The sequence below is a fragment of the Onychomys torridus genome, chromosome 9 (assembly GCF_903995425.1).
Source record: "Onychomys torridus chromosome 9, mOncTor1.1, whole genome shotgun sequence".
Taxonomy (NCBI): domain Eukaryota; kingdom Metazoa; phylum Chordata; class Mammalia; order Rodentia; family Cricetidae; genus Onychomys; species Onychomys torridus.
In genome coordinates this window covers 46,015,015-46,153,095 of record NC_050451.1, presented here as the reverse complement: position 1 = coordinate 46,153,095, position 138,081 = coordinate 46,015,015, and the positions used below count along the sequence as shown (strand labels likewise).

The 138,081-nt window shown below is 40.9% G+C and overlaps 2 protein-coding genes and 1 pseudogene across 3 annotated transcripts in view; all 3 read left to right on the top strand.

The window, feature by feature from the left end:
- The first annotated feature begins 25,501 nt into the window (after window positions 1-25,501).
- Xpo4 (exportin 4) lies at window positions 25,502-119,778 on the top strand. 2 transcript variants are annotated; one of them, XM_036199207.1, is made up of 23 exons: window positions 25,502-25,839; window positions 44,549-44,654; window positions 50,259-50,400; window positions 54,845-54,983; window positions 64,591-64,707; window positions 65,419-65,572; window positions 82,677-82,789; window positions 87,377-87,534; window positions 87,729-87,903; window positions 95,955-96,131; window positions 96,705-96,847; window positions 97,264-97,409; window positions 98,294-98,471; window positions 103,263-103,422; window positions 104,037-104,206; window positions 106,094-106,268; window positions 109,154-109,447; window positions 110,185-110,365; window positions 112,230-112,348; window positions 113,485-113,615; window positions 114,298-114,415; window positions 115,570-115,662; window positions 117,849-119,778. In XM_036199207.1, the coding sequence occupies exons 1-23, from the start codon at window positions 25,771-25,773 to the stop codon at window positions 118,044-118,046; spliced, it is 3,456 nt and encodes a 1,151-aa protein (XP_036055100.1). In that variant the 5' UTR covers window positions 25,502-25,770; the 3' UTR covers window positions 118,047-119,778. The 2 variants fall into 2 exon arrangements, with proteins under 2 accessions (XP_036055100.1, XP_036055101.1); XM_036199208.1 differs by lacking the exon at window positions 25,502-25,839 and adding an exon at window positions 49,993-50,147 and having other exon boundaries at window positions 44,596-44,654.
- On the top strand, window positions 75,322-75,879 carry LOC118591117 (annotated as a pseudogene).
- Window positions 119,779-132,507: 12,729 nt separating the features above from the next.
- Eef1akmt1 (EEF1A lysine methyltransferase 1) overlaps window positions 132,508-138,081 on the top strand; it is an 18,849-nt gene continuing 13,275 nt past the window's right edge. The window contains exons 1-2 of the mRNA XM_036200098.1: window positions 132,508-132,568; window positions 136,325-136,487. Coding sequence (XP_036055991.1) covers window positions 136,344-136,487 — 144 coding nt within the window. The 5' untranslated portion in view covers window positions 132,508-132,568; window positions 136,325-136,343. The remainder of the gene's footprint in view (window positions 132,569-136,324; window positions 136,488-138,081) is intronic.

The following is a 138,081-nucleotide window of genomic DNA, read 5'->3' as shown; positions in this document are numbered from 1 at the left end:
TCACTAAAGAAAACTGAAACTGAAATAAAGCTGGAAATAAACATTTTAGGAAGTAAACAAAATACTTATTCTCACCAACACATTACAAAATGTGGAAGAAGCCAGGTGTTGTAGCCTGCCTTTAATGCCAGCATTTAGGAGGCTGGCTTACAGTTTCAGAGGTTTAGTCCATTATCATCACGGTGCATGTGACATGGCAGCATGCGGGCAGACATGGCTCTGGAGAAGGAACTGAAAGTTCTACCACTTCATCTGTAGGAGACAGAAGGAGACTGTGTGCCACACTGGGCGTAGCTTGAGCATATGAGACCTCAAAGCCCGCCCCCACAGTGACACACTTCCTCCAACAAGACCACACCTCCTAATATTAGTGCCACTCCCTATGGGCCAAGCATTCAAGCACATGAGTCTATGGGGGGCCATCCCTATTCAAACCACCACAGGTACCTAGTAGGGGACTAAGTGGGAAGTGAGGCTGTCTCAAGGAAGGGAAATAGAATGTATTGTTATGGAGATAAAGGAGGATCTAGACTAGGAGGGTTAAACAGGGAGGGGATGGAAAAGAAGGGTAAAAGAGGGGGTGTGGGGAAGGACAACTAACAAGAAAGGCTGTTGGTAAAACTATATGGAAACCTACTACTGTAGAAGCTTCCTAAATTATATACATATATGAAAGGAATCTAAATAGAGTCACAAAATCATAGGAGAGTTGATACCCCAACTAGACACCTTATGTCACCAAGTAAAACCTCCATTGCCAGAAATGGGTTATATCTTGTTGAGTCATTGGGCAAAGGCACCCCATGGAAACCCCAAATACATCACAAACTATTGCCAAGGTTATTTTGTTACTCTCTACAACCTGATGGAGAGGCCCTGTTACTGAAGATAGCACCTACATATCTCACTGAACACAGAGAAGTCAAGTTGGTGCCTAACTATCAAGCTTTTTCCCTACTGACTAGTTAGTGTTCATGATCCTGAAAGGCATTCTGCTTGCTACCCGAGGAGAAAGGTACGCACCAACCCAGCTACAAACCCTACAATCCTGACCTACTTGCATGATATGCTGGTGCAATATTGGCACAAATGTTGTAGGAGTAACCAACCATTATCCAATAGATTTAAGCACCATTCTATGAGATGGCATTCATACCTGTCACTGCTCAGGTAGCCAAGAACCTGAGACTAGATAGGTCATAGGTCTAGGGGGAAATCAAATACTATTGTTCTGCTAAAGGAACATAGTGATAAAATGACTCTTAACAACATTCTGCTGTACTCATAGATCAGTGTCTTGCTCAACCATCATCAGAGAAGCTTCCTCTGCAGTAGATGGAAACAAATACAGAGACCCACAACTAGACAATATGCAGAGAGTGAGAGACTTTGGAACACTCAGTCCTAAGTGAAATGTCTTCATCAAACCCTTCTCCTCGGGGCTCAGGGATCTCTGTGAAGAGGAAGTGGCAAAATTGTAGGAGCCAGAAGGCATGGATGACCCCCAGGAAACAGTGTCTTCCGGACACAGCAGGACTGATGCACACATGAACACACAGAGACTGTGGCAGCACGCACAGGGTCTGCACAGGTTCAAGCCAGGTGGGGTCCCAGCACTGAGAGGGGGAGGTCAAGACAAGCTCCCACTCCTAACCAGGAAGCTATCCCCAGTTGACAGCCACTTGCAAAAGAAAAATCAGTCTTCTCCAAAGGAGCTCTACTGGGTATATTAACCACACTTAGGGGTAGACCTCATGCCAAGCAGTAGCTAACTGACACTAAACAAATTCAGTGGTTTTCTTGTATATTTTTTGCCTGGGCATTTTTTGTCTTATTGGTCTTTTGCTTATTTATATTGTTATTCATTTTTGTGTTTTTGTGGAGTATGTGTGTGTGTGTGGGTGTGTGTGTGTGTGTGTGTGTGTGTGGGTGTTCCTTTTTTGGTTGATTGATTCTTAGTATTATATGATTGATATGAGAGGATTGTGACTGTAACCATCTAGTCTTCAACCCCATCAAAGACCCAAGAAGAAAAATAATAATACCTGAGTAAGCAGGGAGTGCAAGCAAGCAACTTCCAAAAAATACAAGGAATGACAGAAACAGCTGGAAGCCTGGACAGTCACCCAAGGTTTCTCTGCAATGTTGGGAAAACCATTTTTGGCTACAGGCCTAGAACATCTGACAGACCATTTTTCAGAAGCAGAAAATTTTTTGAAAGACTGTCCTACCTGGCTTGGCAAGGTTCAGCAGTTGCTTCCCTTGTGTCTTGCTTCTCCAGAATGGACAGCATGCTTACTGTCAGCAGTCAAGGCAAGGACAGTTCTGTGCCCAACAGGACATTTATGCCAAGAGGAAGACAAATTCAGTATGGAGTATCTTCAATGCCAAACATCCTCTCAATAGTAGATCAGTGCTACCAGGAACAATTGTGTCTCACATCAACACAGTTCTAAGTTATTAAAACATTTAAATGCCATATTCCCTAGGTCTATGAAGTGTTTGAAGACTACCTATCCATCTGACATATGTTTCTACATATCTAGGAAACCTAACTAACATAACTATAAGTATGATAAGCATGGGTGACTATTAACCTATAATGATTATTAACCTAAAGACTAAAGCTTCACATTATAAAAATAAACAATCTGTAAACAGATGCACAGTATAAAGACAATGACCTCAAATTTGTGACAATATACAAAATATCTCAATCAGAAGTAGAAATGTATAATGCAATATGATAACAATATTCTTAATATGTATCAATATACAAATATCCTAAGCAGAAGTAAACCAAACATATAGCTTGAGAATTAATTTTATATTTGTATCAATATACAAAAATATTTTAAGCAGGAGTAGGAACATATGTACAATATGACAAATACAGTTTGAATTTGTATCAGTATACAAATTATCTTAAATCAAAATATCTTAAATATATATATTGGTTTTTTTCAAGACAGAGTTTCTCTCTGTAGCTTTGTGCCTTTCCTGGAACTCACTCTGTAGCCCAGGCTGGCCTCAAACTCACAAAGATCTGCCTGCCTCTGCCTCCCAAGTGCTGGGATTAAAAGCATGTGCCACCACCGCCTAGCTTAAATAGGTATATTTAAGATAATTTAAGAAATATAATTTTACATTTGTATCAATATATAAGAATCCATACCAATGCAAATTATCTAAAACTGATAGTTTGCTGAGTTAGTTTACAAGTAGATATAATAATCTACCATATTATCCTATCCTATCTATTCCCCCACTTTTTTTCCAAACAGATTCTTGAGTCTAAACTTTATTGATCCACCCCCAACCCTGTTAACTTACAACCAACCCCTAACAGATGACAATTATCCATAACCCTGAGAAAACAAAACCTGTTTTGGGGACGTCAGTTTCTTAGAATTGCTTCCTGTTGTCTAGGGGGTGATGGTATCTCTGTGGGATCCTGTAAGAAAACTAAAACAATGGTTAAATCTCATTAAGACTAGCTGTAACATTTGTAACCAGTCTTAGAGTAATGCACAAGGCTTATCTGAAGTTCTGGCTGTAGGTATAAGATGGTGAACCATCTCAGCCAGCCACCTTGGAATTGTCTTGAGCAGTTTATAGTCCAAAGCTGATCTTTGAGTGGTGTCTATTGGCTCAATCACATCATTATGAACCAGGTAGAATCATTGTTGTGGGGCCCATCTTCCTTCTAGAGACTTCAGAGATTACTATTAGGAAAATTTGATCACTGTAGAATACTTAAAACAATATTAGTACCAAAATGGAGAGTTTAAATTTTAGGATATCACTATATCTAAAGAAAGGTTCAAAAGAGTCAAGAATAAGTATGGGGAGAATTAGAATTTCAACAATTTTTGGTTTTCTTCTGTCCCACACCAGGTGGCTTTTCTGATACAAGACAGAAACTCTTAATTTTTTTCTTTTAACAACATGCTTGGATTTAGAGAAGGAAAGAGCCATGCTCCAACTCCAAAGCTAGCTTTGATTATAATTGAGTTGAGACTACAACTTTTGAGAAGTAAAGAGAAATTAATGTTTAAGTAGTGAGATTTTAGCCTGTAAGAACATTGGTGCCATTAGGTCAGATTTTTCCTGGCTTGGTAATTTTTTTGGATAGCCTTCCCTTCTTCTTTATGTGTTTAGATGTCCAAGGTCTTTTGACTTCTTGAAGATGGGTACTTCTGTGTTCCTGGAAAGACCAAAGCAGAACCCTGCCCTGGTCCTTGTTTGGTGAGTTTTCCTTACAACTTGTAGAGTTGTGGCATCGAAGGAGGAGCTGTCATTTCTCAGAATGGCTATTGTCAATAACTGATAACAAATGTTGGAGAGGTTGTGGAGAGAAAGAAAGGTGTTCACTATTGGTGGGGATGCACATTAATACAGCCACCATTGTGGAAATCAGTTTGTAGATTTCTCAAAATTTTAAAAACAGAACTACCATATGGCCCTGCTATTTCTCTCCTTGGCGTTTATCCAGAGAACTCTATACCCTACCTTAGAGATATTTGCACCACCATGTTTATTGCTGCTATATTCACATACCCAAGAGTTAGAAACAATGTAGTTGTACATCAACAGACGAGTAGACAATGAAAATCGGGTATATGTAAAAATGGAATAGTAAAGGCAATGGTTAGGTTGGGGATTTAGCTCAGTGGTAAAGCGCTTGCCCTGGGTTTGATCCTCAGCTCAAAAAAAAAAAAAAAAAAAAAAGCAATGGTGGCGCATGCCTTTAATCCCAGTACTTGGGAGATAGAGGTAGGCAGATCTCTGTGAGTTCGAGGCCAGCCTGGTCTCCAAAAGTGAGTTCCAGGAAAGGCACAAAGCTACTCAGAGAAACCTTGTCTCAAAAAAAACAAAACAAAAAAAAAAATTAAACTTGAAGGAAAATGGATGGATTTTAGAATGTATATTAAGTGAGGTCACAAAAATCTCTGAAAGAAAAAAACTGTATGCTCTCTCTCATATGCAGAATGTATCCAATAATACATGGACATATGCAAACAAAAGTATATGTGGGTACAGAATAATAATGAGAGAACAAAAAGACAAAATATTAGGGAATGAGGAATACAGCTAGTGCACATGAGTCCTGAAAGAGGATATAAAGCTAATTGTTTTGCTAGTTTTAACTCTGTCATGGAGTTTTTAGTTTTAGTGGATAAATGCATAAAAATATATTCAATAGTGAAAGTGTAAAGTCCAACAAAGAAACCCAGTTTCTGTTCCAAATGGCTAGTCTAACTGTATAGAAGTTCACTGAGTTGTATAGTCTTTGGGTCTGATTACTTTCAGTGTGTGTGTGTGTGTGTGTGTGTGTGTGTGTGTGTGTGTGTGTGTGTGTATGTGTGTTTAATTTGCAACTTTCTAAAATAATTAAGCTTAAAATAAGATTTAAAAGTTATCCTGTCAACAAATGGGCTAATGAACTGAATATAGAGTTCTCAAAAGAAGAAAACAGAAAAAATGTTATAGACAACTGAAAAGAAGAAAGACAATACAAATGGGCAATGAAAAAGATGTAACTCTTAGTAGAGTGCTTGCTTTGCCTACATGAAACCCTCAGTTGGATCCCCATCATTATATAAACTTAACTAAGCATAGTATCTCATACTTGTAACCCAGAACTCAGGAGGATAAGGCAGGAGGATCAGAAATTTGAGGTGGCCCATGGCTATATAGTGAATTTGACGCCAGTATAGAAAACATGAAACCCTTTCTCAACAAAGTGTTCAACATCCTTAGCCATCATGGAAATGCCAATTAAAACTGCTTTAATATTTTACCTCTCTTCATTCAGAATGGTTATCATGAAGAAAGCAATGGCAACAAATACTAACACAGCTATTGGGAAGAAGAAGCCATTCTCATGACTGATGGGGAGGTAACTATGTACTGCCACTATCGAAGTCAGAATGGATGTTCCTCAGAACTAAAAGTAGAATTACCATGTGACCCAGTGGAACTGGACTTTTTCACAGGGACCACTGGCTCCTCAATAATGACACAGAGACTTCTTACTAATTATGAAAGTTTTGGCCAATAGCTTAAACTTGTTTCTAACTAGCTCTTATAACTTAAATTAACCCATTTCTATTCATCTATGTGCTGCTACATGGCTTGTGGCTGTTACCTCTCCTCCTGTATGTCTTGCTTGTTCTGTCTCTCATCATCTCCTCCCTTCTTCCCAGCATCCTTTCTGCCCAGAAAATCCTGCCTAGCTATTGGCCATCTAGCTTTTTATTAAACCAATCAAAGTGATACATCTTCACAGTGTACACAAAGTTTATTCCACAACATTTCCCCCTTTTTGTCTAAATAAAAAGAAAAGGTTTTAACTCTAACATAGTAAAACTATATACACTAAGAACAATTATCAGGACTGGAAAGATGGCTCAGAGGTTAAGAGCACTGGTTGTTTTTCCAGAGGTCCTGAGTTCAATTCCTAGCAAACACATGGTGGCTGACAATCATCTGTAATGAGATCTAGTGCCTTCTTCTGGCCTGTGGGCATACATGCAAGCAGAACACTGTATACATAATAAATATTAAAAAACAAAACAAAACCAAAACCAGCTGGGTGGTGGTGACATGTAGTTAGAGTTTTCCTGCCTGGCCCAGTCAGGACAAATCTCTCTTACCCGCCAGTCCCACAGTCGCTCAGACCCAATCAAGAAAGCACACAGAAACTTACATTGTTTAGAAACTGTATGGCTGTGGCAGGCTTCTTGTTATCTACTTCTTCTATCTTAAATTAACCCATTTCTGTTAGTCTATACTTTGCCACATGGCTTGTGGCTTACCAGTGTCTTTACATGTTGCTTTTGATGGCGGCGGCTGGCGGTGTTTCTCCCCAGCCTTCTACTTCCCAGAATTCTCTTCTCTCTTGTCCTGCCTATACTTCCTGCCTGGCCACTGGCCAATCAGAACTTTATTTACACAGAGCAATATCCACAGCACTTCCCCTTTTCTTTTTTTTTTTTTTAAAGGAAGGTTTTAACTTTTACATAGTAAAATTACATATAACAAAACAATTATCAAGCAAGAATTACAGTTACAGTATTAAAGAAGATATCCTATCTAGCTTATATTTGTGAGTCCAAGGTTTTATATCTAACTTATCTTTTATCATAACTGAGGAAATTATAACTATCTAGCCTTCAACCACATCAAAGACCTCAGAAGGATATAATATTACCTGAGAACCGGGAGAAGGATGCAAGCATTTTTTGGGAGGTTTCCAAGAGTAGACAGAGACAGCTGGCAGCCTGGACAGTCACCTAATGTTCCTTTGTAAAGTTGGGGCATTTGTCTTCAGCCCACAGGGCTAGAGTCCCTCAGTCACTTCTCTCAGTGTCCTGTAGAATGTCTGGCAGTTTCCTCTGCAAAGCAGGAACCTGAAGGACCATTTTGTCAAGCAAAGTTTAGTGGTCACCTTTCTATGGGTCCTGCATGTCCAGTCGATCAAGCAGTCCAGGCAAGAACAGTTTCTTGCCCAAATGGCTATTTTTGCCAAGGTGAAGATAAGATATGAAGTGTCTTCAATGCCCATCCTCCTCTCTGAAGTAAATTGGTGCTGCCAGGAGCAGACGTGTCTCACTGTCCAGAAAGTCTAAATTTTAAAAGTATTTTAAATGCCATATTCTGTAAGTCTTTGATGTATTTGAAGATTACCTATCTATCTGAAATATCTCTATGTATATCTAGAAGACTTAACTAACATGGCTATGAGTATGATTATCATAGATGACTAATTATTAATCTATATTTAATTATCCATTTCAATTTAAAATGAGCTATACAAACATAATATCTTAAACACGATTAGAAATATACACACAGTATAACAAAATTAACTTTAAATTTGTATCAATAGACACGTAGTTAAAAGGGAGGTTTATTTTGTGGGGTAACTTACAAATGAATGGATAGGTTGTAGGATCTGGCAAAGGTATGGCGCAGTCTGGCGGTGTTCTCTGGAGAACTCTGCTCAGTCTACCTCCTGCGTCCAGCGTCCCAGAACCAAGAGAGAGCCCTCCTCCCAATCCTGGGTCTTCCGCTTCTTCCTCTGCCCTGCCTTGTGTGCGTGACCGTTACCAAAGCCTCAGTGGGAGTTGGAACTTCCAGGCCAATGCTGGGATGGCTACCCACTACATCGACACATGCTTTTAATCCCAGCACTCAGGAGGCAGAGCCAGGTGGATCTCTATGAGTCTGAGGCTAGCCTGATCTACCGATCAAGATCCAAGACAAGGACCAAAACTACATAGAGAAACCCTGTCTCAGGGGGAAAAAAATAAGAATTCAGCTGACAATGGCAAAAGCTATTACTTGGAAGAGTCAAGAACTTTTTCAGAGGGAAGCCAAAACTCAAGGAGTCTTGGTGATATTGGCTTCTGAATGTATTAGCTGTCTCCTGCAGCAAATTTCTTGTGTGCTATTATAGCTTTCCTAGTTGATTCTTTTTCCAAGAACTTCTAACAGTGTGATTGATCGTTCATTGGGCACAATTTCCCCTATACTATTGGGGTGTTTAGATAACATCCCCTAACTGTGTTAACAACAGTCACACAGTCAAGACCCTTTTTTTCAGGCCTTTGTTTTCCCTTTTAGCATTAGACTCAAAAGTCTGCCTTTCTATAATTACCTTCATTAGCAAACATCTGACCAGGGCCACCTCTGGACAAAAGTATGTTATCTGAGATACTTCTCAAACATCCAAGGACAGACTACAGATAGATAAGCATTCAAACTATCTGCTAGTTCCTGAGATAAGGTAAGTATTTTCACTGAGACAACCACCAAGGCCAGGAGGATGTTAGATACAAAGCTTTGTCTCTTGTGCAAATTAAGCTTAATTTATTCTTTTGCCCATAGCCCAAATATTATCCTTAGTTCTAAAGATTCCCTCTTTAACATTAACTCAGAACAAAAGGGCTTTTACAAACCAGGTGCATCATGCTGTAATGCAGGTTTGCCTAGTAACCCAGAACACTTCCCCTGCTAGCAGATAGGAAAGTGCTGCCCCAAGCTAACCTCAAACTAACAAACTCTTAACTCCTTTTACTTTCACCTTGGTTGACTAATCAGCTTATTATCTAACCACACTTAGGAATGCAGTATTACATATGGATCCCCCCTTTTCCCTTCTTGGATTTTCCCTATTTGACTCTAGGTTCCTTTCCCTCTTATTTGACCTTTTCCCTTTGAGAGTTCATTCTTGAGTTGTAAAGAAAGTCTGACAGTCACTGCCTGTTGTAAACTCTTATCTGTTTTTCTGACCCTGACAGAATGCAAGCCTTGTGACCTTGCTTTGGCCAAAGAATTGCTGATTATATGGGTATATAAACTGGAAACTTCAGAGAATGGGGGGGGGGGGACAGAGAGAGAGAACTAAGCTAGAGCAAGAGAGGAGCTAAGTATGAGAGCAGAAAAGAAGCTGTGTAGAGAGGATTGACTTAGAAGAATAAAGTGAATGGACTAAAGAGCTAGGTGTGCATGGATTCATTTGACATCCCTCAGAGTAATTCTCTGCTGCTGGTAGGATATTTTCTGGAGCCTGGGAGAAATCTCCACTAGGCAGATACTGGTTGAGGAATTCAATATTTTATTATATATTTTATTTTATAGTTAAGACTAATTAGGATCACATTTCAGTAATGTAATATCTGTATTAACGTAAGTATGGACTGTGTGTTGTGTTCACAAGTCTGCCAAAGATTTTTTTGTTTTGTTTTATGTTTGAGCAGGTAAAATATATTTTACCTGTCTTGCAGTTTTTCTAGGTTTATTTTTTTATGTCTGCAGCCAAGATTTTCAGGAGGTCTTCCTAATCAAACCTGATCTTTATTTTTTTTTTTTTCTGAGACGGGTTTCTTGTGTAGTTTTGGTGCCTGTCCTGGATCTAGCCCTGTAGACCAGGCTGGCCTCCAACTCACAGAGATTTGTCTGCTCTGCCTCCTGAGTGCTGGGATTAAAGGTGTGTGCCACCACCGCCTGGCTCCTGATCTTTATTAATCTTGAACAAATCTACAGCCTTTCATTTCCTCTTCCCCAAAGTAATACACTTTTTAGTTTCGTTTTAAAGTTAAGGCATCCCTAAAACATTTAGGCTGGTTTATTTCAGCAGTCCCTGTTATAATCCCATATCTCCCAGCAGCTGTCTTTTGCTTCGCAGCAATAAAAAATTCAAGGTCAGTACAGCAACACACAGCATCCATACTCCCAGTGTATTTCTCATCTCTATGTGGCTTTTTTTCTTTACTTTTTATTTTTTTCTTTTTAGAGACTTTACTTACTATTTTTAAACTTTTTTTTCTATGACTGTCTATATTCTTTTCTTTTCTTTTTTTTCTTAAGCCTATGCACAATTTTGAACACACTGCAACCTGTTTAGAGATCTGAACCTGCTTTACTGTATATCTTCAGCCTTTTTTGTTTGCACGAGCAAAAAACTGCTAAGCTACCACTGGGTTCTCCCTGTGGCTTTCGCGGCTGGCTCTGCCCAACTCTTCAGATCCATGAGAGTCAAGCCTGGTGTGGGCCAGGTCATGATGTACATTTGACCAAAACTGCATTCAGCCCCTCCACTCTGGAGTACTGGTGCCTGTGCTAAGGCAGACATTCTTTTTAGCTTACTGTTTCTACGTAATGTGAAAATATGGGCCTCACACTGGAATGCCAAAATGTACCAGGCTTTTTCTTTTAGGCCATCAACCAGCTCCAAAGTCACGACACAGAGACTTATTCTTAGTTATGAACGCTCAGCCATGGCTTAGCTCTTTTCTGGCTAGCTCTTTTAACTTAAATTAACCTGTTTCTCTTAATCTACCTTTTGCTTTGGGGCTGATTACCTTTCTTACTTCTGTTATCTTACTTTCACTTCTGTATTGTCTGCTGGCTGGCATCTGCCTGGCTTCTTGTTCCAGGCATGTCCCTGTTCTCTCCTCCTTTTCTCTCATTCTTCCCTCTCCCAGATTTCTCCTTCTATTTATTCTCTCTCCCTGCCATCCTTGCCCATCCTTTCTTTGCCTATCTACTGGCCATTCAGATTTTTATTAGCCCAATCAGGTGCCTTAGGCAATAAAGGTGAAACAAATACAACACATATTTTCATAATTAAACAAATGCAGCATAAACAAATGTAACACGTGTATACACAATTAAAGTAATATTCTGCAGCATAAACAAATGCAACACGCCAGGCAGTGGTGGCACATGCCTTTAAGCCCAGCACTCGGGAGGCAGAGGTAGGCTGATCTCTGTGAGTTCAAGGCTAGCCTGCTCTACAGAGTGAGATCCAGGAAAGGCGCAAATCCACACAGAGAAACCCTGTCTCGAAAAACAAAACAAAAACAAAACAAAAAAACAAAAACAAATGCAACACATCTTTACATAATTAAAAAATATTCTATAACAAAACTCCTTATGGAGTCTTCAGTGCTAATCATCTTCTCTAAAGTAAATTGGTAGTGCTAGGAGCAGATGTGGCTCATTGTCATGAAAAGTCATATGTTAACAAAACATTTTAATTGCAATGTTCTATAAAGTATTTGAAGACCATATATCTATCTAAAATATATCTCTGACCTTGAAAACATACCTGAGTACAAGTTTGATTGTTATATGTGACTGGCTACTAATCTGCATTTCTTTATTATCCATGTGACCCAGCTACACCACTCTTGGGTATATCCTGAAGGCCTCTAAGTCAACAGACCAGAGATACTTGTCTATATTTATGGCTGCACTATTCACAAAAGCCAAGACTTGGACGAGCCCTGTTTCATGTAACAGTAAAAGGAAATGACATGATATTTGCAAGAAAATTGATGTGACTGGAAATCATGCTAAGTGAAACAACTCTGAAAGAGAACTACCATGTATGTTCTTTTATATGCAGAGCCTTGATTTAAAATGAAATGTAGGGCTGGAGAGGTGGCTCAGAGGTTAAGAGCACTGACTGCTCTTTCAGAGGTCCTGAGTTCAATTCCCAGCACCCACATGGTGGCTCACAACCATCTGTAATGAGATCTGGTGCCCTCTTCTGGCCTGCAGTCATACATGCTGTATACATAATAAATAAATAAATCTTTGAAAAAAATTGGAGAGTTGGCTCAATGGCTAAGCACTGGTTGTTGTTCTAGGGGATTTATGCTTGATTCCCAGCACTCACTTGGTACCTCCCAAACACCTGTAACTCCAGTTCTAGGGGATCTGACACCTTCTTCTGGCCTCCACAAGCACATGGTGCAGACACACATGCAGGCAAAACACCTGTACACATATAATAAAAACAAATAAATTTAAAAATTAATTAAATGTGTGTGTATAGATCATAAAACTAAAATAAAGTATCATTAGAAGAGATCTTAAAGGTAGAGGAAATGTAGAGACAATGACAGTAACAGATGATAAAAATCAGAAGAGGCTTGGCAGAGGGATGGGGCATGCCCATAATCCCATGGCTTAAGAAGGCAGAGCAGGAGAATGCAGAGTTCAAGGTTATCCCCGACTACAAACTGACTCTCAGGGCAGCTTAGGCTATATGAAACTGTCAAAAAACAAAAAACAAAACAAAACAAAACCCAGCACACACACACACACACACACACACACACACACACACACACACACACAATACACATAGACAGAAAGACAGACAGACAGATACACAGGCATACACACACAGAGGCAGGGAGACAGAGACAGACAGACAGACATACACAGAGAGACAGACAGACACACACACAGAGAGACAGACATACACACACAGAGAGACAGACAGACAGACATACACACATACACAGACATACACAGAGAGACAGACAGACATACACACACAGAGAGACAGACACACACACAACACACACACACACACACACACACACACACACACACACACAGGAAGAGAGAAAGAGAAAGAGCAGAAGGGAGGATATTCTGAGGGGTGAGCAGCAGGCAGATAGCGGGACAGGCGCACAGGGAATGGCCATGATGAAGGGAACAAATGAGAATAGAGTGTAACGACATAAGGACGTGTATAGTGTCATAGTGAAGTCCATTACAACAGAGTGTAACGACATAAGGACGTGTATGATGCCATAGTGAAGTCCATTACAACAGAGTGTAACGGCATAAGGAAGTGTATAGTGCCATAGTGAAGTCTATTACTTTTTCTACACTCCCATTTTTTAAAAGATTTCTTTGTTTTTTATGTACATTGGGGTTTTACCCACATGAGGATACTAAATCCCCTGGAACTAGAGTTACAGACAGTTGTGAACTGCCACGTGGGTGCTGGGAACTGAACTCAGGTCCTTTAGAAGAGCAGCCAGTGCCTTAACCGCTGAGCCATCACTTCAACCCCCAAATCCCAAATCTTTTAAAAAGTCATTAAAAATTAATTAAATGGGACATAAAAGAATAATATGAAAAATTAATTAAACAACAATCAGTTATTTGGCAAGATAAACAAGATGGCAAACCCTTAGCCAAACTAATCAAAAGAGAGCAAAACCAAAATTAATAAAATCTGAGATATTACTGTTATGCCCACGTCACGACCCCCCCAACCAGACTACCAAGAAGCCAACTTTTGAAGCGAAAACAAAAGTTTCTTTATTCAATTATTCAAGCCTGGGCAGGGACTCTGTCTGACTTCTCATTACAGTGAGGGAGGGAGGAAGTTCTGAGCACTCACTACAAGGGGTTCTTTAGGAAAAGTTTCCATGTAGTGGGTTACATATCTTAGGGGTGGGGTAGTCCTGTGAAGTTACTAGCTGAACTTACTATAAGCGTGAGGTTACTAATGGCTAACAGGATGCAGGGTATCTACAGAGACGTAAATTTTCACTCCCTATCTCCTGTTTTTGCTGAGTCCAGGATATATACATTCAGATTTATTGTCACATGAGTTCAATCTCTGATCAGCTCTTAAACTGCTGGTCAGCTCTGGGTTCATTTATACCTTTAGATGGGGGGAGGTGATTCTCAAGAGGGCTACTGATTTTTCCCCTTCATTACAACTGACAATGAAATTCAAACAGCAGACGGCACTGTGGCTACGCTTTTGCAAGAAAGATTTGCATTCATTTCAAAGGCCCATCAAATTTCTTGTCACATTGTTTCCATGGAGACAAAGGCAGTTTAGCAAGCTATTGGAAAACCGCATGTCTGTGTTTTCGAGGAAGGTATTGTTAACACTACACAGTCATTTAGAAATGTGACATATTTTGCAACTTTCTATTACATTCAAGTTTTCATTAGGTGCTACCTCTCTTCCTGGCTGAAAACGTAACAGAGTAGCTAAACTCTCTTAAATGGCATAGTGTTTTACTGTCCTTGAGCTGTTACAAGCATCCACATTCATTTATTTCGTGTTAAAGCAACACAATGATAATGAGCAATGTTATTCTGAAGCATTGGTCTGAGCATCATTTTGCACATATTGGATGATTGAAATTGAAGTCTAAATGTTTGCAAAAACTACAGGAGATGTACTGTGTGTGTACAGAAGTTGATCACAAATTTTGGTAGGTTAAAAGAATAAAGCAAAGAGGATTATCTGGTTTGGTTACATACTTTAGGTCATTATTTTTTTAATTTAATTTTTGTACTGTTTAACCTCCAGACTTTGAATTTGGACCTTTGAAGAAAGAATTAACACTATAAAAAAATAAGTCATTGCTTCAAATACTATTCTTTATTTTGAATAAAGATAAGGACTGTCCTGATTAGTTTTATGTCGACTTGGCACAACTTAAGGTCCTTTGGGAAGAGGGACTCTCAATTGAAAAAAATAAAATGCTTCTATAGATTGGGCTGTACGCTGGCTGGTAGACCATTTTCTTAATTAGTGATCAATGCGGGAGGGCCAAGCCCGTTGTGTGTGGTATCAATCAAGGGATGGAGGTCCTGGGTGCTATAAAAGAGAGCAGGCTGAGCAAGCCAGGAGCAGCAAGCCAGTAAGCAGCACTCCTCCATGGCCTCTGCATCAGCTCCTGCCTCCAGGTTCCTGCCCTGACTGTCTTTGATGATGAACAGTAATGGGGAAGTGTAAGCCCAATAGACTCTTCCCTTCCCAAGTTGCGTTTGGTTGTGGTGTTTAATCACAGCAACAGAACTCTGAGACAGGACAGAATCAGAAAAGCTGCTTGGAATAGTCTTTGAGAGGAAGACTTGAGTTAGCTACTGCTCAGTGGTACAGCACTTGCCTAGGACATATAAGACCTTGGACTTGAACTCAAGCAAAACAAGAAACCAACAAAACAACTCCTGAAGTGGGACTTGAGCTTTGTTGGGAGAAAAGTAAGATGTGCATCTTGGGGTTGAGGATTTAGCTCAGTGGTATTGCACTTGCCTAGCAAGCGCAAGGCCCTGGGTTCGATCCTCAGCTCCACAAAAAAAAAAAAAAAAGAAAGAAAAAAGAAAAAAAAAAAAAAGATGTGCATCTTATCTAGAGGCCATGGGTGAGGAATATAGCTCTAGAGTAGAATGCCTGCCTTGTATTTGAGCCTGTGGTAGTTTGAATGAGAATGGTCCCCATAGGTTCATATATTTGAATGCTTAGCTCCCAGGGAGTGGAACCATTTGAGAAGGATTAGGAGGCAGAGGCTTTGTTGAAGGAAGTGTGTCACTGTGGGTGGGCTTTGAGTTCCTATTTCTCTGCTCTGTTGTCTGTGGATCTGGGTGTAGCTTCAGCAGCTTCTCCAGTATCATGACTGCCTGCCTGCCTCCTGCCTCCTGCTCCCCACCAGGATGATAATGGACTCACCCCTGAAACTGTAAGCAAGCCCTCAATTGCATGCTTTCTTTTTTGAGTTGCCTTGGTCATGGTGTCTCTTCATAGCAGTAGAACTAAGACAGTGCTCAAGCACTGCAAAACGTTGATAAATTAAATCTCAATTTTCTTCAAGTATTCAAGCATTTAAATGATCAGCATAAGAACTAGGTGACACTATGGTAGAACCCTACAATAATAGTGGCCCCCTTGATTTCAGTAACTATTGTAGGATAAATAAACAAGGAGAGTATGGAATGTACTCAGGTTTTAGTTGGATCAACTCTGAATAGAAAAAATATCCAGTCTGTGGCTCCTGTTACCACTGAGTGTTGTGTGGATGACCGGGGTCTGGACAGCCACCTGAGACCATGTTGGTGTCCAAGGGCCTTGCTGCCCCTGGAGCCATCCTGATCTGGGTGGCCTGCGCTGCCATTGGGTCCTTAGTGATGTTGCGAGGGTCATGTCTGGGTCTGTGCTCATGTCTGGGTCTGTGCTCATGTCTGGGTCTGTGCTCCTTCGGCAGCTGAGGGCTGTGATGATTGGGACATGGCCTTTGTGTTACAGGGGGTCATAGGGGTTAATGTTGTGAAACAGCGGGAGAGGCTTTGGCGGGTTTGGACCAAGGTGCCCCGTGGTGGGTGAGGCATGCCATGCAGAAGTGGAGGACAGTGGCGCCTCGGAAAGTTACTCACGCGGCATACTCGATATCCACGTGCTGAAGTTTTCATTATTGAAGACGGGGGTGGGGGATGGGGGTGGGGGGGATGGAGGTGGGGGGGAGGTGTGTGCTCCCTCTGGCGAGAGGTGGGAGAGAGCGAAGGGAAGGTTTTTTCTTAAAGGGGACTTTACATAAGATGACGTCAGGACGCTGGGTGGGTCCCCTAGAGGTGAGTCACAATCTTAACAATAGGAACCCTTCCTGTTGAAATCCGGAGGCAGTGCTGAGCTGGTCCTGCCCCTCATTCCAGAGTTGCCGCCCTCCCCCTACACCAGAGAGATGGCCCTACCCCTCGCCACCAGCGTAGGAGAGCTGGCCCCAAAGACGTGGGTCTAGGAGAGCTGGCTCTGACCCTCGCCTCAAGGGAGCGGTCCCAGTGGCCAGGCCGACTAGCTCAGCTACTAAGATTCACATCCAGGGCCTTGGGTTGGCTCATCCTAACAACTGCCCCATCTATGATCTGCTGGAGTGCATGAAGGGATTGGCCCTGTGGAATGATAACCGCAGGGCCCCCATGATTGGGGTAACAGCAGGGTATCTGAGAGGAGTTTCGGTGAAGGTCCAATGATGATGGTGTGCCAGAGGCCTTGAACCAGACCAATGATTCATGACAGTTTTGTAGGTGGGGCTGTTTGGACTAAAGGGCATACTACATGACACACAGGCAACACCTGATGCCACCAGGAGGAATAAAGAGGTGTTGGAAAGATGGAAGAGCAAGGTGGGTTTTTGTTTTGAATTTATTTTGGGGGGAATGCTGCAGGGATACTGAGGGACTGGGGGGTGAGTGGGATTGGGGTGTATGCACATCATCATCAGCCACCAAGTTGGGACACTGTTGCTACTGCCACCGGAGTCGTACACTCTACCTATGTGCGTGCAGTATATCCCCTTATAAAAAGCAAGCGCCCCCTTCTCTCTCTCTCTCTCTCTCTCTCTCTCTCTCTCTCTCTCTCTCTTTCAGCTCTCGCTCAGAGGCCGCCTCTCCACCCCACTCCCTCAATAAACCTCTCAAGTGGGATCTTGTTGCATGGTGTAATTTTGTGGAATCCAAAGGTACCTTTGCTATTAAATCATTACAAATGCCCTATAGTAAACTGAGGAAAATGTAAACACAGTCCCAAAGCCTGAGAAGGGCACAAAAGCAAACGCATTGTGAGCATTTATACAAAAATGGAGATTCATGAACAGAAAATAAGAGATAAAAAGACTGGATAGTTGAAAGGTGAAGATCTCTCTGGCTTCGGCACTTCCATGTTGTGCATGTTGGGGAGGGGCAAGCAGGAGTTGCTGATTCCTGTGGCTACAGTGTTCTTGGTGTTAACTGCATTTCACCTAGCGATACTCCTTTTCCTAAAACTTGGAATAAGGTGATAGGATTTCCACTCTCAGCACTCAGGTTGGAGGGTTCTTAGCCTTTACTGCAAGCCGCATTGACTTTGGCTCTTCTCAATCACTAGAGGACATCTTGGGTTTTGAGAAACAACTGTCAGCCTCCGAGTCGGTTATCTATATCCCCCTTCTCGTCAGGAATTCCTCCTTACTCTCCACTGTTGCCAACCATCTGGTTTCTGGACTGCGGCATCCCTCTGCATCCCTCTTTCAACAGTCCCTTCTCACCTTCAGCACAGAGGCACTCCTCAGCTCCAGCAGTACCAAGTGGTTTGTAAGTCATTTTCAGACCCAGCAGGCCCCTGTCTTTGATAAACTTCCCATGAAATAGCATTGTGCACTTTAAACAAACACCTCACCACCATCAAATAGTAACTTCTTGAGTTTTTCACCTGTATTATCTATTTTCCTGGTGCTGTGATTAAATACCATGACAAAAAGCAATTTAGAGAAGAAAAGAGTTTATTTTGGCTTATGGTTCCTGAAGGATAGAGTCCAGCATGGTGGGAAAGGCTTGGCAACAGTCAAAGAGAGTATGGTGCCTGGAGTAAGAAGCTGTCTGGCCACATTTCATCCAAACACCAGGAACAGAGATGGGACAGGAATTGGGGTGAGGCTAAGAACCCACAAAACCTACCCCCAGTGTGGGGTGTGTGTGTGTGTGTGTGTGTGTGTGTGTGTTTGCACATGTACACATGCACACAGGCCCACAGGTCAGATGGCATCCTTAAGTGTCATTTTTTTTTTTTTTTTTTTGAAACAGTCTCTCATTGACTTGGAACTCCTAACTAAGCTAGGCTGGCTGGCCAAGGAATCAAAGGGATCCATCTATCTTTGTGTTCTCCTTCATGCTGGGATTACAAGCACATACCAAGACAAACCAGCTTTTCAAAACATTATTTTACCTTTATTTATATACATGTGTGTGTGCCTGAGTGTATGTATGCACATCGTGTGTGTGCAGGAGCCCATGGAAGTCAGAAATGGCATTGGATTTCTTGGAACTAGAGTTATAGGTGGGGGTAAGCCACCATGCAACTGCTGTGAACTGAGCCTGTGTCCCCTAAAAGAGCAGCTAAGTGTTCTTATCCACGGAGCCACCTCTTCAGTCCCCTGTTTTATTTTATTCTTTCTATTTAGGGACTGAATTCAGGTCCTCGTGGTTGCAAGGCAAACACTTATGGACTGAGTTATTTCTGTTCTAGGTTGCTTCTCTGTTGCTGTGAGGAAGGTGACTTTGAGGAAGGTGTTGGTTTCAGTTTACGGTCCATCCTGGAGAAGCCAGGGAAGGAACTCAAGGCAGAAACGCGGAGGCAGGAATGGGACAGAGACCATGGAGAAATACTGCTTAGTCACTTGTTCTCTGTGGCTTGCTCAGCTTGTTTCCTTATAAAGCACAGGGCCCTCTGCCCAAGGGTGGCACCACCACAATGGGTCGGGCGCTCCCATATAAACCATTAATCTAGAAAATGCCCCTCTGGGTGGTGGCGGCGGCAATGGCGCACGCCTTTAATCCTAGCACCCTGGAGGCAGAGGCAGAGGATCTCCGTGAGTTTGAGGCCAGCCTGGTTTACAAAGAGAGTTCCAGGACAGCCAGAGCTGTTACACAGAGAAACCCTGTCTTGAAAAAAACAAACAAACAAAAAAATGAACAAAAATGTTAGTCTTTTGTTGCTGTTGTTTTGGGTTTTCAAGACTGGTATTTTGCCTGCATGTATGTCTGTGTGAGGGTGTTGGATTCCCTGGAACTGGAGTTACAGTTGTGAGCTGCCATGTGGGTGCTGGGAATTGAACCCGGGTTCTCTGGAAGAGCAGCCAGTGCTCTTAATGGCTGAGCCATCTCTCCAGTCCCCACAACCCAGATCTTAAGTGACTGCTATACTACTACAGCCTTACGAAGTTGTCTCCACGGGCTGTATTCTTTGAATCTGACACATCTGCAATGGTCTTCATTTCACAGAAGATCAAACTGTATTAAGTACTCAGCAAACAGTTGACAAGAAACAGAGCCAGGCATGATGGCACTTGGGAGGCAGAGGCAGGTGGGGCTCTGTGAGTTGGAGACGGAGTTGGATCTACACAGTGAGACCCTGTCTAAAATTCGGGGAAGGAAAAAGAAAAGAGTAAAGGAGTAGCAAGAAAAGCAGCAGAGACACAATGCAAGCCTACGGATCTGATTTGAATCCAAGGCTTATTGAAGTCACTGTCTTGGTCCTAAATCAATTAATATTTTGAGGGGTATTATTTTCCAAGTCTGGAAATCCTTAAAATATTTTCAGTTTCAAATTCTTAAGAATCCGAATTTCTATATTTTAAAGTACCATTATGCTGCAAGCTGCAGAAAAATGTCATGGAATCCAGCTACTGTCACAAAAGCTACTACCTGGAAAGGTCAAGGACTTTCCCGAAGGTCAAGCCATGGCTTAAGAAGTCTTGGTGATATTTTAGCTTTTGTATAGATATTAGCTGGTTCCTAAATGATTTTCTTGTATGTTATGTATGCTTCCAAGAACTTCTAACAGCGTATTTTATCTGAAATACCTATCAAGCATCCAAGGACTAATGATCTCCTGAATTAAGGCAAATTAAGCTCAGACCCTCCTAACATTTACCTAACCACCTCTGGGAATGTCGTTTGAGCACATAAATTCCCTCTTTTCTGATATATTAACTGATTTTAGGTCTCAGCTGACCTCCTCCTTTACCACTCCCCTTTTGAGTTGTAAAAGCAAGCCTGGTGGTCACTGCCTGAGAAAAACTCTTGTCTGCCTTTATGACCCTGTAGGAATTCAAGCCTGGTGACCTTGCTTGGGCTAGAGCACAGCTATTGCATGGGTGTAGAACTGTACTTCAGAGACTGGGGAGGATTCTGACTGGAGAACTAGAATGATGAGATGGAAGATGAGGAAGAGCCAGATGGGGAAGAAGGAGAGGAGAAAGACCAGGATGGGGCAGAACTAAGATGAGCGAATTAAGATAGAGCTTAGAGGGGACAGCAGATAAAGGTAGAGAGAAATCAAGTAAGAAGGGAGCTAGGCGTGAGAACAGAACTGAAGCTGTGTAGACAGAATTTTATCCCAGAGGAATAAAGTAGACAGACGAAGAGCTCTGTGTACTTAGATTCTTTCCCCAAAACTAATTCTTGCCATTGTAGCTTCTCGTCTGGGCCCCCGGGAAGGAGATTGTTAAGGAAGGACCATTAATTGTTATACACAGCAGTTGGTCTTCCCTTTGTACCATATGTTGCAGCAGTGAGTGCTGTGCTGTTGTTTAACAAATGTTTCCAGAAAGTCATTGATTTCAGTCACAAAATAAATTTGGCTATAAAACAAAACAAACCTTACCGGTTTCCACTTTAAAAACACAAACAGGGCTGGAGAGATGGCTCAGTGGTTAAGAGCACTGGCTGTTCTTCCAAAGGTCCTGAGTTCAATTCCCAGCAACCACATGGTGGCTCACAACCATCTATAATGAGATCTGGTGCCCTCTTCTGGCCTGCAGGGACACATGCGGGCAAAATACTGTATACACAATAAGTAAATAAAATATTAAAAAAACCACAAACAACCCTATATTTCCTCAGAAAAGTACTTAGTATATTCAATTGATCACTACTGGTGAAGAACAAGCAGGAATGATTTTGGAGCTTATGGCCTGATAGGACTAAGAAAAAAATCTGTTGAAAGTACAGGGGATGAATTAGTGAAAATTTAAAATTTTTATTCAAAAAATTTTGAGATTTTTATTTTTATTTCAGGTGAATGGGTGAATTGAAGAGTAGCCATTGCTCTTAACCTCTGAGCCTTCTCTGAAGCCCTAATGTTTAATATTTTTAAAAAATTACATTGTATGTGTGGGTGGGTGCATGTGCCAAAGCCCAAGCGTGAAGGTTAGAGACAACTTGCAGTGACTGGATTCTCTTTCCACCGTGAAGGGTCCCAGGGATCACATTCTTCAGGTGTGGAGCAATGCCCTTACCCGCTCATCTCTGGCTGTAGGGCAGTGTTCTTCATTTGACCCTTTTCTAGCCTAAAAACATTGCTCATGCCTACTAACATCCACCTCTTTGATTTTAGGTTATGAAAAGCATATTAGGCTAGAACACTTCCTACCCACCCGCCCGGAACGTGATCATCATCATCACCTTTATAGTTTTTCCATTACCCTTTTTATTTTATTTGAGCATGTGAATGTATAGGGACTTGAATGCAGCACAGTATGGGTGTGGAGGTCAGGGAAGAACTCACATGCTGCTGAAGTGAGCATGCATCATTTTGTGCGGATGGTGCTGGAGCTCAAGCCTTGTACCTGCCAAGTGCCTGCTAGCTGTCCTTTAGTTGCACAAAACAAGTGCTTTGGAGGCTTCAAACTTTAATTCATTTATCATATTTCTGCAGATATATAATGGTACCGGCTAGTATAATTTTATAATATTTTAAAAATATATATATTTATTAAAATTTTTTCATTTTACATACCAACGCCAGTTCCCCCTCCTTCCCCTTCTCCCACCTCCTCACCTCCCTCCCACTCTACCCCCATCCACTCCTCAGAGTGGATAAGGCCTCCCATGGTAGTCAACAAAGTCTGGCATACCAAGTTGAAGGAGAGCCTAGCCCCTCCTCATTGTATCGAGGCTGAGCAAGGTATCCCACCACAGGGAATGGGCTCCAAAAAGCCAGTTCATGCACCTGGGATAAGTCCTGGTCCTACTGCCAGGGACCCCACAAACAGATCAAGTCACACAACTGTCACCCACATTCAGCGGGCCTAGTTTGGTCCCTTGCAGGTTCCTGAGCTGTCAGTCCAGAGTCTGGGAGTTCCAAATAGCACTGGTCAGCTGTCTCTGTGGGTTTCCCCATCATGATCTTGACCCCCTCTTCTTCTTCTTCTTTTTTTTTTTTTTTTGAATGCCAAATGCCATTTATTGAAGGAGGGAGGAGGTCTTAAATACAGGCTTACAGCACAATGGGAGAACCCCGGAGGGCAGAAGTTTGCTTCTCATTTTATAATCTTTTTTGCAGCTTGTTATAATTGGCAAATATTTATTGAGCATCCATTATGTGAAGCACTAAGGTAACTGCTTAGGTTCATAGAATTCTCTAAAAAAATATTTATAGCTGGTCAAATCCCAATGGCTTGTGAGGTCACAGGCCCTAGGGAAGAACCTACAGTTATTGTTTTGCTAAACGAGATATTTAAGATTATACCCGTATATTAGAGCTGCCCTCAATCTTGACCAGAATAGCTTCTCTCCATACTAGTCAGCATTTAGTGCAGACTCATAATTGGTTAAAGTGTTGAGAATACGTGTCTATAACCCAATAGTTCTCAGTTCTAAATGGGACATCTATATCAACCCCTGTCCCCAAGGTTAGGAACCATCTAGGAAGAAGGGCAGAAAGAGTTAAGAGTCAGAAGATCGGAAGGAGTGCTGTGAGATGCTATCTTAGGGACATGACATGGTCACTGCACCCATGAGCTCACTGCAGCAATGACTTCCTGTCAAGATCAAGTCAACCAGATCAGTCAGCATTCCAATAAGCAGCACTAACTGGACTCAGTGGACAGGGCCAGCGAGGTGAATTGGTGGTTAAGAGCACTGGCTACTCTTTCAGAGGACCTGGGTTGGGTTCCCAGCACCTACATGGTGGCTCACAATTGTCCATAACTTCAGTTTCAGGGGATCTGACACCATCTTCTGACCTCCATGGACACCACCCATGTACTAGGTGCACAGACATAAATACAGGCAAATTTCCTATACACATGAAACAACATTTTATATATATGTTTGTGTGTATACATATAAAAAACAAAAATACACACACACACACACATACACACATATATATTAAAGGAGAGGACAATGCAGGATCATCCACAATGGGTTGGGTACATCCACATTAATCAATAATCAAGAAATTGCCCCACAGACTTGCTCACAGGACAATCTGATGGCGGCAATGCTTCAGTTGAGATCCCTTCTTCCTAGTGTGTCAAGTGGAGAAAAACTAACCAGCACAGTGTACGTTAAGGTTGTGTGAATGCACACAGGGTGGAGAGGTCAGAGGGCAACTTTACAGACTAAGTTCTCTCCATCTGCAGTGTATTTGGGGACTGAAGTTAGGTCCTCAGCCTTGCACTTGCACTTCATGCTCTACCTGCTGAGTCACTAGGTTCCCACAATCCTGAACAAGAAAAACAGTCACTACCAGCATTTTGGCTAACTTGGCCATCTGGTATTTCTCAAGCAATAAGACAGTCCATTAATTTCTTTCTCAAAAATAGTAAAGATGTCAAATTCAAGAAAAAAACCAAAAAACAGCCGGCTGGGCATGGTGGAGTATGCCTTTAATGCCAGCACTGGGGAGGCAGAAGTAGGTGAATCTTTGTGAGTTCAAGGCCAGCCTGGGCTACAGAGTGAGTTCAAAGACAGCTAGCCAAGGCTACATAGAGCAATCTTGTCTCAAAAGGGGCAGGGGCAGCGGGGGGTGAGATGGGGTGGAGTGGAGGGGCTGGAGAGATGGCTGGGTAGTGCTGCTCTTCCAGAGGACCTGAGTTCTGTTCCCAGCACCCACATGGCAGCTCACAAATGCCTGTAACTAAAGTTACACACCTTCATACAGACATACATGCAGGTAAAACACCAATGCACATAAATAAATCATTTTAAAAAATACAACTTTGTTCGGAGACACAAAACCAAAGGGTGGGGGGAGATTTATTAATCTCAGGGAAAACCAGAGACTTCAACAGAAGGAACTCACAAACGTGGATGTAGCCCCATTAGGTAGAACAGGCACTCAGTAGCAAACTCTGGAAAAGGAGATGGGAGATGTCAGCTCAAAACAATCCAAGTACTTCACCCAGGCACCTTTTTGAACACTGAACTAGCTAATGTCAGGAGCCCCTGCTTGGATACAGACTTACAAAACAGAAAATTAAAACAAAGAGCAACAACAAAACCCCTCAAGAACGGGATAGAAGACCGCATTGCAGTTACCGTAAAACACCTTTTATTACAGATCTTATACTTAGCATTACTATTATGAACTCCTGAAGCACAAAGCAGCTGAGCTCTTACTGGATTCAGGAAGCCAGGTGGGTAAGGAGAGGGTTTCAAGCAAGAAAACCGAACCAAACCCACAGAGAAAGAGTAGCCGGGCAGTGGCAGCACAATGCCTTTTATCCCAGCACTCGGGAGGCAGAAGCAGAGGATCTCTGTGAGTTCAAGGCCAGCCTGGGCTACAGAGTGAGTTCCAAGACAGCCAGGGCTACACAGAGAAACCCTGTCTCGACCGACAAACAAACAAAACAAGAATGCAATCGTCGGATGCCCCCTCCTGACAGCAGGAGCAGGAAACGCACGAGCCCTGGGCGTAGGTGCGTCTCTAGGAGAACGGTAGAGCGCTGCCAAGGCTAAGCGATCTTGCTCCACGCTGGAGAGCCTGCGCGAGGGAGAAGCTACCGCACCGGCTGGACGCCCGTCCCTTGCCCCGCACCTAATGGGCTGCGCCGCTAGAGTTCCGGCCCGCGCGGCCCGCACGCAGGGAACCACGCATGCGCAGAGCCCAGAGCCGCGCGGGATGCCCGGCCGCGGCTGACGGAGTCAACCGCCCGGCCTCGTCCGGTGCCGGCTGCCGCCTCCCTCGCCGCAGCGCCGCCACCGGGCTCACGCTTCTCTCCTGCCAGCTGCTCAGGACTCGGCGGTCCCGTCCGGCCGCTGAGGGCGCGACGCCGACGGCGGCTGCGACAGCCCCGGAGGCGCGAGAGGCGCCGGGGTCGCGGCGGCGATTGGCCGGCCGCGGCGCCTGCTCCCAGAATGCAGCGCATGGCGCGTCATTGAAGAGAGACCATGATGGCGGCGGCGCTGGGGCCCCCAGAAGTGATCGCTCAGCTGGAGAACGCGGCCAAAGTTCTGATGGTGAGGATGCGGGGCCCCGAGAACCGCGGGATCCGTGGGACTCCGGCTGGCTCTACCGCGTCAGGCCTGCTGTCCGCTGGGTCGGCGGCCGGGGAGGGCCTTGGGATGTAACCCTGAAGTGGTGGTGGCGTGGCGCAGGATTCTCCATCCTACTTTCCTCCTGCCCTGGTCCTTTACTTTCCAGGGCTGTCCCCTGCCCTGGCCGCCCTACTCCTCAGCCTGGCATTGGGGTGTAGCGGTGTGGGATGGAGAGTTTCCTGTGCCTCCTGCTTCGCCCCATATCTCGCTGGGCAGACTGGGTAGCAGAGCAAGGCACCGGGAGGGAGTTTGGGGTGAACCCCGTAGGACTTTGGGTCAGGGTACGGGCTTGAGATTGTTCGCATGACGCTGAGGAGTTGATACTCTTAGGAGAGGGATGGCATAGTCTGGGTGCTGTTAGCAACCCTTGTTCCCTCGTGCATCGGATCCCCCCCGCTCTTTGCCTGACGTGCAGGCAGCTCTGGGTAACCGCAGCCGGCACGTGGACGGAGCGACAGGAAGGAGGGAGGCCAGTCTTTAGGACCAAGGTCGTGGGGGCAAAACTTGGTCGAGGACTGAGCTCCGTGTGGGTTTCGAGTTTTGGAAAACTGTCTCCGTGGTACTCGTTAGCTGAAGTCTTACAACTCCCCACTAAGTAGTTTGATGAGGTCGTTTGAGCAGGGCGAGTTAGGATTATAAACAGTATTCCACATAGGGAGCAAAAGTAAAGGATAAACTGCGTTCAGCTACTCAGTAAACTGCGTGTCTTATGTTCGTTCGCTGGCTTAGCTTGATTTCTTTCTTTCGTTTTTTCTTTTTGTAAATTATGACAACTGCGTTTGTAGATTTTTGTTGTGTTTGAAATTTAGAGGTTCATTTTATTACTTGAAATGATTTAGACTTTCTAAGAATTGAATGAAGCCAGATTTTTTTCTACCCTGGATTTTTTTTTTTTTTTTTTACTTTTAGGTTAGTGAGGATTGTGTTGGAGAATCATCATTATGTCTGAGACTATTTTAGCTAGGGCCTGGAGAGCTGGTTCAGTGGAGCACATGATACTCCTCCAGAGGACCTGAGTGGGTTCCCAGCACCTATGTCACGTGGTTCCAGCCACTTGTAACTCCAGTTACTGGAGCACCTTCACTAACGTGCACATACCCACATGTGGACATAAACACATAATTAAAAAATAATGTTAAAACATTGTTTAGTACCATCCATCAAGTTTTGTCTTCACATACAATATCAGATGCTTTGAAAGTGGGAAGAGGGTTGGAGAGATGGCTCACATGTTCAGAGAGCACTTGCTTCTTTAGCAGAGGACCTGGGCCGGAATGCACATGGTGACTCAAAAACCATCCTTCAGTTCCACAGCCGTGACTCCAGTTCCCGGGGATCCCATGACCTCTTCTGACCTCCACAGGCCATGCGGATAAAAAACATAAATCTTTAAGAGATTATGATTACTACAAACTTAAGCATAATAAAAGTTTACTAAAATCCCCAAATACAGCACCCTTGAAATACCCGAAATTTTCTGAGGTGCTAGGAGTGTTGTTGTTTTTATTAGATTTTGATTGAACAATACCATAGTGCTCTAGTATTTAAATTGATAGTTACTTGATGATGATCATCACTGGCCGGGTGGAATGTAGTATTTGTACTTGGCAATGCATCCTTTCGCTTTCCTGGTAAGGCTGGTTTTTTAATCAAATGTTTATAGGTGGATAAGAAAATGGTACTGATATTCTGTTGATTATTAGAGTTTGGGTTCTATGTTATGAATTCCTGCTTTGTACTGTTGAAAGACATTGAGATTCAGAGCAGTCAGTCACCAGACAGCCATTTTAGACTTCTGAACTCTTTACTCTTTAGCATAGGCTAGGTTAGAACTCACTATGTAGGTAGCCTTGGCCTTCAAGTGCTGGGATCACAGGCATGAGCTACATTCCTTTGAATTTTTTATTCAAATACCTTATTTTTTTTTTAACATTTATTTATTTTGTGTGTACTCACAAATGTGCCACTGATACCCTCATGGAATTCAGGGTAGGGTCAGTTTTCTCCTGCCATGTGGAACACATGGTCTGAGGCTTGGTGGCAAGAGCCTTTACCCAGTGACCCATCTCACCAGCCCTCTTTACCTGTCACCCTGTAGGTCCAATATTTTATGTCCAGCACTTTATTCCATAATCTTAAAAGGACTGATTATAAATGTACCACTACAGAAATTTCCCATCAAAAAAGAAAATGTAACATGATAATTAATATGCTGATTTTGAGAAACAACACATTGAATAAAAAATTCAAAGATGTTAATAGGAGATGTTTTCTGTAAATGATGCTTAGTTCAAGACCGTGAAGTTGCTTGCTAGAAAATGCATTTGAAGGTAGATGAGCTAGAATGATAAAGGGCTAGTGTAAGTTAGTCACAGGTATACAAGTAAAGTTGTCTGTTCTGAAGCATTGTGGAAGTGGGGCAGGGTCTCACTGTGTAGCCTTGGCTGACTTGGAACTCCCTATACAGATCAGGCTGCCCTGCTTCTGCCACCAAGTGCTGGGATCAAAGGTGTACACCACCACATATGTGGTTTGCTTCTGAGACAGGCCTGTCCTGGAATTTGCTGTGTGATCCACTCTGGCCTTGAATTTTCTGTCTCCCTGCCTCAGCCTTCTGAGTGTTAGGGTTATATGTATGCACCACCTTGGCTGCTTGGAGACGTATTTAAATAAGCTTCCCAAATTCACTTTTCAGAAAGATTCAGATTGTTGACTTTTTTTTTTATACATAATTTTATTGATTCTTTGGGAATTTCACATCATGCACCCTAATTCCACTCACCTCCCAGTCCCCCAATACAGGGTGTTGACTTTTGCTGGAGGAATTTAACTAAATTTTTTCAGAGGTTGGTAGATATTTTACCGAGTAAAGCCAACCATACTCTTTGCTAACATTCTCTTCATTGAGCGTTTTCCTGATGTCAAATTTAATCAGGTTTCCTGAATGTGGACTTGAAAACTTGGTGTTGAAGATGCACATTTTTTTTTTAGATTTATTTATTTATTATGTATACAATGTTCTGTCTACATGCCGGAAGAGGGTGCCAGATCTCATTACAGATGGTTGTGAGCCACCATGTGGTTTCTGGGAATTGAACTCATGACCTCTGGAAGAACAGCCAGTGCTCTTAACCACTGAGCCATCTCTCCAGCCCGGAGACGCACATTTTTATCACTCACAAATTATAGGAGAAATACTGGAATGAATTATTTTAAAGTAAATCAATACACAAAGATTTCCCACCCAATTCCCCCTTATGTAATCTGCATATGCTTTGTTTAAATATGCTTTGACCTTTTCCACTGGCTTTTACAACACAACCTCAGGTTTTTCCTTTTCCTTTTATGTATTTTTGCATGCATGACATACTATGAATAGTAACGACTCAGGCTATATAATGTGTGATATGGGGCAATTAAAAGTCTCCTAAACGCCTCTTCTTACTCTTCACAGGCTGATTGTTTCCTGAGTCTCCATATGCAACTTCTCTAGTATTATAAAAGCATACATACAGGCCTACAAGCCAAGGTGGCTCACGAATTTAATCCCAGCAGAGACAGGTGGATCTCTGTGAGTTCGAGGCCAGCCTGGTCTACAGAGTGAGTTCCAGCCAGAGCTATATGGAACCAAAACAAGCAAACAAAAACTGAAAACAAAAATCAAACAGAAGACAAGCAAACAAAAGAAAATATGTCAGGAAGAATAATGAGAATAGCCAAGAACTTTTCTTAAAAAAAATTCTTAAGACAGGTATCTCTACATAGGCCTGGCTGTCCCAGAACTCAATACATAGACAAGGCTCACCTTGAACTCAAGAGATCCACCTGCCTGTGTCTCCCAAGTGCTGAGATTAAAGGCGTGTGTCACCACACTTGACCATCAAGAACATTTTTAAAGCAAAAATGATTACTCTAAAATGTGTATAGAAACTGCAATAATAAGCTGTTAGTGCATTGGCATGGAAAAGAATAGAAAGCTGTAACAGAATGGTCCATAGCAGTTAATTACAATGGTGCTTCAAGTTGTCAGCATAAGGGGAACTAGACACTGCTGGAAGTATAAAATAGGACACGTTTGATAAAAAGTTTAGTATTGTGTTCCAGAAACCTTAAAAATCATAAAATCTTTTGGCCCCAGCTCTTTCACTTCTAGGCATTTATTCAGTCTATACAAGTAAAATGGTATTTAATGAAATCTTATTGAATTTAAAAATGTAGATCTAATAATTGTAGTAACTTTAATTTTTTAATGATTTATTTGTATTTTATGTGCATTGGGGTGTTTTGTTTGCATGTATGTCTGTATGAGGGCATCAGATCTACTGGAACTGAAGTCACAGACACTTGTAAACTGCCATGTGGTTGTTAGGAATTGAACCCAGGTCCTCTGGAAGAGCAGCCAGTGCTCTTAACTACTGAGCCATCTCTCCAGCCTGTAAGGTGTTTGTTGGTTTGTTTGTGGGGATGGGGCAGTTTGAGACAGGGTTTCTTTATGTGGCTCTGGCTGTCCTGGAACCCTCTATGCAGATCAAGCTGCTGCAAATTCACAGATCTGCCTGTGTCTGCCTCCCTAGTTCTTGGATTAAAGTGCCACTACACCCAGCCCAGTTTTTTGTTTTTGTTTTTTCCAAGTGGAAAGATATGAGTAGATATGAAAAGATGTTCAAGATAAGTGAGATAAAGGTACAGAAAATAATTTATGACCTATTTTGATTCATTAAAAAAAAAAAATCTAAGCCAGGCAGTGGTGGCGCATGCCTTTTATTCTAGCACTTGGAAGGCAGAGCCAGGTGGATCTTATTATGAGTTCGAGGCCAACCTGGTCTACAGAGTGAGATCCAGGACAGACACCAAAGCTACACAGAGAAACCCTGTCTGGGGGCGGCGGGGAGAGGGGGAGAATCTAGCAGGGTATGGTGGTGAATGCCTTTATTCCCAGCACTTAAAAAAAAAAAAAAAAAAAGATTTATTTATTTATTATGTATACAGTGTTCTGTCTGCATGAGTCCCTGCAGGCCAGAAGAGGGCGCCAGATCTCATTACAGATGGTTGTGAGCCACCATGTGGTTGCTGGGAATTGAACTCAGGACCTCTGGAAGAGCAGTTGGTGCTCTTAACCGCTGAGCCATCTCCAGCCCCAAAAGTGCTTTCTTAAATGTCTTACAGTTATTTTTATTTTCGTGATCAATTTTTAAAAATATTTGTCTTTATGTTTAATGATGTGTTTGTTTCTGTGTGTTGGTATGTGCAAATAAGTGTAGTTGCCCACAGTGGCTAGAGGCACTAGATCCCTCTGGAGTTGGCAGTTGTGAGCTATATAATGTGGGTGCTGGAAATTGAGCTCAGGTCCCCTACAAGAGCAGTGCACACTCTTCACTGCTGTACCATCTCTCCAGCCCCCCAGAATTTTTTTTAGTAGGCAGCTGTATGTATTTGGGGGGACCAGATGCTGTTTAAATATATACACACATACATGTATATTGTGTGATGTTCAAATCATGTCTTTTATCTTAAAGAAAATTATAAGTGTGTCATAGCTCACTAAGGCTGGATCTGTAGTTTTGTATTTGTAGGTCAGGTTATTCTGTTTCCACAGATTTGTGTAATTGTGCTAGGTTAGCATAATTTTATCAACAAGTAAAGAGAAAATGCATTTCAAATGAGAAAAAGTTAATAGAAGAGAGGTAGGGATTTATTCTCTATTCACTTGTAATTGTGGGAAAAGTTAGGTTGGCTCTAAAATAACAATATTTCAGAGTAGAGCCTTTCAAAGTTTAGAATGTGTATAATCAGTCTTGGGGTAACTGTTAAGATTGCATATTTCATTGCCTCGCCTAGAGATATTAAATGAAATCCACAGAGTCTACTTAAGGGGTGAAGGAATTTATTAGGGAGGAAAACTCACTGCAGCACAGGAGATTTATCATAGGGTAGCTCTGAGCCACGACACAGGGCGGATATTTCAAGGTCATAAGTAGGTAGGACAGTTACCTGCTACATTAGGAAAGTCCTGATTAGGTAGGCAATATTTCATTCTATCCCTGATCTTCACTGGCTGAAAGCTTAGCAGAGATGTTGGCCGCTGATTTACGTCCCAGCTGTTCCCACCAACAGTCTTGTTTTTCTACCAGGGCTGCCTATATAACTTACAGGGTCCAGTACAAATGAAGATGTTAAAAAGGGGGTTGGAAGTGCTGCTAAAAGTTGTAAAATACAAAGCATTTTCTTGTTAAATATTTTATTATAAAATGGGTGGCAGGGAGATGGCTTAGTTGGTGAAGTGCATTCTGAGCAAGCATAAGGACCTCCATTCAGATCCCCAGAAGCCAGATGCAAAAGTGCATGTCTGTAACCACAACACTGGGAAGTCAGACAAGCAAATCCATGGAGCCTGCTGGCCAGCTAGCTTAGCCAATTGGGTGAGCTCTGGGTTCAAAGAGACCTTGTCTCAAAAGGATAAGGTGGGAAGCAGTAGAGGGAAGCACTCAGCATCAACCCCAGCCTCCTTGTGTGCATTTGATAGTGGTTTGAGGTAACTGCTGTGTTTGAGAAGACTGCTGTAGAGGAAGGCAGGTCGTCACTCCATGGGAGAGTCGGAGAGGGATTTCTCAGGTTTGAAGGGACCTTTTTTCCTCCCAAAAGACAGCAGCAGGCTTTGGGTAAAGACTGGCTTGCCAAGCTTCCTTGTGCACTTCTCCCACTGCATGTCTCTCTAGCCACTGCAGTTTTCTTAGTTCTGCTGTTTTCCATCCCCACACAAGTGGCATTTCATATGCAACTCCTCTGCCTGAAGAATGTTCTTCACTTTTCAGGGAAGCCTACCTTTGTCTACCTGGAAGGTAAGGTTTACCTGTGCTATACTCCCCTGCATTCAGAACTGCCTATGTGTTATTTGATGAATGCTGGTCTCCCTTGTTAATATATATTTATAGATTATTGCAATATATACTTAGTCTGGGGACCGTGCTTGCTTCTCCTTGACAGTTTATGCCTACCATCTGGCACAAGGCTTTTCATAGAGCAGCTGTTTTAGTATACGCTGAGTGGAGGAAATGAGTGGCTCAATGCAGAAGGGAGTAGGATGTTGTGACTCAGGAAAGTGCCACCACAGTTACCTTGAGTTTGCCCATCGGTGGTCTTGGGAGTTGTGGAAGTTGTGAAACTGTTGAAGGTGGTCAACAAAGGCGGTGAGAGTCTGAACAAGACTGGGTGGAGAATATATTAATTTTAATTTCTTTAATGCCAAAATAACTGTTGAGGGAGAAATGACATATTATATATATGTTTGGGGAAGCTGAGGACTACTTCCCCAAACAGGGCTAGGCCTTATTTTCTTGATGTTCATGTTAAAATTAATAAAAACTTTATTGTAATCTATAATATAGCCATGTTTAATTATCAAATTACTTGCTTTCACCTACCAGGTGGGGTCATAGAAAAGTCGTGTGTGTGTGTGTGTGTGTGTGTGTGTGTGTAAGCACATGTGCAAATGTTACTGAAATCATGGAATTAAAAGGCAGTATTGTAAAGGGTCTGGAATATCTGGCTTTTTGCTCCAACAGTGATGGTCTGTGTGATATTTAGCAAGTCAGTTAACATGGATGTCTGCTCAAGTAGAGTAATGAATGGGCCTGGAGACACAGCTGTGTGGCTAAGAACAGGTGCTGCTCTTAAAGAGGACCTAACTTGAGGTCCAGCACAACCTCCTTTAACTCCAGCACTAGGGATCCTATGCCTCTGGCTTCCAAGGGCACATGTACTCAAATGTACACACCCACACAGAGACCCCTCCTATACATAGTTACAATTCAAATGAATCTTATAAAATTAAATAAATCAGAGCAATGACATTTTAAAAAGAATGGAACAGAATTTGGGATCAGTGCAGCAAGTAAATGTTCTTACCATCCAGGCTGATGACCTGAGTTTGATTCCTGAGACCCATGTGGTGGAAAGCAAGACCCAACTCCTGTAAGTTGGTGTGCTGAGGTACACACACGTATACACACACACACACACACACACACACACACACACACACACGTATGACTTTTAAAGGTGAGAAAATTAAAATGTCTTGGCAGTTAGAAAAGATTAAGCAATTTATCTTAAAAGTGCTTAGTATAGTGTCTGGGACAGAGTAAGTGCTTTATAAATGACAGCTGGTTTTTGAACCTTAATGTATCATATAATAACCTCAAATCAAAGCATATAGAGTCATGACAGCCTTAGAGTACTAACTGTTGATCAACTTACTTAACTTCCAAGTATTGTGACTGGAATTTGTGTGCTGGAATTTGCTTTGCTCTCCAGTATGGCCATAAGGGGCTGTTGACATTTGCAGTGGTACACATGGTAGGTAGTGTGTGACTTGGGTCCTAGAACCCTGGCTAAGGAAGTTGGGGAATGAAGGGCAGACACGGTACAGTGAAGCTAGGGTCCAGTGGGGTTCTCTAATGTTTCCATTCTACTACCAGTTCAACCTGACCTCAGCGTGTTTATTAAGTATAGAGCAGGGGAGGGGCTAACTAGTTTGGGGAGGAGGTCTCTATAGTTGAGCAGTGTCAGGCTGTAAACACCTGAGAGGAGGAAGCTACAGTACCTGGTTTGGGCACACATTGTTCATAAGCCATACTTGGACTCCCCAGACTGGCCCGTATGGGTAATAGCTTTGTCAGTTCCCATGGACAAATTCGTCTTGGAGTCTGTAACCGTCTGTGCCTATGTCAAAGCATACAAAACTCACTCAGGATCTAACTTAGGGCTTCCTTTTGTACCCTCCAGTAGTGGCTATGTGCTATACAACACACGTCTTTGTGTATCTCTGCATTCATCTTCTGGTTTGTGAATTACTGATCCCTATTTTAAATATGCTGACTTTATTCCAGTTGTTGGCATTCCCACTGTCCAGATGCACTAGTAATGGATTCTAGACATCCATTTTAACAGGCCATGTCTTCTTACTCTGGTTCCTTTTCTTGGTCTTGCACCTTCAAAACATAGCACTTTATAAAATATCAGTACTACACATATTGCTAAAGAGAAGATGGATATATCTGTTGCTTTATGAATATAAATTTTATTTTTTGACTTAAAACACCAATTAGAATGATCACATAGGCTGGGTATGGTGTGCATACCTTTAATTTCAACACTTGGGAGGCAGAGGCAGGTGAATTGTGGATTTGAAACCAGCCTGGTTTAAATAGTGAGCTCCAGGCCAGCCAAGCCTACATTGTAAAAAAAAAAAAGAATAAACAAAACATAATGATCAGTGATTTTTAAAACTGATTAAATGATTAAAAATAATTTTTAAAATAATTTTTAAAAAATCATTGCTTAATATACATCTATCTTTAGCATATCTTTGAGACCTTTAACATATCTTTATTTTGAGACAGTTGATCAAGTATGAACTGCCTCAAAGTTGAAAGCACATGTTATCACATTTGTGTATCCACTCATTAACATTTATTTGTTTTGAGGCAGGATTTCACTATGTAGCCTTGGCTAGTGTGGAGTGTGAAGAGATCCACTTGCCTCTACTTCCCAACTGCTGGGATTAAAAGCATATACCACCATGCCCGGCCATGCACTTGTTCTTTGAGAGACAGTCTCGTGTCAGGACCTGGGGCTGATTAGGCTAGGCTGGCCGGCCAGTGAGTCCCAGAGATCTGAGTGTCTCTGCCTCGCAAGTGGAGGATTACAAATGTGCCCCACCACATGTAACTTTTGTGTAGGTGCTGGAAATGGAACTCAGCATTTTACTGACTGAGTCCTTTCTGCAGCCTTTTAGATACCATTTTAGCAAAACAGATTGCCTTGTATTCTTGACACTGAAGTAATTATGCCAGATTGGATAAGAATGCTCCTTTTGTTGAGGGAGGGGAGGGATTTTATTTCTGTTTGTTTGTTTTGTGTGTATGTGAATATATACATGTGTGCAGGTGCTTGTGCAGGCTAGAAGAGGGCATTGGACCCTCTGAGTCGCAGGCAGTTGTTCTGGGTGCTGGGAAGTGAACTGATTCCAAGAACAGTACACACTTGAGCCATTTCTGCAGCTCCCATTCTTTAATTGGTTGTATGATGTGAGATATATGTGTTGTTTCTGACCTACTAGAAGATGCACTGCTTTTATGTGATTTTAGCCAGAGAGTTGCTTAAGATATGCAATTAGCTGTTCGATGGAGAGGAATACGGGGTTTCAAGTTAACAGAAAAGCATGTAGACTCTGACATACCCATGTGCCCAATTTCTATATAGCAGATCTTAGTACATTTTGTTTAGTCTTCCAAAAAAGTATAATTGAAGCTCCCTTTGACACTATTCCCTAGCCTGTGTTTCTTCTTCCACAAAGGTACATAGCTTTAAAGTTACTACTTATCAGCTGTGTGTGGAAGTGAACACCTAAAATCTCAGCATTTAGGAGGCTGAGTGGTGTGTTAACATTTTCTTTCTTTTTAAAAATAATTTATTTATTTTTATTTTATTTGCATTGGTGTTTTGATGCATGTATGACTGTGAGGGTGTCAGATCTTGGAATTACAGACAGTTGTGAGTGCCATGTGGGTGCTGGGACTTGAGCCTAGCCATCTCTCCAGAATGTGCACTGGTGTTTGCCTGTATGTACTTTGTGTGAGGGTGTCAGATCCCCTGGAACTGGGGTTACAGATAGTTGTGAGCTGCATGTGGGTGCTGGGAATTGAACCTGGGACCTCTGGAAGAGCAGCCAGTGCTTTTAACCACTGAGCCATCTCTCTAGCCCTGTGTTAACGTTTTCAAAGAAGATACATTTCTGCTCATCCTGGATAGGTCACAAAAGACAGACTAAAGAAATGACTCCATCCAAGTGTATCTTGGCGAACCAGTGGGTTTAATTGGAGCTACTCATAGAAGCATGTATGAGACACTATTAGGAGCATGGACAACTTTTGGCTAGCTACATAAATGAGAAGTCCTTCAGCAAGTGCTAGTGGTTTTTGTATACTTGAGGAGGGGGAAGGCCTCATGTATCTGGTGAACTTCCGGTGAGCTGTCTGTAGGGCCCTTATATGAGTGTTACTTGTGAGCTGCCTTATGGGCCTACCAAGTCCTCTTTCCACAAGCGAATGATAGTGGGCCTTGTCTTGTGAAGATCTTGAGCAGGTAATTATAGGTGCTCTAATTTTAGAAGGACAAGAGCCTTGTCTTACTCGGAGCAGTTTGCAAAACACTGAGGTAGGAGGACATGATCACACTGTCATTCAGGCTGGCCTTGAACTCACTGTACTTCTGCTTCAATGTCCTGAGTGCTGGCATTGCAGGTGTGTATACTACTATACCTGGACTTGAGTGTGTTTTTGTGTTTATTAGTTATTTTTACTTTCTACTCTTAAGTTGTCTAGCATATGGTTATTAGACATTTTTCTATTGCATTTTGATTTACTTGGATTGAATTTGACAGTGTAGAATACAAAGCCCTTAAAGAACAATATCTTCCAAAAGATAGCCTTGGGCTGGCATGAGTCTTCTAGCTTATGGCTTTAGGAAGTGGGTAGAGCTACACACATCATGCCATTTCAAGGGAGGAGTAAAAGGTGTATTTGCAGCTGAATCACTTCTAGAGAATTCCATTTAAAAGTTTGCTAATCTCATATTGGCTAAAATGAATCTTGTAGCTGCTCTTAGGGAGGAGAAGTTCACTAGGAGATATAACTTAGCGGGGTGTATTGCTCTATAACTAAAGTTAGGATTGTCTTGTAGAAGGAAAGGCTCAGATATGGAAGACATAGGTGTCATCTTGTTAAAATTAAAAAATCTTAATTACTATTTATTTAGTATGTATGTGTGTGGGCATACTCTTACTTAGGAAGTACGTGAGGGGGTCAGAGGACAACTTGGTTATTTCCTTCCATCACGTGGCTCCTGGGGAATCAAACTTAGGCTGTCAGGCTTGGTGGCAAGAACCTTTACCTGTTGGGCAATCTCACTGATCCTTTAAAAAAAAAGCTTAAAAAAATACAAAGTATTAGTTTTTTTGTTATATGTATTTTACTCTTGTGAGAGTTTTCAATTTTTGCTTAATAACCCAGTGTTAATTTTAATGCAGTCTCTGTCTTGTAAAAATCAATTGATGTTTCATTTTACTTACAGTGACTTTAATATTTAGAAGACTAATTGTGATATAGTTGAACTTACTAATTTTAAAAAAGGATTTATATTTGTTACTGTTTAAGAAGTTTTTCACTGCCCTGATAAACCTGTGTTTTTTTGTTTTTTGTGGGGAGGTTTTCGAGACAGAATTTCTCTGTGTAGCTTTTTGCCTTTCCTGGCTCTCACTCTGTAGACCAGGCTGGCCTTGAACTCACAGAGATGCGAAATAATGTAGGTTATCTAGTTGTTACTGCCCCAGCAGCCTGGCCAGTCTGACCTTTCCTCACTGATGTGTCTTACTTAAATCATGGTCTATTCCTGGGGATTCTCTCTGCATGTTTTTCTTTTGCTTCAGAATAGGGTGTGTGTGTTTTTTTTAAAAAAAAAAAAAAAAAAACCTCTTTGCTCTAATGCTGTTTTTAAATTTTAACCATTCTTTCATAAGTGTCTATCTGGTTTGGCAAGCTTTTGGCCTTTTTCATGTGATTAGGACTGCACAGTCCTATAAACCTTGCTGAGATTTTAACAGGATTGTATTATATGCTTACTTTTAAGTGTAGGTCTTATGCTGGTGAGAATCTGAAATGCACATAAATACCTGTCCTTGAGATTTCTGTCTGACTGTGCTGTTGAGATGGGACTAGGAGCCAGCTTCTCTGATTGTAGACCCCATTCTTGTCATCAGAGTGAGAGCTAGGTTGTGTAAAGGGGTATGGGATAGTGTAGAATTGTCTGCAATCAGGGAAATTAAGGTAAGAGGGAGGAGGAGAGATGAGGAATCCGGAAGGGCTGTGTGAGAAAGAGGACACATGAGGAATATTTTGCAATGAATTGGAGAAGGTGGTAAAAGATGAAGGGAGTCTTTTTTAAAAAAATGTTTTATGAAATCTTTATTGACAAATAATTCACATAGTATACAATTTGCCTGTTTGTACAATTTGATAGACTTCAGTCCAGCATCCTCATATGCCCGTGACACCCTCACCACTTTCTGTTTTAGAACATCGCTGTCTTCATTTTCATAGACACATGTAATGTATGGTGACTACACTCCACCTTATTTTTTAAAATGAACATAATATTTGCAATTGTAGCCATTTTTAAGTTAACAGTTCAGTGGCATGAATTACATTCTAGATATTAATTATACTCATGATATTCACTAATTACACTCATAATATTAATTACATTTGTGGTATTCATTGATTACATTCACAGTATTCATTCAATAACTATATTTATGATATGTATTAATTACATTAATTGTATTGATTTATTACATTCATTACTGTCCGTTTGTGGGGCTTTTCCATCACACAAAACAGAAACTATACTTAGGAAGTCATTGCTCTATATTCCTTTCTTCTTCATCTTGAGATAATGTCTAATCTTTCTGTCTCTATGAATTTGTATATTCTATATATTTCATGTAATAGTACAATTCTACAGTATTTGTCCTTTATTTTTAATGTAAAAATAGTTTATGTACAACTGCAGGAGAAATAAATAATACACAGATAGCTTGAACATAAAAACAGGTTATAATTCAAAAGTCCAGGGTTACTTGAAACTGGAAAATATTTTCTCTGTAGGAAATAGTAAAAATGATAGCATTTCCCAATAAGCCCCTTTAAGCCAAATAATAGTTGAATTATACACATAAATATTGATTAGATTCTGGGGTACAAAAGAAACCCATTTTTATCTGTTCAGAGAGCTATGCTTTACTTAAGTTGTGTAAGTGAGATTCCTATTCATCTTCCCCTTCACTGTTTGATTTACAGCAGACATTTTTCTATAGGCTAATCCATAATCTAAAAAGCTTTTAGCCTTCCTTCCTGGAAGTACAGCCAGCATATTCTTTCATCAGCTTGATACGGTACAAATTCTTATCCTAATAGTGAAATGTTTCACTAAAGCCTGCCCAATGATTGGGCAAAACCAAAACTTATTATAAGCTACAGTCATCCCAGGGTCCCCTCTGCTAGGTAGCCTCCCTGAACCTGTGGCTTGCAGTCTGATTGTCCTTTGCTTTGTAAAAGATGAAGGGCGTCTTGGCAAAGGTGGATACATGAAGAGAGTTCGGCTTCCTGGGAGGCTTTTAGACATGTCTCATTATTGCCAAGCTTGGTTCTTGGTATGTAGTCACGTTATTTAAACTTTGAAAGTAAGAATAAGATCATTTCTGGGAGAAAGTCTGTCTTTGAGAAGAGTGGTCTGAGAGATAGACAGCTTTGGAATGTGTACTAAGGAGCTTGAGGGATTAATTAATTAATTAATTAACTCCAGAACTTCTTGTAGAGTACTATGGAACATGGTTAAGTAAGTTTATTTAGTTATTTGGGTTTTGTTTGTTGTATTTTTGACAGAGAGTCTTACTATCAGGCTGGCCTGGAACACATAAAGATCTGCCTGCTTCTGCTCCCTAGTGCTGGGAAATGAGGTCTCTCGATATAGACCAGGCTGGCCTAGAACTCAAAGAGAGTCATCTGCCTCTGATTCCTGGGTGCTGGGATAATAGAATAAATGTAAAGTATCAAAATGTATCATCCTATGTAAGTTTTAAATTTAGATAGGAATAGTTGTAACAGCCAAAGGTTCAAGAAAATGTGAAAGGATACTAAAAGTTGAACAAATTCTTCTTGAAATCTTTAGTGATTGAGTCAAAGGCTACCGATAGTTGTGTGTATTTTGTAATTATATGAAGCCACCTGTTAATAAAGCTAAGGAAGTGTTAATTAGATTTTTATAGTGTAACATCAAACCATGTTTTCTTTTCTAATATCATAGTGTGGTTTTCTGTCTATAAATAGTACCTGATTATTCAGTCTGACTTTAGTGTTCCATCTTTCTTGACCTGTACATAATGATATGTATAGTAAGAACTCACTGTTTACCTCTAGGATAAGCTCTAATGTCATGTGTACTTGAGGTCACATTCTGGTTATGACTCTTACTAACTTGACTATCTTGGAGATTCAACAATTTCCAAATCTTAGTTTCTCCATTTAAAAATGGGGAGCTAATTCCTACAAGGATATTCCTGGAATTAATGAGCTAATATGTGAAAAGAATTTAGCATTCTACCTGACAAGTTTTGTTTTGTTTTTTCCGAGACAGGGTTTCTCTTGTGTAGTTTTGCACCTTTCCTGGAACAAACTCGGTAGCCCAGCCTGGCCTCGAACTCACAGAGATCCACCTGCCTCTGCCTCCTGAGTGCTGGGATTAAAGGTGTGAGCCACAGCCGCCCAGCTACCTGACAGTTTTATAATAATTATAACTGACTCTTACTGACAGTTTAGAACACTCATTTGTAGCAGGATCTTAAAAGGTCTTATTAATAAAAACAAACCCAGGGCCAGGTATTGGAGTGATTACTGGAAGATCAGAGAAGCAGAACAAGCCACAGCCTCACCTTGCCAACACCTCAGCTGATCCTGTTTCCTCAGACTGGAAGTCTCTGAGTCCTCATCCAGAATGAATCTCATCTGAACTGCTACTCAAAAGCCTAAAAGCTTAACCAGCTGTAGTTCCTGGTTTTCATACCTTATATACCTTTCTGCCATCACTTCCTGGGATTAAAGGCGTGAGTCACCATGCCTGGCTGTTTCCAGTGTGACTTTAAACTCACAGAAATCCAGATGGATCTCTGCCTTGGGAATGCTAGGATTAAAGGTGTATGTGCTACCATTTTCTGGCCTCTGTATCTAGTGGCTCTTCTGTTCTCTGATCCCGGATAAGTTTCTTAGGGTGCACAATATTTTGGAGAGCACAATATGACCACATGTTGGTCCCTAGGGAAAGAGCTGAAGGTCTGTAGAATGGGGATTGGAATTGGTGGCTGTACTGAAGAAAGGTTTAGCAGCATGTTAGTAGTAGCGATTAGAATGAATTGATGGGTGCAGGGTTTATGAACTCTGTCATTGGTTAATTCTGATCTCGTCTTGCAGAATCATGTAAGTGCATTACTAACTGGCATGGTGCTAAGCATATAGTCCTTCTCGATACATTGTGAATAGAAGCCGTTCAAAGACTTTGAATCCCCTTATATATTCAGCATACTAAAAAGCTAAGTATGTTATTTAACCCCTGCAGTTAAAAATTCAGTTTTGAATTCTTCTGGCTCTAGTCACTGTTGCTGTTTACAGATTTTGTAAACAGACAACTGCTTGTCTGTGCTGGTAGGATGGTGAAGTTGGAGACAGGAGCATCAGTCTTTTGTATTGGGATTTGTGAGCTCTGGGTCTTGTGATAGCCTGGATTCATAGGAACACACTCCGTTTTCTTCCATGCAGGCCTTTATTTTCCTGAGGATGTGAGATTGGTCTCCTGCCTATCATCTCTACTGCTGTCTCCCATTGCTTCTACTTCTGATACCTTTGATTCTAGATGTGAAGTTGCCAAAAGGCCTCCTTCCTTGTCCATTCTCTCCTGCACTTCACAGGCCATGTAAATATCCCCATGTCTGAATTGGTGTCTTCTATTGCTCTCTGCCTTGTTACCTTGAGATGCTGGGCCTGGAGCTCACTGGTTCAGCTAGGCTGGCTGATGGAGGAGCTCCCAGGACCTGTCTCTCACCCCTCTACCCACCTCCATACTGAAGTTACAGTATACATAGTCACGCCTAATTTTAATGAATGCTGAGGATTTGAACTCAGGTCCCCATGCCTGCATAGCAAGTGCTCTTATCCATAGATCCATCTCCACAGGCGTCTTAGAATTTACTGATGGAGATAATTTACTATTTGGAAATCAGTAGCCCAAACATTTTTAAGCACTTTTACAGTCGTGGAGCCTACATTTCCTTATACTATGAGGCTGCTCTTGAACTCTTGTTCTCAAATAATCTTTCTGCCCCAGCCTGGCAAGTACCTGGGACCATAGAGAACAACAGCTTTCTTTCAAGAAAGAATTCATAGTTCTGGATTTAGGAATCTAAAATATATTCTGTCCTGCCACATATGTTGACCTGGTGGTTTTATTGTGTGTTTAATATCCAAATAGGTATTGAATAATAACATTTACCTTATATGCTATGCATTAATATATTCATACCTTTACTTTTTATAAAGTATATGTGAGTAGTGGAGTATTTTTGCACCATTAACTGAAGAAGGAGTTTTTATTCATAGAGTAACTAGCATAAAGCTCACGAGAGGAGAAATAGTCCAGACACTGCCCAGGTAACCCAGTGTTGTTTTGAATATACAGCTGTGTGAGTGGGTAGTGTTTACTAATGTGCAGTGTTAATGATGGAAACCTTGAAAAACACAACTAATTCTGTTCTTTTGGTGAGAATAAAGTTTGCAGATGAAAGGACAAAACTTATGTAGTGAGCTGCCCAGTATTTTGTTAGTAAAACCTAATTAAACTCAGTTCTGTAATAGCAAGTTTGTTTTTTTCTGGAGAACTGTAGAGGGTGCTATAACCTTAGGAATAATGTGCACTGGCTTTAACTAGCTACAGGAATTCACAGAGCAAGAGTGCCACAGTGTTTAGAGAGACTGATAATGTATCACATAATGTATCACACTGCTTATTTGAAAAATGTGTTTTCATCTTTGAGAGTCTTTGGTTTTGTTAAAATTACGATCTCTCTCTCTCTCTCTCTCTCTCTCTCTCTCTCTCTCTCTCTCTCTCTTTGAGATATTGTCTCACTGTGTCAGTATGTGTCCTTGGCTGGCCTAGAACTTGCTCTGTAGACCAGGCTGGACTCAAATTCAGATCTACCTGTAGCCTCTGCCTCCCTTCAAGGTGTGCACCACCACACCAGCATGATAGCCTTTCATGAGATGATCCAGGTAGATTGTGGAACAATAGACCATTCTTTCCCGTCTCATCCCCTTCCCTTCAGTTCTTGTTTATGTTTATGTCAGAATGTGAGTAAACTGTGTAATGGGACTGCATGTTTTAGCTACGTCTGATTCAGCAGAGAAACAGCTTTGGAGACAAGCTATTACACCAAAAGGGAACTTAAAAATCTGGGCAGACTTCAGAAGTTATCTTGATAAAGCAGATATCTTGCTTTTTGGCTGATTAAATTTATTATTCAGAGAATTTATATAGTTTTCTATGAATTCCAGACTTTTAACATTTACAGATGTTTAGTAACTTGGAATCAGTTCCCTCAGTATTGAAGAGTTTTGGCATTTGAAGTTTGTTAAATTGGTCTGAGTGGTAGATTTTGAAGCAAATGATGATAAGATTACCTGTCTTTTTAAAAATGGTATCGCTGAGTGGCTTCTTTTCTAGATTGTAGGCAGCTTTAAACAGTTTGGAAGCAAAGCTTGTTTCTTTTTCTTTTTTTTTTTTTTTTCTTCCTAAAACTGTATTTTATAGATTTATTTTGAAGTTCTGTACTGTAGTTCCTTAACAACTTAAGCAAAAAGTTTTCCCTTCTCCCCTCTCCTCAAAGTGAAAGGTTTCTCTCCCCAGTGGGTGAAAGGATTGGTGTTGTACAGGCTTTCTCATTCCGTTGCTCTTTGTTTTTACTCTAAAGGCACCACCTTCCATGGTCAGTAATGAACAGCGCCAGCATGCAGAGCACATATTCCTATCATTTAGGAAATCCAAATCACCATTTGCAGTTTGCAGGCATATTTTGGGTAAGTTTTCTCTTTATAATATTTTGGCATAATCAGCTGTTTTTTTTGTCTTGAATGTTAGTTGTTATAAATCAGTTTTAACGTATGCAGGTTTGTGCAGTTAGTCACTTTCCCTAATGACTTTCCTATTGCAGTTGGTGTATTTAAAGGTATTTTGTGAAACCAGAAAGAAAGCTAAGGAAGAAGGATCATCTGATGTTTTGGATTTTCCTTGTTTTCAGATGGTATACCATTACATTATAACAGGAATTGTAATTAAGTTCCGTAGTGCTAGTTTGAAAATTAAGGTTTGGGGGAAGTTATATATTTTTTCTCTCTTAATTGTTTTCCAGTTTTTCTTTTTAAAAACTGGTTTATACTCAGCTTCCTTAGCCAAATTACTCACTTCTGGGGAGGTTATCAATATAAGTAAATAAAGCAGTGGTTTGTACTTTTGTCAGATTTTTTTTTATGAGTTCTTTATGTCTAACACATACACAGAAATGGTCTCTTGCAAACAACTATAGGGATGATAGTTCTCTTGTCCAAGATGGCATTTTCTAAGAGTTATATATGATGTTGCCATTCACCTCTTCTATACTTCTTGATAATAATAAAAAGGGAGATTTCATTCATTGTTTTTCATTTGTTTATTTATTTACTTACTTATTTGGGTTTTTCGAGCCCCCTCTCTGTGTAGCCCTGGGACTCAACAGAGATCCATCCGCTTGCCTCTGCCTCCCAAGTACTGGGATTAAAGGCATGCATCACCATGGCCCAACATTGTTTTTATTTTATAACCTTATTACTGTTGGCCTTTTTGCTTAGTTGGAGGTATCTTTCATATTGCTCATACCTAAGGTTCTTAAAAACTTTGAGTCCATTTATGGCTACAAAATTGATTACTTGATAGGAGCTAAAATATCTGACTGTTTATTCTTGTGATTTTGGTAGGGTTTAGCTGTTACCAGTACTCTGGTTTCCGTACAGAAATCAACTATAATGATGGTCATCTCTTCTAAAGTGTTTTACATATCAGGGCTTATAAAGTGAGAGGTCTTGGATTATAGTGGAAAGAGTTCTGTTGAACTATGAATTCTGACTGCCAGTGGTGCCTGCTGCATATTGTCAATTTGAAGAGGTCAGCTTCTCTGGGCCTCTGTCATCTGTGAAATGAGAATGATAACACCATTTGCCTTGATGGGCATGGCTACCTGAAGGTCTTGGGAGATGCCTATGTTGTCATATATAAAAAATGATTGTGTTGACAATAAAGTAAACATAGCCACATTTCTTTATTTTCTAGGGTTTTTGTTTTTGTTTTTTTCAAGATCATCTAAAATACACGACTGTTTTGGCTGGCAGGAGCTAGCAAGAGTAGGAAGGTAGCTGTCTCATCTAGGAGATCTTACCTTTAGAGCAGTAGTTGCAACAGCTGTCTTTTCAATGCACAGTGAGGCCATTTTATGGACTTCTCAGTGGTCAGAGTTTTATACTTGAGTGGATTTGTCTGTTACTAAGAAATTTGTTCTTTTGCTCATACAGTATATTTAATTAATGTTAAATAAAAAGAACTAAAACATCAGCCTAAAGAGTTTAAAGGGGATAATAGCTCATCCTTACCCTGAAATTATTCCAGATTAACAGATCTGAGAGACCATTGTGTTAAACTGTTAATCTAAAATAATTGGAGTTTGAGTTTCATGGCAGATACCTCACCTGCCTGTTCTGGGGTTCCCCAGCGTTTCATCCGACTTTCTGTTAAATGCAGCTGTGGCTGTTGACTAAGTTATAAGCATTTTATTAGCACTCATTTCCTAATAGCACTCTTGTTTCAGAGCGTGTGTATTTATGATGTATGGTGGCTTTCATAAGGGCTGAACTTGTCTGGACACTGTATAGAGCAGTATCCCTAATTCTAGTTGAGCTTAATTCTAGTTGTGCTGTCAAAGTCAGCTTGAGTTTCACCTGCTAACTACTTAAAGATGGAATACAGCAGCAACATGCACTGTCTGTCATTAATGTACTGCAAAGCCCTTGGTTACATAATGTTTGCATCTAAACTTCAAAACTCTTTTTAACCCTTACTCAGTTGCCACCAGCACAGAAGGGTAAATTCCTCTAAGAAGACTTCTCATACAAGTGGCAGTCAATCACAACTCAGAATTTTCACATTCTTATTCAGGGATTGTATGTCAGTTTGTAGAATGTCTGGGAAATATACTCTGATACAGGGGAGATTTTTCTCTTTGATACTGCCCTTCTCTGTCCTCTTAAAACTCTTCCGTTTACTTCTGGCTTCAGTTTTACGTTTCTCGGTTTTCCTCATATCTTTTCTTATCCTTTGGTTTCCCTTTTAGTTTTTGCTTTCTTTGCTTGCATGTGTGCGTGCGTGTGTGTGTGTGTGTGCCTCTGTGTGTGTGTCTGTGCCTCTGTCTCTGTGTACACGCATGTGTGTGCATACTGTATGCTTGTGTATTTCCTCACAAGTGAACTTTTAGACTATTTCACCTAAGAAATCTTTGGCACTTAGGAACTTACTAGTTTTTTAGGGTTAAATGTTCTTTTAAAAACAAACAAGCTTGAGTTTAATTCTCGGTAAATAAGTAACCAAGAAATGTGAGGGGTTGGCTTACCACTTCTGAAGTCAGCTCTGTAGCACTCCTTTGCCTTCTCAGGGAGAAATGGATTCCATTCACTTATCTTAGGCAGCTAGCACCAGGTGAACAAACCAGAATATCCAATTGGCTTAGGAGACTTGACTTCTGATTTGGAAAATTGTCTTTGGTAAAGCTGCCAATTTTATCTTCTTCCAACTGAGACTTTACTATTGTTTGTAGGTGTAGATGACATTATGCTAAAAGAGCTGGCATTTCAGAGTTTACAGCTGTGTGGTTTGAACAGAAACTTTTCAGGTCAGTCTGCAGTGGCTGATCATCTACAGAAGTCTTGCTTTTGTTTTTAGGACACTTTTTTGATTCCCTTTATTGTTAATTTTACTTCAGTTTTTCTCCAAATGGTGCTGTCATGTTTCAGATAAAATATAATTTATTTTTATCATAGGATAAAAATGATTTATAAGCCAGGGGTAGTGGCGAAGGCTTTTAATCCCAGCACTCAGGAGGCAGAGGCAAACAGATCTCTGTGAGTTCAAGGTCAGCCTGGTCTACAGAGTGAGTTGCTGGACAGCCAGGGCTGTTACACACAGAACTCCTGTCTCAAACGCCCCCCTGAAATGATTTATAGTTCATTGACGTCACTGTGGTAGTAAAGAAAGCATTGTGCAAAGCAGCCTCAGTCCTGTCATAGCCAGCAGCAGCTCTTGCTCAAGGAGTGTAAGACACTATAGCTGAGTTGTGAGTTCAACAGGAAGACCTTGCAGTGTCAGTCATCTTTGTGGAAGAGGGAGACTGAGGCTTGCATGTCTGCAGGAGCTCTGCTAGTGAGTACTGGCCAGCGTGCAGAGCGCTTTCTAGCTCCTCTTACATGTCTATGCTGAGAGTAAACACACTCTTTGGAGGCTAATAGTAGTGGTTATCAGAAAATGCAGCACTCTTTGGAAAAGTCCTACTTTTCAATTTGGAACTTGGCTTTCTCTTCCAGGAGGATTTCTCCATCTTTAGAGTCAGCTTCTTAGTAAGTTAGAGACCCTCATTGCCTGCCATGTAGAGGTAGGTGTTGAAATGTGTCTCTTGAAAACTTTGAAATGTCTTTCTTGTGTAGGACAGAAAAAAGACTAGGGTAGAGAGAGGCATACACAGTTTAAAATATGGGTGTTTCAGGGCCCCTGACCGACCATAGGGGCCTACTCAGTCTTGCCTTTGGTTGCATGTGCTTAGCATGGATTAGTGTTACTTAGAGAGACACATTTCTTCTCTGTTGGGGCATCAGTTTCTGCAGCTCTTAAGATGCAGCAGTTAAGACAATGAATAATCTTTGCTGTTTCTCACATTCTGTGAGGCCACCATATTTTACCTTCTTGTTAAAATCCATAGTTAAGGATTTCATTGTAAATGGATGGAAGGACGAACCATCCTCTCAAAGAACTCCATAATGAGATTATTTAGCTTACCTTTATCAGACACAGTCATATTTCTTCTTAAGGGAGATATATATATATATATCCTGTTTCTGGCTAAAATTGTTTGAATCTTAAAATAAAATCTAACATTCAACTCTCACTCTTAGAAAGTTAAGCCTTTTTTTTTATAATGAGATTGCATTTTCAAAAGTTATTCATTTTTTAAATTATTCATTTAATTGTATTTTAAAGTTTCTAAATTTTTGTGACTTCTAATCATCATCTCAATCATTTCATGTTAGAGTAGCAAAGACTTATCAAAATGTAGAAACAAAAAGCCCAGATTGGTCTGCTTTTGAAGTATTCAAATCTGTCTACAGCGACAAACTCTTAGGCAGGGTACACCTTTCCTCCCGTATTTTCATAGGTAATGTGTTAAGAACACCTGTAACTTTTTTGTTTGTTTGTTTTTGTTTTTGTCTTTTTTTGTTTCGTTTTTTCGAGACAGGGTTTCTCTGTAGCTTTGCGCCTTTCCTCGAACTAGCTTTTGTAGACCAGGCTGGCCTCAAACTCACAGAGATCCTCCTGTCTCTGCCTCCTGAGTGCTGGGATTAAAGGCGTGCGCCACCAACGCCCGGCCACCTGTAACATTTTAATGACCTGAGCTTGAGTTAGAAAACAGTGCCTGTCTGTACTTCCTGCCTAGAGTTTATTTCTTGTGGCTTTCAGATACTCGTACCTAGTGATCTTGGTACATAATCAGAGTCTAGTCAGACTTGATTATTTTTTAGACCTTCAGAGAATTTCCACTTTTTCTTGACTTCATTTTGACTGTTTCTCCCTTTTAATAATGCTGTTTGAAAACTGTAGCATTAACAGAAAAAATAGAAAATTAATATAAAATATTTCTCAAGTATGTTAGTTTTCTATTTTTTCCCTGGTTCAGGTTTTAGCTCAGCTCCTCTGACTTTGCCAGATAGGCTGGGTCTTTCTAAGTGTAGCCTCGGGATTACTCAGTTTGATCAGTACTGCAATCAGAACAGTAAGGAGAACTTCTCACCTTGTGTAAATGTAGCTCATTGTCCTTGACCATTCGAGACAAAGAGGTTGTTTGTTTGTGAACTTGCTGTTGGGGTGGGTCATCCTGCCGAAGGCTTACTTACAAGCTGCAATGTTGGGCAGTATGGCTCGTCACAAATAGTAATGTTCAAAGACCGGTTTAGTAGAATATTTTTCCAATAAAACGTTGCAGTTTTGCACAGGGTGAGAATCTCTCAGTGCACTTTCTGATTGCTTCATATTTTTATTTTTACTTTTTAAAGCTGTGTTATTTTTTAGTTCTTCATGCTTTGGAAGTAACAGTTGAAGAGAGGTGAGGAAAGTTTGTGAAAATTGTGATCGGTGATTAGCTGCCACCTGCCTGAGGTGTCTTCTGAGAGGAACTAACCTCTTTCTGGTGCTAGAGCAAGGTCACTGGATTAAAAACAGAACAGGTAACCATCTTATTCCTTGTCTGAAAAGTTCTGTCTTAAAATTAATAAATGCAAAATACACACGGTAATGTGAAACTACTGTTTAAAGAGAATTTTTCATCTTCTCCCCAGAAACCAGTAAAGTGGACTATGTCCTTTTTCAAGCTGCCACAGCCATAATGGAGGCGGTTGTCCGAGAGTGGGTTCTCCTGGAGAAAGGCAGCATCGAGTCTCTGAGAGCATTCCTCCTAACCTATGTCTTGCAAAGGCCTAAGTAAGTACATGGGGTGGCACTGCTGAACACCTTTGTTCAGCCTCTGTGACCTGTCCTTGCAGAGACCCCTCCTGTTGAAAGGTGATGGCAGTGGGCAAGCTCTCTACTAGGGCTGTAGTGTGGAAATTCATGACAGGACTGTAGCTTGCTTTCAGTCTTGATGAAAAGCTTAACTTACTTAAGTTTCTGATACTAAAGAACATACTATTGTTAAATTGTGAAGAATTTGATTGTAAATACAACTTGACTTTTGACTCTGTCAAAACTTACATTTACTTGTTCTTAGATGTATGATAAGGTGTTTTATTTCTTTTAATGTGTTTAGGAAGTTTAGCATGGGCTAGGTATTTTTCTAAGATGTAGCTGCTTATCTCCAAAGAGGAAGAAGAAATTAAGCCATCAACAAGCCAAATGATACATATATATGTACATAGAAAATATTTTAGAAGAAAAAGCACGAAATTCTTTGTTTACTTTGAAAAGGTCAGATTTCAGGAGTGACTTAAAGTGAATTTTCTTTAATGTTTAAATATTTTACAAGACTATACATTTGTTCTTGTATGGAATTGACACATTTTTGCTTTATTTTACTAAAAATTAGATGGCTGTTTTGGTCTTTACTCTGGCAGAATAATTTGAAATAAATTTTGATAATGTATTCTTTTGGTTAAAGAGAAATTGAGAGAAATCTTTGCGTTTATATTTATATAATAAAAGAGTTTAACATGAAGGTCTGTGTTTACCAGCAGCAAGACTTGAAGAAATTAGAGGCTGATATGTAGCCTGGGTTGTTGTGGTTTTTAAAGCTAGGAGCAGTATATCATGCCTCTGATTTCAGCATTTCGAAGGCAAGTTCAAAGCTAGAGCGGCCTACAGTATGACTGTCACTAAAAACTGGAAGGGGAAAAGAAAAGAAATATTTGTATGCCACTAGTAGCTTTAGTATTTAGGCCCGTATGTCTCAAGAGCCGTCTTCGTATCACCTCGTTCCCAGGTCTAGGTATTGTTGTAACGCCTCTTTCTTTTTCTCGGGTTTTGTCCTGTTTTTATTTCCAGAACAGTGATTTGATGACACTTTTCATGTGGTTGAGTCAACTGTTGTCACACAGTGGTTTTCCCAAGTAGTCAGGGTCACAGTAGAACTTCTGGCCTCCTTGACAGCCTTTCTTTCCCACTGTGTTCCATGAAACCCAGAACTTTGCAAGGCTGGAGTAGATGTAATGGGGGAGATACTCCTCGATGGTTGTATATGTGCTTTTTTTGTGCTATCCAAATTAATTCCATTCTTAAATCATTTTGAGTAGTTGAAAAGCTGTTTTAGAGTTGATTACAAAAGGTTCTGTAGTGAAACATTCCCTTGATTTCCCCCTCCCCAACTGTGTGTGTTAGTGCTGTGTGTATGGTGTCAGGAGGTAGAGCCCGAGATCTCATAAGCACTGCCTCCTCCTACACTAGTTTGAAAACTTCTTAAAACTTCCCGACAAGATGACACAGCAGCACAGTGAACACACACACACCCGTCCTGGTAAAAGTTCAGTGGACTTTTTTTTTTTTTTTCTTTCTTTCTTTTCTTGGTTTTCCAAGACAGGGTTTCTCTGGGTAGCCTTGGCTGTCCTAGAACTCACTCTGTAGACCAGGCTGGCCTTGAACTCACAGAGATCCTCCTGCCTCTGCCTCCTGAGTGCTGGGATTAAAGGTGTGTGCCACCACTGCCTGGCAAACTCAGTTAACATTTTGTCATATTTGAGCAAATTGCCAGGCATACTTCAATGCTTTCACTTTAAATAGTTGAGTGTGTCTCCCCTGAGACCACACTGTCAATATTCTAGACCTAATTATCACATTTATATAATTACTTAATATCGTTCTGATTGTATATTCTGAGTTCCTCAATTCTTTTACTAATGTTAGATATATCTTCCCACCGTAGGTTATTTTTCTTACTAATGTGCAGTCTGTCTCTTTGGCTCTGTTAATGTTTGCTTTCTATAGTTAGGTAAAATATGCTGTCTTTTAGTCCAGGATTTAACTACAAGTTAGATGTTATTATGTTCAGTTATCATGCCTTTTGTTTTTTTAAGTTAAAAATTATTTTATGTGCATGAGTACTTTAATTTATATTAAAGTATTCATTTTACTTTATATGTATGAATTTTTTGCTTGTGTGTGTATCTGTATACCACATGTGTGCCTGTGGAGGTCAGAAGAAGGTGTCAGATCCCCTAGAACTGGAGTTACAAATGGTTGTGAGCCACTGTGTGTGTGTGCTGGGAACTGAACCCATGTACTCTAGAAGAGCAGTGAGTGCCCTTGGCTGCTCATCTCTCCACTTGCTGTGTATGAGTATTTTTCCTGTATGTGTGTATTCACAACATGTCCATGCCTGGTACCCCAAAAATTCAGAAGAGGGCTGGAGTTATAGGTGGTTGTGAGTCACTGGGTGGGTGCTGGGAACCAAACTTCAGTCCTTTGCACGAGCGGCAAGTGCTCTTAACCACTGAGCCAGCTCTCCAGCTCCTGATACAGCTCTTTAAAGCCAGAGTAATTCAGCCCCTTTTTTGTCTTTAATGGCAAGGGCATTCTTATTTTATAGAATCTAATAGAACCTAATTTATCTAACCCACTCGTTTAGGATTAGGGTCAAGTAGCAAATTTTGGTATACTGTAGGCAGGGTTATACAGATTATGTGGTGCAGTCTAGTGTACATAGGCTTGTGTATTTGGCTCCTTACCACTACATGTGCAGGCTTTCTTTTCTTACATTCTAAGTGAGGTAAAGTTTGTATCTAGTTTGATACACTGTGCCTCCTTTTCAAGAGGCAGGTAGCATAATGGTCAAGAAAGAAATAGGCATTCCCATTCTGCCACACTTGACTCTGTGACATTGCCTGATTTATGTGACTAATCTTTTTTGCTAATTTTCTGATCATGAATGGAATTAACAGTGTTTCTTGAACATGTTCATTTACAGAAATCCTTGCATAAAACTTAGTACGTTTTTTAATTTTCTAGTATTTTCTAATTCTTTCCAGTAGAGTTTTTTTTTGTTTTTTTTTCTTTTAGTCAGGATCTCACAATGAAGTCCTGGCTGGCCTGGAACTTGCTATGTAGACTAGTTTGACATCTAGAGGTCCAGTAGCCTCTGCTGGTATTAAAGGCATGTGCTACCACCCCCACCCCAAATCTGTATTTTATAGGAATATTTTGACTTTAGTCTTGATGCAAGGACACATGCTTGGAAATATATATTTACTTAATGTCTTCTGTATGGCAAATCCTGAGTTTTACATATACTAGTGTGCTTAGAGTGGGGTGGTTGATCTTCAGGATAGAGTTTAGTAGTAACAGATAAGTCATGTCACATGCTGGTGCCTTGGGAGCCTCTAGTGATAGCTTTCTGGAGAAAGTGACATCACAATTTGGCAGAGGGAATAGACGTTCATAGGCCTGGAAGTGTACGAGTGTGGATCCAGGAACTGAGGAGTTCCATATGCCCACCGTACTGAGTGTATGGAAAGAGTGAGGTCAGAGAGCAGAGCAGGCACTTGGCTGTCACAGACTTGAAAACTCATGACCATATGTGTAACTTATGTCCAAGCTGGGACACCTTTGAAAGTAAAAGTAAGCATTATTAATAACTACTCGGGACAACAGGACATTGGGACTCTTCCAGAAAAGCTGTGTTCAGTCTTGTTGCCCACAGTAAGGGATGTGACTCGTCCCAAGGGTACAAAGGCACATCTTTATGACATTTGGGAGGTTATAAGGTTGGTGCTTTTGTAGCTTGACCTTTAAGAAGGGGTTCCAAAAAGGCATTTAAGTAAGTCACTGTGCTCTTGTGATTGGTAGGCTTTACAGAATGTTTTGACTGGGAATTGGTGTTTCTACTGTCACTCAGAGGTGACACCTGTCTTAGATAGGACCTCGGAGAGCTGGGATTTGCCTTTTCTCATTAAATGGTAAGGGTTGAGATACTGCTGGTTGGAGATGGATATCAAATCAGAGTAATACCCTACCTTAGGTACTCAACAAGGAACTGAGTTAGCATGTAGTAGACACTGCCTAAAGCATTTAGTATGTGTGTAGTGGACACAATCCTAGGGTAGAACATGTTTTGTGTTTGTTTGATGTTTTGTCTTTTTGAAACAGGGTCTCGTGGTATAGCCCAACCTGGCCTGAAATTGACTATGTAACCTAGATTAGGGTGGAGCATTAGTTTTTTTACAATAATCCTGACTGTTAATCTCCGTTTTAAAGAAGAAAAAGACTATACTAGGTTGCCCAGGGTTACATAGCCAGTAAGTAACAGAGCTGAGCAGATCTGTAAGTCTCTGTGTAATTTAGGAGATTATACTGCTCTCGGGGGTGGGTGGCATTATTAGTAGTTTCTGGTATATTTATAGTAGATAGAGGTAAATGTTTTCACAATTTTTTTGTTTTACAGCCTCCAAAAGTATGTTCGGGAACAGATTCTATTAGCAGTAGCAGTCATTGTAAAACGAGGATCATTAGATAAGTCAATTGACTGCAAAAGCATTTTTCATGAAGTCAGCCAATTGATAAGTAGTGGCAATCCCACTGTGGTAAGTATGCTAACTGCTTGTATCTATAAATATTTTTTTATTTTGCCTATTGTATTAGCATTCTGGCAATAATAGTATAAAAGAAAGGCATGCAAACTAATGTGCCAAGCAGTTTTATTTGTTCAGACATTTCTTTTGATCTTTAAATATGTGTGTGTGATACAGATAAAGTATATTTAGCCTTTTTCATTTGATTCTGTGTTGCCGCTGTGCTATAATCAATTTAATCAGTTGTAAAACATAATAAGTTAATACACCATAATATTTGTTTTTCTGTGGGTGGAGAGACTTGGGCTTAGTATGTACCCCTGGCTGGCCTGGAATTCAAAGATCTGCCTGTCTCTCTCTGCCCCCTGAATTCTGGGATTAAAGACATGTGCCACTATGGTTGGTTTTTCATTATTCTTAATCATTTCTATTGAACATTTCCCCACCCTCAGTTTTAATAAGCATTGGAAAGTACTGGTAATTATAGAAATGGCTGAGTTAAATATGAATGGTATCTGGCATAATACAAATCATTAACTACTCCATGGCTTTAGGTGATTCTCCCAGGTGAGCAAATGTCAAGCTATTGTTCTTGACCAAATTACCAAATCACAATTTATTTTCTTGAACTACTTGAGAGCTGTCTATGTGAGGCTATGCAATTCTTCGGGGACCCTTCTATAAGAGATATATACAGCACTTATTTGTCATGATGGCACTTGGACCCAGACCCTTGTACATGCCAGGCAAGTGCAGTGCTACTGAGCCACACACCGGCCTCATGAGTAGGCTGTCCCTGTTTCTGATGTAGGTCTGAGCTAGTGTTAGAACAGTTAGAATGACGATCAGCTCACTCGCATTGACTTGGCAGTGTTCCTTTTCATGGTAATGATTGTGTGTGCAGCACTGTGGTCACTACCCTGGATACTGCCCTTGTAGATTTTGCTTTGGGACACCTTGTTGCAGTGGACAGGATTAGGCTGGAACTGTGGCATTGAGGCTGTGGCTAATGCTCCCTGGGTTAGTTCATTGGTTCTTGCAGCTGGGGCTGTAGTGCAGGGTCTGTAGCTTGCCCTTGCCCTCCTGCTTGTCTCTTGGCACTAGGAGAATACAGCACAGATAAATTGTCCTGCCTTTCTTAGGAATGAGCACCTGACGGGAACTGAGTTTTCTTCCTCCTTTCCCCAGGGGTAGATTTGATGTAGCACAAAAAGTAGTTCATGGCAGCTTGACAGTTAGACTTGTTTGAGCTACCAAAATAACTGTTCTACAAGTGATAGAGCAGACAGTACGGTTAGAGAACAGTTTGCTATATTTACAGCACATACGTTTCGATAAGTTTAATATCCTTGATATTCTTGAAGTAGTCAAAATAGGCACTACATACATACATACATACATACATACATACATACATACATACATACCCACCCTGTCCCCTGTACCCCACATATACTATTTTTGAGTCAGTCTTGCTGTGTTACTGGCTAGTCTGGAACTCACTGTTAACAGCCTGGCCTTGAACTCTTGAACTTTTTCGTTAGTCTTCTGTGTCCTAGGATTGAAGGTATGTGCCATCATATGCAATACTACTTTCCTTTTAAAGTAAAATTTCTAAATAACAGGACCAAGGAATTCTACAATATTAGCAGCTCAGTATGTTGGAGGTAGAACCATTTTCAGTGATAGGATGAAATGAATTTGATAACCACATTGGAACATTAAATTTAAAAAACAGAAGTCTATATTCAAACAAACAAACAAAAAACAGCGAAGTTGTGGTGGCACAACCCTTTAATCCTGTCACTTGGGAGGCAGAGGCAGATGGATCTCTGTGAGTTAGAGTCCAGCCTGGTCTACAGAGTGAGTTTCAAGACAGCCAAGGCTACACCAGGAAACCTTGTTTCAAAAAACAAACAAAAATTCTCTATGTTTATGTGGTGCATGAGAAGCTTGTCGTTTGAGCTTGTCCTTGCAGAGTGGTATGAAACCAGCTCATTCAGTAGGTCCAGAAAATGAGATTACAGACCAGTGAAATGTTTTCATGTATCTTCCTCTTGGGCAGTGAAGAGTTTGTGGGATGGTTCAAGAATGTAAGGCTTCCTTAGTCTCAGACATGAGTAAGCTCAGCAGAAAGGGGTAGAGCTTCGGTAGGAAAGTAGCATGCTGAAACATCAGTGGCCAGAAGCCTCCTTTATATGATGCTTTTATGTGATATATGAAGGGGTGCCAATAACAGAAATCATCTGATGGCTTTTTCTTTAAAATCTTTCATTTGCCATTGTGTGTATGTCATGTGTGTGTGCCATAGCACATGTGTGGTTAAAGGACAACTTTTGGGAGTCAGATCTCTTCTTCATCTGTGTGTTCCAGGTTTGGTGGCAAGTGTCTTTACCTCCTGAGCCATCCAGCTGGCCCTATTTGATGGTTTTCTATAGATTAAGAAAGAGTTGACCTCAGGAGCTGTTGAGTCAGATAACTCAGTTCCCTTCTTACAACCTCGAGAATGGCAGTTCCATGGACCTTCCCTGGCCAGAAACTGTAGCTTGGCTGCTTCCCTTCAAAATATTGCTGTTAACTGTACTAGTCTCATGAACCTGTTTACATGGGTTTTAGGGCAACTTGAGTTGGGCACTGATTGTTTTTTTTATTCATACTTAATTACAGCTCTGTCAATTACTACCTGCTTAACCAGAACAATAAGTACTGTACACTCTCTGGGCATGAGTTCCTTAGTATGGAAACCCAGTGTCCTAACGTCTCTCAGGCTGCTCATGCAGTCTTTGTCCCATCTCCCTAGCAGCCTCCCAGCCTTCCTTTGCAGAATCTTGGGAGCATAAGCTCTAATAATTTACCTTGTATAACTAACTACTCTAAGTGTAGAGACACAGAAGATAGTATCTGCTAGTGAAAGCTAAGTATCTTGTATTTAAAATATAATACAATGCCTGTACTTTAGCTTTCCTTTTAATGTTTTAAAGGATTATGATGTCTCTAGCGGATCATTTTATAGAAAGTTTCATAAACGTAAAACATTGGGAGAGGACATTTATGTGTAGTGCCTTGCTTTATCACTGTAGAGATAGAGAGTTCAGCCTTCATATAACCCTTTTAAAAATTATTTTTATTTTATTTTTTACTAGAAATAGATTTTTTTCATATAATATATTCTGATTATGATTTCCACTCCTTTAACTCCTCCCATATTTTTCCCAGCCACTCAAATCCACACCTTTTCTTTGTCATTAGGTTACAGTTATCTGGCCTGGCAGTGGTGGCACACGCCTCAAATCCAAGCACTCAGAAGGCAGAGGCAGGCGGTTCTCTGAGTTCAAGGCCAGCCTGGTCTCCAGAGTGAGTTCCACGACAGCCAAGGCTACACAGAGAAACCTTGCCTTGAAGAAAAAAAAAGTTATCTAAAAATAATAGTATAAAACAAACTAGAGTAGGACATAAAACTTCTTCTAAGGAGCATTTATTAGCTTTCCATGTGCCATAGTATATTGTTGGTGTTTATATAGTTAAGAAATATGTCTTTTCATGCTCATCTTTGTGAGCAGGCTCTTACATTGTGTTTGTGATGGGTGCTGTGTTTATTTCATCTCAGTTGGGAACTGTCAGACCTACTGTCAGTACTAGTTTGACAGAGATAGGGAAGCTCTCCTTCCTAGAAAAGTAGCCTATGGTTTTTTTGTTTGTTTTTTGTTTTGTTTTTTTCGAGACAGTTTCTCTTTGTAGCCTATCCTGTTCCTTGCTCTGTAGACCAGGCTGGCCTGAAATTTACCCAGCTTAGGTTATTTTTTAAGCTGACATAGAAACTAAAATTTTAATCTATTTCATGTTTGCCTTATTTCCTTTGGAAGTAATAAGATAAGCCTATGTTAAATCATTTTGAAAGATAGTTAATGCAGCGTTTAAGCCTCCTTTCTTCCTGTTTTTCATGTTGGGCAGAAGTGGGTGAGAAATTCACTTGTCTACCCAGGGCTGCCCCTGGATGTGATAGCCAAGTTAATCTCCCTTATCGCAAAGTCTCATTGATGTTTTCTTAGAAGAACAGCTGGAGGTCTGCTATATAGTATGGCAACCTTTCATACAGTTTATTCTTGGTAATAAATATCCTGAGGCAAGAGCCAGGCTATTATAAGAGACAATCCTCCCTCTGAACTAGAGCATTCTATTTTGTCAGCTGGAGTTAGTGTCTTGTGCTTGTGAACTGGGAAAGCAAGCTGTCTCTGAGGGTGTTGTTGTTTTCCGTCAGCGTGAAGTGAATGGCTGAGACAAGAAGTGTGAATGCTACTGTAAGAAGTTTAGCATGAAGACAGTTTTTTTATTTTTTAAATTGTCAGCTAGTGAATAAACTTTTGAATTTCCAGTACTTCAGGGAGAAGCTATATTATGAAAACAGTTTTCCTTTGAGAGCAGGTGTTATGTATCCCAGGTTGACCCAAAAATTTAGGATATAGCTATGGATACCTCGGACTTCTGATCCTTCTGTCTCCATCTCCCAAGTACCAAAATTGCAGCCATGTACCCCCAGCACTCAGTTTTATGTAATGCCTGTGATCTAAACCAAGGTTTCATACATTCTAGGCAAGCAATCTTACCAGCTGAACTAATTCTCAGCTCATGAACACTTCCTTTTGTAAGATTGAGACCTTATTGCACTGTCTTCCATTTGCTTTTTTGATCTGAATTTATAAACATCAGAAATGGGAGTGGGACTTAAGAGGGATTACTCAGTGGTTAATAGCACTTACTGTTTCTGTAGAGGATCCGGGTTTGGTTACCAGCACCTACATGGTGGCTCATAACTATCTATAACTCCTATTCAAAGAGAGTTGATGCTTTCTTCTGGTTACACACATACATGTTGGCAGTCATACACATAAAAATTAATCTTTTACAGAAACATTGGGAAACATGCATTTATTTTAGATGGCAGTCACGAGGTAGGACCAAAACAACATAATTTTTTTGTTTTTGTTTTTTGAGACAGGGTTTCTCTGTGTAGCTTTGCGCCTTTCCTGGATCTCACTTGGTAGCCCAGGCTGGCCTTGAACTCACAGAGATCTGCCTACCTCTGCCTCCCCAGTGCTGGGATTAAAGGTGTGCACCACCACTGCCCGGCAAAACAACACAATTTTATGATAATTATAAAAATACTGCCTTCACTCTACCTCATTTTAATTGCTGCATTTACATAGTACTTGCAACGCATCATTTAATTTGAACCCAGGGCAACTAGATTAGTAGGGCAGAGAGTAGATAAAGACTTCATAGGCATGATAAATGAAATGCCTTGTCCACAGTTAAATGGGAAAGAGACTGTTTGAATATACATTTTTCTGTTTCCCTGGTCTACACAGTAGACTTCTTATATTCCTAAGGATTCCTACAGAGTGTTTTTATTCATAATGTATCTCAGACACCAGCACAATGGATTTTGTTACTTGCTTTCTAAATTAGCAAATGAGAATGGTCAATAAAGAACTGCCTGCTGGTGGTTGTCATGTTGCCAGCCCCAATGAACCACAGTGAATCATAGGCTACCACAGAGGCCACTTGAGGGACCCTGCCTGTGAAGTCGACATAAATCAGCAAGCCGGAGAGCTGATATCCCTTTGTCCAAGGACCTAAGGCCTGTTTTCTTGAGTGGCTTCCAAGTAGTCATTTATTGTCATAGAGTTGATATAAAAGGGCTTCTCTTAGAAAATGTACAAGGTGTAAGTTTTCTTTTCAAAATGTTTTTGTTGAATTTAGAAAGTAACAGATATGGACTTGTTCTTTATGATCTAGATAAATGAAGTGTTCTTGTCATAACCTCTTAAAACTGAAAATTTGTGCTGTGGTTTCAGTCAAATCCCTCTTCAGTATGAAAATCACTTGTTTCTCAGTTTTCATCAGATTTCCCTGAAATTCCTAACGGCGGCTTTTGCTTTTGACCCTCCTGAGTATCAGAGTCGCCGTCTATAGTATAGAATGCTATCTGGCCGTGACTGACAAAGGGCAGGGACAGCACGGGAAAGTGCTGGTCGCTGGAGGGGGGCAAAAGGCACTGCACTTGTGTCCCCTGAGCACTGAATGCCTGCAGCAAGCTGGCAGGAGCCTTCTCCAGTGGTGAGACCCAAAGTTGGTGCTCTCTCCCAGGCAGGGTGGACAGATCTTCCTTCTGACCTGGGAGACTCCCTTGGTGCTGCTTTTTGGTTGGCTTTCCTGTCGTCGTCGTTAAGTACTGAAAGTGAGTAAACATGGGAATCGGGAGTCTTACACAGTTAGGATGTGCTTCCTTGTCTTGTGACTCGGGAGAGCTACTTTGTTGATATATAGCAGAGTACTTACTTCGCTTCATTCTTTTATTTATCGTCAGTCCTTAGTTCACTTTCTCCAAGGAAGGAGTTTATTCATTGGCATCCTTTAGTTAGAGTAGTATAGTCCAATTCAAGTTTATGATGTTAATCTCATATCCATACAAGATTTTCAAATTAACAAGAGATTGAATTCTTGGATGTTTTTAGTATTTGGAAATATCTCACTGAATTCAGTTCTTTGAGAGGTGATGATTTTAGGTATGGCTCAAAATAGCATTTGATATGTCCATACTTCACATATTTCTGAAGTTTCTAAGTGATGTAATAAAGTACAAAACAGTTTTTACTTAAAGATTTCTTTTTGTTTTAAAACTAAAGTGGAAAAAGGAGTATAAAGTATATAAATTGTTAGCTATTCTATAACTAATGTGTATACATGCATTAAGAAATTAAATGAACTATAAATAACTATTACAATAATAACCCCCAGACAATAAGATTATAGGCAATTTTATTTTCTTTGAACTTTTTTAACCTTCTAGTTTTTCTTAGATTAAAATTATACTATATTATTTTCATAGTCTGAAAAAGTAACTTTAAAATAGTATATTTATGTTCAGAAAGGCAAAGCTGTGACGAGAACACATTTGGTTCTTAATGACCATGGATGGAGGATAAGGGCTAAAGTGGTGCTCCTCTTTCGGATCCCTTCCACCGCAGGAGCTCTTCCCTCCCTTTCCTTAGTAAGTGTACATTCGCTTTGGAGAGCGGGCTGGGCTGGGAGAGAGTGGGGAGGCCCTGTACTCAGTTTGCCTTTATGGGTCAGTGTGCGCCCTTCACGTGAGCGTGTTTTGTTGCATGGCTTTGGTTTTGATGCACCTGGCCTCTGTCTGCTGAACTCTCCATGTGGCTAAAGGAAACCTCTTGTGAAAGCCTCAGGCACCCAGCAAGGTTCTCACTAGCTTTGCCTAGGGGCTTGGTTTGGTTTGGTTTGGGTTTTTTCTTTTCATTTGGCTATTAATATGAGCTTAGAAAATATTTATTTCATATGAAAGCAAATCTTTATTGTGAATATATGTTTTAATAGTTAATTAGACACTGTGCTAAAAATCTGAAATGACCATAGTTTGAAACTATATCACTTTGTGAAAGTACCAGAAACCAACCTGTGTTATCAATTACTTGTGAAAAGTATTTTAGAGCATTTTTTTTAAGGATGATGGCAGTTTGCATTTAACAAGCTTCTGGATTTCAAGCGTTTGTGTTTTTGTGTAAGTTCATGTGTGAACTGTGTTCTGTGAATGATATTTGAGATTCTGGGGTTAATTTTATTGTTTTAAGAAGATTTTTTTTTCAAATATTTTCTCTTTTCATACTATTATAATCAATAAAGTCTTATTTAGAAAGGATGGATAAGATGCTAAGACTGAGAGTTACAAAAATGTAGACTACTAAAATTGTCTTTAGCACTATAGAATCTTAGAAGTTGTTAGGACTTGTAAGTTAGTATTTTCCTCCAAGTTTTATTAATTTAATTTAATTTTGCTTATTATTTTATTTAGTATATTTCCCCCACCAAATTTCTCATAAATGTGCATATAATCACATTTGAAGGTGATCAATTTTATTTAAATGTATGTGTGAAGTATTGACTGCTGGTGCTTTTATTTCCTTTTTAACTTTGTGGGGAGTGTATTTGGGGCAGCATCACAGTATATATAGTTTCATATATATAGTCTTAAGCTGGCTTTAAAATGATCCCTTTGCCACAGCCTCCAAATATGGAGGATTTGGAGAACTACGGACTGTGCCTTTATGCTCAGCTGATGACCGGCACTTTAATCACCATTTAAAAGGAAGCCATTTTAAAATGAAGATTATTTTACTTGATAAATGTCTGAAGTCTCCTTGAAGAGTAAGACAGGGATAACTGCTCTCTATATGAGGTGCTTGTACCTCATTTCTGAGACCGTCTTCCTCAGTCTCACAATGGTATTCAAACAGGCACGTATTTTTCTTCAAGATTTGGAACTGAGGGAACTTTTGTATTAAAATAAGTGTATATTTTGAAATAAACTTTGAGTGTGGGGACAGGGCTAAGTTCATTTCTGATGAGGAGCACTTGCCATATGACCATAATGACCTGGGTTCAGCCCTCAGTACAGTTAGTTATTAACAACAAAAACCCAAGTGTATATGTGTGCACAAAAACTAAACTAAGAATATCCAGAGAACTTTCATCATTGGAGAAGGCACCTTTCATAGATAACTTCTGGATTCTCCAGCATGAAGTTGCATACCTGTGCTTATTTTTATTGAGATTAAGAGGTAAACAGTAACTACTTCCTTTGAAATTTTAAAAAAATGTTTTTAAAGGAAATTTTTAAGTGCTTTTTTAAAAAGTAGTATATTGTCCATTCATGCAACTGTCATTTACCTTAAGCAAATATCTGCCCTACAGTCTTTAGGAATTTAACCTTATATCTGTTTGCTAAGATTTGCCAAGCTAAGCATCTGTAAGGTCAAGGTACTAACATCAGAAGCATTTCTGAACAAAGATGCTGCAGTTGGTGGGGTGGGTCCCACTGTGGTCAGCTGTTGTATAAGCTTGCAGAAATAGTATCATCTTGACTTTAATCTTGCGGGGGTTCAGAGGTAGTGTACATATTTCTGTTTAACCCCTGGGAATGTGCCAAAATAATTCATATCCTTATCTCCATCCTTATTACCTTGACTCTAAATAGTCTGTGAATAAGATTAATGACTTGGTATTCTATCTGGTGGGTCCAGTGAAAAGGAAAAGTTTCTTTCTTTGATTTAAAAAGTTCTGAGGTACTACCTGTTTGATATTTTGGAGACTAAAGTCTGTGTTACGTCTCATCTGTTTGAAAATACATTTTACATTCATCAGAACATAGAATGGAAGACAGGAGTCTGAATGTCGGTGGCCTCTGGGATCACCTACCCTCTTCAAGTCATGGTTCTTTCAAGTGTAAAATGAATGCATTGGTTGTTGTGTAAGTTAAATGAAACAGGGCATTTAACAGTTATTGAATTATTTAAAATGTTAGTTGAACTTAGGAGTTCCAGTCCTGCATTGATTGGTGTCACTTGAGGCGGTGTGCCGTTACCATTTACCACATTACTTTGAAAGGAGAGCCAGTCTCCTTAGCAGTCCCCAGGTCTCCGCTGGGGAGTTAGAAATTCTAAAGCCCAGACAGACAGCATACAGGGACTGTGTTGGAGCAAAATCTGGTGAAACAAAGCTTTGAAAAAATTAATGTCTTATCATTATTTCTTACTAAATATAGCAAACTCTGGCCTGTTCTATTCTGACCGCACTGTTGAGTGAGTTCTCAAGTTCAAGTAAAACTAGCAACATTGGACTGAGTATGGAATTCCACGGGAACTGCAAACGAGTTTTTCAGGTATTGATATTTTTGTTTTGTGTTTTAATTACTGGACAGTCTACTTTTTGTCCAGTTTGTTCCTAATGGCAAGAGCATTTGTTTTAGATGTTTGATAGCTTATGCCTGAAGACTTGTGCTGAGATTTCATAGGTTATATAGTAAATCGGTTAGTTAGATTACAGTAATTGATAAGTTGAATGAAGTTAATTATTCAGTTCTCAGCTTTAAACAACAAAAAAGAGAATATTATAATAAATATTCCTTAATTTATCATTTTTCATGTTTAGCTGTAACTTTCAATTGATAGGATTCTGCTGGCTTTAAAAATAGGACTGGCACAATGCCAGAGAGGGTCATGTATTTAAAATGTTATTGCAGATGGTGTGGGCTCTTTGTCTCTCTCGTGTATTGTTTGGCTCTGGAGTAAAGTTATGTGAAGGCACTGGCTTGAGTCCTAAGTCTGTGCACTATAGCAACTGACTCTGCCAGCTCTGCAGTCACATTCGCCCTCACAGGCTTTCCTGCATGGAGGAGCATTTATATTACAGTAAATGGTGTCACTGCAAGCACACTGATGTAATTTTGGTTAGCGGCCTCAAGATGGAAAACCTTGTTAAGGAAGTAGAGCAATCTGTTGGAAATATTAAGGTTCTTGTTTGTTTTGATTCTAAAAAGGAATGCATTTTGAGTAAGTGTCATGCAAAACTTGGTGTGATTTATTGACCATAGGAAGAAGACCTTCGGCAAATCTTCATGTTAACAGTTGGAGTTCTGCAGGAGTTCAGCAGGAGGGAGAGCCTCAGTGCTCAGATGTCCTCGGTGTTTCAGCGGTACCTCGCACTAGCCAACCAAGTCCTGAGCTGGAATTTTCTCCCTCCAAATTATATCCTTTTAACAACGGGAAGGGTTGTAGTTGTGGTGACTTTGTAGAAAGCTTAACCATGAAGATCAGTCCTTTAGGTCCTTAGCTTTTTATGAAGCATTCTGTTGAGTGGAAGCTTTTTTCTTCTTTTTGGAGAAATGGAATTTGATTAAACCATAGTACAGTAAGTAGACTATGTAGAACTACTTTGTTGAAGAGGGTTGAGTGTATGAAAACATTTGGTGTCTAATAAGGCTATTGCTGACTGAGGAAGAGGATAGCATTCCTGGGAAGGAAAAGACAAAATGTACAAAGTGCGTTTTCATACTGTAGTAGAGCCATTTGCTCTTTGGATATGTGATTCAATTAGGGTTTTTTGGCTGACTTTCTTTAGTTAGAAAGGCTCTGGTTTTATCTTTATGAATTGTATGTGTATGTAATAAGTTAGTGATAAGCTTTTGGTCTAGAACATCTGCTTCCGAGTATCATGTTGTGCCTTAGGGTACTGGGGTGCCTGCTTGTAGCATTGTTCAGTCAGGCAGACCTGGGTTCAAGCCTCAGTTGATCTCCAGAAAATTGCTGAATCTTGCTGAATCTTAATTTTTCCAAAAAGAAAGAGGATGTTGGTTGTGGACTAAATTAACTAAAACAGCATTGTTAACACACTCAGAGTTAGCTGCTGTTGTGTACCTCTTGGCGAATAAATAGGCCTACAGTTAACTCCTCATGCCATGCTCCTTTTAATCTAGTGCAGTTGTGTCTGGTATAGAAATTCAATATAACCTGTTCTAGATGTCTTTAATCAGCTCTTACCTGGGGCTTTAGGGGTGTCCGTTTCAGAGAAAAATGCTGCTTCTAAAAAGATTAAAATGGATGATGAGTTTTATCAGAGCTTTAGGATGAGGTTAATCTTTGTTCTAACAGTCAAGATCTGCTGCATTCATGTATGTAGGTTTGAGACCTGTAGCATTAAGCTGTGATTTCCATCTCCAAGTTACTATATTTACCTACTAGAAAACTGACTGTGAAAGGCAGGTGCTGTGAGATAAAGTGAGCCACTGACTCGTTAAACCAGGAATTCTCCAGGCTTCTTTGCCAAGGACAGTCACTTTAGAGTGAAGCTTTATCAACCATATTCTCCTTTTATGGCTATCCTTTATCTTTCACCTGTTAACCAACTTTATGTCTTTAATACATCAATTTAATTTTTAGAGTTGTAGGGCACGTACGTTCTCCTTTGTTTGGTATTTTAAGATAACTGATACTGTACCCCAGGCTGGCCTTGAGCCCACAACTATCCTGCTTCAGTGTGTTAAAATCGGAGCTCTGAGCCGCCACCCCAGACACAGGCTTTCTAAACTTCATTTCTAAAATATCTTCTTTTTAATATTATATCGTTTGCTTTGGGTTTTATTTTCTTTCTTTTTCCTCCATCCTTTCTGAGGTAAGACAGAACCTCAAAATCTAGCAGTCTGCTCCTAAACTCATGATCATATTTTCCTTCTCCCAAGTGGTAGAATTACAGGTGTATGTCCACCACATCCAACTTGGTATATGTTTGTTTGCTTCTTAAAAATTTTTAAATCATTATTTACTTTTATTATATGAATGTTTTGCTTTGCATGTGTTTCTGCTTACCATACTTGGGCCTGGTCTCAATGGAGCTCAGATGAGGTTATTAGATCCTCTGGAACAGAAGTTACAGGTGGCTCTGAGCCATTGTGTGGGTGCTGGGAATCCAATCCAGGTCCTCTGCAAGAACAGCCTGTGCTCTTAACTGCTGAGCCATCTCTCCAGCCCCTTATTTGTATTTAAAGGATGGTTTGGAAGACTTTATTCAAAAGAGTCTATTATTATAAGTTTAAGTTCCACTGTAGCAGGATCTTGTCGTGAAGACAGACTAGACAAGTCCCTGTCTTAGTTTTTTTTTTTTTTTTTTTTTTAAACTAAAACAAACAAAACAATATCAACAATTGAAGGGGCAATCACTGAGCATGCATGGGCCTGTGTTAGGTCCTCTGCAGATATTCTGGTTGTTAGCTTGCTGTTTTTGTGGAATTCCTAACAGTGGAAGTAGAGGTGTCTCTGACTCTTTTGCCTGCTCTTGGAACCCTTTTCCTCCTACTGGGTTGCCTCATCCAGCCCTGATGTGAGGGTTTGTTTAGACTCTTGTTGTAATTTGTTGTTGTTTGTTGTTGTTGTTGTTGTTGTTGTTGTTGTTTTGGTTTTTCAAGACAGGGTTACTCTGTGTGGTCCTGGCTGTCCTGGAACTAGCTCTGTAGACTGGGTTGGCCTCCAACTCACAGAAATCCACCTGCCTCTGCCTCTCGAATGCTAGGATTAAAGGCATGCACCACCATTGCCTGGCAGTCTTATTGTAACTTGTTATGCCATGTTCAATTTATACCCTGGAAGGCCTGCTCTTTTCTGAAGGAAAATAGGGAGGAGTCGATCTAGGGGAAATGGAAGGTGTGGGAGGGAGAAGTAACTGCAGTTGGGGTTTATTGTATGAGAGAAGAATAAAAAATAAGTAAATAAAATCAAAAGCAGGGGTGGAAAGATAGCTTAGCGTCTTCTAGAGGACCCGGCTCAGTTCCCAGCAAACCACCATCAAACTCATTTCAGGAGATCTGATGCCCTCTTCTGGCCTCCTTGGACTCTAGGCACTCAAGTGGTGCACAGACATACATGAAGGCAAAACTCCAATATACATAAAATAATATGTATGGAGCCGGGTGGTGGTGGTACATGCCTTTAATCCCAGTCCTCAGGAGCCAGGGGCAGATAGATCTCTGAGTTCAAAGCTAGCCTGGTCTACAGAGCGAGTTCCAGCACAGCTAGGACTGCAAAGAGAAACCCTGTCTTTTGGGAGTTGGAGTATGGTAGCACATGCCTGTAATCACAGCATTCACTTGGGAGACTGAGGAAGGAGGATTACTGTGAGTTCAAAGCCAACTAGAGTTACATAGTAAGCCTGAGTTTCAAGAAAACCAACAAAACAAGAATACATTGAAAAAACTTGTAACAGATTTTAAAAGTACCAGTCCATATGGAGCTATCAAAACATTAATTATGTATGTAATGTGAAATCAACAAAAATTACACTGCATATATCATAGCCAATTCTAAAGTGTCTGTTTTAAGGGAAAATATAGTTGGCAGAGAGTTACTGTTTTGAAACAGGAACAGTTTCTTAAGAGTTTGGAAACAAAGTTTATCTGGAAGATACACATAAATGTTTTGTGAAGTTCTTAAATAAAGCATTAGAGAATAACTACTGCAGTGTCACCAGAGAAGATAACTCCTCTAAAGGTCTGGAGGGTTGCGGGTGAGGTGGGACTCCTGTAATCTCAGCCCGCAGGGGGAGAGTTAGGAGAGTCAGAGTGAGCTTGACACCAGTCTGCAGTCATGAGATCTAAAGGAAAGGGGCTGGATCAGAAGAGATGGCCAGTGTGGTAGAACCGCTTGCGTTCTTCCAGAGGATTCAAGTTGGGTTCCTAGCACTGATGTTAGACAACTCGTAAGTGCCTGTCTGACTCCAGGGGATCTGTTAACCCCCTCCTGCCTCCACGACACCCTTACACATGCACAGATTCACATGTATGTAAATGATACTTTAAAAAAAAGCTGGGGGAGGGACTTGGAGACACTGGCGGAACTCTCAGTTCTGCCTCAGCTCCGAAAGTTCTTGTGTCTCACCATGGCTGGCTATTGAATGTTTTTCTACTTCAAGCTAATGAGTAATTATTTATGTGACCAGTGATTAGTACAGTTCCATATATTGGTGGGTGGGACCATAAGTGAGTACTCCTTTGAGTACATAAGTTTCAGTTTAAGAAAACTTGGCGATGGAATTAAACTAAGGTGCACTTTGGATATTAATTAATGGAAATCTTTCTTAAAGATCCCAATTCTGACTAAGTTATAATTTTGACAATTACTTGGAGATCCATCTATCCATCCATCATATTCAATTGGTAGGGGAAAAACTGAAAAATTATTTAGATTTGTACCATAGAGAGAATCAAATAGTGAAGCTTAATTAAAATGCATATTGATCGCTTTAAAAAATGATTATCTTGTATGGAAAACACATGGTAGTAAATAGGCCTTAAACGTCTTTATCTTGTGGCAAATGCATTTGATCATTTAGAATGATACCATGCTAAATAAGGTTGTGTTCATTAACCTATGTAAACTTTTTGTTATTATTTTTGTTATTTCACCTATATAAATCTTTTTTTTAAAGATTTATTTATTTATTATGTATACAGCATGTATGACTGCAGGCCAGAAGAGGGCGCCAGACCTCATTACAGATGGCTTTGAGCCACCATGTGGTTGCTGGGAATTGAACTCAGGACCTCTGGAAGAGCAGTCCGTGCTCTTAACCTCCAAGCCATCTCTCCAGCCCCCTCACCTATATAAATCTTGATGTGTAGTTTTTATAGTATATTTTAGTTTTAAATCTTTTTATTTGATGTATTATCTGTATAAACTGATGACATAATCACTCCATGATGCGATTAAAGGGAAGGTTTTTATTGTAGATATGAGGGAGAAAAGAGCCAGAGGCATGTGGAAGAGTTCGGAGCAGAAACAGAAAGTAGTAGACTGAACATGGCCAGCAGACTGGACCTGCCCAGGAGAGAAGCAGGAAGTGGGGGGGGGGGGGGAAGACAGAGAGTGGGCAAAAGAGAAGATGCCAGTGCAGCTCTAAGAAGGAGCAGGTCCTTGTGTGATACTGAGGAAACGGACAGCAAGCATGCTCTTTGGTGTGCTAATAGAGACCACAGATAGCCACTTGTTCTTTCTGACTTCACAGATTCCCAAGGAATGCTGCCTTTTGTCTAACTGCCAGAATTGGGGGAAATGAAGAAGAGCTCAGACAGCTCCTCTGTGCTCTTCACTGAGATTGCACTGATTCAGACTCACATGGCAGCTTACAACTGTCTGTAACTCCTGTTCCAGGGGATCCAACACCCTCATATAGACCTACCTGCAGGCAAAACACACACACACACACACACATAAAATAAAAATAAATTAAAAAAAAAAAAAGATGGCACGTCTTCTTAACATTTTATCCCATTCTCTCTCCCTTGCCCTCCCTTCACATATAGGGGTAAGTAATGTTTAAACACACAGTTTAAAAAAAAATCATCATTTACCTCTGAATATTACTGTGTATTTTCTTATTGTGAAGGGACTAGGGACTTACCCAGTGGTAGAGTTCTTGCCTAACATGTGCAAGGCCCTGGGTTCAATCTCCAGCATGATAAAAAATGTTTTAATTGTACTATGAGTCATATAGAGAAAACTGTGATACCATTGTCAGTACAAGGAACATGCCTTTAATCTTAGTGCTTGAGGTACAATCATAAGGATTATGCACATCTGTATATAATGAGACCTTGCTTCAAAACACAGAAAAGCAAGAAAAATTTAACATTGATACAATATTATCTGATCTGCATTGTGTGTTTTCATTTTGTCAGCTACCTCAATATGCAATTTCTGTAAATGACCTTACATGACACATGGTCTTCTGTGATTGCCTTCTTTCACTTAGTGTAGTATGCTCAAAACTTTGTGTTACGTGTTCTAATTAGAGTACATAGTCAATGCCTATGCAGAACGTACATCTTTAGTCAGTACTTCATTGTTTTTAAATTTTCTTACAATATTTTGTTATGTGGCATAGCAATTTTTATTTATCATTCCTCGGTTAGTAAGTAGTTGTTTCAATTTTTGGCCCCTAAGAACAATGTTGATGGGTCTAAGATTGTAGCTTAGTGATAGAGAGCTTGCTTGGAATGTGAGGGTTAAATCCTTAGCAAAAGGAAAATCATGTTGCTACCTTGTTGTGATGGTTAATGTAAATTGTGAGGTTGACAGACTCTAGGATCACCTAGGAGATGGCCCTGGGCATGCCTGGGGGGGCGGGGTAGGATGATTATCTTGATTACATTAATTGATATGGGCAAACTCCTTTTTCTTTTTTTTCTTCTTCCTCCTCCTTTTTTGAAATAAGATCTTACTATGTAGCCCTGACTGGCCTATAACTCCATATATAGAACACGATGGCTTCAAATCCAGAGACCCTTTTGCCCAGCACTCTGATTAAATGGAGAAAGCAAGGTGAGCCTCACTCCTTCAAGCTCCTGTTGCCTTTGTCCCCCTGCCCTGAGGGGCTGTTTCTTGAGCTGTGAGCCAAAATAAACCCTTCTCCTTCAGATGGTTTTGTCAGGGATAGGTCCTAGGACCCATAGGCACTCGTGTATGCATATGGACTCAGTTGTGCAGGAGGCTTTGACAGGAAGATGGCTGGAGCTCAGGACTTGAAGCCATTTGCGTCATGTACCAAGACCTAGTTTCTTACACAAGAAAAAAAATCATGTTCCATGACTGCTTATGTATAATTTTTGGATAGGATTATTTTCATTTCTCTTAAGTATACTGAGGAGCTAGACTGATCATAAGCAGTTCTGTATGTTTGGAATAGCCAAATTATTTTCCTAAATTAGAGTGACTATTTTGTATGTGCCCATCAGCATTGTCTGGGGAACTTGTTTCTCCATAACCTATGATGTGATGTGTTTTTTGTGATGGCTCTCTGTTTTGTTTGGGAACTTTTTCAGATAGGATATCACTATGTAGCCTTGGCTGACCTGGATGGAACTCACTACCTAGGTTAGGCTGGCCTGTGACTCATAGATTCTGTCACCCACCTGCTAGGAATGTAAGTGTGTACCACTATATCATGCTTGCTCATGGGATTCTTTTGTTGTATGTTTTTGACATGAGCTACACGGAAGGCCAACAGCCCTTCTGCTTTATCTAGTTGCTGAGCTGCTTAGTTTTTTGTCAGCTTGACACAAGCATGGATCATTTGAGAAGAGGGAACCTCACTTGAGAAAATGCCCCCATCAGACTGGCCTACGGCAGTGCCACCCTTAGGTAGTAGGTCTTGGATTGTTGAAGAAAGCAAGCTGAGTAAGCCATAAGAAACAAACCAGTAAGCCAGAACATGTGGCTATAGAGGTCTTCACTTTTTGTAGTGTCCTTCAAACAGAAATTTATCATTTTGCTGATGTCCCATTTACCTAACTTTTTGTTTGTTTGTTTTGTTTTTCCAGACAGGGTTTCTCTGTAGCTTTGAAGCCTGTCCTGGAACTCGCTGTGTAGACCAGGCTGGCCTCAAACTCACAGAGATCTACCTGCCTCTGCCTCCCGAGTGCTGGGATTACAGGCGTGCGCCACCACCGCCCGGCTTTTACCTAACTTTTAAAAATTTGTTATTGTATATCAGAAACAGTTTGATCCATGGTGACAAAGGTTTATTTATATTCTGTGATTTCTGTAGTTTTTGATCTACCTTGAGTAACTTTTCATGTATAGTACAAGGTGATGAGTCACTTGTATTCATATACATATGGCTGGATATTCAGGTGTCCAGCAGGTGATTATTGACTACAAAGATGGAAGAGGCCGGGACATTGCCTTATTGGTCAGTGAATGGTTGGTGTCTCTATAACTATGAAACCAGCTCTACCTACTCTTTGGTTTAGAGTTCTGATGGATCAGTGTGGGAGAAACTATTTCTTGAAACCACTGGTTTATAAAAGTAAATAAGCTTGTCCACCCTACCGCCTGTGTATTTATTACCACCTACTAGATAGATAGGGTGAGCAAGCCACAATTGTGGTTCTATTGGCAGTCCATGGGAAGAGACCAAGGATACTGGGAAACTCTGAAGAGTACATAGGAAGCCCTACAGCAAACAGTAATCAGGCCCCAGACATCAGTAGTCCTCTAAACAGAAATGTGCACTGAGTGTTGTCAGCAGTATTCTCCACAAAGTGGAGTCAAACCAAAGGTCCATCAGCTGAAGAGTGAATAAATGAAATGTGGTATATCCGTATAATGGAATATTATTTGTTAGTTAAAAGAAGTGAAGTACTTAGACGTACTAACACAGGTAAACTTTGAAAACCTTGTACTAAGAAAGAGTATTTTGAAAGAAGCCATTTAGAGAGTACTTGAATACATGCTTGCATTTATATGCAGTGTTCAGAATGAGTGAATTGGAGACAGAACACACGGTGGTTACCTAGAGCAGTGGCATGTTTGGGAACATAGGAGATGACTGCAAAGCATACCAAACTTCCCTCTGGGCTGATGAGTCTATTCTAAAATTAGATGTGTTCATGGTACATAACTGTGAGTATAGTAAAACTATTGAGTCACCCAACAGATTGTATAGTATGTGAATTATGTCTCTGTGAAGCCTTTAAAAATATCTGGCATGCCAAGGTTTATTATGCTGCTTTACTGATTAGGTACACCCCTCACCGCACCCTGTTAGTAGAGTTGTATTGTGGGGAATGATTTGGAGTGAAGATAGAATTGGGGAGTCATTACTGTAATGCGGGACATTGAAATCAAGGTAGTGGTATCAGTCCTGCAAAGAGTGACAGAAAGCCATGGTCTTGGAAAACAGAAAGCAGCCAAGGAGACGGAGAAGACCAGCTGAGCACGTGGGGAAGCAAAGATGAGAGTTTCAGATAAAGACAGGCAGCGCCTGTTTCCTGGGGTAACTGGGAGGTGGTTTTCAGTTGCATCTCCTCTCTTTAGACTTCATTGAACTTGTGGAAACCTGTTGAGGGAGAAGGGCAAAACCTTAGATACTGAGTCATGCCTAGTGAGGGTAGATAGCACAGATTAGGTCAGCTCTGCTGCCTCCAGACCAGAAGTTTGAGTTGGGGTGATGCATTTGTATTTGAAGTATTGCAGAGGAGAATATTTATTGTCCGAGGGGAGAGGAGAAGTAAGGATTTAGGAAAGGTGTGATGTTGTGGTGGTAGGTCAGTGGTAAAGATGTTAGGATAGCCTAGGCTCAGCTGAGGTAGTGAGGAAGATAGGAAGCCACTTGTGGGGTGCATGCCTTCATGATACAGGGTCTTACTAAGTTCTGGTTGGATCGGCTCTAAGTTTGTTTGAAACTGGAGGAAAACAGTGTAGAAATCAGCATCTGATAGAATATTTAAATACAGATATAAAGTAGGGTTGTGAAGTGTTTTCTTTTGTCCTCTCTGAGTAATTAGTTTCTTTTGCTATCTGATATGATGCGTTGGAAAGAAAATAGGTAAAATGAGTAATCAATATTTGGAATTATGTGTGTATTATCCATTTCATGGTTATTTCCACATTATTTAAAAAAGGTATCCAAAGAGCAACAGTAGAATTTCTGACCTCGTGTCATTGGGAGGAAAAAGCCATTGAAGAGCAGCCTCTCTAGTCTTTGGGCACAGTTAACTTTGCTGACTGTACTGTCTGGTTGTTGAGAAGACTCTGTGTAGTTTTGTAGCTCTTGGACATGTTGTTCCTGCCTGCCTTTCCCCTGTCCGTGCTGTGCCCTGTTCTCCCCTGGGTTCTGGCTTGTGCCGTACCACACAGTGCTTCTATGTCATTGCCATAGAGGGCAGGGGCAGTGCAGGGACAGGGAGCCTAAGTGTGCAGGGGCAGAGAACGGAAGGTGCGCTAAATTGTTTGTTGCTTCCAAAGCCAGTTTATATTCTCTTTCTATCCCCACACACTGTTCACACAGTACTTTGTGTAGTTTAAGTTTATACAAGAGTAGAAAAGATGGACTGGGTGTTTGTTTGTTTGTCTTTGAGTCTAATGAGTAAACTTGCTTTCACGGTCTTAGCTCAACTACTTAGAAAACTTAGGTCAAGTTCTTTCCTTTCACTGCTACATCTGTAACTATGAGTATATTCAGGCTACAGAAGAGGCTTGCCTCTAGCATCTTCCACTGTGGTGAAAAGGTCTGGTTGGACTCCAATGAGACCAATGAAATCGTCAATGCCAACCCCTGTCAGCAGACCCGGAAGCTGATCAAAGATGGGCTGATCATCCAGAAGCCTGTGACTGTCCACTCCTGGACTTGATGCCAGAAAAACACCTTGGCTCTCCAGAAGGGCAGGCATGTGGGCATGAGGAAGAGGAAGGGCACTGCGAACGCTCAAATGCCTTAGAAGGTGACCGAGATGAGAAGGACGCAGATCCTGTGCTGACTTCTCAGATACCGTGAATCCAAGGAGATTGACCACCATTTGTATCACAGCTTGTACCTGAAGGTCAAAGGAAATTCTTCACAAAGGAGCGGATTCTCATGGAGCACATCCACAGGCTGAAGGCAGACAAGGCCTGCAGGAAGCTCCTGGCTGACCAGGCTGAGGCTCCTGGGTCTAAGACTAAGGAAGCACAAGAGTGCTGGGAGGAGCTCATTAAGACTGTCCAAGGAGGAAGAGACGGAAAAATAAAGCTTCCTTCATGTCTGTATGTAGTGGGCTGCCTTTGGCCTCGGGTGGATCAGTCATTAAAATAAAACAAGCCTTTAAAAAAAAGAAAAAAGAAAACTTAGGCCGAAGGGGTCTTAAAAGCTGAAGCTTGCTTTTGTGTGTGTCGGTGGCAGCATTGTTTGGGACCCCTTACCTTTTAATTCATTTATTCAGATGTCAGTTTGGGCAAGTCTGATTTATCTTCTATAACCATAATACTTCTCACTGGGAAATGATTTATTTAAAATTGGTTAGCCCTTGTAAGGAATTCTGTCTGCTGAGTTCTTAATTCCATGAGGCAGCCTAGGTTATTTCAGTGTCGTCTCTCTATGAATGCCACAGCAAGGCAGTCGTGGAGTGTGCACTGCAGCTTAGTTGCTGCTTCATTTGGAAAGTGATGGTGGCGGGACTAGAGCTGCCCTCTGAGTTATAGAGGTCTTCCCTGCTTTAGTGACAAGTGAGACTATGTGTGCAGAGCTTCGCTTTTTGATTCCTAAAGTGGATCCTCGAAGGTCTTTCTGTGTGCAGTTTAACTCAGGCAGCAGAGTCCTTGTTTTTAGAAAGCTGGTATATAGAAACATATCATAACCATGTGAGTTTAAACCTTTGAGTTCTGTTGATGGTGGTGTGTTTGGTGTTTTTTGTTTGGTTGGTTGGTTTTGGTCTTTGAAAACAGTATCTCTGTGTAGTCCTGGCTTTCCTGGAACTCACTCTGTAGACCAGGCTGGCCTCAAGCTCAGAGATCCACCTGCTTCTGCCTTCTAAGTGCTGGAATTAAAGGCGTGCACCACCACTGCCAGGCTAGATTTGGGTTCTTAACTGCATTAGTAAAATTGTCTGTACAAATCGATTGCCACTAATGGAAAATTACTGGTCCACTCAGTTGAACATACAAAGGTAGTTTTAAATGTTCTTCTGACAGTGCTCTTGATAGTGTTGTATATTTTAGATAAAGATCACATACTCCCACTGAGAGAGCTTCAGTGATTAGGATTAACTCTATGATAAGAGTTAACAGTGTGGTCCTACATCTCAGCCTGAGCTGTTTGTTTGTTTTTAATTCCTTGAAAAAGTGAACTTGGTGGTTTGGATGAGATTGCCCCCGACCCCATAGGCTCATATACTTAAATGCTTGGTCCCTAGTTGACAGAAATTTGGTGAGGTTTGAGAGATGTGGCTTTGATGGAGGAGGTGTCACTGAGCAGTGGGCTTTGAAGTTTCTGAAGCCCATACTATTTCTAGTTAGCTCTCTTTCTGCTTCATACTTGTGAATAAGATGTAGACTCTTAGCTCTATGACTGCTTGCCTTCTGCCATGTTCCCTACCTAGTTCATGGTAATGAACTAACCCTCTGAAACTGAGCAAGCTCCCATTAAATGTTTTTTTGTTTGTTTGTTTGTTTTTTGATAAGTTGACTTGGTCGAGATATTTCTTGTTGTAGGATATTATTTTAAGGTGTGTTACTTTTGTTTATGCTGTGGAACATTTGCTTTAATGATGCAAAGATGTGTTGCATTTAACCTTGTGAAGCTGTGTTACTTTGCCTGTCTAAAACACCTGATGGTCTAATAAAGAGCTGGACAGCCAAGTCAAGTGAGTCACAGTGAGACAGCAGACAGGATAGATGGGGCTGGCAGGCAGAGAGCAAATAAAAGTTGAAATCTGGAAAAGAAGGAAGGAGCAAGAGAAGAGGAGGAGGACGACATCAGGGGCCAGCCACCCAGCTACACAGCCAGCAACAGAGTAAGAAAGAAAGGTAAACAGGAATAGAGAAAGATAGAAGCTCTGAGGCAAAGGTAGATGAGACAATTTAAATCTAAGTAAATCTGGCAAGAAATTCGTCAAGCTAAGGGCTAAGGCCGGGCAGTTATAATCAAGAATAAGCCTCCCTGTGTGGTTTATTCAGGAGCTGGGTGCTGGGCCCCCAAGAGTAAAAGAGCTGAGAGCCAAAGAGTAAAAAATAACCAACACTTCCTTCACCCCAATAGGAGAGTAACGAAGACAGTGAACTATGCTTTTCCATTTCCATCCAGCCTTGATGACTGGCTTTGCTAGTCTAATTCATGAAAAGTAGTAGTCAGTGTATCAGAGTGGAATGTAGAAGAAAGAGTTTAATGGCATAGAAGTCTCTGAGCCAACCTCCAAAGCAGCATCCTTGTCATCAGTACCCAAATGTACAGAGCTTGACTGAATAAAAGTAATGGAAACGTCATGCAATTGGGTAAATGTTGTTGAAGCTATTTAAACATTTGCTCTTACACTCTGTTTTTAAAATTCACTTAGGGTTGCTGTGTTTTTGTATGTTTTCAGGAGTTTGCCTGGCTGGGCCAGTGAGGGAATAAAGAAAAGACAGCAGACAAGCTGGAATCTGGTGGACTGGGCTTCCTGATGAAGAAACTGCAGCACCTGGGAAGCTCAGCAGTTACTATATACAATTAACAGGGAGGCAGGGATACTGCATACAGCTAACCATGGAGACAGGATTTATGGTATACAGCTGAATTGAGGAAGTAGGTTTAGCTAATCCATGAAGAGCAGTCTTCAGTTCATGAACATGGGGATGTGGGGAAAACTAGCTTGGATATTTTATGCACATTATCAATACACTTGAATCAGGAGAGAAAACTTTGCGATTTCCTGTGGGTCTAAGACATTAGGGTCCTTGACATGGCTATTCTGATGTTTTTGTTGTTGTTGTTTTTGTTTGTTTGTTTGTTTGTTTGTTTTTTGAAGACAAGGTCTTATGTAGCCAAGGATGGCCTTGAACTCCTAATCTTTCTCTACCTACCTCCTAAGTGCTGAGATTACAGGTGTGTTCCCCTCCTGGTTTTGTGTCAATCTCGATCCAGGTTCTGTAGGATCATTTTGATCATCTGCTGCATTGTTTCCTATAGCAGCTGTACTGTTTTGTGTTATTCTTGCAATGTACAAGAATATACTGGCTCGTCCATGTCTTGTGTCCTCATCAGCACTGTGTCTGTGGCCATCCTTCTGCCTGTGTCTACCTAGTGCTGGGATTATAGGTATGTGCACCCAGTTTATGGAGTGTTGGAGGTTGAACCTAGGTCTGCATGCATGCAGAATAATCACTTCACCAACTGAACCACATCCCCACATTTTTTTCTTTCATTATGACAATATGATACTGTTATTGGAGGTGTTAGTAAATGAATAAGAACCTCTTTGCACATGTAAGTGCCCATGTATATCCAAACTATAGCCCTGCCGTTGAAGTAGTTTCTGCTCCAAGCTACAGTAGAATTTATGTATATCTCTGGCTGGTTTTCCAAGGGACTAAGATGGCTCAGCTTAGAAGACTGAGTTTGGCACCTCACCTTGATCCTTTGCTAGAACTCTGGCTGAGAATTAGCGGACCTGTGCTTAGTACGGTGACAGAGCCCATACGCTGGGTTGCTGTCGCGTCTTAATGTGGTCAAACATGAGGAAAGGAGGGTTAGATGGGGTTGACATGATTTTAAGAGACACAGGATTTTTAAAAAGTAGAATGCAGCTCTATATGAATACCTTAGTTGTAAGGTTATATTTTGTTAATTACAAATGAATTATTATATAAAATATAAATTACATATAATTATGGCTCAAGAAAATTTGGGATTTACAGATTTTTTTTTGTTGTTTGTTACTACTGTCATGATTCTTGTGCTCCATAAAGTCTGTCTCAGCAGAACACTCTTTTTTGTTGTTGTTGTTGTTTTGGTTTTTTGAGACAGGGTTTCTCTGTGTAGCTTTGCGCCTTTCCTGGAACTCACTTGGTAGCCCAGGCTGGCCTTGAACTCACAGAGATCTGTATGACTCTGCCTCCAGAGTGCTGGGATTAAAAGCGTGCGCCACCACCACCCGGCTGGCAGACCACTCTTATTGATGATGTTACTTTAAAGTATTCAGTGAGAACCAAAGCTTTTCAATCCTGTAAAAAAGAGCAACTATTGTTTATTGAAGGTATTTTTTTAAATGAAATTTGCTGTATTTAACATTCAAATAGTTTTTTGCTTTAAAGAATTTTATTGTTATATAAGAGAAAGCAATCATGAACACATGCTGTCTTGGCACAGAGCTCAAGTGCCATGGTACATGTGGAGGTCAGGGGACAAAATTGCAGAGTGGTCCCCTTCTGCCTTTAAGTGGGTTCTAGAGATTGAGCTCAGGCGGGGCATCAGACTTGCAAGTGCTTTTACTTGCTGAATGATCTTGTCAGCATGAATTGTTTTTGTTTTTGAGATGGGGTATCTCTATGTAGTCCTAGTTGTCATGGAACTCATTCTATAGACCATGCTGGCCTCAAACTCAGAGATCCACTTGCTTCTGCCTCCTGAGTGCTGGAATTAAAACTATGTGCCACTGCACCTGACTCACTATTTCTTAAAACATTGTTTAAGAGTAGAAAAGTTAAATTTCTAAGTTCTGGCATAGTGATTCTATCTGTTTTTCTTTTTTAAAAACATATTCTACATTAAGAATTACTTGGGGGTGGAATACTATTTGAATTATCTTTGATTACAAAAATATTTGAGGATTACAAATAAAAATTTGAATTACCTTAGTTCTTTACATTATTTTGATAAGGTCTGTACCTGCATGTACGTGTTCCTCTCACAGTGTTATGTGATCTCTGCTATACACATCACACCATATCACGTCATGCAGTAGTTAATAATTATGTTTCATTACTGACCTTTCACATAATAAAAATGTATCTTTAATAAAATGGCACTAAAGCTAGAAAAAGATAAATGAGTTGCTTTTCTGTTTCATGAGGTATAGAGCCTTTATTTCTTTTCCTCAGATGATCTGTTCTGAACAATGAAAGATTGCTTAGCTGCTTTATGTGACTTTCAAAGTCACAATAAAGAGAATAGCCAGCAGGCTATTTTTGAAGTAAATGATAATGCCATCAGTAAATCTTTCCGTTTGTCTTCTGAGAAGGTAGTCAGCCTTTCAGACAGTGTGTTGTGTTGACTGTAGCTGACGCCTGTGAGATGAGTTGACTTACATTGAAACTGAATCTTGGTTGTCTGCTGCTTTTTCTTTGCACAGGCTTGCCTTCCTTGGGGTTTCATTCTTTCTCTCCACAAGGGGGCAGATAAAGGAAGAGGGACATGCTAAATGAGTCTGTTCAGAGTTTCACTTTTGCTAGTCAGAATTGCAGTTTGGGAATGACTTCAGAAAGAAGCAGTGAGTTCCTTTCTTCAGACAACTCAGCGCCCTCTCCACCCACCTTACGGGTTTCTCTGTGTAGCTCTGGCAGTCCTGGAGCTCTCTCTGTAGACCAGGCTGACTTTGAACTCAGATCCATTGGCCTCTGCTGGGATTACAGGTGTACACCACCACTGCGTGGCTGACAAAAAAATATTCTCACAAGCAACTGTCTTTTAAAAAATGGTTACTGCCAGGCAGTGGTGGTGCATGCCTTTAATTCCAGCACTCCGGGAGGCAGAGCGGATCTCTGAGTTTGAGGCCAGCCTGGTCTACAGAGCAAGATCCAGGACAGACACCTACACAGAGAAACCCCGTCTCAAAAAAAAAAAAAAAAAAAAAAAAGGTTATCTTGTTATAGCTTTCAATTTTCTCTGCAAATATTTTCTCTCTAAGAATACTGAGTTGGGTTTAAGGAAAGGATAGCGTTTGAATATATGCCTGATTTTTTGCGGAGTGTCATCATAGATGCCTACATCAAGATTTCTCACTGAATGAGAATTTTGCCTAGTTCAGACTTTGTTTCCCAATGGAAGGGGCAGAACTTACCCTCTCCATTGCAGGGAGGCTCTCATTTCTTAAAGCCTCAATTACTGTGGCCATGCCATTGAGTAAATTACATTCCTCAACACCTACAAATGTATATTTATGATGGTTAATGTATTTACAGAAAATTTGTTCTATTTGAAACATATTTGATGTTGAATACCTCAACATCTTATATACTGTTTGAGTCTATGGGAAATTTTGTTTATTAATTGTGTGTGTGTGTGTGTATATGTGTGTGTGTGTACACGCGCGCGCATGCTCGTGTATATTGGTGTACATGTATATATGTGTATGTTTGTGTAGAGAACAGAGAACACCTTCAGAAGCCATTCCTTGGGAGCTGTCCATATTGTTTGAGACAGGGTCTCTCACTGGCCTGGAACTTACCTAGTATGTTAGCTGGCTGACTAATGAGTCCTGGGGATCCAGGCCTTTTTGTCTCCCTTAAGCCGATGAGGATTTTAAATAAACATCTGTTTTCTGTCAACTGCTTAATTCTTTGTTTTGACTTGATGTTGGGCTACTGTGCTCAGTTTTTCAGCATGAGGCGTAGTTACTCTTTCATGTTCTTTGCATGTGAACAAATGTCTCTTGGGAAAACTGTTGTTTTTCCATATAGTCTGTGTGAGACATTTTGCTGTTTAAGATATTGGGGGAAGTGATGGAACGAATTTGCAGACATTGATTCTTTGTGTTTAGCTTCTGGTATCTGTTTTTAAGTTGTGTTTTATTTTCTGTTCCTCTATTAAGACCTCTGATCGTCAGGGTTTCTATCCCCACGGCGGCATGGTACACATAATGACTAAAACAGTTCTCTTACATTCCTAGAGCATTCTTTTTTTCAGCACTTAATGCCTTTTATTCCTTAGCTTCATGCATGAATGATGTAGCATATGTGAAGAGGCTTAAACTGTTTCCATTGCATTCTTTCTGGCTAGCTGCTGTTATATTTAGGGTGTACTTATAGTTTAGACAAAGTAAGAATGTTATTGTTGTTGACCTTGACACTAGATAACTGGGCAGACATTATATAGCTATGTTCGAATCCTCACAAAATGTGCTGTTGAAGCCAACCGAGTCCTGGCGGGAGACTCTTCTGGACAGCAGAGTTATGGAACTTTTCTTCACAGTAAGTCCTAGGCTTTGTCTCTGGCAGCAGGGGACAGGGTAAGAGGAAATGCCTTTGTTTTCTCATGTAAGACAGGACAGATTTCTTTTGTCCCTGTTGGTTTTCCTTCTTATTGGCTGACCTGCTGAAGGAGAAATTATATGACAAATCTTGCTAATGTACAAGTACTATCCCAGTATAAAGGGCTTAGGTCCCACAGCAGAACTTCTAGACTTGGTAATTACAGGACTCCTTTGCACTCTTAAAATTCAGAATTTCCTACTGGCTTTTCTTTATGTGGGTCACATAGCTGTTGTTGTATAGTATAGCTATTATCCCATTACAAATTCAAACTGATAGACGCAAAAGAAGACAATGGCATGAGTTTGGTCTTTTTGACTAAAATATAACATGTTCTTAGAATGAACAATAAACTGAATTTCAGACTGAAAACTTTAAAAAATACTTTATTTCACTACAAATACCAACAAGAAACTGTTACATTGTAATATAAATAACTTCAATGAACAAATACTTTTAGAACGAGTATAGTAAAAATGAGTGGGTTTTGGTTTTGTTTGCTTTATATTTTTGCAAATCTGGTTTAATAAAAGACAACATGATTTTCATGTTTTATATTTCATTCAGTTGGAATTTTAAATCATGTGACCTCAGGAAAAGCCGTCTGTGTGTTTGTCTACGCAAGGAAGAACAGAAACGCATTAGTGTTTTTATGGACACTGCAGCAGCTTAGGAAGTGCAGGGTTCCTTGGACTACATTTTGAAAACTGCTCCCCTGGTGGGCTATACTCATCATTTGTAAGACCTGAGCTGAGTTCGTATTTAAGAGCAATTTATCTTAAATATTTCAATTATAACTTTAAACAGGCCTCTTAGTGCCTACAAGAAGCAAGCAATATATTCCCAATGTGCCAGTGAGTTTTAGAATTAAAAGGTACATATATGTGTGTCTTGGATGCTAATTTGCAATTACAGTGTAAGTGTGTAGTTAGATCAGTGACTTACACAAAATAAAAACCAGTAAAATCTAGTTAAATAACACTTAAAAAGAAAAGAATAAGACAATTTTGTTCAGTCTGAATCGTTACATTTGCTTACCTTATGTGTTTTGAAGTATGAATGAGCCTTTTGTGATTGAACCATTTAAAATGTTTCAGTACTGTGGTATATATTTTAAAATGTCTAAAGCACATTTGTCCATCCTTAGTCATACAGAAACAGTCGTTTTCTGCCAGAGTGGCTTGTTTAGCAGTTCTGGAGATTGTGGCTGGGGTCTTGTGCATGCCTGACAAGCACTGTGCCACTAAGGCTCATCTCTGCCCTTCATAAAAGATGCTTTCTATGGAAATGTTCAATCTGAGCATTAATCACCTTATATTTTCCTTTTTAAAACCAGAGGAAAAAATATAAAAACATGAGCAAGATCAAATGGTACTTGCAGTTCCACTGTAAGGACTCTGTGGGCTGCCTCATCTGGCAGGGATTGTTTTGATAGGAGTCCAAGTTCAGTTCTTTGTATTTGCTCCACAGAAAGTAGGTCCCACTCCAGGCGTTTGTGAAAAGGTGAAAAACCGTTGGCAAGGCTGCCAACAACTCTGCTTGGTCCGAACAGCTGTCTAGACAGAACAGACAGCTGCTTCTGTCAGCTGTGAACTACCACATGCAAAAAGATGAATTCAAAAGTTAACCCTTTCCTCTTTGTTGTTTTAGCAATTTATAAACAATTTTAATTTGTAGCAAAAGCCACAACTTAATCTTTCTGTTTGAGTTTTGCTAAATTTCTCTTCACTTATATGGATTAATTACCAAATTTAATCTTTTTCCATTAGATATCATTATTATGCTAGATTTCTATAGATAAACATACTGGAGTAAAGACTTAAATGTATTGACTGTGTTTGAAATGTAAATGATTTTGGTTGCATTCTGCTCTTCACAAGTTCACTAAGTGGTCAGTTTTTCTTTTCTTCCTACTCTTTTGGACAAAACTTTCCTGATTGTGATTCTGTATTTTGCCCTCCAGATATGGCCATTCTTAGCTCTCTGCTTTGCTGTCTCTTCCTCACATAGCACGTCAGGCACCTCTTCACCTATGACTTTCTCACACTCTCCCAGCCTCAGAATCTGCATGTTTGTTGGGCGTTTCAGTGGGGATGGCACACTAGCACCTGATGTTCAACAAACTTCAGTAGAAATCTGTCTGTCTTGCTGACTTGTGCCTTGTGTGCTTATTTGATGGTGGCCTTTGCATTTGCTGCCTCCCTGGGTGTCTGTCTCTCCTCCCCTTGCTTCCTTTCTGTGTGGAGGTGGTAGATCTGTTTTTTAATTGTATGATACTGTTTAGAGTGAAATCCGTGTTTAATTATGAAGGGAATGCTTTCTCTGCTAAAATTGGCAGGTCATGAATCTATATATGGCAAGAATTACTTGTTTAATATGAGTTTTATGTGACTCCTATTTCAGAAAACAAATTAGTCGTTGGCCCCAGGACAGCTTTTCATTTAGTTTTGTTTTTAGATTTTCAACACTAGCTCTCTCATTAAGCACATTTTTTTCTTTTGTGTTTTCATTTCTGGCCCAGGAACGAATAGCTTTCTGGCTTCTATGTGGAACAGATCATGTGACAAGTTTCTCTTGTCCCAGCTTGCACTGTACGTTTTGGTAGAATCTAGCCCTGGGCATCTCGGTGAACTTTTGATTAGGTTAAGATTCAAGATTAATTGTGTTTTTAAGATAAAGAGCATTTAGAAATGTATTCAAGAGTATGCAACCAAAATGCATACAATTTTGTGTGTTATACATTGTAAAGTTTAAACTACATTTGGTGTAAGTGCTTTTCATGTATGCCTGCATGCCAGAAGAGATCATCAGATCCCATTATAGATGGTTGTGAGCCACCATGTGGTTGCTAGGAATTGAACTCAGGACCTCTGGAAGAGCAGCAGCCAGTGCTCTCGACCTCTGGCCATCTCTCTAGCCCTTAAACTACATTTGTATATAGGTTGACAAACTCTATGTGCTAGCAAGAACCACAGTAAATATTTTGGGCTCTGTATTTTAAATATATATAATGTATATTTATTATAATATGGTTGTATTTAACTCTGTCATTGTAGTGAGGAGCCCTAAATAAAAAATAAACAATCAAGCAAAGCTGATAGTCCAGTAAAATTTTGCTGATGGTTGTGAAAATCAAGAACTTTTGTATAATCAATCCTCTTTTGATTTTTTTTTCCCCCCTCAACTGTAAACTCGAGAAAAGTCCTAACCTCTACATCCACTCAGACACAGGCCGGAAACTAGTTTTGGCCCATGGGTCAATGGCTTTCCAACTCTTGTTCTAGACCAGAGTATAACATATTTTAAGCATATTAGTAAGTCATCTAACCATAATTTTTAGAGCTGTTATACTGTAATTTGATCGTAAGAGGCTAAGGTTAGTGGAACCAGTTAACAAGTATTTACTCTGTTCACTGTGTCCTATACTGTACCAGTGAATGCATTTAAAAAACAGACACGGATTGGGGATTTAGCTCATTGGTAGAGCGTTTGCCTAGCAAGCACAAGGCCCTGGGTTCGATCTTCAGCTCAAGAAAAAAACAAAAACAAAAACAAAAAAACCCAGACACATCTTGTGTCAAGTAATTCATAAATGATTGACAAAGTCAAAGCCAACATATCCTGAAACAAATAGAGAATGGTTCAAAAAAGGAAGAGGAGGGCTAGAGTTGCTTCAGTTAGATGCCTGTGGGAAATAGCCAATAGCCAGTCGGTACATGAAGGTAAATAGGCACTTTATAATTCCTTTCTTGCATTTCCTGTTCTATTTTAATGTCAGAACATAGAAATGAAATCTTTAATATCTGAAAATTTAGTGATGCTGAAGTTGAGCGATATTTGGAGAACTTTTCTTTAGATAAAACACTGTAGTGGGTATGTATCAATATTACATCATTGAAGGAAGATCTAGTTGCCTGTTTAAATGGATTTATGTATTAAATACAAATTATATTTTAATATTTAGTATTAATTGCAATGGTATGGGATAAAGTGAAATTCAAACAGAGTACACGGTCTCAAAATTTAAGCATATGTTCCATGTATGTGAGTAGGTGATATCTAGGATGGGTGATAGGTAACATTTGTTGGTTTTTGAAGTGTGCAACTGTCTGCTTCCACTAAAGCGGCATCTATATACTAGGTTGAACTTGTCTGCTAACTTTAGCAAGAAGCTGTGGTGAGGCATAGTTAGCATAATACAGATGACTGTCGTCGTTGCTGTTTTTAGCAGAAGCAGTATGTCTGACTGGCTAGCATCTGTTTTCTCTCCTCGTCATAATATGCTGGAGACAGTTCAATTTTTAAAATGCAGGTAGCCCTCAAGTAAAAATTCATTGATATGTTTAAAACCATGACCTATGTCAGTTGAACTAGAGGATGACTTTCAGGTTCTGTTTAACTGAGGAGTTAATTTTCTAGAAATGACCAGCTACAGTGAATTTTTCTTTTACCTCATTCGACATGGTTTGCACGTGACCCTTACAAAAGAAGAATTTGTTTTTATGGATTAGTAATTCTTTCTAACAGGTACATCGAAAAATCAGAGAAGATTCAGATATGGCACAGGATTCTCTGCAGTGCCTTGCCCAGTTAGCGTCTCTGCATGGACCCATCTTCCCCGATGAAGGATCCCAGGTTGATTATCTAGCACACTTCATTGAGGGATTGCTGAACACTATCAATGGGTAGGTATGCTTGTCCTTTTGAACTGAACCTTCCCTTTTCCTCTGGTATTTAATAGGGGGAAAAGAAACCAAGGCTTTTTTTGTTCTGTTTTAAAGTAGAGTTGTAAGGCTAATTTAAAATGAATGGTGATAATATTTTTGTGTTTGGAAATATAGCTTATCTTATGCTACTTAATAATCCTCCTGATTTGTAGAATTGAAATAGAAGATTCTGAAGCTGTGGGAATCTCCAGCATAATCAGCAATCTGATAACTGTGTTCCCTCGGAATGTTTTAACTGCCATCCCCAGCGAACTTTTCTCCTCCTTCGTTAACTGCCTCACACATCTCACTTGTTCCTTTGGGAGAAGTGCTGCATTGGAAGAAGTGGTGAGTGCCTATTCTAAGTCATGGGACGTTTGTGCTCCTTAGAACACTGTCTCATGACAGTTATTTTCATTAAGTACTAGGAGCTGTTGTTAAAATTACATTTTTATATGTAAATTAGTGGCAATGTGTATGGAAACATCACTTCAATTTTTGTGGATTTAATAAGTTAGTCTTGGAAATTATAATTTTGAGATAATTAGAATGAAATGTTTTTGTTAAATTATGATGAATAGCTCATTGTTTAACAAATCTACCAAGTACCAAATAACTTCATGGTTGGATGTAATTAAATTTTATCTAGGTTATTTTGATATTTTTATTTAGGACTTATTTGGAAATTATGTGATGTGTATTATTTAGAAGTGTTTTGGTAAGCTCTAATTTACATTCAAATTAAGACTGGTAATAATGCTAATGATTTTGGGGGACAAGTACAAATTTTGAGATGCTTTCCAATTTTTATTTTTAACTTAAGGACTATGTACTGAAACCCCTTGACAACACCGTTGCTTTGTAACAGTTACTGTGACTAATAACTACAGTAATCCTTGGAAGTAATGGACTGACTTCTACACAGTAGTGGCTTAATTGTGAAACTGGTTTTTCTTGTTATAAATTAAAAGGAGGTTCTTTAGAAACAATTTTAAGAGAGAAAACACTATTTGTAGATACCTCTTAGAATTTCATGTTAAATCCAGAGTTTACATTAAGATGTAAGCTCTGGCAATGTTTGGCAGTTTATAAAGCTTCCAAAGTGCTCAAAGAATTAGGAATCTGGGAATGATTGTGTTTGTGTAATTAGGTTCTTTTAGGATTTAATGAGAGGTTATATGATTGAAAGCTGTATATTACATGAGTAGAAGTTCTTAGACATCATATGTGGGATTTGCATTTCTCAGGATGGTGATTTTGGGTCTAAACACGAAAGTCCATATTGGAGTTAAGTGTCTCCGCTTTCGTCAAAGCCCTTTCCCAGGCTCAGACTCTCGAGTGTAGTTTCATGTAACATGGCTTCATTGTGTTCTCCTCCTGATGTTTCTCTTTTGAGTGAGACGGAGTCAGGATTTAGCATTTTGATCATCTGTTTAGACACAAAGACCTTCTTCATCTTCTCTAAGAGGGTTCTTATATTTAGCAGATTGGCTAGAAGATACGTAATATTTTTGTTTTGAAGATTTTATCTTTGAAATTTATTTTGAGCAGGAGAATTTGATGTAGGAGAATAGGAATATAAATGGGGTATTTCTTATGCTTTTCTCATGAGAAGATATGCTGTGCTCAAAGATATACCTAATAGGTTGAAGAAAATGGCTGTTTATGTCAGTTTATCTGTTTGTATTTAAAAATTATTTTTAAAGGCAGCTGGCTACCAATTCTATAGAACAGAAAGAATAGAAAAACTGAAGCTTTCCATTAAATGTGGAGGGGACATTAGGGAAGCCTGCTGAGGTTGAAGGTTGGGAATTGGCCCTTTCATATGACTTGCATAATTGCTAAACCAATTTCCCTAAGTGGCACTTAAATCTTGATGTTTAGTCATCTTGTACATTCTGGGGAATATTCAGCTATCAGCTGAAGGTCGTGAACACACCCAGCCCAGGCAGAGTGATTAAAGGATTGCCGTAAGGGTTCTTAGGTATGCCTTCTTCTGTTTTCTTAGCCCCAAGGAATGGTAGCATGTAGTTCAACAATACGTTTGTCCTGAGATGGAGAACAGATTGTCTTTGAGGGAAATTTGGAAAAATTGAGCATGTAAATAGCTTAGGAGTCCACATAGTGTGGAATGATAATATATTTGGAAGGAGACAGTGGTTACGGGCTGTTTATAATCACCTTCTGATTACTTTTTCAACTTCATTTAGTATGTTTCCTCCTTGGCAAAATCAGGGAGGCAGGTTTTTTGTTTTTTTCCCCTAGTTTGTTTGTCTGGCTGTCTTGTGGTGGAACGGGATGAATTTGGAGAGGGTCTGGATATGTAGCAAGGGTCTCATTCTGTTTCCAGCCTCCACCTCTACCTACGAGTGCTGGGATAACAGATGTGTGCTACCATAACTGGCTTCCTTCTGAGGGAATAATGCCTGCTGTTTGAGGGCAGCCTTTACTCAATGAGACTGAGTCTCAAAAAGGACTTTAAAAAAATCCCCTTTAAAGGAGACAGCAGAGAGCATCAGTTACTCTAGGAGATGGTGTTGGTGCATATAGCCGTGTGTAATAACTTGACCTCTGTTGTGGATAATTGAGAAATCTCCCCGCCCTGGGATTATGATAGCTGAGAAGTCACACACTGATGACATTGTATCCCCTGCCCACTCAGGCTTGCATTTCTTCAGCCTACAGAATTGTAGGAAAAGCTGAAATATGAGACACGGGGATATTTTTTAAGCTTTGCATGGTGAAAGAATATTTCTTTGCAAAAATAATGATAATTTTGGCTCTATAAGAATATTTAAATACAGATTATTATTTAAAAGTATTTTAAGAATTCCTTGCAAGGCTGGATGTGGTGGTGCTCATCTTTAGTCCCATATTCAGGAGGCAGATTGGCTCCAGGACAGCCAGTGCTGTGGACCAGTACTCCAGGACAGCAGGAAACCTATCTTGGAAAACAATAATAACAAAAAAGAATTGCTTGTTTACTCTAACTCAGATTGGATCACAAATCTTACTATGCAATATTTTTTGACTTAAATATTAATCAATTTTAATGTTTTAAATAGGTGTGTTAAGTCTTGTAAGAATGTATTCATTATGCAAGTATGTGTCATTAGAGTAAAGCTTATTTACCATCTCTATTCGTTAATATAGTATTGTTTCATTTTTAAATGTTTTATTTATTTTTTGCTCATTGGTGTTTTGCCTGCATGTATGTCGGTGTGAGGGTGTCAGGTCTCTGGGAACTGGAGTTACAAGCAGTTGTGAGCTGCCATGTGGGTGCTGGAATTAAAGCAGCTGAGCCATCTCTAGCCTATCTGTTATTATTACTGTATTTAACTTAAGCAATACACACCTAGAAAAGAACTTAAATACAACAGATGAATAACAACGTAAAAAATATGGTTCTTGGAGTCTTTTGTTTATTGATGTGTTCATTAGTGTTATACTGTGGGATGCAAATACTGTTTGGTGTGCCATTGTGCAAAGGGTTGTGCCAGTACCCTATATACTTTAAACATTGTGAAATATTTTCCTCATACGAAGTATACATTTTATGTTTAAATATAAAGATAGTATAGAGGGAACAACTCTGTACCACCCACCCAGATTAAGGAACTGTATACCAAGTGTGGCATGATGGCTTATATTGATAATCTCAGCACTCAGAAGGTTAGGAAGCAAGATGGTAAGTTTGAGGTTAGTCAGGACTTGACAGCAAAGAAATAGTGTGTGGCAGAGCCCCTTTCTCACCTATACTTATCTGTGGGGTGGATGGTTCCCTGTTCCCCTCCTGCTCCATGATTGGGTTTCTGTTATGTAACTTGCTACAAGTAGATGCTGCTAGTGAATTTCCCAGCTGGTGTACCTAGAAGTTTTTCTTACTCTCTGTCAACTGTGATAGTTGACCTTTTCTTTTCTCAAAGTTCTTACAGGCTAGAAATAGGAAATTCTCGAGTTCAGTAAGTCTAAGGAGCTCATTAGAAGTTATCCTTAGCCTTTTCTCTTTTTGCTTACTCTCCTTCCGTCTGTTCCCCCCCTCTCTCCCCCCTCCCTCAATAAAGCTCTAAAAAGGTTTTTTAAAAAGTGATCCTTAAATATAAAATCTCTGAGAAACTAATTGTTTGCATCAATTTAATTGCATATTTTTATGTACATAAACAGTACTTACTTAGGAAAATAGTCTGGAGCTGTGTAGTGGTTTGAATAAGAATGGCCCCCATGAGCACATGTGTTGAAGTTCTTAGTCATCAAATGCCACAACTTCCAAGGGATTTGGAGGTGTGTCACTGGGGGTGGGCTTTGAGGTTTTAAGAAGCACAAGCCAAGCCCAGTGGCTCTCTCTTCCTGCTGTCTTCGGGTCTAGATGTAGAACTCCTAGCTACTTCTCTTGCACCTTGTCTGCCTGCATGCTGTCACACTCCCCACCGTGATAATGGAGCGAACTTCTGAAACCCTAAGCCAGCCCCAATTAAAAGCTTTATTTATAAGAGTTGCCATGGTCACAGTGTCTCTTCCCAGCAACAGAACTCTAGGACAGGCTGAAAAATGTAGCTCAATGTATATGAGCACTTGCCCATGATTACTATGAAAATAGGGGTGGGGGTGAATGGAAGTAAAAGACATTTGGTATTCAATAGAAAGTGCTTTCTAAGTCAGGTGGTGGTGGCACACGCCTTTCAATCTCGGGAGGCAGAGGCAGGCCTATCTCTGTGAGTTCGAGGCAAGCCTGGTCTACAGAGTGAGTTCCAGGAAAGGCACAAAGCTACAAAGAGAAGCCCTGTCTTAAAAAACCAAACCAAAAAAAAGTTCTTTCTAGCCAGGATCTCTGAAATCTAGGCTAGCCTGGTCTATTTAACAAACTCCAGGACAGCTTACAGGACTTCATAGACCCTCTCTCAAAAAAGAAGAAAGTGTTTTCTGATTTCTTGGAGAAAATTTGGAGTTGTCTCATTGGTTATTTACTCTCTGGGGAAAAGCACAGGGGTATGGGTTGTGGATAGTGTCATTACTGTTAGGGATAGATTTGGAGTTGTTTGAAGATTATAGGCAAATTTGTAACTAACTACCTTAGTCTGATTTTTATTTGTGTATTTTCAAAATAGCTGATACTAGATTCATATAGAAATAGGTAGCAATAAAAAGACTACACTTAATGCATCTCTGGGTTCACAGTGAAATGCAGAATGATCTCATACACTCCTCCCTTACCATCAGTCTGCCTGTCAAGCCTGCAGCAGGGTGCTATATGGGTTATTATTACTATTGGCACACGGTTGCCATAAACCCAGAGTCCGTGGGTTCCATAGAGCTTATTTCTGGTGGTATAAATTCTTTCTTTCCTTCTTTCCTTCTTTCCTTCTTTCCTTCTTTCCTTCTTTCCTTCTTTCCTTCTTTCCTTCTTTCCTTCTTTCCTTCCTTCCTTCCTTCCTTCCTTCCTTCCTTCCTTCCTTCCTTTCTTTCTTTCTTTCTTTCTTTCTTTCTTTCTTTCTTTTTTTAAACAGGATCTAAATGTAGGTCTCTGTAGTCCTGGCTGTTCTGGAACTCACTGGGTTGATCAGGGTGGCTTAGAACTCACAGAGATCAATTTAACTCTGCCTCCCAAGTGTAGGGACTAAAGGCATGCGCCACCACCACCACCCAGCTCTAGTTCCTGATTTTCAATACAGCATCTAAACTAGAAATAAGGGACTAGTGAGATGGCTCAGTGGGTAAAGGTGGTTAGACTGCTGTTAAAATCCGGTATGGGCCACCTGTTTATCCTTCTCCATACTCCAGGCTCTGGGAACCACTGGAGGATGGGTCATCCTCCCTTCCCCTCACTCCTCCACCCCTCTCCCCACTTCTTTCTCTGCCCCTGCCTCCCAAATAGTAGAATTTAAATGTGTGCACCACCATGTCCAGCCCTGCTCCTCTTATTATTGTCCCTATAATCTTGCCATCCTCAGAGTTTCCTCTACTTGGAGTCTTATAATGCTGTTAATCTCTGAAATTATATTCATTATCAGGCATGGGCCAGAGCAGATTGCTGTACTGAAAATTTTCTTTCCAGACATTCACTTGAGAGAACATTTTGCTATTTTTGGAATTATATATTCAAAATTATCAAAGCATAAATATACATTTTTTTTGTTTTTGTTTTTTTTCTGTGTCTGATGCACTGCATATCTATGCTTCTCTACACCTTCAGGCTAGATATAGGCAGAGAGAAGTGCTGATAATCATGTTTTCTACTCCCTCCTTCATATTCAAATGGAGTAAAGTGGGGTCAAGTAGGTCCCATAAGCTCTAAGCCCCTCTCCAAAGCCTTCTGGCAGTAGGCTGACAATGCTCAGAGCATGAGCACATAGTGTCTAGATTGGTCTCCTTAGTCATTTGTCCACATGCTGCCAGCCAGGCTGCTGGCTCGGCTGCTGGGTCTGGGCCAGAGTGGCCATGGAGCAGAGCCAAGGTATTATGAAAAAGCACTAGCTTAGGCTTCACTTCTCTGGGATTAGACTGGAAGATCTAGTTGCCAATTGTCATCAACCAATTTCTCACACTTTCCCTGATGAGCTACTTCATTGTTATACAGAGAGAACCAGAGGTTTTTTTCCTCCTAAGAAGCTTTGCCTTTATTTTAAATCACCATCCAATGTGTAAGAACTTGTGCATTCTACTTGAGATCATTCTAATATCAGGGCTTAATGGAAACATTGTGGAGAATTCCTTTAATAGCATGCATGTAAGGCTTTAACTTTAAAAAAAAAAAAAAACTTTTACATTTTGATGCATGTTTTAAATATGCACTTAGGAAAAAGATAGTTGGTCTTTACAAATGTCCTGTGTTTTTCTTTTTGAGGCTAGTTCAGTGGGTGCTACTCTCTAGTTCTATTAGAAATGTTACCGGTCTGTTTATTTTGGCAAGATAAACTGTTAAGACCTGACAAATGATGTCTGCAAAGCACATGCCTTGTTAAGTATATAAACAAGCCACAGATGTTTCTATGGGAAGAAAGGATCCTATTCACTTCAGGATTCCAATGCTTAGCTCTTAGCATTTGATGAAATTATAGAAGGAACAGAGTCATCTTTCCCATTGTTTATAACCAATATTGTGTTTTGGCTTTTTAGCGGTGTTTTTTTTGTTTGTTTGTTTGTTTTTCTCTGCCTTTTAAAAGCTGGACTACAAACATCAAGCCCCACATTTATATAAGTGTGTATATTAACTTAACAGAACGATTTTCGTATGTGTGTAACATACTTTGATTATATTCACTTGAGCCACTGCCATATTACAGAGTGTGGGCAATGTGGTTTTCTTTTTTAAAAAACAGCGTCATGTACTTTGGTTGCATGTGCTTTCATGTGTATTACAGTGGCTTCTAGATCAATCTCGGGAGGGATTTTATACCACAAATAGCTCTGTAGTCTGTTATTTGTGTGTCTACCTATTTCTTGGAAAATCCTTTGTCTCGGTAGTGTCGTTTTGGTGGAAAAGATGAACTGAGAACTAGTAGCTATTCATGAACAAGAAAAAATGGGAAATAAAAATTACAAATAACCACCTGAAATAGTTAAGACCATGGCAGTCTGTGAAGCATGGCGGTCTTGCCAATGGACACATCTGTGGCGTGGTTGTGTGCATGCCCTGGGGGTGAGAGACTCAGCTGGATGCGTGTGCTCATCCCTTTCTTCTAGTTTATCACATGTTCTCCTTTGTGAGAAAGAACTTAACTAATGAAAAGGAAGAACTCACAGAGATCACCAGGCCTGGCCTCATTTTCACATTTTTAAACCACTTAGCTAACTCTATGATGGGATAGCTTTCACATTCTCTAATAGTATGGGCTGAGTCAGTGACCTTTATGTTTCTTGGGTGTATTAGCTGTCCTTTTTTATTAAAATAAATTCTTTCTTGTTAAGGGACTTCTGTGAAATTTTCCTCCATATAATTCTTAGCTATCTGATTAGGTGAGTTTGTTTTGGCCAGTTTTGAAGTCACTTGAAACTGTGGGGCTTGACGTTTGTAGTCCAGTGGTAGAGTGCTTGCCTGGCATACATGAAGCTCAAGATTCTATCCCAGTACTGGAAACACATGCGTAAATGAAGTCTTTATTTTTATATGTGTGGTATATATGCATTTTTCTTAGTTTTCAAATAATTATTTTTTTATTTAAAAAATGTGTTTTCCATAAAGCACTGAACAGCAGTTAGTGTTCTAAATTAAACATTAATTCCATATTTCCAAATAATTATTTCTTTTGAAATTTAGGGAAAGCTTAATAAAATGTTTAAGAATTAGAAATGATTTTCTTTTAAAATGATTTAAAAAAATTTTTTGTGCATAGTTACATAACTCTTGCACTGCCCATTTTATTTCTCTAGACACTTGTTTTATAAATGCTCTTTCCTTTTAGCTTGATAAGGATGACATGGTATACATGGAAGCATATGATAAGTTGCTGGAGTCCTGGCTAACTTTGGTCCAAGACGACAAGCATTTCCATAAAGGCTTTTTTACTCAGCATGCAGTTCAAGTTTTCAATTCCTATATTCAGTGCCACCTTGCTGCTCCAGATGGCACGAGGAATTTGGTAAGTTTTGAGCAAGGTGGAATGGAAAATCACTATGGGCTGTATTTATTCATATTAGACAATATAAAATACTAGAAATTGAAATAGGTTCCCTCAAAGATTTGATGAGAGAAAAATGGTTCCTTTTATCTACTGGGTTCTTCAAAGGTGGGCTGTTACTTATGATCACCTCCTTTTCAAGTTTTCAGTTAGCCACTTCTGTCATGCCAGGTCCCTGGTAACATACTAAATACATCCTATATTAGTAACATCCTATATTCAAGGAATAGGGAAACTTATGATGCCAAATGTTTTAGTGAAAAGTGTCAATCCCCAGTATAAGAGGTGAACTGTAGGTTTGTAGCTATGTTACCATGTGCATAGGGGAGCGTTTCTTTCTTTCCTTCTCTTCAGTGGTATCTTCATCCTTTTGATGGCTATCAGGGCTGCTGACATGGTTAGAAAGGAGTCCTAGAAAGCTGTAGCTGCAGGTTGGCTCCAGCTCCCCTGAAGCCACTTGACAGGGCCACAGACACATGCCTCATGGAGCATGACACTGCATTTCCTCATCGTTTCCCCTCCTCTCACCTGTAGACTGCCAACGGTGTGGCCTCTCGCGAGGAAGAAGAAATAAGTGAACTTCAAGAAGATGATCGAGATCAGTTTTCTGATCAACTAGCCAGTGTAGGAATGCTAGGAAGAATTGCTGCCGAACACTGTATGCCTCTTCTGACAAGGTACACAGCCCCGGAAACCCCACAGAGAAATGCTCTCTGTTCACAGTTTCCCCACCCTGTGTCCCAGCACACAGGATCTAGTGGACAGAAGTATGTCATGATTGCATTCCTTGGCAATACAGTTGGAGCCCAGGCACTACATCATGGAGGGCAGGAATTATGGAAAACATGGCATGAGAAATAGCTTGGAATAACCAGTTGCAGTTGCCTTTCATAAACATTGCTTGTCATAAAATATAGATTACAATTCCTCTAGTGTACTGGAAAACAGTTGTGAACCATAATATTTTTGAATTTGTATATTTTGTGCTAACATCTTAGTTTATGTTGTTTGGTTATAAGAAAATTACCACCTATCCTAAGCCTTCCTGTCCTGAACTTTATGAAGCTATTGTTTCTTTCCTCTTTTTTTTTAGTTTATTGGAAGAAAGGGTAACAAGACTCCATGGTCAGTTACAGCGACATCAGCAACAATTACTTGCTTCTCCTGGATCAAGCACCGTTGACAACAAAATGCTTGATGATCTCTATGAAGATATTCACTGGCTTATTTTAGTTACAGGTTAGTTACTTTTTTCTTCTTAAAGTGTAGTTGTCAGTGAAACCATTTACACCCTAAAAGAAGCTTCAGATATTAAGAATAATAGTTTAGAGCTGAATGTGTTGTTCCAGCACTTGGGAGGTTGAGATAGAAGGGTTGTGAATTTGAGGCCAGCTTGGGCTACGTAAGGAGACCCAATCTCAAACAACAATAAAATATATATAGTTCATACATAGTATTGAATGAAACTTGGATATAGCTGCTGCTGACATAGCAATAGATATATATTTTAAAAACCACTGGCTATCGTATTCAGGGCCTGTTGTATGCCAGATGTTTCCTTTGGATCTCATTGTAGCCCACTGAATTAGTATTGCTGAGTGGTGTCATCATCAACATTATCTCCATCTAACAGATGAAGAAGCTGAAAGTATAAGAAATGGTCATACTGCAGTTAACTATTGGAGCCAGAATGCAAATCTAGGCAGTCTGACTTTTAGGGTCTTTTTCCTTGACCACTAGACCTAATTAGTGTTTCTATATTGTAATCAAAGGGGGAAAACTTGGCTTTTAAAAAGTTATGGATGAATAGATTCCTAATATAATAGCAGAATTCCCATTAACTTGACAGAATAAATTACTCAAGTTTTCAAAGCCTACATGTCACCATGCATTATGAAATTGATGACTAAAACATTTGTCCTTTACCTTTGCTATATTTTTGAGGGTTTTAATTTTCTGAGAAATTGACAGTTTCTGCACCTCATCTTGAAATTAACAGGTTAACATAATTTACTTTTACATCAACCTATGTGATGTATATAAATCAAAACTGAAAGCATTTATAGTGCAATTTGGTAAATAGATTTGTTAAGTGTTCATTTTTAATTTTTTTTAAACTGAAGGCTACCTCTTAGCTGATGATACTCAGGGAGAGACTCCGCTAATACCTCCAGAAATAATGGAATATTCCATTAAGCATTCATCTGAAGTTGACATTAATACAACACTTCAAATTTTGGGATCTCCAGGAGAAAAGGCTTCTTCCATCCCAGGGTACAGCAGAACAGATTCTGTGATTAGGTAATATGAACTCTATAGCTGCGCTCTTGTAATTTATGCTGTCTCATGAACTCTGAGTTGATGGGTAGATGACTGGAGGGGTAGGTACGCTTTAAATTGGATACATGAAAGAAATGAGAATTTGGAGAAGCCTCGAAACATAAGGATGGCAAGGGCACGCTGGCAGGAATTGGCAGGGCTATCCAGTACTGAAAAGAACAAATGAAAATGATTCTGAATGCAAGGTTTGGAAGCAGCATTCACTCCGATTTACTAGGAACACAGTGTTTGTCCATCAGTAAGCAGTAATGACGTATGTACAGGCACCCTTCATAGGGGAGAAGAGTTCTTAGAAACCTGGTGAGCCATAGCAAGTATACACTGCTTATACACATGGAAACTGTGTCAGTGGCTTCTTAAGGAAAACTGTCATTATTATATTTCAGAAAAAGTTAACCCAAATATGTGAAAATTCAGAGCCCTGTCACCAGCAGTTACAAGATAGCGAGAGTGTCTCTGAGAGGATTCGTTTCCGTCTTCCATTAGTACTGGCAAGGTTTTCATTAGTTGTTGATGCTGAAAGTAAAGGGTAAACGTGGGTTAATTGTATTCTTAGAAACAGATTTGGAAGTAGTTTTACATCTTCTTTCATTGTCTTTGACTCAATTGCTGGTGGAGATGGTAGGGATGATAACCGCATTGGTTGGTTTTTGCAGTTACTCAAGGTTTTGTCCTACTTTTATTTTTTAATGCAAACATATGTGGACATTTAAACCTCTGCAGTAGAAGATACAGTTTTCTGCGTTATTGGGTTTTTTGTTGTTGTTGTTGTTGTTTTTAAGTTTGAATATTAAGCTGATACCAAGGAAATGTTTGAGATTTTATTTCCTTTATCAGTACATTTTCATGTTTGCCCTAAATATCAGAATTCTTAAGCAGAGCTTTCTTTCTTTGAGGTTGCTGTTGTGATTAGATTTTGTCATTTTGCTCTACTTCACATCCTGGTGAATGCTGTTTCTAGGGCTGTTCATTTTAGGGCCCTGCCACAGTGTTTAGTCCTAATTCTTGCAGTAAGTGCCATTAGGAACATGTCCCTTGTATTAGAAGTGCTTTTTCAGTTTTTATAAGTCCCATGTATCGATGTGGAGGCAAATGATTTTCATATTTGAGAGCACAGATTATGGAGTGTTAGAAAAACAAATGTAAGCTGGGCAGTGGTGGGGCATACCCTTAATCCCAGCACTCAGGCAACAGAGGCAGGTGGATCTCTGTTGAGTTGGAGGCCAGCCTGAGCTACAAAGTGAGTTCAAGGACAGCTAAAGCTGTTAGACAGGGAAATCCTGTCTCAGAAGAAGAAAGAAAGAAAAACAAATATAATAATAGCTAGGTTTTTTGTTTTTGTTTTTTTTAATCGAAAGAATTAATGTGAAATGGATTATTTGATATATGGGAGAAACAACCTTTGCTTCACTAAAAATGTCCATATTTCTTGAAGAAAGTGTTATTTAAGAAAGAATGGAGTATCCTCGTGGGTTGGGCACTTTGTGGGCACATGGGATACATTCATGAACAGACAGGGAAAAGCTACTCCCCTTTTAGAGTTCTTCATAAGAGAGCAAATCAGCAAGTGATGGAGCACGTTAGAGGACAGACAGACAGCACTGCGGCAGAAGTGCCACAAAGGACAGTCACCTGAAGCACAGACTCCTGCGGGGTTGTTAGAACCCAAAGCAGGATGATCCACAGGGGCTTTGTTTAAATGACTTTTGAGCAAGGATTGAGGTTGGTAACGGAGTTTTGAAAATGCCCAGGGAAAGAGCATTCTAGACAGAGCAAAAATAAAATAAAACAAAATGACTAGTGCAAGGACCAGCCATGCCTGTTAGGGTCGAGCAGCAGCCAAGATGCTGTGGTGGAATTGGTTTTGATAAGAAATGGACTTTTGGAAAGAAGGAGGAGGCGGAGGAAAACAGTTACGGTCTATAGGCCTTGTAAGACACCTTTGCACACCAATCGGGGTGCTACTGTAAGGTCTGAATAGGGGGGTAAGTCACACATCGCAGTGCATTCCCTGATTACTATGATGAGCGAGTGTTGGAAGTGGGAGACTGCCTCAGGGTCTAGTCATAGTTATCAAAAAGAAACATGACAGTATCCAGACTAGATTACAGCATTGGTGCTTTTGAGACTTAGTTAAGAGCTGACTCATCATCTTGACTTTTGGTTATGGGATGCAAATGTAATACAGGACTGACTGATTTGGGAAACTGAGTGCTGCCTGGAATATAAAGTATTCATGACAGTATGCTTGACTCAGGTACTGATCAAGAAAAAATTTTTTTTCCTACACAGGGTTTCTTTGTGTAGTTTTGGTCCCTGTCCTGGATCTCGCTCTGTAGACCAGGCTGGCCTCGAACTCACAGAGATCCGCCTGCCTCTGCCTCCTGAGTGCTGGGATTAAAGGTGTGCGCCACTGCTGCCTGGCTCTGATCAAGAAATTTAACAGCTGCTAAGTTTTTGGGCCTGTTGTTTCTTCAGCTCCACCTTTTGATGGGATTTAAAAGTACAGCAGAGTGGATGGGAGTTCTGCTTTCCCTGACCTGCTGGCAGGAGACTTGGCGACCAGACTGCTGCTTGAAGGGTGAGAGGAAGGAAGGGCACATGTCAGACAGGGACAAGGCAGGAGAAGAGGACTCGTGTGACTTGTGTGTGACTGAAAGTACGCTGTTCTGTAGTCACCATCTTGTGGAAAGTAGAGTTAAATGTGACAGGGCACATTGGGAAGCAGTTGCTTTTCAGTCTTGGGAGAAGATGGGAATTGGCTCTCCAGTTTGAGAGGGGTTTTCTGAGAGAGCTCTCCAGGCTGCTGCTGATTTCTGGGCGCAGTGTAGAGAAGGAAAGACTCCCTAGAGCCACCTGACCTCTGCAGCTTCTACCCTTTCACCTTGCTTCACCAGACAGCGGAAGGCTTGAGCTCACTTGGTCTTTAGGGACTTGCAGGTGTGGGTGCCTGCCTGTAGAGTGCCCAGGAAAGGGCGATGGCTGTGTAGCCAATGATGCAGTCCATTGCATCACCTAGGCGGCCCAATACTGGGTCAGCTGGGTGACTTTTGATCCTGAGTTTTGTCATACGATTTGTAAGTAATTCAAAAACAGTGGGTGAACTTGGTGTTGGAAATAACTTCTGTTTTTTAATAGGAGTAAGTTTTTCGTTTTTTGTTTTTCCCAGGGTTTACATCACTTAAATGAGAAAGGGATCAACTTTGGCTCAACTTTGGCTCATTCTGGCAATAAGTAATATTCATTCAAAGTATATAAACTAAGTGGGAGACATAAAACCCTTCTGTGTTATCCCCAAGAAATACTCAAAATTGGGCTGAGAATGTAGCTCAGTGGGAGACCACTTTGCCTAGCATCTACAAGCTTCTGGCTTGTAGACCTGGCACTAGAGGAAACTCTTTCATAATTTAAATTTGTGTTACATTTTGTTCTACTGTATGCTGTTAAGTATTACAATAGTGAGTCAATGCAGAAGACCTTTAAAAATAATTACAGTTTTTTGACCATTGGAAACTCATGAAAAGTATAATATGAAAATGTCTGTATCAAAGAAAATGATGTAATTGGTAAATAATTTTGGGGGGAAATAAAGTTTAAACAAGGGAAAATTTGTTTGTTTTGAGTAGACACTAGTGGTGGTCAACACTACAAAGATAGAATGCATTTAAAATCCTAATATAACCATTTATTTCTAATTCTGTTAGGCTTTAAATTATATTTAAAATCGTTTAATTTTATGGGAAAATTTCGATTCATCATTTGTGATAAAACATAAGATTGTTAGGATTTCTGTTATTTTTGTTCACATACACTCTAAAATGTGAGCACTGGTGTATGAGGAACATATAAATAGTAAGGGCAGGGGAGGTTTTTAGGTGGAAACTTTCCTGATTAAAGAAGGTCCAGAGAAGAATCTTCAATAAAGACTGGAAACAGTAAACAGACAGCTGAGGGGATGTGGGAAGTGGTACCCAGGCAGCCGAGGGAGGGAGCTGTTTCAAAGGGGCAGGGTGGGCAACAGCACCGAGTACTTCTTGGTGAGAAGGTTAATAAAGAATGCATATGTCCACCAGTTTGATTACACAGGGATCTCAGCCCTATTGAGAGTAGAAGGAACGGAACAGAGGCCAAATTGTAACGATTAAAATCTTAGTCTAGGCACTGACATTTATCCCAACCTGTGCTTCCTTGTCTTTTGGCTAAAGTCAAGTTCAAAACACATAATTTCTAGTATATTCCTTCCCCATTTCCATAGCAATATGTGTACTTAGGTAGGTAATGGTTCTGAGAAGGGTTTTATTTTAAGATACCAATAGGAGTCAAGATTATGAGACAGTTTGCAAGATCCTGAGATTTGTAGGCAAGGCTCAGTACTTACGACATTCTAATAAGTCAATTCTCAGATCTTAATGCATAACAGACTTGTCTTTTGTGATTCAAAAATTTTAAATGCCTATAAGGGGAGTGCTGAAAAATTGGCTTAGATGCTGCACATTTAGTTCTATGTGTTCCTCCATTTTAAATTGGGAACTACGCTATAGACAGTAATTCTGAGATTTACATCTGCAGTTAGAGCCTGAGCAGAGGGTGCTTCTCATCCCTCCTTTTTCTTGACTCTGGAAAACCAGGAATAATGTGGGGACTTTACCTGCAACCCTATTGGGAAATTTTCACACATAGCCTGGCATAAAGAAACAAAAAGGATTTTTATGGGAAAAAAATAGGGATAGCAACTTCTGTTTTTCCCCACAGGCTGTTGTCTGCTGTGCTGAGAGTCTCAGAAGTTGAATCTCGGGCAATAAGAGCAGACCTCACTCATCTACTAAGCCCTCAGATGGGCAAAGACATTGTTTGGTTTCTAAAGCGCTGGGCCAAGACCTATCTCCTGGTAGATGAAAAGCTATATGATCAGGTGAGGATGTAAAATCAGTAACTCTTTGGGTTTATGATGATGGCAAGTTTAGAGGTAAGAAGATTTTTGTTTGTTTCACTTATGACAATGGAACTGTTAGCAGGGTGTGGTGGAGAGACAGGTGAATATTTGAGTTCGAGGCCAACCTGGTCTACAGAGTGAGTTCCAGGACAGCCAGGGCTACACAGAGAAACCCTGTCTTGAAAAATAAAAACAACAAGAAGAAGAAAATGTAGACTGAACTGTTTAAGAGCTGGGAGAGACAGTACTGGAGTGCTGTTGTATTACTTCTCTTAGAGCATTGATTGATTTTAGCCAGTATTAAGATACAGTGCCATTAGGTGAGTATGTATTTGTATATGGTCTGAGATCTGTATGTTTGTATTTACTTTTAATATCAGTTTGCTGATAATTACTGAGACTCAAACTGATAGATAAATTAGTTGAAAAACATGTCTGGATTGGGGATTATCTTTCTGATTCAACAAATGAAAAATGATAAAGTAATGTGAAGTGAGCACCTCCTCAGACTTTGATGCTAGTTTCATTGTTGATTTTCTGTAGATTGCTTCTTAGCTGATCTTTCTGACTTTAGAAAATGTATCTCTTTTAAGATAAGTTTGCCATTGAGCACAGCCTTTGGAGCGGATACAGAGGGCTCCCAGTGGATTATTGGCTACCTCTTACAAAAAGTCATCAGCAATCTGTCAGTCTGGAGTAGTGAGCAAGACCTTGCAAATGACACTGTACAGCTCCTTGTCACCTTGGTCGAAAGAAGAGAAAGGTAAAGAATGGGGAGAAGCACAAATTTCAGTTCACTTTTTAGTGACTGGCAAATGGTTCCAATACATTACATTTTCAGAGTAATGTTTTTAAAACCTCATCACAGTGTTGTTATAGATGCAAATGGCAGCTTCCCTGTGTAATGATGGAGAATTGCACTAGCTTTCGGCATCAGAGAACCTGTTTTAAAAACACTTTGAGGAGCTGGAGAGATCTCTCAGAGAAAAAGAGCACTCTTCCACAAGACCTTGATTTTGTCCTGGCACACAAGTGGTAGCTCACAACTGTATGTGACTCCAGTTCCAAAGATGCCCTTATCTGGCCTATTTGGGTGTCAGCACACAATGTTCACAGACATACATGCAGGCAAAATACTCATACACATAAAATAATAATCTCTTAAAAACTCACTTTCATGTATTAGATTTTCTCATTTGATATTTTTCCATCCCACCACACATACACATCTTACCTCCAAGTCACCCCCCTCTTTTTTCCCCCAAGATAAGGTTTCTTTGTGTAGCTATCTAGCCTCGACCAGGCTGGCATCAACTCAGAGATCAGCCTACCATTGTCTCCCAAGTGCTGGGATTAAAGGCGTGCACCACCACTGCCTGGCTTAGTGATTCCTATTTATTGGGAATCAATAAATGTTTAAATGGATGTTGCAGAATTAAACTTTTTTTTGTACTTTCTATAGAAAAGTGTATTTTTCTTACTGCATAGGAATGTTATTATTGTTAATGCTATTGACTTTGAGTATTGCACACAAAGGATCACACATGAGCATGGGATTCAGAGCTGTACCTGTCACCTTGTTTTCCCCAGAGAATCTGATTCTGTCTCTTCAGAACAGAGAAGGCAGCAGTAGACTAGGAGCAAGCCCAGTTTGTTGGAGCAGTGAATGTATTAGGGTTGCCTCCACGAGTGTGGGTGCAGGGTTATTTGCAGGTCAGTTACATCACCAAAAAGCACACTCCTCCAGTGGGTCTCTCATAACTGTGCACCACTGGAGGCCCTTGCACAGTTGGGGCAGCCAGAGCACTAAAGAGTCTGCTTAGCCAGCAATTGATCACCACAGATGGAACCTGAGAGATGGGCTTTCTTAGACGTTACCTGCACCTCTCCCTCCCTTCACAAGAAAACGGCTGTACAGCCATTCTCATCTTAGTCAGAACATTGATGATAAAACAATTAAGTATGAAATTCTATGTTCTTGAGCAGTTGTTGGCATTGAAATGAAGACCAGTGTAATTCCAGAGTCCGTGTGAGCTTATGGTGCTGTTCTTGAAAAATTACATCCATGGCTAGAGAGACAGCTCAACAATTAAGAACTCCCAGAGAGTCCAGGTGTGGTTTCCAGCACCCACGGTGGGTGGCTCACAACTGAAACTCCAGCTCGGGAGAACAGACCCAGTGTCGTCTTCTGGCTGCTACAAGCATCTGTACACTTGTCACATACAGACACACATACCCACACAAATAAAACATTTTTAGGAATTACATCCAGTTATACCATATTCTCAGTACTCGGGAGGCTGAGGCAGAAAGATTGCAATAAAGTAACCAACCTGAGTAACATGGTAAGGTCTTGCCTTAGCAGATTTTAAAATTAAATGCCCCCCCCCTTTTCATGTGTGTGTGGTTTGCATGAGTTCATGTGTACCACATGTCTACAAATGCCTGGAGAGACCATCAGATCCCCAGAAACTGGAGTTACAGGTGGCTGTGAACCACCATGTGAGTGCTAGGAACTGATTCCAGGTCCTTTGCCATAGTCACTCTTAACCATTGAGCCAGCTCTCTAGCCCTGTCCAGTTGTTATTTATGTATGTAGATATATGTGTATGAACAAAATACTACTTTGTTTTATTATTTCTATCTGTAGGGCAAACTTAGTAATTCAGTGTGAAAACTGGTGGAGCCTAGCGAAGCAGTTTGCAAGCCGAAGCCCACCTCTTAATTTCCTGTCAAGCCCAGTGCAGAGAACACTGATGAAGGCTCTGGTTTTAGGAGGTTTTGCACACATGGACACAGAAACCAAGCAGCAGTATTGGACGGAGGTAAAAATCCCTTTTCTTTTGATTCTTCTGTCACCCTACAGATATTAGAAAATAGTCTGGAGACATAAACACCTCAGCAATAACTTACCTTGTGTTCTTCCTCCTCATCAACCATTGCACACTTATGACTTGATAAATACTGTCTCAGGACTTACCCAGCCATGCTTGTTCAACACGTTGAGTATTACTAATGCTTTCTATGATTCGAGTACATTTTTTCCAACTCAGATGAGAGAATGAATTGGTGTATCTTTATGAGAATATGAAAAGCATGGTTGGGTATCTCAGATAGAGTTGCGTTAGCATGCCAAGGCCTTAGGTTAGTCAGCCTGACCCCAAAAATTGAAAGAAAAAAACTGTTACATGAAGAACCACAAGGCATTCTTTGCCTTGAAAACCCAAATTCAACTGTGTTTGTTTCCTGGCACTTCTCTTACCACAGTGGCCTGAGGAACAGATTCTCACTGTCTTGTATTTAGGAGGCTTCCTACATGTCCAAGGAAGGTGTTCATAGCATTCTTTCTAAGGCCTGCCAGGATGAGCCTTGTTTGTGGCAGTTAGCGACAACTTTTGGCACTCGGTTGTCTGCAGGTTCTCCAGTATGACTGATCCTGACTTACTGTATCGCAGTTTGTTCAAATGAGGTCACTTTCTGAGGTTCTAATTCAACCCGTAGTGTGGGGGCACCTTCTGTAATATTTTATATCTTGACTCAGGTGTATATGTAGAGGTCTGACTTCTTCCTAAAGTGTTCTCTCCCCCTCTCTCTTGGTTTTTCAAGATAAGTTTTCTCTGTGTAGCCCTGGCTGTCCTGGAACTCCCTCTATAGACCAGGCTGGCCTTAAACTCACAGAAATCTGCCTTCTCTGCCTTCCAAGTGCGGGGATTAAAGGTGTGCAGCACTACTACCCAGCCTAGAATGTTCTTAATATCTGTGAAGGTAGTATCTATGACTTTATAGCTCAGGTAAAACAGGCTGACTTTTTTTTTTCCCCCATTCTCCCCTGGGTCCATAGAAATGGTTTGGTGGTTAAAAAACACTCTTCCTGAAGACACAAGTTTGGCTCCCAGCATCTACTTTGGTTGGCTCCCAGCTTCCTGTAATTCCAGGTCTAGAAGACCTGATGGCTCTAGTTCTGTGAGCACCTGCATGTATGTGCATATATCTACCACATACAAGTGTACACATGTAGCCAGAGGTTGACCATATTTATCTTCCTCAGTTGCATTCAATGTTTGAGAGAAGGTCTCTCTCTGTATCTGAAACTCTGATTTCAGCTAGACTATCTGGCCCGCAAACTCCAGGGGTCTTGTCTCTATCTCCCCAACACTAGGATTATAGGCACTCAGCTTCTATGTAAGTGCTTGGGTTTGAATTCAGGTCCTCACACTTTATGTGGTGAATTGGTTACTTTCTGTTGTCTTGCTATGAAAATACACCATGACCAAGGCAACTTATAAAAGAAAGCATTTAATTGGGGGCTTGCTGACAGTTTCAGAGGATGAGTCCATGACCTTCATGGCAGGGAGCATGACAGCACGAGGCAGGTGTGGCACTGGAGCTCTAGTTTACATGTTGAGACAACAACCATGAGGCAGAGAGGCAAACTAGTGACACACCTCCTCCAACGAGGCTACACCTTCTAATCCTTACCAAACAGTTCCTTCCACCAACTGTTTGGAATCGAACATTCAAATGTGTGAGCCTGTGGGGCCATTCTCACTCAGACTACCATAGGTGGCAAAGACCTTACCAACTGAGCCCTTTGTTCAGCCCTGTAAGCACCTAGAGCAGGACTGATTACCTGAAGTTGTATTTTATACCAAGAATTGTAAGGAAAGAGAGGAAGAGGCTGAATTTATTTTTTCAATTTTCATGATTCTTTGGCCAGTCACCTAGAAAAATGTGGAGAGACGTGGCAGAATTCAAAGAATGAACTAAGTGTGATATACAGGCGTGTGTGCATGCACGTGCGCGCGCGCACACACACACCCCTGTGATCTTATTCCTTCTGAAGCAGAGCCTAGAGGATTGACACCAGTTTGAGGCCAAGCAGGAATGCATAGTGAGAGTACTGGGAAACAAAGAGAGCCTGGAGAAATGGCTAAGTGGATAGAGCACCTGTCCCACAAATATGAGGACCAGAGTTCAGATGGCCAGCAGCACATAAGAAACTGAATGTACCTGAAGGTTCACTTCAAATCCTAGGGTTTGTAAGGAAGAGGATCACTGGATACCTAGATTGGCCGAATTAGCGAGCTCTGGATTCATCAAGATACCTTGCCTCAGTAAAGTGGATACCCAATGTCAACACACATGTGCAATAAAAACTAGAAAGAAATTACGAGAGAATAAAAGTATTTTCAAAAAAACCCAAAAATTTTTAAAGAATGGCATTTAAAGAACCCTATTCTGTGACTTGGGTGTCATTTTTTGTATATGGCACAAGGTACAGATTCTCAGAATGGACAATGTACCTCAAACCTGTAATTCCAGCATGTAGGAGTCAGAGACAGGAGCCCTGAGAAATTGAGACCAGCCTGGGCTACCTAGCAAGACCCTGTTTTAAAGACTTAAGGATAGGAAACTTAGTGGTTCTGATAGTCCTTGTTATATGTGCTCATCCTATTACAATAAAAATATTTTGGGATCCAGGTGTGGTGGCGCACGCCTTTAGGTGGATATCTGTGAGTCTGAGGCAGGCCTGGTCCACAGAGCAAGTTCCAGGATAGCCAGGGCTGTTTCATAGAAAAACCCTGTCTCAAAAAACAAAAAAAAACCAACCAAACAAACAAACAAAAAATCCGGAAACAAATGTGCATCCAAGTTGAGGAACTCAGTGTGCATGCGTGTTGGAAGGTCATGCTGTGGTGTGCCTCCACAGGTTCTTCAGCCTCTCCAGCAGCGGTTCCTGAGAGTGATCAACCAAGAGAACTTTCAGCAGATGTGTCAGCAGGAGGAAGTCAAGCAGGAGATCACTGCCACACTGGAGGCCCTGTGTGGCATTGCTGAGGCCACACAGATCGACAATGTAGCCATTCTTTTTAATTTTTTAATGGACTTCCTTAACAATTGCATTGGGTTGATGGAAGTTTACAAAAATACTCCAGAAACTGTCAATCTCATTATAGAAGTTTTTGTTGAAGTTGCACATAAACAAATATGCTATCTTGGAGAGGTAAGCACTTTCTAGTTTTTTTTTTTATTCCTTCAGGATTACAAGTCTCTGAAGTAATGATTCTCCATTCTTTGTTTCACATTTAATGCGTAATTTTATTTCTCCTAAATAGGAAGTCATGTGGAGTGAATTTAAGTTCTAACTCCAAAATTTTATTGTTAGAGAAGGGCTAATATATTAAATATAGCTATACACTTACTATAAGTATCCTTGGTCTTTATTTGTTTAGTTGTTGTTTTGTGGGTTGTTGTTTTGTTTTTGAGATAGGGTCTTCTTCCTTTGTCGTCACGGCTGGCCTTAAACTCACAGAGCTCCATCCTCCTCTGCCTCCCATGTGCTCAGATTAAAGGCTTATAATACCATGTCTAGCTCTTTTTATTATTGTTAATGCTGTGTGTGTGTGTCTGTCTGTCTGTCTGTCTATCTCAGAGGTCAAGGCTGGGTATCTTCCTGTATTTTTCTGCACCTTACTTTCTGAGATAAGGACTCGCCCTACAGCTCACCAAGCCAAGCATGCCAGCAGGGCCCTCTTTCTCTTCCCCTGGTACTAGGGTCACAAGTATCCACCACCAGGAATCTGCACTCAAGTGGTCATGCTTATGTGGCAAGCACTTTCCCAACTCTCATCCCTCCAATCTTGTTAATATAGAGCTACTGTTACAATTTAGAGTAGATTGAAACTTTGGCTTGTCTACTAGATCCTACCAAGTAATATCACTCTTTCTGTTTTCTTACAGTCCAAAGCTATGCATTTATATGAAGCCTGCCTTACTTTGTTACAAGTGTACTCTAAGAATAATCTAGGGCGGCAAAGGATAGACGTGACAGCGGAAGAAGAGCAGTACCAGGATCTGCTTCTCATTATGGAGCTTCTCACCAACCTTCTCTCCAAGGAGTTCATAGACTTCAGCGACACAGGTAAAGGCTGCTGGAAAACTACAGGTTATTTTCTCTAGGAGGGAGTTCAGTTTCACAAAACAAATGAAGTAAATCCCTTTGATTGAAATGAAGGTACAGGTGAAGCCCTTCCCTAGTCTACTTTTCAGTGTGAACATGAACTTTTAGTTAGTTAGTTCTTTCTTTCTGTGCAACAATCAATTTATTACACAACTATCACACAGATGCTTTTTCTCTGAAGGGAAAATGGCTTCTGCCTCCTTTTCTCCCCGGTTTTGTAGTTTTTAATGAATGCCAAGTGCTACTTTTCTCACGATGCCATGCAGCCGGTGCTATTGCTAATTCTCACTGTACTGATGAGGTAACAGCATAGAGTCGTTAGGTCACTCACCCATGTGCATGTAACTAGTAAGTGTGAATTCACATTCAAATCCGTGTATGTGTATAGAGCAGTGGTTCTCAACCTGTGGCTTGCGACCCCTGCAGTAGCTATCCTGCATATCAGATAGTTACATTATGATTTATAGCAGTGGCAAAATTACAGTTATGACTTAGCAATGAAATAATTCTATTGTTGGCGGTCACCACAGCATGAAGAACTGTATCAAACGGTCGCAGCATTAGGAAGGTTGAGAACCACTGCTCTAGAGGGAATTTCGTTGTCTCTTCCATTGTCCTTTGAGATGATTGCCCATCAGACCCAGCACTTTATGGATATAGCATGGCAAATCCCATTGGGGTAAGAAGTACATGGTTCTCCTATAGACAGCATAATACAGGGGTAGAAAACTAATTTCTGCCTTTCTGCTATCAGTGGGTACAATAATAAAGACCTTTCAAGGGCTGGAGAGATGGCTCAGTGGTTAAGAGCATCAACTGCTCTTCCAGAGATCCTGAGCACCTACATGGTGGCTCACAACCATCTATCATGAGATCTGGTGCCCTCTTCTGGCCTGCAGGGACACATGCAGGCAGAATACTGTATACATAATAAATAAATAAATCTTTAAAAAAAAAACAAAAAACGACCTTTCTAAACATTTGTGTCTTGCCTAGCACGATGCTTGGTAATTAGTAGATAAATAAATAAATAACTGTACTTACAGACAAGAGCTTGATCAGTCAGTAAAGCTCGTTCATTTGTGCAGTTTGCCTCTACTATTCCTGAACTTGCTGCTTTGTTCTCCAAGTTCTTTCTCAGAGGAACAGGCAGGAAGAAGTGCAGCTGCTTCAGAAACAAGAGGGTGAGGGCTGTGTCCGCCCAGTGCCTTTAATGCTTACCCTTGCCTCCAGTGCAAGTTCTCCATGTTTGTCTCCTCCTCACTAGCTAGCTTTACCTGCCTGCCAGCTTTGCCTTCGAACCTGACAGAGTGGGTTGGCTTATAGGAGAAGACATCATAGGAGCATTGCCTCAGGATGTGCAGGCGTTCATAGCCAGAGATGCTTTGTGATTTGTTCAAGGTTCTCTAAGCCTCTACCAGCCCATATTAGTCATTTTATCTAGTCCTTGAGATCGTTCTTGCTCTGTTGACTTTGTTGGTTCATTTTTTTGTTCTCTGTGTGCCCTGTTAGTTTCCCAGTTCAACAGGCTTATCCAAGTTAGCTGGAGGTGCTGAAGTGAAATGCCAAGGCATTAAATGTGTTAACTTTGATTTCTAGAATGTCTCTTGCCCTTACTTATCCACTATTACTGTATCAGGTACTTAGATTCCCTAACAAATAATACAAAAGGATGGCATGGGCTGGGCTTATCATCAGATTTCTCTGTTAGTCATTAATGGGTTTCTGGGGTCTTTGAGCTTGACTATATTTGTGTTTTCATAAAGGAATATGAGCTTTGGAGATTTAAGTTACGACTGTACAAGTATGCTTTTTATTTTGATAGATGAAGTATTTAGAGGACATGAGCCAGGACAAGCAGCAGGCAGATCTGTATCAGCAGCTGATGTCGTTTTATATGGAGTAAACCTAATTCTGCCCTTAATGTCACAAGATCTTTTGAAGGTAATTGAAATAATATGAACATGAAGAGTATTAACAGTTTTGTATTTCTACTACAGTTTACTGTGCTTATCTCTCAGTACACATGCCCTAGTCCTATGTGTACAGATAATTAGTGACTCATTTCATCAGGAAGTACCATAGGAAAACAGTTCTGCTAGCAATTTTAATTCTCTTTAGAATTTGTCATTTTGTTTTTAAACTTCATTTTCAACCAAAGAAGCCAGCCATGGTGGGTGTTTTCCAAGCCTGTGCATGTAGAAATGGGATGGTAGAAACCAAGGTAATTTAAAAATTTTTTACATATTGTGACTGTATTGTGCCTTGGTTCTACCAGTTGGTGTTGAGGGTCGTGGCCACCGAGGTTGCCCTCTGCTTCTTCCAGACGTGCTCTAGGGGAGAGGTCTTTTGTTATAAGTTATCACAGATGGGTAAGATCAAGAACAAGGACACACTGAAGAAGAAAGAAAAGGGTGTTGTATATCTAAGAGTATATCATATGCACGTGTGTACACACCTGTGTGTGATAAAGGGTGTGGAGGAGATGTAGTGGGGTGGGGGAGCAGAAGCAAGCATCTGAGTGGCGAGGATCAGAAATGTTGAGGAGCCTCCCTAGGCTCTCCCCATGTACATTCCTCCCTGAGGAATATCTGTTGGGCAGTTCCTGCCAATCCATGAACCTAGGGTTTTGTAACAACTCTTAGGACGAGCGTTTATTCAGCTTATACACTGGTTTGCTTTTAGTGTCTCTGTTTGGTGCACATTTTCTCTGTGGCTAGACTAGATTGACTACTTTCCACTCAGCTCTTCAGAGCTGTCCAAGTACACAGATGAAAAGTACTGATTAATACATTAACAAAGGGCTTTGTTCCCAGATCATTTAGATTTTGTTTGACTGCACCTTGTTTATTTGTTCAGGGTCAACATAGAATATCAGGACTTGTCTGTATCTCCTATTAACCTTCCAGAAGATAAGTCTTTCTACGATGTATTTTTTTTTTTATAACAGCTACTGAAAGATTCTATATCTATACATTGTATACATCTTAGAGAAATCATTATACTACTTGAAAGCTTGTTAGTCATTTCATGGTATTAGATAATATTGAACATAAAAATATTTAATGTTTCTTTTTCAGTTTCCAACCCTTTGTAATCAATACTACAAGTTGATCACATTTATTTGTGAGATTTTTCCTGAAAAAATACCCCAGCTTCCTGAGGATCTGTTTAAGAGTCTGATGTATTCCCTAGAACTAGGAATGACATCGTATCCTTTAAATGAACTTTGTTACACAAGGAGGGGTCTTGTTTTTAAGTGATTGGTTTTCTTTTATAGTTTAATTTTATTTCTTCAAAAACCTATCTCTGGAGCTGCTTTAACTCTCTCTTTCTCCCTCTCTCTCTCTCCTTACTTTCTTTTTGTCTTTTTTTTCCCCTTGAAACAGAGTTTCAGCCCTGGTTGTCCTGGAACTCACTCTGTACACCAGGCTGGCCCCCAAGCTCAAAGATCCGTCTGTCTCTGCCTCCCAAGTCCTGGGATCAAAGGTGTGCACTGCCATGCCCAGCCCTAATTCTGTTTCTTTTGTGGATTTGCATGATCATTTCCTTTCATACATGTAGCACCTGGCACCTTGTCTTAAAGTCATTCCTTCATTAGATCATGTGATGTTTTGTAGCTGGTTCTCTAGTCTTAGCTTGTTGGCATTGTAATGTCATCATCTGTGAGAGCTTCTGCAGAAACAAGCTAGACATCACTAGACCTATACACAATACTCTGAGGCCATTTAATATGGAAATATTTCTTTCCTAACTCAGTTAAGACATTGCCATACCCCCACCATCTGTATTCATTTCTACAAATAGTCGTGTGTGTAATGTAGCTGACTTTTTTGATATTTTGTGAAGTCGGGTGTATCTCATATAGTTTGCTCTTTGACCATTGTGTTCAGAATGAGTTCAGAAGTGTGCCAGCTCTGCCTCGAGGCCTTGACACCATTAGCCGAACAATGTGCTAAAGCACAAGAAACAGATTCACCTCTTTTTCTAGCAACTCGGCACTTCCTTAAGGTAAGGTAAGGCGGATAGCTTGGAGAACCATCTTCTTAGCCAAGCTGAGTGGTACTTGCCTGCCATGCCAGCTAATGAGGCTAATGAAGGAGTATTGCCTCAGTTACAGAGTGAGTTCAAAGCCAACCTAAGCAATTTAGCAGGACCTCATCTCAAAGTAAAAAGAAGGGGGCTTTAAGTGTGTGTGTGTGTGTGTGTGTGTGTGTGTGTGTGTGTGTGTGAGAGAGAGAGAGAGAGAGAGAGAGAGAGAGAGAGAGAGAGAGAGAGAGAGAGAGAGAGAGAGAGAGAGAGAGAGAGACAGACAGACAGACCTGTCTTCATGCACATCAGAAGAGGGCACCAGATCTCATTACAGATGGTTGTGAGCCTCCATGTGGTTGCTGGGAATTAAACTCAGGACCTCTGGAAGAGCAGCCAGTACTCTTAACTGCTGAGTCATTTCTCCTGCCTAAGAGGGGACTTTTTTATTTTTATATGTATGGGTGTTTTGTCTAGATGAATGTCATAGTACAACATGAATGCCTGGTGCCTGTGGAAACCAGAAAAGGACATCAGATCCCCTGGAACTAGGTTTACAGGCAATTGTGAGCTACTATGTGAATGCTGGGAACCAAACCAGAATCCCCTGGAAGGGCAGCCAGTGCTCTTAACCATTGAGCCATCTTGCCAGGTCCATAAAGTTCCTGATTCAAGTGTGTATGGATTTGGTTTGGTTTGGTTTGGTTTTGGCTTTTTCAGACAAATTTTCTCTGTGTAGCCCTGGCTGTCCTGGAACTTGCTCTGTAGACCAGGCTGGCCTTGAACTCAGATTCTCCTGCCTCTGCCTCCCGAGTGATAGGGTTAAAGGTGTGCAGAACACAGCTTTGTTCACTGTTTTTTTTTCCTCCTGGAGACTAGTTCTTCAGGAGCATGTTCTCTCCCACTTCTGTTTTGTGTTCTTGAGTAACATTATAAATATGGGGAATTCGGTACTTTTTTAGATTCCACAGAAAATAACATCTGTATGTTTTCCTTGGATTCGAGAAAATGATTTAATAATTAACTGGCTAATGTAATAAATATCCTATAACTGCCATCCCTTCTTCAGTCAGGGAGGGAGTGGGGTTTCAGATAACTGTTCTCTGTTTGAAAGCTCTGTCTTGGTGTGGTTGCAGCTGGTTTTTGATATGCTGGTGTTGCAGAAGCACAGCACGGAGATGACGACTGCAGCCGGAGAGGCGTTCTACACGCTGGTTTGTCTGCACCAGGTACTGCACGCCCGCTCTCCAGACCTAGGACGCAGAGACCCAGTACATGTCCTCTAGTCAGTGTTTCTCAGCTCCCTCGTGAGCACCATAATTGTTTTTGTATTTATCTGGCAGTCTGTTGGTCAGATCACAAGAATTTGTTTTCCTTCTCTATTATGAGCCATTCTTTGTCACAGTTCCCTCCTAAAAGCTTAGCTTTAGGGGCTGGAGAGATGGCTCAGAGGTTAAGAGCACCGGCTGCTCTTCCAGAGGTCCTGAGTTCAATTCCCAGCACCCACGTGGTGGCTCACAACCATCTGTAATGGGATCTGGTGTCCTCTTCTGTATACATAATAAATAAATAAATCTTTTTAAAAAAAGCTTAGCTTTAATCATCTGTGCTAGGAGCCAGGGGCATGTACACAGTGATTGCTATCTCTGAGAAACTCAGATTTTGTAAAAGTGGAAAGGTGCATCAGAGTGGGAGCAGGAGCTTGCCTTCAGAGAGTGTGAAGAGTAGAGTTTACTGTTTAGTGTTTCAAAACAATGTGTTACATAGTTTGTTGAACCTTTAAGATCTTAACCTCCTAGTCCTTACAATGCCTATCCAGTGTACAAAGGAACAAGTTGGGGAGGGTGCTGCCTGATCTTCACTACTTTATACCTGTTAGTATGGTAAAGTGATTGGTGGGAGAAGCTGCCTTCTAAAACCAGGAGTTTTCAGATCCTAGCATGTAAAGCCCCCCCTTTCTTCTGGACATTATGTGCTGTGTGTACCCCAGGCTGAGGGGCTCTAGACCTCCGTTTCTTGTGCTGTGCTCCTGTGGCAGCTGCCTTACAAGTGTTTCCTCTCCGTGTGTGCTCCTTCCTGTCATCTCGGTTACTAAGACAATGGGCTTCCTTCCCCGTGGCTGCAAGCCAGTGCATTCCCATTTCCTTGTCCGCCGTCTTAGACTGTGTACCTCGTAGAGAAGCTCAGGAGGCCCGGCGGGTGGCTCAGAGGGCACTTCGGGTAATTGCCAGCCAGCCTGACAACCTGAGTTCAATCTTTGAGTCCTACATTTGTGCTAGACGGAGAGAAGCAGCTCTGCGAGTTGTTTACACACAAAGAAATAAATGCAAAGATTTATTAGAAAGAAGACAAGCATGTGGAAAGGAGAGGACCAACTCCTGCAAGTTATTCTCTGACCAGACACACACATAAATGAGTGTCAATTGTTTTGTTTTGTTTTGTTTTGTGCCCCACCCCTACCCCCACCCCCGAAAAGACAGAAAGCAGAGAGTGGGCACTGTGCAACACTAGTGTAATTCCTGCTGCCTGAACCCAGAAATGCTACCGATTCTGGGCATGGGAAGATGATCTGAGATTATACTGGCCTCCTGCTATCCTTTGGAGAGGGTAGCTAAGTTAGCCACCGTGGTTCAGTGCTGTAGACAGTGGGGATGGGGATTTGGGAAGCTGCACCCTACTTCTCTTTGCTCTATAGAATATCTGATTTCATCATTTTGATGTTGTGATATCCCAAGAAGCTCAGGAGAATTAATGGCAGACCAGCTTTCTCCACAGCACTTCTCTGGCCTAGGTGACTTTCCCTCCAGCCTCTGCCCACCCACCTGTATGCTAATGTTATGAGAGAGGATACCAAAAATAGAAAATGCCCCATACTCCCTCCCCCACTACATTATCCCTGCCCTTTAACCAAAGCCACTGGCTACAATGCTGGCTTGGACTTTCAAAGTGCCTGCTTCCACTTTGAGAGAGCTCTCAAACCTCCACACTGCTGTGCCTCTGCTGTCTCTGGAACTGGGTGCACAAGGTGTTTGCATGAGCCTCTAGAGAACTGTTCTCCTTCCCATTGCAGATGTAGAGTAACAAGAAAAGGCAATCCCACAAAGCTGGGACCTCCTGGGTCTGGAGCCAGATTGCTTGCACTGTGCTTCATTACATTTCTGTAATGTTGCATTCATTGTGATTTTGAGGGTGCTACTTCATCTGGCAGAACCTCCATCTGTAAAATGTAAACAGTAGTAGTGTCGGGCTCATAGCAGCATACATGTTAAATGAGTTAACCTACAGATTAGTGAGAGCGGTAACTGAACACCGAACTGTTGGAAAGAGCTGTCTGCCCTGCCTCAGAATCAGCCCCATAGTCCCTGCTAGCTTCCCCAAGGAAGGCTTTCTTATGGCTGTCTTGTTTCTTCTGCAGGCTGAGTATTCTGAACTGGTTGAGACATTATTGTCAAGTCAGCAAGACCCAATCATTTACCAGAGATTAGCAGATGCCTTCAACAAGCTCACTGCAAGCAGCACTCCTCCTACCCTGGACCGGAAGCAGAAGATGGCCTTCCTAAAGAGTTTAGAAGAATTTATGGCAAATGTTGGTGGTCTCCTTTGTGTAAAATAAACAACAGAGCTATATTCTTAACTTAGATCCTTTCTGCAAAGTGCACTGAATTGCTGAAAGTTGACTTGAGTCTTGGCCTGTTCCTCAGTTCATTTGACCATTGGGATTTTGGAGAGTCTGAGACTTCAATGTGGAATTTGGTGAAACGGGAGAAGTCAACTTAAAATCAGCTTCTGTTATTAGGTGTTAGCCATGATCTGCCATATACTTGTCTTCTAGATTCTGAATGGTGATTGAAAATTTCAAAATGCAATTCCATATATGTGCAAACAGATATGGGCACCATGAAATTCATATTCAGTGCCTTTTGCCCTTTTATCAAAGCATGGGTGTCTAGCCAAAGGTGGTATGTTCTCGGCATTATTTTTCAAATGTCCATAGATTCCTTTCATCACTTGGGGAGCTGGTTATAGAATGGACTCGTGGACCCTACTGTGCATCGGCAGAGTACTGGTTGTTGGGCCTTGGAGTCTCCATTTTAATAAGCTCCTCCCCTTCGTTATCCTAAACGTTTTGAATCAATGCAAGAGATGGTGGAAACTCGTAAGAGATTTTGTGCTTTCCAACTCTTCCTCCCTTCAGTGATTCTAATTATGCAGGAAGAACAGTCATCATTGGTTAGTTTCATAGTTCATCTTCTCCCTCTTCCTCACTTTCCTTCCCTTCCATCCTCAGCGTTGCAAGTTTTGTGTAATTACTGCAGGTTTCTAATCAGACTGTGATGCCTGAACTTGAGGAAAATACGTGTATATTTTTGTTCCGTAAAGTTAACTTTAGGAACTGTAGCCATTTCATTGCCTTAATTTTAAGAGGAAAAGACAAACCAGATTTGTTTTAGAAAAAAATTAGTCTTGACACTTAAGAGTTGGCTTAAGGTATTAGCTGCTAAGACCCTCTTGCCCCTTTGATTATGTATTTATGTGAATTTCCCAGTGAAATGAAAGGAGCCTCCCTGTGTGGTTACCTCTCTGTGTCTCTGTCCAGCCACACAGCCCGTATCTACTCTGAATGCTTGCTTAAGCAATAACTTTAATGGATGTGAATTACCAGTTCACACAGACTATTGCACATTGGGGCATTAGGGGCAATAATTATGCTAAAGTGGGTGTTATCCTCATGTCATAGGAGCCACACTAATTCAGTTTCAGAGACTAAAAATTTAACTTTAGCCAGGCCTGGTGGTGAATGGCAGGCTAGTCTGGGTTACAAAGTATGATCTGTCCTTTAAAAAAAAGAAAAAGAAAAATTTACTTTAGGTCCTCTGGCTTTCTAATCAGGATTTTTATACTGCTACTGTGCTCCACTTAATTTTGAGTGCCAGTTTTAATTATGAAAATGAAAGCTCATTTATAAACAGTAGCTCTTAGAAACTGCCCACTGCAGGACAAGTCACACAGTGCAGTGGCAACAAGAGGCCTCTGGCCAGGTGCATCTGAGACTGCCGTAGAGGGACAGGCTCCTCCGCTGTTCTTGATGCCTCTCTGCTAAACCATCCAGCGGGTACTGCCCTACCCGAACTGCACAGTGTGTGCATCTTAACACCTGATGCTCTGGAGACTTTGTGTAACTCTGTTAATGGAGCACCCTGTCCCTGTGATGGTAGGTGTGTGTGGATGCAAATCTGAGGGCCATGACTTTTGGAGAATCTTCTAAATTAATCACCATTTAGTAACAGTAAGTATGGAGAGAGAAAAAAATCTCTAAATACTACAAAGAAAAACAATATCATTCTCTAGCTATATACTTTGTATTTTAAATATTTGGAAAGGAGTGCTTTTTAGATTTTTTTTTCTCTTAATTTGAAGTGATCTGCAGCAGTAATCACTCTGTTTTGTGTTGTTCTTGACATCTGTGTTTCCTCAGCAGGTGTGGTTTGTGTGTACCATGTGTGTGATAGGTATGGGCCTTTTGCCAAAAGGCACTCAGATACAACTGAATAGATGGGTCATTGGCCCTGACAAAGCAGTTGTCAAGTTCAAGTAGAGATGGGTAGGAAAGGATGCTTTGGTAAGTAAAAAGGCATCTGTGTATACCTTCTATACAGACAGATCCTAGTATGATACTCCAGTTCTATTACATCACTTTTAATTGAAGAAAGATTTATTTTAGATTGGACCAAATAATGTTTAAATGATCACCAGAATGTTTGATTAGTGGCCAACTGAGGGTAAAAGACCGCCATATTTCAGATAATGGGAATGCCACTTAATTGAACCAACTAGACTTTTCAGAGTGTGTGTGCATTTGTTTGCTTTATTGAGTGTTTGTTTCATTTGGTCTTTTATTTTGCCTGGTTTTGGTTTTAGCTCTGTTTACACGTGCTTCGTGAACTCCTGAACTTCTTTACTATTGTACTTTCTTCTGGATACTCTTGGCCCAATAGGCATAGAGGCCACGGACTGCATGGTCATGAACTGCTTTTTCCAATTCAGATTGACTGTTGTTGAAAAATATTTTTAAAAGAAAAAATCATTTGTGTCCTTTTTAAAATACATGTTAAAGTTACACTGTCAAGTATTTGATTTTTTCATCTTTTGTGTTAAATTTCATTTGTTCATAGAGTATCTTTTAACCTCTATTTTTTCGTATTTTTGTTCCTATTGGCTCCTTTTGTGCTTCTTGACCATTTTTTTCCCCAGGGCACAATCACTAATCACAGAGTTGCTAGGGAGGTTGTATGCTAACAGTGGTGCTACTGTAACAACTCCTAAACTGTGCTCTTGTTAGCCTCTACAAAGAGTAGTTTGATTGAAGTCCTTGTTTTGGGTTGGTGTATTTGACAGTGTCCTTTCTAACACAGTAGTTGAGTTGTATTCTGGTGGAAGACTGTTATGTCAACATTACTATATTGTTTTTGTCTGATACAAATGACATTTTGTGTAAACTTTGTAAGCTTTTCCCCAAATTTAAAAACTTCAAATTTATTTTATAGAAAAATATCTAATGATGATCAGATACTCTGTCACAATTGTCCCTTAAAAACCGAGCCAGGCAGTGGCTTTAATCCCACGCCTTTAATCCCAGCACTCGGGAGGCAGAGGCAGGCAGATCTCTGTGAGTTTAAGGCCAGCCTGGTCTGCAGAGCAAGATCCAGGACAGGCACAAAGCTACACAGAGAAACTCTGTCTTGAAATGAAACAAATCAAAACAAAAAACCCAGATCTATAATCTTCCCCACTCAGCATTACACAACGCTCTTCCTGCGGCCTAGGCTATTAGTTACTTGTCTCTCGTCTCTGTTAATACTTGTGTGAACCCCTCAAGTACTGAAGTGCTGTCAGCTTTGAATATTTCAGGTTGGAATCTCCTGAAAATATTTGTTACATATTTACATATATTTTGTTTGCCATCTCTGTTGTTAGAGGTGATTGTCATTGGCCCTTTCTAAGTTAGCTGTGTCTTACGAGTGATTATCACTATCAGTTTCTCAGTAAAACATTGAGCATTTTGAGTCTGAAGGAACTGCAGTGTTGCACAGAGATGTCTTTTGTTTTTATGTCTCTTGTTTTTTTCTAAGAGTAAGGAACTCATTTGGATATGAGGTTTTTAACATAAATTTTCTATAAAATTTCCCAGAGAATAACATGATTTTGGGATGTAATAGTATTTTTAAATTATTTGACAATGTAAGTGGGTGTTTTCTAAATTTTTCTGAAAACACTGCATTTCTTTAAAACTTGACCTTCTAGAATTAGAAAGAAAAATGTCCAAATTAGACATCTTGCTGAATTTAAGTTGATTTAAAGGGTCATGGCTCAAGTTTAACTTCATTTTTCCTTAGGCATAAGAATTGTGAAGTGTTCCTGGTTGATTATAAGAGGAAACCATGACTTATATAGCCAAAGAGTACATTTGGTTCAGGTCAAAATAGAAGATTAATAATAGACATTCATTTTGCTAGTCTTGAAGATGGATGAAGAAGTGTTTCTGTCCTATAGATGTGTATATGGAAGTCTCTGTAAAGACTGAAATATTCAGCTGTGGTGGTGATTCCCTCCTGTAGTGTGGGAGATGTGTGACTGGCACTAGGCAGCTCTCTGTACCCACTGTGGCCTGCTCTTCTTCATCTGTTCCCAGAACTTCCAGTGGTGGGAAGGTTTGGATTTCTTGTCCTGTCTGCATTTTTAGGCCTCTTAGCTATTAGGAGCTGTCACATATTTTCTGGCAGCTAAATTCCATAGCCTGAAGAAATTTACCATGTCTGCACTATGTACCTACTGGGGGTGGGGGTGGGGAATCTGACCTCAAGTGTGCTCTAAGCCCAGGTTTCCTGGTGTGGTGTCTTTTACCACGAAATTATGACAAATTGCAAATCCTGGTATTGTGAGCTTATTCTCTGTACAAAATAAGAAGTTCTATGCAGTGAGCTGTGGTAATAATGGTTACAGAATGTCAGCACTGCTATCATTCAGCACGTGTAACATTTTTAAATTTATAAATATTAAAATTTTAAACTTACACTAAGACTTTTTAGTTTTTTTTAAGAGACCCAGAGATGAGTATCCTGTCTAAATATTTACCTCTATTAATATAACTAATGAAGGCATTTAATTTTTCAAAAGATACTGCAGTATGATTTTAGAAAATAAACCAAGGCTGTGTGTTAAGCCAATTATAACCTGAATATCAAATTGATAAAACTTTATTTGTATTTTTTAAATCCTCAATGGGCGTTAAAATATGTGTTTTCACTAAATATTTTTATTACATTTTGGTTTGAGCATGTGTGATTTGTTCATGGGTGCTGTATTAGTCAGTGTTCTATTGCTGTGAAGGGATACTGTGACTGCGGCCTTTCTATAAAAGAAATCATTTAATTGGGCCTTGCTTATAGTTGCAGAGGTTTAGTCCATTATCCTCATGGCAGGAAGCATGGCAGCAGCACACAGACAGACATGGTGCCGGAGAGGAGCTGAGAGTTCTTCATTCAGATCTGCAGGCAGCAGGAAGAGAACATCACTGGAATGGCTTGGACTTTTGAAACCTCCAAACCCATCCCCAGCGCCACACTTCCTCCAACAAAGCCACACCTCCTAAATGTTTCAAATAGCACCACTCCCCTGTGGCCAAGCATTTAAATCTATGAGCCTATGGGGTTCATTCTTAATCAGACCACCACATTGCACTCCCTGGCCCTTATTGGCTTGTAGCAATATTATAAAGGATAAATGCATTCAAATGGACTTTAAAAGTTCCCATAGTCTGTAACAGTCTCAACAATGTTTAAAAGCCTAAAGTCCAAAGTCTCTTCTGAGACTCCTGGAACTCTTATCTGTAATCCCTGTAAAAATCAAAATCAGAAAGCAGATAACATACGTAACATACAGTGGGACAGGATATACGTTACCATTCCGAAAAGTAGCATAGTGAGGAAAGACTGGACCAAACCAGCAGGGCCAAACTCTGCATCTCATGTCCAATGTCCAAGCGCTCTTCAGATCTCCGACTCCATCAGCGGTTTTCGGCTGATTCTAGTCCCTGTTAGCAGCTTTCCTTGACAGGTATTCCACATCTCTGATCTCTCCAAGGAAATGCAGGCTTCACCTTCACAGCTTCACACAATGGTCTGTCTGGGCCTCCATACAGGGATGCCCCTAACATATTCATGGCCTCAGCAGCTTTCCTTGGCCATGGAGGGAGATTCAAAAAGTCCCTTTCTGATATTTTTTACTCTAAAGGCAGAACCACAAGTATTGTGCCAAGTGTTGCTGCTTGCTGAGGCAGGAACCTGGCCCCTAGTTCATTCACCTTTGCACCAGCTTTCTGTTGTATCTGATGGTTTCCTTCACCACCTCAACTCTTCTTTAATCCCTTCCACAAGTTGGAAGCTTAGCTGGGTAGGGTCTTGCCCTCATGTCACCACTCCCTTTATTCCATTTAGCATCAGGCTCTTGTTTTTCTCTATCTCCTGGAGCACTGAATTTAGCTCCAGGCATTTCCTGGTCCTCCTTTTCTCCTAAAACTGTGCATTACCTATTTTTCCTTGCTCAGCTTGCTCCTTTTTGTTACAGACCTGCTTAAGAGTGACCATTAATAACCACATAACAGAGTCAGTACTAGGCTGTCTTGGAATCTCTGCCAATGCCACAATAATTCAAAACTTCAATTAAGCCTCAGGCGGATTTTTTGAGAAGGCCAGGAAGCAGCCACATTCTCCAACCAGAGAACAAAAGGACAGTCTTTAGGCCGCTCACTAATGTTCTCCTTCAACCCCTGAACCAGGCAATCAGCACCACTCTTCCAAGCAGCCAGCGTGGCTTGCTAAGTCCACTAAAGCGGTCAACTGCTTTCCTAATCCAGAGTCCACATTCTACCGCACACCGCACGGTCAGGCTTGTCGTCTCGATACTCCACTTAAGGTGACAACTTCTGCCTTAGTCCATAGTGTGCCATTGCTGTGAAGAGAGACCATGACCACAGCCTTTCTCATAAAAGAAAGCATTCACCGGGCGGTGGTGGCGCACGCCTTTAGTCCCAGCCCTCAGGAGGCAGAGGCAGGCGGATCTCTGTGAGTTCGAGGCCAGCCTGGGCTACCAAGTGAGTCCTAGGAAAGGCGCAAAGCTACACAGAGAAACCCTGTCTTGAAACCCCCCCACCCCCCCAAAAAAAAGAAAGAAAAAAAAAGAAAGCATTTACTTGATGCTGGCTTACAGTTCTAAGTTTAGTCCACTATCCTGGCAGCATACATGCAAGCATGGAGCTGGAAAAGCAGATGAGAGTTCTACCTCCAGATCCACAGGCATCAGGAAGAGAGCAGCACCACTAGGCCTGGCGTGGGTTTTTGAAACATCAAAGCCCACCACAGTAACATACTTCAACAAAGCCATACTTCCTATCCCTTTCCAATAGCGCCACTCTGGTGGCCAAGCCGTCAAATCTATGAGCCTATGAGGTTGACTGTTATTCAAACCACCTCGGGTGCTTAGGGATACTATAACTGAAAGGTGCTTTATTGATTGGCTATGAGACAATGGGTAGACACTACACTGGGTAATACATTGCTAAAATAATTTTTAAGTGGGTGAGTTTGTGTGTGAAGAGTTTATGTGGTTAAGTACAGGTGTCTTCAACACCAGAAGAGGAAATTGAATTCCCTAGAGCTCAGGTTATTTGGGAGCTGATGATGTGGGAACAATGTGTTTTCTTAACCTCTGTACCATCCTGCCCCAACTTCACCCCAGATAATTTCACAAAGAAACATCTATACAACCAAAAGCAAGGTTTTCATTACCTTATGGGAATACCCAGATCATTGGGATATCCAGTATTCAGAGGGAAATCAACTTTATATACGTATAAAATGTATATAAATATATATCAATTATACATACATGCAGTCGGGAGCAAATTGTGTGTGTGTGTGCGCTATTGAACATGTGAGCCCACCTGGAGCTATGCACAGAGGCAAGAGGAGGATGTCATGTGGCTTGCATTATTACTCTCTGTTGTAGATCCTTGGGATAGGTTCTCCTCAGTCAACCTGGATCAAGGCTGGCAGTCAGCAAGCCAAGGTATTCCTTTTATCATCCCTCCCCTAAATGGTGCCAGGGTTACAGATGCACACAGCAATGCTTGGCTTTCTGTGTGGGTGCTGGAGTTTGAATTCAGGTCCTAGTATATGCTGAACTTATATTGAGTGATTTGAGTTTGATCAATAGTTTGACATGTTGAATCCATTATGGAACTGGTGAGTTTGGGTTTGTTTGTTTGTTTGTTTTGATATTTATTAAATGGTAGATTCCTGATGGGATCTTGTGCCTTCTGTATTGTCTAAAATGACATTTCTATTAAACTTTATTTTAAAACTAAGTGGAAGCAAAGGGCATAGTTGGTCAAATCCAAGAGTGTGGTGAAATTCTACACAGTACATTTGAGACAAATCTGAGCATACAAGTCAACAACCTCCTGGGCACCTCTGTTGAGTGGGTTTCAACAAAGAGCACGAGAGGCAACTGAGTAGAGTCACTGGTGTTTCAGAAAGTGATGAGGAAAAAACGATATTGGGGCTGGTGCTGCAGTCCGCCCACAGCCGGGGTTCAGGTCCCGGGACAGGGGAGGGGTGTCAGCGGGAAGAAATGAACTGTCTGACCACCAGATTAGTTTTACACAAGTGGCTGGCCCTGAATAGCTCCAGCTATTCATTATATACATTAAAACCAAGCCTGTTTTCCATACTAGTAAGATTTTCCCCTCCTCCAGTGTTAACCTCCAGTGTAAACAAAACTAAAGGTGATTGACATAGGCGCACATTTTCAAGAACAACAATCCCATTCAAGGCATATTTACAGAAATGGGGTGATCTGCCTCCGATCCTGTCAGCACTGAATTAGAACAGCTCGGGGTCTGAAGTGACAGCTGGCACCCCCCAGACAACAAACCTGAGAAGCATCAGCTCCCAGAGAATTTTAGGGGGAAAATGGGGTTTTCAGAAATGATCGTATCTGCTGCATGCATGATTGGCAAGGTGACACTAAAATCACCAAGAGAATCATCAATATTATGAAAGAAAAGGGAGCCTGCAAGCCACGCAGTCTCAACAGTATCCTGTGCTGTCCTAAAGTCTACTGGTCCTTGCTGAGTGAGACTGTCCCCATGGGCTTTTGCCTCATCTAGAGACCTGTTGGACAAGCACTCATATACTGGTCTGAAACTAGGCCACATGGCTCCCAACAGGCTGGAGAGATGGTTAAGAGCACCTTTTCATGCAGAAGATCCAGGTTTGATTCCCAGCACCCATAACACCATATGCAATTATCACTCCAATTCTAGGGGATCCAACATTATCTGGCCTCCTGGACATTGAATGCCTGTGGTGCACAGCCATACATGGGAACAAAACACCCACACAAAATAGTGAAATAAAACAGTGGCATAGTAGGGTGAGGTATTTTATTATAGTGGTTTTCTTAAGGGTGCTTTTTTGTTTTTTTTAATGTGTATGAGTGCTTGCTGCATTCATAAATGTATGTGCACCATGTTCATGCCTGGTGTGTGGAAGACAGAAAAGGACATAAAATCCCCTGGAGCTGGAGTCACAGGCACTTGTGAGTCACTAGGTCTGGGAGCTGGGAACTGAATTTGTCCTCTAGAAGAGCAGTTCCCATTGTACCATTTATCTAGCCTTCTGTCTTAGGGTTCCTATTGCTGTGAAGAGACACCATGACCATGGCAACTCTTACAAGGAAACATTTAATTGGAGTGTTTCACTTACAGTTTCAGAAGTTCAATCCATTATCATCATGAGGGGGAACATGGTGGCATGCAGGCAGATGTGCTGGAGTAATAGCTGAGAGTTCCACATCTTCAGGCAACAGAAAGTCAACTGAGACACTGGATGGTATCTGCAGCATATATGAGACCTCAAAGCCTGCCTCCATAGTGACACACTTCCTCCATCAAAGTCATAACCGCTCCAACAAAGCCACAGCTATGAGATTATGGGGGTGAATTATATTCAAACTACCACATTCCTCTCCCTGGCCCTCATAAGCTTGTAATGCATTTAGTCAAATTTCAAAAGTCCCCATAGTCTATCACAGTCTTAACAATGTTTTAAAGTTCAAAGTCTCTCCTGAGATACATGCAATCTCTTAACTGTAATCACCTGTAAAAAAAAAAAAAAAAAAAAAAAAAAAAAAAAAAGCAAATCACATACTTCCAAAATATAATGGCACAGGATATATATTATTCCAAAACACAGGGAAGGGAGCATAGTGAGGAAATACTGGATCAAAGCAAGACCAAAAACCAGCTGGGCAAACTCCAAACTCTCCATCTCCATGTCTGATGTCAAACGCTCTTCAGGTCTCTAATTAATTTCAGCTTTGTTGACTGTGGCACACTTTTTTCTCTTGGGATGTTTCCACTCCCTGTTAGTAGGTATCTCCTCAGCTCTGGCATCTCTAACATCTTGGGTTCTCCAAGACAATCTAGGTTTCAACTTCACAGCTTCACAAAATGGCCTCTGTAGTAGGCCTCCATTCAGGAACACTCCTCATACATGCCTGGCCTCAGCAGTTTTATTCCATAACACCTTTCTTCTTAACTCTAAATCCAGAGCCACATGGCCAAAGTTGCCAAGTTTTTCTGCTTGTTGGGGCTGGAACATGACCCCCTTGTTCAATTACATCTTCACCAGCTTTCTGTCCTTCACTATCTAAGCTTGACTGGCCTGAAACTGGATCTCTAGAACAGGCTGGCCTCAAACTCTGAGATCTGCCAGCTTCTGCCTTTCTTTTTTGGTGTTTCGAGACAGGGTTTCTCTGTGTAGCTTTGCGCCTGTCCTGGAACTCGCTTTGGAGACCAGGCTGGCCTCGAACTCACAGAGATCCACCTGGTTCTGCCTCCCAAGTGCTGGGATTAAAGGTATTTATTACCACTGGCGTTGGTGTCTTTGCCATGGGTGTCAAGTCCCCTGGAACTGGAATCACAGACATCAGTGAGCTGCCATGTGGGTGCTAGGAATTGAACTCAGGTCCTCTAGAAGAGCAGCCAGTACTCCCAATCACCGAGCTATCCCACAGCCCAGCTTCTGCCTTTCAAGTGCTAGAATTAAAGATGTGCCCCCACCACACCCAACTCTAAGCTTTTCTTTAATTCCTTTTCACATTTGGAAACTTAGCTGGGTGCGATCTTGCCCTGAGGTCATCACTCCCTTTAATTCCAAGTCTTAATCTATTTATCTCCTTAAACACAGGACTTACCTCCATTCCACTTCCTGGTGCTCTTTTTCTCCTCATGTTTTGTGATTTACCCTGCTCAGCTTGCTCCTTTTCAATATAAATCTTCATTCTATTGGTAACTCTAGTTACCACTAATAAACACACAGCAGAGTCTATACTAGGCTGTTTTGTGATCTCCTCTGCCAATAGAATTCATTCAAAACTCTTCCCTGTAGCCTCAGACTTTTTGAACAAGGATAAAAAGTAGACACTCTCTTCACCAAAATACCATAAGACCAGTCCCTAGGCCAAATACTAACATTCTTCTCTGAAACCTTGATCCCCACAGTTCATCAAATCACATTCAGCACCTCTGTCTTCCATGCTTCTGCTAGTATGGCCTATTAAGTGGTGCTTAAAGCATTCTATTGCTTTCCTAACCCAAACTCTCAAAGTCCATATTACTTCTAACAAAAACATGCTCAGGGCTATCACAGCAATACCCCAGTCCCCGGTACCAACTTCTGTCTTAGTTAGGGTTTCTCTTGCTGTGAAAAGACTCCAGGATCACAGCAACTCTTATAAGGAAACATTTCATTGAGGGGGTTTGTTTACAGTTTTGGAGGTTCAGTCCATTATTATGATGGGGAACATGGCAGTGTACAGACAGACATGATGCTAGAGGAGTAGCCGAGAGTCCTACATTTTGCAGGCAACAGCAAATCAACTGAGACACTAGGTATTATTCTGAGCATAGGAAATCTCAAAACCCACCCCATGATGACACACTTCTTCCAATAAGACCACACCTGTTGGGCTGGAAGATGGCTCAGTGGTTAAGAACACTGACTGCTCTTCCGGAGGACCTGGGTTCAATTCCCAGCACCCACATGGCAGCTCACAACTGTCTGTAATTCCAGTCCCAAGGGACCTGACACTCATAATGCACATAAAATAAAATAAATTTTTTTTTTTTAAAAAAAACCACAATTTATTTAAAAAAAAAAAAAAGACCACACCCATTCCAGCAAAGCCATATCTTCTAATAGTGCCACTTCCTATGAGATCATGGGGGCCAATTACATTCAAACTACCACATCTCCCCAAATGAAACTTTAAAACAATGATAGAAAAAAGAGTACTGGATGCTCCTTAAGTTCCATTGTATTACTTCTAAGGCTACATTCACTTCAGTTGGTAAATGTATTCTAACAAAGGCTTAACATCTAACCGTCATTAAGTATTGCCCGTGCAGGTGGGTTCAGTCAAAGTGGGAAGGTCAGCACTTTTACTCACTGAGCCCTCCACATCCAGTCCTTAAACATTTAAAAATGTAGACCATACCACGCATGTCTCTTCTGTTTCAAAATTACCTTGTTTCCGGTCAGCTGGGTTAGTTAGCCCACTCATCCTGTACAAGAGGATACTTGAATTGAGTGGTATAAATAACAAACAGCATGGTTCCTCAGTCCTGGTGGCCAGGAAGCCCAAGCTGAAGGCATGGGTGTGTGGTGAGGGCTCTCTTGCTTGTTCACAAAGCTGAAGTTGAAAAGCAAGAGAGAGCAACACCCTCTGTCCAGTCCATCTGGAAGAGGCATGATGTCATCAGTGAGGGACGAGCCTGTAGGGTTCATCAACTCTTAAATGCCCAGCCTCAAGAGGCTGTCACATTAGCTACATCTGAATTTTGCAGGCTTTTGTTAAAAGCAATGCATTTCTGATGCACCTGCTGCTGTTATTCCTGTGGTGGCGGGGGAAGTCCAACAAATGACTCATAAACTTGAGTTTCCTGCCAACACTAATTTTTGACTTAGTCTATTATCAAATAAATCTTACTTGATTTGATTAATAATTTTAATTATTTTTAATTTGTGAGAATTTAAATTCTTAATTACCTGAGCTTAGATTATTTTATTTATTTGTTTGTTTATGGCTTTTTGAGACCGAGTTTCTCTATGTAACAGCCTTAGCTGTCCTGGAACTGGAGTTATAGACCAGGCTGGCCTCAAACTCACAGACCTGCCTGCTTCTGCCTCCCGTGTGCTGGGATTAAAGGCCTGCATCACCATACCCGGCAATGCATTATATTTTTTTTAAAGGCCAAAGATTGTGGAATTGCCAGTTCTTTCTACTTCAAAGGCTGAAGGTGGAGGATAACTCAACCCCAACAACAACAATAATAATGAGAAGTCATAAGGTCAGTGGTGGCACATGACTTTAATCACAGCACTTGGGAGGCAAAGGGAGATGAATGGATCTTTGGGAGTTTGGGGCCAGCCTGTTCTACAAGAGTTCCAGGATGTATGTATGTATGTATGTATGTATGTATGTATGTGTGTATGTGTGTATGTGTGTGGGTGTGAGGAGGGAGTGTCCTTAAAAGGTAGCCATGCTCTCCAAGAACTTATGTAGCCCGGACTGACCTCCAACTCACAGAGATTCACCTGCTTCCTCTGAGCCCTGAGATTAAAGACATGGGGCACCAAGACCAGCTATTTCTATCTTAAGAGATCTTTCAAAGTATGCTTTGCACCATTGCTGAATGTAAAAAGAATGATTCCCAAAATGAAATTGATTTGAAATCATCTTTTAGGTGCAATTTGATTGAATTGAATTTACTTCAATAGGGGTTAGTTTGCCTTTGATATTACTTTTTATGATTTATGAATAAAAAACATTTAAGTTATAAAACATGTTTCACAGGGAAGATATTAACCTTTTTGTATTACATGAGTGTCCAGCAACTATTGGAGATAAAAAAGTTTTAGCCAGGTTGTCGACCATAACTTTAATCCCAGCACTTGGGAGGATGAGGCAGGTAGATCTCTCTAAGTGTGAGGGTAGCCTGGTCTACAGAGAGTCCAGGAAAGCCAGAATTACATACAGACACCCTGTCTCGAAAAACCACAGGCAAAACAAAACAAAACAAAGAAAGGTTTGAGCTTTCTGGTTTCTTTGAACACTTTAATTTAAAAATACCATATACTAAAATACATGCATGTAATCATTGTGTGCATGCTTATAAAAAGAATGGAAGCTTTGAAATCTTAACAAAACAAAACAAAACAAAACAAAAAACAAAAAAAAAACAGACAGACTCCAAATAATTTTCTTTAACACAGACTTTTCTAATAAGTCATAAAAGTGGGTGGTTTCCTGATTTATTTTCATTTAATAGTTTTTCATTTCTTGCCATTTTGATAAGTTGCTCTTGCTTTGAGCTTCTTGGTTTATTAGACTAGACATCTTTTCAGAGCAATCGAAATCAAAGTGAAGTATGGGTTTCCACAGAAGAGTACTGTATATAGAAATCGTGACCCAACAGGTTATTAAGCTGCTTTATTGAGTGGCATCAGCAGCTGAGCGATTCCTATATGCCACAAATGATGCAAAGCTGCTCAGGCAGATCATGAAATCAGTAAACAAAGGCGGGAACGTGATGTAGTTTGCCTGCCCTTGGGAAAGAAAAACAAATTACAAATGATTTGATAACTGCCGAAGGAAAGGGAGCCTTAGTTTTGATTAAGGGACATCGTGTGCCAGCTACCATGCTAGGTAGTGTAGTTGGTAAAATATACGATATGTGCATTCAACACTGAAAGCGCTTAAAAACTAAACGGTTTGGAAGACTTTCTGAACCCCATTAATACTATGAAGCCCTTATTGTTTTAGTCAGTGTCTCAATTAAGACCGACCGGACACCAAACCTAACGTGAAACAGCCTGACAATCTCGAACCTAAACTGACTGGGCGGGACTACACCCTCAGGCCCGCCTCCGACGGGACTGCGCCTGCGCAAGCGCAGCGGTCCCGCCTCTCGCACGGCGTCTGCGCACTGGGGCAACTGCGCATGTGTCCGTGGTGAGTGCGGGCGCGGAGTGGCGCGGAGTGGCGCGGGGTGGCGCGGGAGCGGGCTGAGGGCTTTCGGTGGTTTGGGGGTCTGCGGTCAGTGGAGAATCGGCGGGCCTTGCGGTCCACGCTGATCCTTCGAGACTTTCCCAGTGGGGGCCTCCGGGGACTTGGGCACCGTGACTCGGAAACAGCCCCTAGCATCCAGCAGATGGTCCCGCCGGAATCGTGTTCCGACCGGAAACGGGAAGACTGCCGGGGAAGGGGAGCACGTGCTGGACACAGCTGCCCAGGCTGTACCCTTTCTTACCGTGCTGTGTGTTCATGGCATGCTTTCTCGGTGGAAGTTTTATCTCAGGTTGTGGAGGGGTTTGTTTCCTTTTGAGATGGAGTCACGGTGTAGCCCAGGCTGGCCTGATACTCATTGATCCTTCCTGCTTCCTCTTGTTGTCATTATACCTGCCACACCACACCCAACAATCTTTATTTCTTTATTTCTTTTTTTTTTTTTAAGATTTATTTATTTATTATGTACACAGAAGAGGGCACCAGATCTCATCACAGATGGTTGTGAGCCACCATGTGGGTGCTGGGAATTGAACTCAGGACCTCAGGAAGAGCAGTCAGTGCTCTTAACCTCTGAGCTATCTCTCCAGCCCCCCAACAGTCTTTCTTTAAAAAGTAAAAAATACTTGACAGGTTAAGTAGTATTTAGAAAGTGAGATGGAAGGACTCGTGTCAGGCTAAGAGCCTAGTCTGAATGTGAAAGCACAAGATTTTCATAGCCAGGCGGTGGTGGCACGCGCCTTTAATCCCAGAGGCAGGCGGATCAGAGTTCGAGGCCAGCCTGGTCTACAGAGGGAATTCCAGGACAGCCAAGACTACACAAAGAAACCCTGCCCAGAGAGACAAAGACAGAGAGAAAGAAATCCCTGCTGCAGCTGTTGCTCATTGCAGACCTCCTCCTTTGCCTTTGGTATCCATCTTCCTGTTACCTTGTTTTCATCCTTTCCTGCCAAGGCAAACTGCCACCTGCTGCTCTTCTGTCTTCAACAGGCTCTTCCCTGCATCCCATGATGCTGAGCCACACTGCCTTAGTAGAACAATCCCCACATTGCCATTTCCTTGACTCTGAAGTTCCTCAACCTCAGCACTAAGGACATTTCGAGCTGGATCTATCTTTGAAGTGGAGGGCTGTCCTCGGAACTGTAGGAAGTTTGCCGGCAATGCCCTTGATTATGACAACCAAAAATGTTTCCAGATATTTGCAAATATTTCTCCTAGAAGAGTGACTCCTAGTTTTTCCCATGAGAAGCCACTGAACTAGAATATGAGCCAGGAAGGACTCCAGGTCAGTTTAATGATAATAACACAGCACTTCCCAGCCCCCTTTCAGACCTGAAAATCTTTAACAGAATTCCACAAATCCACTTAGATGTTATAAAAACAATATAAAACAGCCCTGTGGGATAGCACATACCTGGAACCTCAGGAAGCTGAGGCAGCAGGATCATGAGTTTGAGGCTAGCCTAAGCTATGTAGTGAATTCCAGGACAGTCTGGGCTGCATAATGAGACTCTTCTGTATTCCTTTCCCATCTAAAAAAAAAGATTGGTTAGCTCGGTGGCTAGAGCACTGGCTGCTCTTTCAGAGGACCTGAGTTCTTCACACCAGTGCACATAAAATAAAGTTTTAAAAAAAGTAATGACCGAAACTTCTGTCTTCCACCACTATCTTAATAAACGACCAAACACATTAAAACAATAAATAAAATATATGCTTACTATCAGTAAATATTTGATTTGGTTATTTTACATTTCTCATATATATTCCTATGTATGAGGGATGACAAAAAGGACTTTTTTTTTTATACCTGCATGAGGGTCTCAGGTCCCCTGGAATTGGAGTTACACATAGTTGTGAGTTGCCACTTGGGTGCTGGGAATTGAACCCAGGTCCTCTAAAAGAGCAGTCAATATTCTTAACCACTGAGCCATTACTCCAACCCTAATAAAACGTTTCTTAAAGCTGGCTGTGGTGGCGCACGCCTTTAATCCCAGCACTCGGGAGGCAGAGGCAGGCGGATCTCTGTGAGTTCGAGGCCAGCCTGGGCTACCAAGTGAGTTCCAGGAAAGGCGCAAAGCTACACAGAGAAACCCTGTCTTGAAAAACCAAAAAAACCCCAAACAAAACAGTTTCTCAGAAGGATCCCGAGTTGAAGAGCATGTTTTATATGTGGCTGTCTGACTGCTTGATGAAGTTCTCTTCACTAAGGTAGTCGTGAGGCGATGTGTGGTTTGCTGCTGCGCCTCATGTTGTATAGCGCAGTGCTGTGCCTCAGAGCGGAGGGCTGCTCAAAACAGCAGATTGGTCACGTGCTGAGTCTTCAGCTAACTCTTGGTTGTTGCACTGAGGCCAGCACCTCCCCCACACACATTTGATTCTGAAAGCTCATATATGAGGGCATGACCTTCAGTTTAAGAAGCTAACGAACGTCTAGACTGTGTATCCCTAAGTTTTCCAAGGGTTTGGGCACTAGGTGAGAAAGTACAGTGGCCCTTCGTGGACACCAGGCATTCATGTGGCACTCACACAATTAAAAAGATAAGGAAAGGGTTGGGCATGCTAAGTATAGATATGAAAAGACCTCCTCTTTGTAGAGATGGAAACAGCAGTGTCAAAGATGTGAACTGGTGAGCTGGTGAGAGGCTTCAGTAGGAAAACCCAGAACCCTGAAGACCACAGGCAAAGAAAGACACAGAAGAATATGAGAAAAGCTTTGATTAGATCTCCCTGTGTGTGCAGGTGTGTGGAGGGCAGAGTCCTGCTTGCCTGTTTGTTTGTTTGTTTGTTGGCTTGTGTGATAGTGTCTCTTTGTAACCCTGGCTGGCCTAGAACTGGCTATGTAGACCAGGCCAAACTCAGAGATCCACCTGCCTCTGCCTCCCAAGTGCTGGGATTAAAGATACACATACACACACACACACACACACACACACACACACACACACACACACACACACACACACACCACCCCCAGCTCCTGACAACCCTTCTTTATTTCAGGGTTTCTCTCATTTTTGGTGCATCTGTCTCGTGTTTCTGCCTCCCTGGGGCTGGGATGTCATCTGCGAGCCACCTCATCTTTTTGTTGTTATGGTTTGTTTTAGATTTTATTTATTTGTACTTTTTGCATATGAGTATTTGCCTTAATATATGTCTGTACATGTGGGCCTGGTGCCAGTCAAGGCCAGAAGTGGGCATCAGATCTCTTGGGACTGGAGTTACTGACATGTGAGCTGCCGTGTGGGTGCTGAACCAGGTTCTCTGGAAGAGCAGTCATTGCTCCACTGCTGAGCTGTCTCTTCAGCCCCTTGTTTGGCTGTTTGTACAGGAATTCCAAAGATTGACCTCGGGTTATTAGGGTTGCATAGCCAGTGATTTCGCCTGCTAGGCCATCCCGCCAGCCCTGGAAAGCTTTAGATATGTATACTTTCTGTATAAAATTCACTTTTTGCCAGGCAGTGGTGGTGCATACCTTTAATCCCAACACTCAGGAGGCAGAGAGGCAGGCAGATCTCTGTGAGTTTGAGGCCAGCCTGGGCTACAGAGTGAGTTTCAGGACAGCCAGGGCTACACAGAGAAACCCTGTCTCAATGGGGGAATAAAATCACTTTTGTTTGTGTTGTGTTTTGTGTTTAATTTTTCTCATTGTTATTTGGTGAGCAGAGAAAACAAGTCCATACAACATATATTCTTGCTCTGTAGGTCATAGACAATTTGTGAAATGAGTGATTCAGAAGATGATGATGTACCCCAGCTCTCTTCCCACGCCTTAGCAGCTCTCCAGGAATTTTATGCTGAGCAGAAACAATCCATCAACACAGCGGGGGATGATAAATATAATGTTGGGGTAATAGAGGAGAACTGGGTAAGTAAGGCACCCATGTCAGGAAATAACAGTGTGGCACTTAGCATTGCCTTGTCAATGTTTTGTCTGTCTTTCCCTCTGCCGCCTGTCCTTCAGAAACTGAGAGCTGTAGGGAGCAAGGGCAGGAAGCAGACAGCGACATCCTAGGACAGTATGTGCAGATTTTCCTGCCTCTGACGGGCAGGCTGGCTGGTGACTAGAGGAGGGTAGGAGTTTTGCAGGCAGTGGGGTAATAATGTCATGTCTGTAAGTAACTTGCACTTTGTCCTTGGGTAGAAGCACACCCTATTGGTTTTCATCGAACCCAACCATCCTAAAATACATCGTTTCAGTAAAAGGGGTAGCCGAACCTAACATATAATGAAAATTTGATGAAAGAATTTTTAAGAATAGGGTAATTTCTAGTTTAATACATTTTTGTATTTTGTAGCCAGTGAGTTCGAGACCAGCCTAATCTACAAATTGAGTTCCAGGACAGCCAGGACTGTTACACAGAGAAACCCTGTCTTGAAGAACCAACACACACACACACACACACACACACAAAACAAAACAAAACAAAAAGTAGGTACCAGGGCAGTGGTGCATCCTATAATCCTAGCACCCAGGAGGCAGAGGCAGGAGGATCAAGCAGCCTGAGGTCCACTAAGCTATATAGTGAGTTTAGGGATATAGCCTGGGACACATAGCAAGCCCTTGCCTCAAAAAGGTAAACTAAAAAAGATGTAGGAAGTGAAAAACTAAAACCAGCTGGGCTGTGGTAGCGCACGCCTTGAATCCCAGCACTGGGGAGGCAGATCTCTATGAGTTCAAGGCCAGCCTGGGCTACAGAGCAAGATCGAGACAGGCACCAAAATTACACAGAGAAACCCTGTCTCGAAAAAAATCAAAGGGAAAAAACCCTAAAACTGTTGAGGGAAACCTCTGCCATAAGCTGAGTAACAAAGCCTCAAACTTGTCTCTGCTGGTTTCGAAGTAACATCCTGTCTCTCCCTGTCAGTTGGTAAGTAGAAAAAGGTTTTATATCTTAGTTTGTTTTGTTTTTTCAATACTTTTTATTTTTTGCCCAGGTTAGATCTTTCTGACCATCCTCCACCTTCGCTTACAACTATGGTATAAAAATGGTCCTTTCCCTTTACTCCAGGGGTTCTATTCAGTCAGACAACTTTCTCGTGGTTTCCATCTTATGGTTTGGTTTTGGTTTTTTTCAAGACAGGGTTTCTCTGTGTATCCCTGGCCATCCTGGAACTTAATCTGTAGACCAGGCTGGCCTTGAACTCACAGAGATCCACCTGGGTCTGTCTCCAGAGTCTTGGGATTAAAGGTGTGCGTCACCCCTACCCCCAGCTCCGCACCCCCATCCTTGTGTATTTTTATTTGTTGTTTTGTTCAGGGCTGGCTTTGAACTCCTGCTCGTCTGCCCCTACCTCCAGGTGCTGGGATTCCAGCTTTACCACCACACCCGACTTCTCTATGTGTTTTTCCCTTTTAGCTTGCTCTTCTGTGGATGAGCAGCATGAATTTGAAGTATTATTCTTTAGGTGGTCTATCTTTTTCTCCTGCTTACTATTTAGAATATTACATTTACATACTT

Bases quoted from the DNA above. Each gene is read 5' to 3' on its own strand.
- Xpo4 (XM_036199207.1), top strand. From the start codon at position 25,771: ATGATGGCGGCGGCGCTGGGGCCCCCAGAAGTGATCGCTCAGCTGGAG. The intron at 50,401-54,844 runs GTAAGTACATGG...TTTGTTTTACAG, and splicing joins TATGTCTTGCAAAGGCCTAA to CCTCCAAAAGTATGTTCGGG. The intron at 65,573-82,676 runs ATATCCTTTTAA...ACACTAGATAAC, and splicing joins GAATTTTCTCCCTCCAAATT to TGGGCAGACATTATATAGCT.